Genomic DNA, 121896 nt, shown 5'->3' on the forward strand with positions numbered 1-121896 from the left:
CGCTTTTGGTCTCCTGTTTAAGACATCTTTGCACTCCAGAGTCATCAAGATGTTCCTCTATATTTTCATATAAAAGCAGATCTTCAAGACACATAGAATTGACTTCTGTACATAGTGTGAGGGTGGAGTTGGCCTCGTTTCTTTATGCATATCCAGTTATTGAAAAAGCCATCCTTTCCTGACCCCCAGTTTTCAAGTAATAACAGTGGTTTTTCTTTGACTCACAGGAGCAAGTGGAAGGCATCCTGTTTTCTCCAGGTTTTGGATAAGGGTTGCACTGAGAACTATATCTGTCATAGCCATACGAATGGTAAGTAGTCCCTAGGAGAAAAAAAATTCTCCCCAGGAGGCAGGAGGCAGTAAGGAAATCAAAGACCTAGGGGCCAGAAGAAGTATATAGGTGGGACATTCACAGGGAGTCCAGGGGATGGAGCTTTGGCTTGGTAGGTATGTGACAGAAAATGGGGACAAAGAGTTGACTCTAACTTTGGGTTACAGAGACAGGGCAACCCCCAATTGCCATCCCAGAGATCCCAGAGGGTAGAGGTTGTTGCTCAGGTCCAGGGCTGCAACCACATCTTACATTGAAAATTCATTCTGGGGGCCTGCCATGGCCACCCTTCTCTTACAGTCTAAGGGACCTGCCCCCACCTTAGCCATAATGGGCTCCTCGGCCACCTCATCCACAGAAGCCAAAGGAAGAAGATAGTGCGACACAAAAGATAGAGCCAGATATCCTGGGTTGGCATCCTGGGTCCACTACTTCCTAGCTGTGTGACCTTGGGAAAGTTACTTAACTACTCTGTGCTTTTTCCCCTCTGTAAATGGCAATAATAATAATGCCTAAAAAAAAAATAATGCCTACTTCACAGGGCTGATTTGGAGATAAATGAAATCGTATATGTAAAATTCCTAAAACAGTGACATATGGGAAGTGTTCAGTAAGTGTGAGCCATTGTTATAATTATCCTGGACAACTGAATTTAGGACCCCAAACTCCTGCCAGAGCTATATGCTGAGCACCCATGAGAAGCACCCACTGAGAACAAGCCTCCCATTCCAGCTGACTCAGTCCCTGTCTCCAAGAGCCTAGGAGACCCCTCCAGGCCCCACCCCAGGGAGGCACTGTCCATGTGGCCTTCAGGACACTGACCCCACACCAGAGGAGGAAGGGGAGATGCCCCCCAGACAGCCCTAGGATGCCTTCCTCCCTCTCCCTCCTCCATACAGGTTTTCCCTGTCCTTGCAGGGCCCAGTCAAAGCCCACCTCCCCCTTGGAGCCCAGAGCTTCCTCCTTGCTGACCACCACAGCCCACACCCGCCTCTGCCAGCGCTCTTAGCAAGAGCCTTGTCTCCTTGACTAGGACCAGGGTACAGCCAGCACATGTCAGGGACATGGGCCTTCCTCAAGCTCTGAAGGCTACAGGCAAATCCACTCAGAGGAGATGAAATGAACTCCTGCAGTGCTCAGCTGACCAGCCAGGTCTGCCTCTTTGTGACCCTATGGACTGTAGCCCACCGGGCCCCTCTGTCCCAAGGATTTCCCAAGCAAGAATACTGGAGTGGGTAGCCATTTCCTCCTTTAGGGGATCTTTCTGACCCAGGGATCAAACCCACATTTCCTACGTCTCCTGCATTGCAGGTGAGCCTCTGGGGAAGCCTGAACTCCTATAGAAATCGTCTTAAAACGAAGAGGTGCTCCAGATGAGGAGCCTGGGCAGCCAGGAAAGCCAGTTAGGATCTGCTGACTGTAACAGGACAGGGGCCTGACTACTTGTGGCCCATAGACCTGAAAGAAGAATATGGTGACGAGGGAAGAGGGGTGGAATGGGGTCTGGAGCAGCAGAGCAAAAGGATTCAAATCCTCGTAGGGGAGACACGAGTGTCCACACCAGCTCACCCCAGGCAGCTCTTCTCCTGAGAGAGTCCTGCCTTAGCCTAAGCCACATCTCAGTGGGAGGATTCATATGTGAGCCAGCCTGCCTACTGGGCTAGTGGGGTGGGGCCCCATAGGTGCCAGCTTCATGAGACACTGATATGGGTGCCTGGAGAGGGTGCCCCAGCCCAGCCTCAGAGGCAGAAGCTGAAGCCCTTGTACGTCTCACACAGCTCTCACTAGCGCCACCGTGTGGATCTATTTGAAACCGCATAGGGCTATCAGTGGGGCAAGTGGAAGCTGAAATTCAGTCTACACTCTGCTCACCACGAAACTTGCCCTGGTATGGCTGCCTGGGCTGCCTGGGCCAGCGAGGGGGGCGAGGGGACGCGGTGGGGGGGGAGAGGCAAAAACTCTTCTCTACCCCAAAACGCTATCAGGGCTACACCTCCCCAAAGGGCCCACATTTTCCTATCTCCCACAAAGGTGACACGTGGGTGAACATCAGCCCTGGGTTTGTGCGTGACCCAGTGTTCAAGCAGCCCGGCAAGGCCCCTGCTGCACAGCAATGGTATGTGGCAGAGGGGAAGGAAAAGAGCCACCCAATTCTTCACATCAGGGGCTCCAGCACCCAAGGCAGACTGCCCTGGGGGCACCGTGACATGAGTCTGTGTAACCCCACCGCGGCACTGAGGGCCCCGGGCAGCGCTGGGGGCACTGAGCTTTGTTCAGCTATAAGACAGGGGTGGATCAGAGGCGCCTGAAGCTTCATTTGACTTATAAGCTCAAGTAGGATGCTGCCAGGAACTCCCAGATCTGGCTGGGTGACACCTTCCAAGGGCAGATGCAAGAGCCAGTGGCATCAGTGACAACGTGGCTGTACACACACCCTCAGGTTGCAGGGGCCCAGGCGCCAGTTCAGTCTACCACCTCCATCCAACGGGGTGTCCACTGACAAGAGCTCCTGGGTGATCAGGGACCAAAAGCCAGCCTACTGTCTGCTCACCAAGCTGTGTTCCCCAGCGTGAGTCCTGAATCTTCAAAGAAGAAGCATCTTTTTCTAATTACACAAAGGCACTCTATGAGCTAGCATGGCTCTGCCTGGGGGCATATGGCTGCAGAGAAGGGGGTCCAGGGCCAACAGAGGCTGTTCAAACCCCTGGTTCCATCTCACTACTCACCAAGCCCTTGCAGGTAGACTTCTGAGAAACCCTCTGCTGGTGTTTCGATTCCCTGTTATAAGTTGATGAGCAGTTTGCCTGGTCTGCTGCAGGCCTCCCATGAGCTGGGTCAGAGAGATTCAGGTACTGTGCTGCAGTCATCTCCAGACATTGTGACAGACTGAGGACCTGGCCTGCAGGGTCACTTCCTCCAGCAGCCTTTTGACTACCACACTACCATCTCCATCTTGACCTCTGCCAAGATGTTCACCCACCAAGGCCCTCAGCACATACTCCCTCCCTTCTGCTCCCCTCCCCCACCTCTGCCCCAATACATGCCTTTCACCCAGCAAATAAATGTCTTTGCTGACTCTGGGATGTGAGCAAAAAGCATCGGCAGGAATCGGACTCCATGGTCTGCTGGGGAGAAGGAGGGGTGGATAGAAAGATAGAGACAGGAAGCATTAAGGTTTCATAAATTTCACATGAACACTCTGGCTTTTCAGGTGCTGATCACCCAGCTAAGAGCTTTATTTAATGTCCACGATAACCAGTGCAGGAGACCTTGGTATCCCCATCTTACAGGTAAGAGAACTGAAACTCAGAGTTCATACAATTTGCCTAAGATCACAGGAATAAAGTGAAAGAGCTGTATACCACGAAACAGTAATTTTAACCAGGGGTCACAAAGTTACCTACCTCCCTGACAGTATATAGATTGAGCCAGGTGAAAGGCTCAGGGATGGGTGGGGCGCTTTCAGTCCTTTCCAAATGCTGCATCTGATTCTTAAGAGGCCCCACCGTTATTGAAACAAACATTAAAATTGCACGCACATCCCTCATTAAATAGAACCCTCTTTGCTTGAAATGTGAAAGGATGTTCATGAATTTCCTTTTGAAATGACTTGCCTCTGAGTAACTCATTCAATTTACTATTGGCTATGATTTCTCCTCAATCATCCTGCACAGTCTGGAACTCTTGCCAAAAATCCAACTTACAAATTGTTTTCAAATATAATGACATGTGTATGGATACCAAACTTAAATATTAAAGTTGATGTTACTTTCTGAAGGCACGTTGTTAAACATTCAGCAATTTTGACATTGTCTTTTTCATAGTTTGCAGCCCTCAAAGATTTTCTTTCAAATCTCCAACATTTCCTGGGCCTTTGGAAGTCCACCCTGGCCCCTAAACAGGAGGGTGCATGCTAAGTCGCTTCAGTCGTGTCCGACTCTTTGCGACCCTAAGGACCGTAGCCTGCCAGGCTCCTCTGTCCACAGGATTCTCCAGGCAAGAATACTGGAGTGGAGTGGGTTGCTGTGCCCCTCCTCCAGGGCATCTTCCCGACTCAGGCATGAAGCCCATGTTTTGTCTCCTGCATTGGCAGGCAGGTTCTTTACCTCTAATGCCACCTGGGAAGCCCTAGGGTTGCTCATAAAGCCAGGACACTTGGCTCCTCCCCATCTCCAGACATGCAGGCTGCCCCAGCAGGTCCATCTGCAAGACCACCCACCCAAGATGGTCCAGGGCATCCTAATTTGGGCAACTTGGGCTTCCCTGGTGGCTCAGACAGTAAAGAATCTGCCCACAATGCAGGAGACCTGGGTTAGATCCCTGGGTTGGGAAGATCTTCTGGAGAAGGGAATGACTACCCACTCCAGTATTCCATGGACAGAGGAGCCTGGTGGGCTACAGTCCAAGGGGCTGCAAAGAGTCAGACACAACTGAGTGCCTAACACTTTCTTCATAGATTATTCTCATTTTGAAAGCAGAATGATTTGCCAAATGTTGGGTTAAATGTGATTTAATGCTTAAATCTCTATTGGAATTCCATATAAATACATTTACAAATGAGGCAATGCTTTGATGGAGTGAACATTCTTATAAAAGCTTTGGAAATTAGGATCACTGTCATCCTAACCAAGCCTTACCAGCCCCTCCCATCTAGGGGCACAACCAGTGGCCCCCCTGGTCCCCTCAAGTCCCGCAGGATGGGGCACGGGAAGGTGAAGTAGGGCAGGCCAGAGCGTGATGTGTCCTGGCACAACCCGCCCAACCACAGTGTTTTGTGACTGACAAGGGACAGTCCCCCAGTGCAGACTTTATTCATGGCTGGCCCCATTCAAGGCAGACTGGCCAAGGCAAGCTGACTTGCCTATTTTATTGCATTCTGTTTGGGGCCTTTCGGAGCAGACTAGTTTTTTAAATTCCCTCTGCCATCCACTATCACTCCACTCCCTTCTCCACGCAAGAGGCAGAAGCCCTAAGGAGGGAAGATGCAGCCTCTTCACAAAGCCTTCCATGCATGCCTCCCGAGCCGGTCACGGGGAGGGGCTCAACGTGATCCCATGAAAGGGAAGGAGGCAGGACTGCACAGGAGGCATGGGACAGGTAGAGGGCGGGAAAGAATTTTAACTGCAGTTTACACGCTTTGATTCATTCTATCAAGAAACGGTAAGACAGACAGATGATAGATACCTTGGACCTGGTCATTTTACTCATGGGTATCAAGATTAGGAATATTCTGTAAAACCTTATTTGCATGCTAAGTTGCTTCAGTTGTGTCCAACTCTTTGCGACCCTGTGGGCTGTAGCCCACCAGGCTCCTCTGTCCATAGGACTTTTCAGGCAAGGATACTGAAGTGGGTTGCCATGTCCTTCTCCAGGGGATCTTCTCGACCCAGGGATCAAACCCGGGCCTCCTGCATCTCTGGGATTGGCAGGTAGGTTTTTTACCATGATAGCCACCTGGGAAGCCCAAAGCCTTATATGCAGAGATAATAATATCTAATACTTATTGAGCACTTAGTGCTTTATATCCAGAGATTCAATGAATCCAGAGTCAACCTGTGAGGATTATTATTATTGATTGCTATTATTATTGCTGTTATTATCCCTATGAAAACAGTGAGGACATGGAGGCACAGAGAGGGGAAGTAACTTGTCCAAGGTCACAGAGCCAGTAAGCAGTGAAGCCAAAGTTCAAACCCCTGTGGTCTGGCACCACAGGAGACAGTGGTAGGTAGCCATGACATTAGGCCACAGTTATTCCTAACAAAGAAGAGCCCTGATGGTCAATTATGGTGAGGCTCACCATGGGACAGTGTACAGTAATTAAAATTTATAAAGAATATGAAAATATTAATGAAATGTGGAAAGACATTAAAATATTTTTAAAATACAAAATAATACACGTATGATTTCATGTTGATATAGGGCAGAAGCCAACACAGTATTGTAAAGCAATTATCCTCTAATTTAAAAAAATATTTTTTAATGTCTTTTAAAAAAGAGCTAAAAAATATGTAATATAAAATATATTTTAAACATATAAATGTATCTCAGAAGTTGACCAAATATCTGTTGAAACTGGTGGATTGTGAGTGGACTTTTTTCTTCTTCTTACTTTTCTGTATTTTCCAAATTTCTTTCATGAAAATTATTCTTTTCAGTTACGAAAAAGTATTAAGGGCTGATTTAAAATTATTTGCTCTCAATAAGTGTTTAAAAGAGAAATTTCTGAGAAACAAAAACTCCACAAGTTTTTAAAAAAAAAAATAGTAGGGGGGCGGGAGGAGTTGCTAAGAAACTTTTTAAACTGGTAATATACTTACAGCGAGGCCTCATAACACTGAAAAGAGTGTACAAGAGACGAAAAAACGGAATGAGGATTCTATAATAAAACAAGTTCATTTACTCATTTACAATGAGTAAATAAGGAGTCTTTGCTGTCCTAAGGCAGCTCTTGTCTTTAAGGAACCCTTCTAGAAATCCTTTTTTTAGCTTACAAATGAAGACATAGCATGTTTGTTATTAAATACATTCACTTCCTTGAAAAGTAAGTTCCCATCAGCCTGTTAAAGATCCTCCCGGAAAAAAAAAAAAAAAAAGATCCTCCCGTGGGCAGATTTAGGCCCAGCGTGGGCCCCGAGCTCCCCTGGCTCCAGCCCAGACTCAGCCACTGGCCCATTCCATCCCCTGAGTCCATTCCATCCCCAACAGAAATCAGCCAGACTTGTACAATCTCTTGCTCATCATCCAGCTCTAACACTCTGCTCTCCACTGTATAAATGGCTAGAATGAATTGGCTAGAGATGGCTTCTGAAGACAGAAGGACCCTGGGTCTTGGCCAGGAGCGAGCCCGTAGCTCTCAGGTGGCAGTGGCATCAGGGAGCCTCTGCCCAGAGGTGCAAATGCAGGAAGAGAGATGGGGCTGGAGAGGGGCAGGCTGACAGAGAGTAGGGAAGCCAGCCTCCTGCTCCCTCACCAGGCCCTCAGTCACACAGGCTCATGCTGTTCCAGGGCTAATTGAGTCAGAAGAGAATGAACAACGCGTCTTTCTCCCCACTCAGCAGCAGCAGCAGCAGGAAACAGCTTCTCTATCACCAACCCAAAACCCTACTCTCCTCCTTACATGAACAACAGACTCCAGCAACCTCTGTGCCCAAGGAGGTGGTCCCAAAAACCATGCATTAACCATGGGACTGAAGCCAAGTTGCTTTAAGTCTGCATTCAGAAAGCACAGGCTTGCTCCAACTCTTTGCAAGAGAATCTGCTGGGAACAGGCAGATTTCTGCACTATGCTTCCCACCTACTGACTCAGAGTCTCTGAGGGCAGGACCTGGAAATGGCATTTTAAACAAGCTCCCCAGAAGAACCTGATGCTCCTGGAGTTGCAGAACCACTGGCCTCAGGGTTGCATGTAAGCACATATTCCCACATCTACCAGAGGCTGAGAGGGAGGAGGATGGAGAAAGTGGAAAGGGGATGCTACTCCCCAAAATGATGTGATATGGATGTGCCCCAGACCTGGAGCCAACTGTCCACTTCCGAGGGGGTGGGCCGAGCTGGATGAGGGCCCAGGGGCAGCAGTTGGGTCCCTGGTGGGCCTCTCCTCCCGCCTCGCTTCCTCTGTCAGTTTCCACATGCATAAACAGTCAAGTCCATTCGTTCCCCTCAGAACTTGCTATCCCTCCATCCACAATGCTCCTGGATCTGACCTCAGCCACCGTCCAGCACGGCTCTCCCTCTCCCAACAGAGACTCCACCTGCCTCATTACTTAAATAATCTTTATTTCTCATGCACTAGGAAAGATGGGATTGTATGAAACACTGCATTTCACAGCAAAGACCTCAGTCCAGATCACAACACAGGGGACCAGGGGGGATCCAGGTGAGGTCAAAACTCTGGGGATCACAGTGGGGTTACTACCCTCAGGGCCGGTGGCAGATCCGGGACCCTCCTGCTACAAGGGCCCCGGACACAGCACAGGGCGGCTGCCCCCTCCCACAGAGGCACCAGAAGCTGACACCAGAGGAGCACACAGACCAGAAAAGGACAGAGAAAGCTGCTGGGCAGTGACTTGGCAGAGGCGGTGGTCCAGCACCTCCAGGGCCTGAGTCCAGGAAGCCAAGGCTGGGACTCAGCCAACCCTACCTGCCGAGGAGCTGGGGGAGCTCACAGATCCCAGGCAGCCCATGCCCACAACAACATACGTATACAGGCCACACCTGACTGCCTCTCCGGCCACATAAACAAGACGGGGGCCTAAATTCAAGCTCCAGTCAAAGGCTGAATTTGCCCAAGCAGGACCCCAAGGGTTAGAGGGGCCAGCCCCCCACAACCATCCCGAGCTCTCAGATGCCCAAAGGACCGGTCAGGCTTCAGAGGATCCTGGGACAGAGCTTCCGGTGGGGCAGACCTCAAACCTGGGCCCTCAGGTGCCACATGAGCCAAGACGAGGGCAAAGCGGCTCCACTTGCCCCGGGGCGGCACAGGGACAGACACAGGTAGAAACATGCAGGACAGAACAAGGAAGGACGACACATGCAGAGACCAGAACAGGCTGGGAGGGGTCTGCAGACAGAGTGTGGGCAAGGTGCCGAGATGAAGGGCACTGCAGGGGCCAGGCTCACTGAGGCCCGGGGCTCATGGTGATGCCCCCCTCCTCCGGGATGGTCTCCAGCATCTCGCTCTGCACGGCCTGCGTGATGAGCGCCAGCTCCTGGCACAGGGTCTCGTGGCGGTAGCCCACGCGGATGTCCGGCACGTTGGTGCGGCGGATGTCATTGCCCTCAGGGCCCTCCTTGGTATAGTTGGGTCCCAGCCAGTGGCTCTTCACCTGGAGGGGCAGGGTAAGGGGCAGGGCTGCAGCTCGCTCTGAGAGGCCAGCAGCCCTGCGTGTCTGTGTGTGTTAGTCACTTGGTCATGTCTGACTGTGTGATCCCATGGACTGTAGCCCGCTAGGCTCCTCTGTCCATGGGATTTCCCAAGCAAGAATCCTGGAGTGGGTTGCCATTTGCTCCTCCAGGTAATCTTCCCAACCCAGGGACTGAACTCGAGTCTCCTACATTGCGGGCAGATTCTTCACCTCCGAGCCCAGCACCCCCAGGACCTTCCCAAATGCAGAGCGGGGGAGGAGAGGGATGGCGAGGGGGTGGGTACCTTGTGGGAGAAGCCACTCATGAGCACACTGTTGCGTGCCAGCTCGCACATGTCACAGGAGCTGAGCTTCCACACCTGGGTGGCGATGCTATACTCCTCCATCAGCGGCTCCTGCAGGGGCCAGGTTCCCTCAGGCAGGTACACCGGGGCCTGCTGCCCACCCATCCCGGGGGCTGACCACGAGGCACACTGCGCTCCACCAGCAGAGGGCAGCACCAGCCCCGAGGCCCCTCAGTCCAGGGGGCCTTTGTGCCCCAGGACACCCGCCTGCCTGGCTGCCTACCGGGCGCTGACCTTGGTGAAATGGAACTGCAGGGGATCGTCCGTGGACAGCGAGACCATGAGGCCGCGGGACAGGTACTCGGGGAGCGGGTTCCGGTGGTAGCTGAGGAAGAGGCTGTTGTTGCTGAGCGGGGACATGGCGATGCCAACCTGGGCCAGGTAATACAGGTACTGCAGGACCGGGGCCTGGGTGGGCGACAGGGAGGGTGGGCCTGTCAGGTTGGGGAGGACACCTGGTTCTGGGGGGTACAGGCCACAGTGCAGGTTGGAGGGCAGTCCAGGCTGGGCAGCAGTTGCAGAGGGTCGGTTACAGCCAGGTTCTGAATTGGGGCCTTGGTGTGGAGGCTGGGGTCCCAGCTGGGGGTGGGTGAGGAGAGGATCAGCTGCTGAAGAGGCCTGATAGACAGGGAGGAGGGGAGCCTCTGGGATGGGGGAGGCAGGGGTGCAGAGCCTGACCTTGCGCAGAAGCAGCCCGTGTGAGATGTTCTCAGCCAGCATGAAGGCCGACACCAGGTGGTGGATGGGCCCCGCCTCCCCGCAGTGTGGCCTCAGCACGAACGTATGGAAGCCCCTCTGTCTGGGGGGCCAGAAGACAGCATTGGGTCCCAAGCCTGGTGCGCTCAGGCTCCTAAGCCCCAACCCAGTGACTCTGTGGGCCGAGGACCAGGGGTCAGCGGTAGGTTCTTGGCTGTGAGGGTTGAACTACAGAGCCCCAGGGGCAGAGAAACAACCCATCAGATCCAAGACTGGGGGTAAGAGGTGGGTCAGGTGGCCCCAGCAGGCCCCAGGGCAGGCCCAGAGCAAGGCCTGATGACTGAGAGCTAGCCATGCGGGTAGAGACGCCAGGCGGGTGCACCGGGGCCTGCTGCCCACCCCCTCCCAGGGGCTGGGAGCACCTGCGGAGCCCAGGGCAGGCACCTGCGAAGGTGGTTCAGCATGGCCATGTTGGCGAAGGTGTAGTACAGGTAGTAGGCGTAGGGCGGGTTGTCCTCCTCCACCCAAGCCTCAGGGAGCGGGCTCTCCAGGTTGAAGACATGGTTCTCGGGCTTGGACTCATCATCCACACTGTCAAAGCCGTCCACCTGGCCCAGGACGCTGGGTCAGGCCCAGAGCTACAGCCGGGCCTGAGGCAGTGTCTTCCCCACACCCAGACCCAGGCCACCCCCTCACATGCTCCAGGAAGAGATGCAGCTCCGGGTGGCTGGCAGGGTGGATGGTGGCCTCGAACAATGGCAGGAAGATGTTCTCCAGCATCTCCTGGAAGTTGGCCAGCTGGCCCTTGGTCCGGTACACATCGCTGCGTACAAGATGTAAGTACACGGATGTGCGCAGCTCAGGGCAGAACCACAGAAGCACTTCTGAGCCATACTGAGTGAGAGGAGCTGGAGAGACCGTGAGTGGAGCCAGGGCTCCCTCCTGTTCCAAGGGCTTGGCTGGGATGGGGGAGGCTCAGCCATCCCAGAGGGCAGGGAGGCCAGCCCTGGCCCCATGACCTCTGCCCCCCACGTTCCCTCTCACGCCCAGGGACACTCACAAGAGGCGGGGCACCTGCACGAGCCAGCGCACGTTGGGGGAGTGGACACGGTGCGTGACGGCCCAGCGTGCTAGCTTGTCCCACTCGTCCCTTGAGCGCCCGTAGATGGAGAGCCGCAGCTCCGCGTTCTGGTATTTGCTCTCCTCCAGGTCGGACATCACCTCCTGAGCAGCATGTGTGGGCAACTGTCACCCTCAGGCTTCTCCCTCATCCCTGTCCCTGTGCCCACGAGGCACGCTCCGTCTGACCTCTTCACGCCTCTCACCCACCCCACAAACCCCCATCCACCCAGGCTCTCACTCAGTCAGGGAGGGCTGCCCTCCTCCTCACCTTGATGATGTGAGCAAAGTACTTCCCAGAAACCCTGTTGTCCGTCTTGATGAAGATCTCTCGGAGGACGGACTCCCCAATGGGGTTGTATTTGGCATTGAACTTGTCAAAGCGATGGAAGGTGTTTCTGTCCTGGGGGAGAAAGGCCAGCCCAGGTCACCCCTGAACCCCAGCCTGCACACCAGCCCAGCCTCTCAGCCCCCGTGCCGTGGACAGACCGCATGCACGTCAAGCGTGTCCACACTCAGGTCGTAGGCCGTGAGGTTCATGCTCTCGAAGACTTCCCGTAGCGTCTGCTCACGACCCTGCTCCACGTGCACGATCTCCTCCAGGTGCCGCTTCATCGCCCGTTTGATGAAGCGCAGCAGATGCTTCTGGTTCATGCAGGATGAGGCATGGATGTGTGTGTCCACCTGCGATGGAACGGGGACTGCTGGGGCCTGGGCGGTGGGATGCGGGAGGACTCTCCAAACTGGATGCTGGGGAGGCGGGCAGGCCGTGGAGGGGGAGGCTGGGCAGGGGCACTGGGTCAGTTGGGTGGGGAGGGCCCACCTTGCGGATGTTGTAGAAATCTCGGTGTGGCACCTTCTTCTGCGCGGCCAGCTCCTTCATTTCGTTGAGCAGCACATGCATCTGGAACTTGGAGCTCAGGTACTGGAGCCGGCGGTAACAGAATGACTTTCTGGGCAGGAGAAGAACCAGGCAGGGGCTCAGGCATGCAGGGAGGCACCCGGGAGGGCCTGGGTGGCAGAGACGAGGGCGGGAGCCAGAGGGTCAGGAATGGGGCTGCCAAGGGGACAGCAGCCGAAGATGGAGGACGTCTAGGACTCAGGGACTATGAAAGGGTGAGACTGGGTGACAGGTGTCAGGGGCCAGACTGGAAAAATCTGAGCTGGGAGAGGAGCCGAGTGTCTGGGACAGGGGCGGACTCACATGGGGCCATTGATGATCAGAGCCATCAGCACATTGACATCTGCCACAAATTCCTGCAGGTCGGGATATGGCAGCTCCACCTCTGAGCAGCTGGTGTGTAAGGGGAGCTTCGGTGAGAGCAAGCCAGGAGCCCCTGTGGGCCCTCCTGAGCCAATGCCATCCCCTTAGTCTCTGCCCCTCCACGGCCCCCAAGCACACCCCACACCCCTCTTACTGCTCATCAGGTTCCCTGCGGGTGTACACATGAACCACGCCCCGCACCATGCGCAGGCCCAAGCCCAGGTCCGCGGGCATGGTGCTCGGCTCACAGTGCTCATAGGGGTGCTGCTCCAGCACTGGTGGGTGCACCGGGGCATCTGCAGGGGTGAGGAGGGTGGAGTCAGGGCCAGGGCTCTTCCAGGCCACCTGCTTCCCGGCCCAGAGGCCCCAGCAGGACAGCTCCTGCCCCTGCCTCGCCGCCCTGTGTGCCAAGAGGCTGGGAAGAAGGAGGCAGGCTGAGGTTCCTGGGCACACGGCTCAGGGTGGCTGGGATGCCAGGGCACACGGAGTAGGACAGGGATGGGGGGTCCCACCAGCGGACACGGGGGTGTCGGGGCCCTGCTCGTAGGTGCGTGTCTCCAGGGGCTTCTCAGCCAGCTGCTGCAGGTACCGGCGGGTGGTAGGGCAGAAGCTCTGCAGCGACAGGGCCATGTACTTCTCCCGGATGAACAGCGCCCGCACCACGCTCTTGGCTGCATCCAGCAGGTCTGTGAAGGGCACCTAGAGACAGAGATGTGGACGCGCTCTCCTCGGTCCCAGACCCAGCCTGCTCTCACCTCCTTCCTGAGGCCCGTACCCCAGAAACACTCAGACCATTCTATGCTCAACAGGGTGACTAGCTCCCAACCAGAGCCTCTGCCTCTCCAGCTTTTAGAAAGAGAAACAGCCCCTCTAGCCTCTATCCCCATAGCCCAGACTTGGGGAGCCCAGCAGGATGCAAGGACGGGGACACTCACCCCACACTTCTCCTCCCCAGAGATGGTCACCCGCTGAAACTCCCGCTCCAGCACCGCGTCGCGCTCCCACAGGCCCCGGTCACCCTGCCCCTCACCCTTCTCCTTGTAGAGCCTACAAGTGGGGAGGACAAGAAAGGGGCTGGAAGCAGCAGAGGGACAGGCCCCAGCCCCGCAGCCCCCGTGCCCCTCTGCCCTCCTCACTGGAAGTCTGAGTCACTGTCAGTCTTCAGGAAATCTTGCTTGGCCCGAAGCAGGATGTCCGGCTCCAGCCTGGAGGTGAGAGGAGAGGGCAGGCCCATGATGAGGCCCGTGTTCCTAGCCAGGGCCCTACACCGTCTGAGGTGCCGTGCGCATGTTGTCATGTGTGGCCCTCACAGGGCTGAAGAACCCTGGGCCACGCAGGCTGCTCTCGCCCCACGTCAGAGATGAGAAAACACACCCAGAAGTTAAGCAACATGTTCCCGGACACACTGGTGGGCAGAAGGCTGAACCGGGCAGAGCCCAGCAGCCTGACCCCAAAGCCTATGTCTAAACACCACACTACTCTGTGCCACCTCCCAGGGGTGGCCCAGGGGCAGGACTGGTTGTAAGAGAACAACGACGGGGCTCTGCAAGTGCCCAGGAGCAAACAGCGGGATGCTGGGCAGACTGCCCTGTGCCCCTCCCCACAACCCCATAGCCGCCACCTGGCTGAGACCCCACACCCTGCAGCGGCTTGGCCGAGCCCCCGCCCCGTGGCCGCCTGGCTCTGCAGCTGGGGGCTCACTTGACATCCTGGCTGATCTGCCGCTCCAGGCGCTGCCTCCGCTCCTCCAGCTGCTCGATGGGGCTCTCCTCCGGGAACTCGTAAGGGGCGCTGCGGAGCTCACTTTCAGCCAGGGAGCGGCTGAACAGCTCCTGGTGGGAGGGAAGGCAGGGTCAGTGTGGCCAAGCTGTCAGGGTCCAGGAATGCAGGGAGGGGACAGGGGCTGGGGGTACCTGGGACCACCTAGGGATCAGGGCAGAGCCAAATATAAAGTAAGGGGACAGCTGAGGTGGAGGGGTGCAGGGAGCAGGGACCAGGCGTGGAGGCAGCGACCGGGGTGAGTGGGGGAAACGCAGGGGGTGGTGCCAAGCGATACCTCGGCGATCTCCTTGCATTTGCCATCCATGGACGTGCGCAGGTCGAGCGGGAAGTGCTTGAGGCAGGGGGCAGGGCCTGGCAGGGATCGGGCAGACTGTAGCGGAGGGGCCCCCAGCCCACCCCGAGCCTCTGTGGAGACAGTGATGTGGGGTCAAAGGGTGAGGGCCAGGGCCTGAGTGCACTGGAAGCCCTGGGCCCTGGCATGACCCCAGGGCAGCCCCAGAGAGAGGCCAGCCCCGCTCAGAGGCTGAGGCGTGAGCCTACCCGTGGACCTCACCTGCAGTCTGGCCCGGGGACCCCTCACCCATTCCAGGTTCAAGGGTGGGGCTGAGAGTCTGCCCCTACAACAAACGGACTCATTCACCCCAGGAATAAAACTCTGGATCCTGGACTAGGGGCCACTCCATCGGGCTGTGAGAGAACCTCCAGGTGAGTGCCTGCTACAGGGAGCACCCACGTATCCATGCACACATATGCACACTCTCACTCTCTCTCTCTCTCCAGGCGCTCATCCACACCAGCGAAGCCCGGCGCACAGCTTCCATGGCAGACAGTCCAGGGTCAGACCTGCCTCTGGATGAGCAGATGGCCCCTCGAGGGCAGGCTGACCTAGACCTACAGAGCCTGGGGGAGCACAGCTGCCACTCGGCTCTGGCCTGGGGACCAGCCCCCGAGGGAAGAGGAGGAGAGGAAGTGGAGGACTTGCTTGGGAGCAGGACCCTGACCTCCTCCTGGGAGGCCTGCCCTCTCCCCCAGGACCCCAGGACTGCCAAGATGTGGCCTGGCCTCAGCCTGCCCCTCCCACTGCTGGCTGCCCCTCCAAAGGGAGCTGCCACAAACAGTCTGCGCCACTCAGAGGCCCCGGGATCTGGGCCGGAGGCCCTGGGGAGGGCCTGGGGAAGGGAGGATCGGCAGCCGGAGTCTCTCTCCACAGAGGGAAGGATTCCTCAGCTTCCACAGGAGGCTGGCACTAAAGACCTTGAAGCTGAAGAGTCTAGAGAGGCTGCCTGAGCTCCCAGCCCACTCCCAAGAACCCTCCCTGGGCTCCCCAAGCCACCCTCCCCAGCAGGAAGCTCTCCAGCCAGCTCTGGGGTGCTCCCCTTCAGCACCCTCCTTTCCCCTCCCCACTGTGGCTCAGGGATGGACTGGAAGCTCTACCCAGGTGGCACGCTTTGAAGTCTCCAGGCTGCTTCCCAAAAACCTGAGTCCTGTCCCACAGCTGGACAAAAAGAAGAGGGGGTATCTGTCTCAGATCTAGGATCTAGCCCCCCACACAGAAACCCTGCTGCCTGCCTGGGTCCTACCTGCAGAGTCAGGCAGCGCCGGCCAGCAGCCCTGTGCCCCTCGCCCGCCTGTTTGCTGAGTGGAGCTGCAGCCAGTCCCCCAGGACAGCTCAGGGGCCGGCACGGGCTGTACCAAGTGCAGCTGTGTGCAGGGGAGACCCTGGGATGCTGGCAAGCAGGGGGCTGGGGAAGCTCAGGGGAGCTCAGAAATCAAGGGAAGGAGTAGCACAGCTGGGAGATAAGAGAAACCCCCAAACTGAACAGGGCCTTAACCTCTACAGTGCCAGGGCCCAGCCCAAAGTGGGGCCCCCAAGGGGGAGGAGCAGAGCAGACTGATATGGGCAGGGTGGGCTGGCAGGGAAGGGACAAGCCCCCTTAAAATGCAGTGCCCTAGGGGACAGCATGCAGGGCCTGGCTGACCAAAGGGCAGGATAGGGTAGCAGCCCTCCTGGGCTCCACACCCCAACACCCCTAGGTCAGCTCCCTCTGCCCAGTGGCCTTGTTTTGCTCACCACTGTCCTCTGGGACCCTGACTATAGGGTCCCTTGGGAGAGATGGGGCCTCTGCAGGGGAGATGTGCTGGCTGGCACCAGGGGTAGACACTTAGTCCAGGGAGCAACCAGTTTATGGAGCTTCCCTGCTGCCCCAGAGACCAGTTCACAGCCCCCTAGACCTCCAACTCTTCTCCAAGCCTATTGTCGGGGACAAAATGCCTGGGAAGAGAGGTTCAGACATAGGGCTAGACTTTGGAGGACTTAAGTTTGACTCTGTTCCCAATTACTGGTGAGTCTCTACCATCTGGAGGCTTCAAGTCTGCCTACAATGGGGTGATAAGGGGTCCTGCCCTGCCTAGCCACAGCTACCATAAGGCACACAGAGATACGGCTCTGCAAGCATTCTGGAAAGCCCCATCATCTGTGATTAGGAACTCCTGGGACCCTCCAAACACTTCCCACATGCAGTCCCACCCACTGGGGGTGGGTGGAGCTTCGAGTTCCAGATCAGAGAGGCACACAGGACTGGGCGTGAAGGGAACAGAATGGGTGGGGTGGGGACACTATCTCTGACTTGGAAGAGAGCAGAGCAGGAAAAGGAAGAAAAGATGGGCACTAGCTCGGCCCTCAGAGTTTAAGGCACAGCCTAAGGTTCTTGTATTCCGCCCAAGAACCCTGATCCTACCCAATCCTCCCCTTTTCTAACCCCTCCAGAGAGGCCAGCCACAGACCCCCAGGACTGGTCTGTATCAAGTCAGCAGAACTGACACAGAGGCCCTGATCTCAACCACCTCCCCTAGCAGGGTGACCCAGGGCCTCCTCAGAAACGCTGGTCCGGACAGGTCCTAGCAAGCAGCACCATCCCCTCAGCCTGTTGGGCCACCATAAAGGACTGCCAGGGCTCACTAAAGGTGACACACAGGCAGTAACCACCACTCCCTGAGGACCAGTCACCTACTGGTCACTTTCTCCCAGGGTCTGTGCCACAGCACCACACACACACCACACACACACACACACACACACACACAGCGTGGGAGAGGTGGCCAAAAGTCATAGGGGGCTATACCCTAGCCATTCCCATTAACTCCAAGATTCTTGCCAACCTGTCTACGCACTTGACCAGAGCCCCTCACTCACTACCAAGGCTGCCCCAGTAGGCAGAGACTACTCCAGGCTTTGACCTACAAGTATCAGCTGCTCCCACCATGTGACCACCCGAATGTGGACAAATCTAGCCTCAGGGGACACACGCTGTGGGGGCACAGACCTGGGCACAGAGAACACAGCCCCTCGGGCCAATACAGAACTCAGGCCACCATCTTCAGGAGCATAAGAAAAACAGAAGGTAGTACAGACAGCTGCTGGGGGGATGGGGAACACCGGCTTCACCTGGTCATCAAAGTAGGGGTGGGCTTCCCTTAGCCACAGGCCTGAGACCAGCAGACAGCAGGTAGATTCCCTCAGCAAACACATATCTGGGCAGTGGAGCCCTCAGGAAGATGGGCACAGCTGCACCATGCTGCCAGCTCCAAATGGTGCAGAGATGTCTACTGGAGTGGGAGCCGAACCAAAGGGTGCAGGAGCACATGCAGGCAGGCAGCAGCCCCAGCCTGAGCCCCAACACTGGCTTGGCCCAAGGGCACCCCACACTTCCAAGGAAGCTCGCAAGACAGATCAGAAATGAACAAACTGCAAACAATAGATACAGCTGAGCCCTCAGCTCCTGGATGCCCACAGCAGTAAGTGTGCCCTAATGTCAGACGCCCAATAAGAGGGTTCAAGATCTGGGATCCTGGAAAGAGAAACTAACCTCAGGAGGACAGCCCGAGTCTGCCTGGTAAACACAGAGCCGCCAGCAGTGTGGCCAGTCCGCAAACCAGTCAGTCCCACACATCCCCCACTCCACACACACTCCACATGCAAACAATCTTAGCACAGCCACACACGGACACGTGTGCAAGTACACTCTCGCTGCACCCACACCCACGCCCACTCCTCATTACAGAGGACCGCATCCCTGACACGGAAACCAGTCACCCTGCACCCCACCTCCGTCCCCAAACCGCCTCCCAAGCCAGCTGTCCCTGGGAAGAGGACAAGGGGCATCACTGCCGAGAAGGCGTAAGAGAAGTCCCCCTCGTTAGGGGACCCGTGGCCCCCTAAGAGGTGAGGGTGGGGAGCAGGGCCAGACTGAGGACAGGAGGCATACACTCACCTGGTACTGCAAAGGAAACCTGGAGGCTGGCCCGCTTCTTAAAGGGATATTTGGCCTTGGGATTGCTGGGGCCAGATGAATAAGATGCCATGGCTCAGGCTGCCGCGGAGCCCGCGGGGGTAGTCTGAGCTGCACCAGCTGGGCTTGGCTCTGCCACATCCAACCCCTTCCTCCGCCCCGCCCCCAGCGGGAGTGACTGATGCAGGAAGCAGAGGCCCCGCAGGCGGAAGAGGCCCTGGCCACGATTTCTGATGTTGTCTAGGCAACCTCAGGAAGGGGCGGCCTCCATCCCTGCCCCTTATCCCTCCCTTTCTCAATCCCTGGAGTGACTCGACTGATGGTAACTGGGCCTGAGGGGGTAGAGATGAGGAAACAGAATGGGGATGGGCCAGCCCCAAGCACCCTACTAATCCCGCTATGAGCCAGGGCTCTGGAGCAAGAGAGTCAAAGTTCAAGCTAACTGGTCCAGCCAGCCTGGGAGAAAAAAGATAATAATAGAGAGAGGGATCCAGCGCAGGTACCCCAGGCTCAGAACACATTTCTTTCAGGGTCAGCGGACTCCGTGAAAACACAGCCCCTCTGGGGCAGAATCCCCTTTTTTCCTTATCTGAACCTCCGGCCCAGGTGGTTCAGTTCTGGGAGGATGGGGTAGAACTGAGAATCCCAGTCCAATCCAGGGAGGAGCCTGTCTTGGGAAAATTCCACTGTCCACAGAAGCTGCCCTCTTAGAAGACAGGGAGGCAAGGAGGCAGGGGCTTTCTTTGGGGTCTGGGAAAGCAACCCCAATAGCTTCTGACCGTTCCTTGTCTTTCCACACTCAGGCTCTGCTCTCCTGGCCGCTCCCCAGGAGCCGGCCGCCTTCCCTAGGTCTGAAAGCAGTGCCCACCCTATTGTCACTCTGGCCACTGCACTTCTCTGTCCCAGAGACCCTGCCCCCCTTCACACGCACACACTCACCTGAGGCCATGCTGCCCGAGCCCTGTGGGGAACCAGGGAGTCTGTCCGCCAGGGTCTGCACCGCCTGGAAAGCCGGTCACGAGGGAGGGGAGGAGGGCTAGGGTCCAGACCCTGCCAAGTGGCTCCAAGGGCCCCTGCCCTGGCACTGAGATGGGAGAAGTAAGACAGTCTTTCAAAATTGCTGGCTGGTTGGAGGCGGGCCCCCTGCCGACCTGGGCCGCTGTACTGGCCTTGTAGACCCCGGAGCCCCGACCCCCAAGCCCGGCACTCGGGAGGCGGGCAGGCCACGTGCTCCCCAGAGCGGGACCCGGAACTCGTCTGGACTTCTCTCCACACTTTCACGGTATTCGGGGTCGGATTCCGGTAGCTGGACCGTGAGGAAGTCACGCAACAGGTGCGACCCCACCAAAGCCGCCCCAGCGACGGCGCTCTCCTCCGCAGCCCCAGGCCCCGCCAGGTCCGTGGCCCCGCCCCTGCCCGGGCCCGCCCCCGCTAAGCGGCCCCGCCCTCGCCATTTTCCCTCTCCCGGGCGCCACGTGGGCCGCCGCCACTTCGCATCCGTCCGGCAGCGTCTTGGGTAACTTCTGTGCGTCAGCTTCCTCACCAGTAAAGTGATGGGGTAATCGCAGTACCTCACTCAAAGGGGTTATTGTGAGAATTAAACGTTAAGCACCTTTGCACGATGCTGGGCAAAAAGCCAGTGCCCAATAAAAGACAGATAGCTATTATTATAGTCCCAGGATTCTCCTTTAGCTGAAGCCCTTCCCCGCATTCTTATTCTAGGTCGTCTGTTTTCTTACTCAGGCAGGCGTAGCTGGGCAGGGTGTGCCCTGCAATTCTGGCTCCCATTCCCACATTTATCTGTGTACTTGTTGGTCAAGACCTCAAGCTCTGTAGCCAGAATGCCTAGGTTCAATTCCAGACTCCACCTACTTCCTGACTGCCCTTGAGAATATTGTTAACTTCTCTGTGCTTCTTCTACTTCCTCTATAAAATGAGTGTGAGACCCTACTTTATAAGCTGTTAGGATAAATGAAGTAACAGAAGTGCCTGGCTTTAGTTACACTCAATGTTTCCTATTATTGCTGTGTCCTTGGCCTCGGTCCCCTGTACACACTCAGTTGATTCACCTGTAGCCTATAAAGAAGGTGTGTTGGGCTATTTTGGGGACTGCAGATACCCCACCCAACCAGCACCCCTACTCCCAAGTGGCAGAGAATCCTACCACCAGGGTTAAAGGAAACCTATGAGGGAAAGGACCTAATGTATTAGCAGCTTAGTCTTTTTCCTATTCTCCACCTTGTGGGAGCCCTTTGTCCCCCAAACCCAGTTGTATTAATGCTGTTTGTCCAGCTTCTCCCAGTCCTCACCATCCCTGCAGCCAAATTCCTTCCCAAACTCTGCCTCCTCCTCCATCCGCCCAGACTGGATTGTGGACCCTGAACCCTATTCTCTACCCGAATCTGGTATTGCCTCCATTGATTCCTGCCTAATGCTCTTTACCCTGGACAACTTAAAAAAAAAAAAAAAAAAAAGGCCTCTGTAAACAAGGGGGGAAAAGTTCACCTCACAAAGAATCGATAAAACTAAAAAGAGAACAAGGAGAAACCATGCTAACCCATCAAATAAGCAAAGATTAATGGGAAAAGAGTCCTAAAGCAGGCAAGGGGGTAATAGTGAGATGGGACACACACATGTCCTACTGGTGGTTGTAAACACTGGTAGAATTTTTCTGAAAGCATTTGGCAACCTATAATCAAGAGTCTTAAAAAGGTTCATATTATTTGACACAGTAATTCCACTTCCAGGAATTTGTTCTTTAAAAAAAAGCTGCAAGAAAAATATGCACAGAATTGTTCATAACTGCAATGTTTATCACATAGAAAGGTTGGAAACTTAAAAGCCCAACAACAGGAAAATGTTTAAATTATGTCATATGCACACAATGAAATACAACCATTAAAAATTGTTCTGAAGAATTTCTTAATAAGGTGAAAATGTTTACAATGTAAAATTAGGGTGGAAAAAATGGGTGCAAAAATCTGTACAATACAGTATGGTCCTAATTAAGTGACACATATGCATAGAAAATAACCACATCAACAAATTTAACAAATGATTATCTGTGAGTGGTGGAATTATGGGTTATATTTATTTTCTTCTTTATGTTTACTTGCATTTTAAAAACTGTCTACCATGCATATCCATTATTTTTATAATCAAGGAAATGGAAAGCAACAGAAGTCTATGAAAATCTTTAATAGCCTCTACACCCCACTCACTTAATACTCTTCTGTGTTTTAACCCTAGACTAAATTGGTTTGGGAGCCTTTAAGAATTTTGAGGCTGCTGCACTCTCAACAATGAATAATAAAATAAATCTAAAAAAAAAAAAAATTTAAAAATCAAGGACCAGGTAAACCATGCAGAATGTCATCTATATTGTGCTTGCACTAAATCACTTCTGTTGTGTCTGACTCTTTGTGACCCCATGAACTATAGCCCGCCAGGCTCCTCTGTCCATGGAATTCTCCAGCCAAGAATACTGGAGTGGGTTGCCATACCCTTCCTCAGGGGATCTTCCCAACCCAGGGATCAAACCCATGTCTCTTATATCTCCTGCATTGGTAGGCGGGTTCTTTACCACTAGCGCCACCTGGGAAGTCCCTGGGAAGTCATCTATATTGATATAATGCAAATTTTGACATAGTTTTATGGGGAGGTATCTTGCATTGAACCAGGTCTTTTTAGGACTCCCCCTTAATCCAGACCTACCTACCTAACCAGCCCGTAGGTGGCAAGGCTAACCAGTCCACTAGTCTCTTCCTTTCCCTCCCTAGTCCTATCTACAGCACACCCTTCACCCTGTAATCCTCCCTATTTCTAGGCCTTTTGGTATGCTGTCCCTGCTAGAAGTCTGCACTGATTACAGTTAAGCAGCATTCTCCCCACCTACACATTATCAGCAAGAATCTTGGTGGGACTTCACTGTCTATCTAGAACAGTTCAGGAAATGAAGGAGTGAGTCATTCTCTCCAACCTCTAGCTGTTTTCATGTTAGGGACCGAATGTTGTCTTTGAGCCTCTGAGATCTTCCTTAGCTTGAAACAAGCTTCCTTACCTCCTAGCCTGGAACCAAGATGGTTTCTTGAATGGCTCTCCCTGAGCCCCAGGCCTCACTGACAATGCACTCATCTCTGAAGAACTGCTTATCTTCTTGCCTGATGCTCACTTGTGATGTCAGCCTCCTACAGAGGCCAGACCACTCTCAGCAGATGGTAGGCCTGGGAGAGAACACCGGCAGCCTCAAAGAGATCATTGGCCATGACACTTTGCCAAACCATACCTTATGCCTAGATCCTTCTAGAATCAAGCTGTTCAGCTCTTTTTCTCAGCTTCTATCGGAAGCCAGCCCCCCACCCAGCCACCCAGCATTGTTTATGGCAACATGCAGCAGTATCCAACCATATCTGTTTGTAAGTCTTCAATGAGCTTTAGCCAAACCTTTGTCATTCAAGGCCCTTCACTGGCTAGCCTCACTTTTCCTTGTTTCATCTCCCAGCTCTTCCCTCCATGCACTTTTCACTTTTACTCCAGTCCCATCACATCAAACTTGCCAGTCTTCTCCAAGCACACTTTGTACCTCTTGTCTCCATGCTTTTTCTCATGCTCTTTTTCCCTCCTCCAAGTGCCTATCCTCCATTTCTGTTGTTTTGCTTTTCTGCTGAAAGTCTATTTTATAATTTTCCTCCCTTCTTCTACTATAGAATTTATCCATCTGCCAGTGAGATGTGTGTTTAATTGTCTTTCCTACCAGAAATCGTGGCTAGGTTTTAAACAGCTTTGAATTCTCCAGCATTAGCTGGAGTGTTCCTTTAACTATGTTGTTTCTCTGTGAATTTACACCATCTCTTCCTTTGGACTGTAAGGTCCTGAAGGAAGTTCCTCCTTCTTCATGGCCCTGCCCCCAAACTCCAGCTGGGTGATAAGGCTTTACCCACAATCCCTACCACTGGGTATAAGACAGATATTGAGATTTCCTCTTAACTCAGAAAGCAGGACTTAAGTGGAAAATGATGATTTTTTTTTCTTTCATTCAGAATAATTTGGTTATGCAAATATTCAAACAGTGAAGTTGTTGCTAAAGAAGATAAAAATTTTGTTTCAGTTATAAGGGCTATGAACTAGGACACCTGAGCTCTGGCTGATTCTAACTTGTTTATTAACATGAGGATCACCTTTCCATGCTTCAGTTCACTACCTCTAAAATGGGAATAACACCTACATGCTTTACTGACTCCATCAGGACATTAAACCTAAATGCAATAATAAAGGAGAAGAGCCACAGGAAAGGCACAGGAGCTGAAGACAGGAGACAGGAAGCATCATGGTGGTCCATGTACAGCAGCAGGTCTACACAATTAAGAGGGCAGGCGAGGTACAGGAGTTCCCTTATTCAGGTTAGTAGTGGACATTGAGAGCCCAGCAAGCTAGGAAACAAGCAGAAGCAGCACAGAAGTTTGCAGAGGTGGTAGATGAGAAAGAAAGTGAAAGTGTTAAGTCACCCAGTCATGTCTGACCCTTTGTGACCCATAGACTGTATCCCCCAGGCTCCTCTGTCCATGGGATTTTCCAGGCAAGAATCCTGGAGTGGGTAACCTTTCCCTTCTCCAGGGGATTTTCCCAACCCAAGGACTGAACCCAGGTATCCTGCATTGCAGACAGATTGTTCACCGTCTGAGACACCAGGGAAATCCAGATGAAAAAGGAACAAGCATAAACATTTTTCCCATTTGTGAAACAAATTAGTGGTTCCTTTAACAATACAAGTGCGGCCGTTATTGAGCTCATGCATTTGCCTGTCTTTTTTGCCCAACATTCTTTCAGTGGCTGCTTTTATGGGGCAGTGGAAATAAAGATCCCCTGGTCTGTTTACTAAGCTATATGACCTTGAACAAATTATTGATACTTAACCCTCAAGTCGCAGTTATCTGGTCTGTAATTTGGGGACAAGAGCACTTACCTTGAAGTTAGCATGAGTTAACCAAGATGAACCATGTAAACTGTCTAGCCCAGCTCCCAGCGGTCCCTTGCTCTGAACAGTGCAGGCTGCAGCACAGCTCTGCCCTGGGTATACGCTGTCGATACTGTGGGTAGGTTAGGCAGGGCTGGTGAGGTATAATTACTGAAACTTTATAGCCAAGATTCCAAGCCGGTAACAATTTCAAAGACTCTTCTGTTTTCCCTCAGTAAGCACTTGCCAATTTCTGATTGGGAAAAGATGATCACTGTGGAAGGCACCTTGGCGGCTGCCTTCTTCTTCATCAGCCCCAAGAGTCTGGGCCCAAGGCCCAGGGCTTCTCAGATATGCAGGCAAGAAGCAGTAGAAAGAAAGATGATGATTAAGGATGGCTTAGAGTACCTGGCAGGCAAGGAGACCTAGGTTCTACCTCCCACTTTCTCAGTCTACCTGGCCACTGCTTCACAATTCCACTGTAAGAGGAATAAGCAAGTTAAATCCTTCAAGGTCAGTGGCTCTCCACATTGGCTGTATGTTAGAATCACCTGGGAAATTTTTAAACTCTTCATGCCTGGACTGCACTCTAGACTCATTAAATCAGTATTTTTTAAAAGGCTTTCTGGGTAAATTCCAATCTATACCAAACGCTGAGACCACTGTTCTAGATCAGGATTTTTCAAACTCTGTTAATTTAGAATACGGTTTCTCAGGCTCTGGGGTTGGCATTACTACTGGAACACAGGGCTTCCCTGGTGGTTCAGTGGCAAAGAACCCTCTCCACCAATGCAGGAGATGTGAGTTCAATCCCGAAATCAGGAAGATCTGCTGGAGAAGGAAATGGCAACCCACTCCAGTATTCTTGCCTGGGAAATTCCAAGAAGAGAGGAGCTGGCAGGCTACAGTCCATGGGGATGCAAGAGAGTCAGACACAACTTAGTAACTAAACAATAACAACAACTGGAACTTATTGATTCAAAAACACACTCTTTTAAAAACATGTACGTATTAACATCTTTTAAATCAGAATGATCTTTCAATCAGTGCCATCTAATATTTGATGAAATACAGAAACAAACATCCCAGGTAATACTTATGATTTAGCCAGTCTGAGGGGGAAAAAATGGTTCTCTCGTACTCCCTAGGGCAGAGCTTTCCAATCTTTAGCATCCTTACAGTCTCCTGTGATCCTGTTAAAATTCAAGTTCTGAATCGGAAGGTCTGTGCTAAGCCCTAAGATTCTGCATTTCTAAGAAGCTCCCTGGTGATGTGTGCGGGGCCTTGCACAACACTTTGGGTAGCGATATTCTACAGTATGTCCCTCTAAGGAGCTTCCACAGCAACTCATTTAAGTAAACTTAAATTATTGGCCTAGAGAAAGATGACCAATGGAGAGTCTTCAATATGTCTGGGAGGCAACTTTAGGATGCCACACTCTCATTTCTCCCTAGGAAGGGGCAGCTGGGATGAGAGCCAGAGGAAGGGTTGCTCTGACGTTTGAAGAGCCAGAGGCTAGAAGTCTAGTTTCCAAAGAAGCACTTTGGAACACACTTTGTGTTTCCAACACAAACCCTCCACAATAAATACCAAGTTCACGCACCAAGTGAAGATAGGCCTCAGGTGAGTTTAATGGGTAAGCAGCCCCATTCTTGGGCTTCCCTCATAGCTCAGGTGGTAAAGAATCTGCCTGCAATGCAGGAGACCCTGGTTTGATTCCTGGGTTGGGGAGCCCCTGGAGAAGGAAGTGGCAACCCACTCCAATATTCTTGCCTAGAGAATCCAGTGGACAGAGGACCCTGTCAGGCTACAGTCCATGAGGTCACAAGAGTCAGACACAACTTAGTGAATAAACCACCACCATCCCCATTCTCTCTACCATATACTCATTTTCCTTCCTTTTTTCATCCATCAAACCATCATGGAGGATCCACAAATAAACCACAAGATCTGAAGTATTCAAAGATGAATCAGATTTGGTACCTGACCTCCAAGGGGAGGAATTCGGTCTGGGGAAACCCATTTGTAAAACCGATAATAATGAAGTGATTAACTGGTAATAACAGGAGGATGTAAAAAGAGACACGCCAACATAAAGGAATGCTAATAGCTTCCTAGTGCAGCAGCCACTGGAGGAGCTGGAGGGAACATTTCTAATCTTTCCAAAAAAGGGCAAACCCTTAAACAGATTCCTTGCCAGGAACCGGCCTGCTATGATGGAAGCAGTGCTTTGATGCCTTGAAACCATGAACTCTGGAGTCACAACATGGGGAGAGCTTCCTCTGCACCTCTAATCTCTAGCTCTATGCAAGTGTATCTAGGAAAAGACTTTTAGGAGATCAGCCCTTCCAAAGTATGGAGCCAACCATTATCTTACTCCAGAGAGTTCCAGTATCTGCATCCCAACCTCCTGTGTCAGAATCCAGGACATAATTTCCCTAGTTACGGAAACACTTGAGTCTTTGCCCTTTGTCATACTGAGCTCTTAATTGGTTTAGCCCATCACACCGCTAGATATAAAGGCTACAATCCCTAGACTTAAGTAGGTCTGCGGCTGGGATACGGAGTCTCAGGCAAGGCAGGCAGGGTGCCACACAGCACCTGCTCTTTCACCCAGCTCCCTACAGACTGGCTTTTTAGAAGGACTAAGAAACTGATACTCGATCCCAATTTATTTTTCCTTATCTTCCCATCTCTCAGATAGGAAACCCTGGAGGAGAAGCTTAAGGGCTGGAGAAAGCTGCTGAGGAGGAGACGGATGAAAGATGGGGAGTGGAGCCAGTGCCGAAGACAAAGAACTGGCCAAGAGGTCCAAAGAGCTAGAAAAGAAGCTGCAGGAGGATGCTGACAAGGAAGCCAAGACTGTCAAGCTGCTATTGCTGGGTGAGCGAGATGGGACGATGAGCCAGAGGAGAAGGTACTGCTCCTTCCCGCTTATCCTGGATGGTAGGTGGGCTCTAGCCTGCCACGTGGGGAGGAGGGATGGAAGGTTATTTGTCCTTCCCCCATGCAGTCTCAGGCTAGGGGATCAGGAGCTCTAGGGCTGAGCACAGCCACCCCAAGATGTTCTACCAAAGTTGCTCTGGAATCATTTTGCTCTTCCTTGAACCAGAACAGTGCAAGGGCCAGGGTGGACCCACCCATCTCCAAATCTACCAAACCTAACACCTAACAGCTTAGCAACTACCATGAACTCTGGGCTCGAAGACACTTAACTAAGTCTGCAGTCAGAGAACTCTGAGTCAATGAACTCAAAGGATAGAGAAGTTCTACCATATAGTTAGTGTCATGTAGACTCAGGAATATGATTTTTACTGGTTCCTTCTCCTTGCTTCCAGTAAAAAAAGAAATCTTTAAAAACATTAGAAGTGGGGAGCCCTGAGTGGGAAGGAATGGAGTCTTTACAGAAGTCCTTTCCTGGCTTTCTATTCCGTGATTGCCTCTAAAGCCCCTGCCAGATGGGAGGCTCAGGAGCTTGATGAGCTCCTAAGCAGATCACAGGTTTGTGCTGAAAAAAGAAAAGCACCCCAGTCAGTCACAAACTGATCATGGCTGTAAACAGAACTAAGACAACAGAGTTTGGGAAACCTGGCCTAGAAAAAGCCCCAGTGGTAGTAGATTCTAGGTAGGCAAGCTGGAGCAGCTAAGATCTTTATAGCAGAAGACTGGCTGGCTGGGTGTCCAAGCCCACGAGGTGCCTGGGAACTAGAGCCCCAAGCTAAGGCGCCTCCTTTTCCTCAGCTGATCTGTGGCACAGCACTAAGGACACAGTGAAAAGCACACCTCTCTAAGTAGACTCAAGGAGCCCAGGAGGCTACCAAGGGGAAAGAGACAGCAAGGCCACTGAGTGAGCTTTTAAGCCTAAGCAGCTTTCTTCTACATTCAGGACAAGAAGCTTAGAGGAACCAAGCACAGGATAAGTGGTGGAGTGGGGAAGCGGGGCGGGGGCGGGTATTAAGGCATCAGGGATAGTATAGACTGGGGGAGAGGGTTGAAGGGTATGCAGTTTTTGATGGAGGGAGAGTGAAGTGTGAATGAGGATATAAGAACATTTTAATCAGTAAGGGAAATAGCAAGATAATAAAGTGTTTCAGTGAAGTGATTGAGTTCTCCACAATCCTGCTCCAAGATCACTCCTGAGAAAAAACAGGCAAAGCAAAACTGTGTGGAAGGAACTTGCCTGAATCTATCAGTGGTTCTCAACAAGGTTTTGCACACCCGCACCCCTACCGCAAGATATCTGGAAACGTCGAGAGCATTTCTGGTGGTTACAACTGGAAGAGTGGAATGCTACTGGGCTCTAGTGGGTATTGGCCAGGGGGCACGGGACAGCCCTCCACAGAAAACTCATCCACTCAAAATGTCAACAATGCAGATGCTAAGAAACTCTCCTCCAATCCCAGATCAAATGGCCTGAGCTCAAGGCTGGTACAAACTGAGGTAGTAAGCATCCCTGTATGTTCTCCCCTAAAAAGGCTCCCAAGTGAGCAGTGGCTTAGACTTCTCACAGGCCATCTACTGGAGGGTTGGGGAGAACTGGTGGAAATCTGAAGCATAAGCATTTCTCCCTGCAGGTGCTGGGGAGTCAGGAAAGAGCACTATCGTCAAACAGATGAAGTGAGTAGGAACAAAACCCCACAGGACTGAGGTAGGGTGAAGTCAGTGGAATCAGTAGAGGTCGAGGATAAAGGGCTCTTTAAAGCCTTTAGGAACCCAGATGTAAAGAATATAAAGGACCTTATTCCCAATGTCCCTTATCTTCATGCCCCGTGTCCCTCACTCTCCACTCTGGGACAGCAGTATGAATAGAGAGATTGGGTTCTTATAATCCTTTAAATCCCCCCCAATTCACAATCCCTTAGGTCTGGTTATTTAGGTCCAACTAATGGCTGGGTGTCTTCCCCTTGCAGGATTATTCATCAGGATGGCTATTCGCCAGAAGAATGCCTGGAGTACAAGGCCATCATCTACGGCAATGTGCTGCAATCCATCTTGGCTATCATCCGGGCCATGCCCACACTGGGCATTGACTATGCTGAAGCGAGCTGTGTGGTACGTGGTTAATGGTATATGGTTAAGAGTGGAAATAAAGGCTAATGAGGAGAAGAAGCAGACCAGTGGCCAACAAGCTATGAGAAAACGTGCATCAGAAAAAGGTTTATGTCACAAAAATCCCACTTGAAAAATGTGAAAGTGCTAGTCCCTCAGTCGTGACCAACTCTTTGCAACCCCATGGACTATAGCCCACCAGGCTTCTCTCTCATGGGATTTTCCAGGCAAGAATACTGTAGTGGGCTGCCATTCCCTTCTCCAGATCTTCCCAACCCAGGGATTGAACCTCAGTCTCCTGCATTGGCAAGCAGATTCTTTACCATCTGAGCCACTAGGGAAGCTCATTTGCTGAGCTTCAAATCTTTACTTCAGCCCTAGCAAGGCATGCAGTTCTTACCTTAGTAAGTGTTCATTAAAAAATCTGCTCTCAGCTTCCTCTGCCTTTTTGTCTTATTTTACCATTTAAATTGCTCCCCTCAGGTTCTATGCCTTGAGTGTGGAACTTTCATAAGCTAAATCCCTAGTTCAAGTATTATCGTTTTCCTAGATTTGAATAATTGAAGAAACAAAGAGGTTGAGTTCCTGTCTGCCATCTTGTCCACTTCATGGTCAGTCTGGTCTTTAAACCAATCTCCCTGAGGCAGAGGACCCACATTTCCTGGCAGGACCCCCACATTTGGACTAAGGATGGAAGATGAAAACACCTCAGAGGAAGCCTCTGGGATCTCTGCTATCCACCAGACATCCCAGGGCTGGATGAACTGCCACCCTTCACATCGCAGAAGCACCCTCAGAAACTCATCAGTGTGTTCACTTAGAATCTTTGTCGAAACCGCCTCCACCTGAGGCTTTGACAGAATGCAAAATGCATTCCTTTCAGAATTCCCAAAAGCCTCCTGGAAAGTCATTACTCCCATGTAATTCTGATCCTGGTTTCTGCCTTACAGGATAATGGGCGACAGCTCAACAACCTGGCTGACTCCATTGAAGAGGGCACCATGCCTCCTGAGCTAGTGGAGGTTATCAGGAAGTTGTGGAAGGATGGTGGGGTGCAAGCCTGCTTTGACAGAGCTGCAGAGTACCAGCTCAATGACTCAGCATCTTAGTAAGACTCTGACTGGGGGCAGGGTGGGATGAAGTGTCAGCAACATTCTGGGAGAAATCTCAGCCAGTTGAAATTTTCCGGCCCTGAAAAATGGAGACCCAAGGACTGAATTCAGCCTGTATACCTGTCTTGTTAGGCTTTGAACAGTGTTTTACTATGCTCTGAATTTAATGCCTTTGAGACCTCTGCCCCAGTTCCCTTCACTCTGTATTTATTGCTTTAACACTGGTCCACTGCAGCCTACAAAGCTGAAGACTCAAAATCCAAAACAGAGATGCTCTGTTAACAGCCTCAGTCCCTGTCTTAAGTCAAACACAGAGCCTCTTCTTTCAGAATCATGAATACTAATACAGTCCTACAGTTCTGCCATATACTCCTTTAGGAGACATGATTCATGATGGCCCTTTTAGTGCAACACAGGCTCTACTTAAGTCACTAACCTAAACTCTCCTTCACCCCTAGTATCTTATGTCAAGGTGCCAAAGGACACAAACTGCCACGGCAAAGGTCAGGGGTTAGAGAGCACCAACTTTGCAAAGCTGCTTCCAAAATATAAGGTAGACAGAGTATCAATCCTACACAGACAGCACGGTCTCACAGACGGGCATAAGCTTCAGCATCAAAAAGATCCGGATTTAGCCACTGTTCTATCACCTGGTCTAATAATAAAGTTATCATTTACTGTCCCTCTAGCCCTCACTCAGGCCTAGACACTGCTCAGTGCATTAGGTACATCTTCTCATTTAATCTGCACAATATATCTTCATGGTAGATAGTAGTTTTTATCAGTCCCATTTACAGAGGAAAAAAACTGAGGTTCAGAGAAATAAATTAACTTACCCAAAGCCACACAGATAAATGGCAGAGGCTAGGATTTAAATCTAGGTCTATCTGACCACAGAGTTGAAGGTTTTTTACAATACACCCACAATGCCTCTTGTCCTGGACAAGTTATTTAACTTTTCTGGATCTTTCCTTCATCTGGAAAATGGGATATGAAACCTGAAGGTTTATGAGGTTAAATGAGAACTTAAATGTGAAAAGCCCTGGCATATAAAAAAAAACCTTTACTTTTCTTCTTTCTCTGTCATCGCACTTCATATATGTCTTTTTTTTTTTTAACTTTTAATGGTAACTGTCAAACACAAAAGAATACAATCAATCACTTGGCTTCAGCAGTCACCAACTGATGCCGACTCTTGTTTCATTTTATATTCCCCACTAGATTATTTAGAAGTAAACTCAGATATACCATTTCATCCTAAAAATTTCATTATGTATCTCTAAAAATACATTCCTAAAAAAAAAGTCACATCATTATCACACCTAAATATTCAGTAAGTCCTTAATGTCATCAAATATCCAAGTCAATGTTCATTCAACTTTCTTCAGTTATCTCAAATGTTTTCCCTCCAACTTGATATACAACGTCTATGCATTGCACTGGTTCGTGTCTCATATGTTTCTGAAATCCCTTTTAATCTACTCCTGCTTCCTAATAGAACTTTTGACACCCATTTAAACCAGCAGCTCCCAAGGACCAGTTTCATGGAAGTAATTTTTCCACGGACCCAGGGCACAGGGGGAGATGCTTTCAGGATGATTCAAGTGCATTACATTTATTATGTACTTTATTTCTATAATTATTACACCAGCTCCACCTCAGATCAGGCATTAGATCCCAGAGGTTGGGGACCCTTGATTTAAACCACCAAGTCTCATTCAAAAGTCTAGAAAACTTTGTAGTCAGATGAAACATAAGGAAAAGTTATCTGATGACCTAACTTCCTTTTGTAAGGATACATGAAAAGGGTTTGAAGTAAACACTCCTAGATTTAATAATACAGATTCTCATGCTGGTTCTATCACCATATTACAGTTATATGCCTTTGGGTAACACTCTTCACCCTTCTTGACTTCGGCTGTGGAAAATTTAATATCAATTGACAATCCCTTTTCTCCAGCTACCTGAATCAATTAGACCGAATTACGGCCCCTGACTACCTCCCTAATGAACAAGATGTGCTACGATCCAGAGTCAAAACCACAGGCATCATTGAGACTAAGTTTTCTGTCAAGGACTTAAACTTCAGGTGAGTACATTGTTCCCTCAGAACATGTCAGATACCCCAAAGGGGGAATAGGAATGCTTCTTGGCCTTCACTAAAGCCCAGTCTGAACTACTACTACTTCCCCCGCTTTCCTCTCCACTTCCCATCTTACTGCTAACTGGCCCCAAGATGGCCATCTCTCTGGGGTAAATACCAAGTGCATGTGGGTCATACGTTGGGTATACATTTAAGAACAGGTGTTTTTTCTCTCAGGATGTTTGATGTGGGAGGGCAGAGATCAGAGAGAAAGAAGTGGATCCACTGCTTTGAGGGAGTCACCTGCATCATTTTCTGTGCAGCCCTCAGCGCCTATGATATGGTGCTGGTGGAAGATGACGAAGTGGTGAGTGACTTTTGCACCAAGCAGCTTTGATAGATCGATCCCCCATGACCCTTCCTCTAAGCTTTGTGTCACTCCAATGGCCCAACCTGGGTGATCTCCGCTAACAATAATAGTTGAGCAGTTTTCTAGCAATCGATGTCTTAGGCAAATAATTCTAGAAATACTTCTTCTGCAGGTTCTAGGTTAGCACTTTAGAGGTCCAGATTTACTGAGAGCTTGGTCTCAGATAAGACATCCAAGTACTACTTGGGACATCAAACAGTTCATCAAAGAAACTGAGTACTAGAGAGATAAGTGATCATTAACTTGGCAAAGCAGAAGAGTTACACTTAGTACTCTCGCAGGCTGCCTATGGAAGTGAAGGAGGTGAAAATGACAGAGCAGAACAGTGTATGATGTGCATCTTTATGCAACTTGATAGAAGGGTTGAACTAGTAAACTCACTTGGAAGCCTAAATATATACTCCGTGTCAACAGGACTACAGAGAGACTGGCAAACCAGGTTTCTCACATGCCACTTAAATTGGCAGCTGGAGAGCTACCTGAGGGTGGTTCTCTTGAGCCTACAGAGTTTTACAAGACAGAAGCTCTGTAGAATACTGTCAGCCCATCCAGGTAGCATCCGAGTTTTAGACTGCTGCTGCTGCTAAGTCGCTTCAGTCATGTCCGACTCTGTGCAACCCCACAGACGGCAGCCCACCAGGCTCCCCGTCCTTGGGATTCTCCAGGCAAGACACTGGAGTGGGTTGCCATTTCCTTCTCCAATGCATGAAAGTGAAAAGTGAAAGTGAAGTCGCTCAGTCGTGTCCGACTCTTAGTGATCCCATGGACTGCAGCCCACCAGGCTCCTCGACAGAGATGTCAAAGGCATGGAAAACCCCAAATTCACATAAACATCTGCTCCACAAATGGAGGCCCACAGGGAACTGACAGAAGACAAAGCTTCTACCCTCCGACCCCCTGCTCCAGTTCTTCTGCCTTCTCCTTAGTGCCTCAGGTTCACATTACAGCACTCTGAATATCCTCTAGCCAAAATGTCTTAGAGAGCCATTCATTTTCCAAGAACTCTTCTGTCCTTAACCTTAAAGTTTACAAGGTCTTAAAGGATTTTGTAGGAGTGTTAGCAATGAGCGAAGGTTAGAAATTATATTTATCAGGTGAAAAGATTGAGCCCAAGTCAGCTAAGAGCACATTCCAAGACCCTAAAGTCCTGCTCCCTAAAAAAAAGGCTGCTTTGGGGGCACTGGGTAACCTCTGGACTCCGCAGGTAACAGCACTACTTCTCACTCATTCCAAGTGGCGATCAGAAAAGGAAACAAGGCAGAAGTGCTTGTGGTGTGGCACTGGAAAATTTTTTAGCCCTTACCATTTGGCACTAGGGCCAAATAATCCCTATTATATTCCTACCCAAACTGAGATCTAGGACTGTCTAACAGAAACCTATCAAAATCATCCTGGAGATGGAAGTGGACACATGTTAACTGGCACCCAGTTTCAACCCTGAATCAGCAGCCTTAAGGATATCAAAGTCCTTACCTGTGCCCTGGCTGCCAAAGATTTCCAAAACATTTATTGTACACCGATATGCCAGCTACTATCATGGACACTTGGAGAAAGAAATGGCAACCCACTCCAGTATTCTTACCTGGGAAATCCCATGGACAGAGGAGCCTGGAGGGCTACAGTCAATCGGGTTGCAAAGAGTCAGACATGACTTAGTGACTAAACAACATCATCACCATGGACACTACAAACACACGATCTCATTTAACTTTCATAATAATCCTATGAAATAGGGAAACAGAGACTCAGAAAAGCTCAGTAATTTCCTCCAAATCATACAGCTGATACAAAGATCAGAAGGAAGTCAGATCTCTTTGGATCTACTCTACCACACTAAATGGAGATAAGCTGTTCCCTATCTTTCCTTTTACATTTGGAATGCAGGTCTCTTCAAGGACAGCAACAACAGGAAGCACACAGGTATGCCATTAGCCCAATCTGATATTTCTGATGGTATTTCCTCTCACTAGAATCGTATGCATGAGTCACTGCACCTGTTCAACAGCATATGTAACCACAAGTTCTTTGCGGCCACTTCCATTGTCCTCTTTCTCAACAAGAAGGATCTCTTTGAGGAAAAAATCAAGAAAGTCCATCTCAGCATTTGTTTTCCAGAGTATGATGGTAAGTGCCAAAGGCTAGAGACAATTCTTTCATAGTAATGATAGGCAATTGCCTCACTTCCTATACCAAGAAGTTCCTATATTAAGGAACTTGTCTTTAAGGAGTAGTAACTCCTTTGCTTTGCTGAGTTGATGATCCCTTATCTCTTTAATATTGTCTTATGTGTTTTATGATGTCCAAGAGGTATTTGGATGTCTAACCTGAGAAACTGGAGTATTCAGTTAGAGGTTTAAATTCAGGTATCTCTGGAATACAGCAGACATTAAATGCAGATGAACTGCTGATTATTCAAATGATACCTGCCAGAAATCAAAGGTGTCTAAAGAGACAGAGACACCTCTCTCCTCAATTCCTTTGCTCAAGTGTGAAACACTGGAGTGCAAGAGAGGAGAGGACCCACCCTCCAAAACTAAACCCCCAACCACAACTGTCTAACACATTTTGAGGATCAAATCAGTCACTTAAAAAGTAAGTGAGCAACTAAGAAAGCCTAATTTATCCCACTTCTTCACTATTTTTCTGGAAAACCAGGGAACAACTCTTATGAGGATGCAGGGAATTATATCAAGAGTCAGTTCCTTGACCTCAACATGAGAAAAGATGTCAAAGAAATCTACAGTCACATGACCTGTGCTACAGATACACAGAATGTCAAATTTGTATTTGATGCAGTTACAGATATTATCATCAAAGAAAACCTCAAGGACTGCGGACTCTTCTAGTTCTCACCATTCCTCAAGTATGTTCTATAAACAGGCTCCGAATCTCGTTAATTTTATGCAGAAAATTTAAGGTCAATATATTATTGAATCCATAAGAATGAATCCATCCTCCCTTGGAAATGGAGTATGTATGATTGCAACTGTGTCTCATTTGTTCTTTTAAAAGCGGGATAGTTAGCACAGTTTAAAGAATGCAGGACCAGGAAATCAGAAGACCCAGGATCCATTATTGGCTCTGCAACTTACTATTGATGCAAAAATGTAAATATTTCATTTGTCTGAGCCTTGAGTCCCTTATCTATAAAATGAAGGTAACTTCTCTACTACTTCACAAGGTTACTTTAATGATCACAAACATAACTGAAGGCAGGCACATAAAAACTGTGTGGTGACACAAAGAAATCCTATGTTAAAGCTCCCACTAATGAAATTCAACACCAAAGTTTAGATGAATTATCCCAAACAAAAAAGCAAACCTTCCCTGCAATCTGCAAAAAAACTTAAATTAGTTAAAAACAGAATTTCAATAAACCTACCACCCTTTTTTACTATAAGACCTTTATGTGCCTTAGCTAAGAGATCTGAATCACCAGATGGATGTCAGTTTGTGAGCTCTAAGGCACACATCCAGTTTTTTTTTTTTTTTTCCTGTTTTTTTGGTCACATGGCTTGCCTTGCAGGATCTTAGTTCCCCAACCAGGGATTGAACCCAGGCCCTGGTCAGAGTCCTAACCGCTGGACCGTCAGGGAGTTCCCCAAAATGATTTTCATTAAATCATATTATCCCTCTGCTCCCAAACTGCCAAGCTGTGTTCCTATATCTCTGTAAGTACAGGGATACTTATCTAAGTAACTCTCTCAGCTATATAAGACACTTTCTGAATGAACCTGGAGGACAGAACACACTCCCACTTGGAGTACTAATGGTTGTGTTGCTGCTACTTCTCTGTCACAGAATTTAGAACAAGTGAGCAATCCTAAAATCCTCATTTCAACTGCTACATGTTTCAGAACAAAAAAGGCAGCTGATTTTGCTTTAGGCACTGAAAATTTTTGCAGTTGGATCCATGTGATGCCTGGCTGAAAACAACATCTCCCCAAACAGGCCAACAATTAAATTATCCCTTGAACTCCTTTGAGGGGAAACAAAGCTTGTATTTATCTTGACAGGAGGTGGTGAAGTCAAGTATAGATTTAGCATTTACAACTACTAGTGAGGAAAGCTCTTGGCATCCAAGATTTAGTATATAAGAGAAAGTGTCAATTAAAATGAAAATCTGCTCCTTGCCAGAAAAACACATTCACACTTAGGCTACTACTAGCAATATTGATACTAGAGAGCCATATGAGCTTGAAATACACTGAAGAATAAATTTGCAGGTGTTAAAATTGGATTCATTTAATAGTCTTTCTGATTCTTTGAAAAGAAACCAACTTGGGAAAATTACCAGGGAAATAAGGAAAACTACTGTCTACTGCCGATTAAAAAACTTAAACCAAAGGAAAAAAATCTGGGCAAGATTTCTTGTATCCAAGCACTGTTCAGGGACTATTCTGAAGGGCACGCTCTAATGCTCACTAACCTCTTTGCTTTAACTCAAGTTATAGGGGTTCCAAGGTGTTTTGTTTTTTTTTTTTCCTTTTGGTATCATAAATCCCTCTAGCAGTCTGATGAAGCCTATGGGATCTCTTTCTCAGGGTACTTCAAAATGCATAAAACAAAACTCAGAGAACTACAAAGGAAACCAACATACTGAACCAACAACAGTTGTATCTTTGGAGTTCTGAAGCCCCAGGTTAAAAATTTTGCTACAGCTATGATCTTAGCTATTCAAGGCCCAAATGTAGTTTTCCCATTTATTCCACCTTCAAGTAGGGTAACCCCACCTACCCTCAAATCACAGCAAATTGTTTGCTTTTCTAAATTATCTTTTCCTTGATCTTTGACTCTAGGCAGCAATTGGTTATAGGTCAAACTACAGAAGCCCAACACAGACTCCTTGGTTATTAATGTTCATATAGAACTTGCCCTACAGTACTAGCATGAAAACAGAGTCAGTGGGACAGGTCTTATGGTAGAACAATCTATAGCAGAATAAAACACAGTTATATTTTAGTTTTCTTCTGCTCTGGTAGACGTCTCAACTTTTAACTGGTTTATAAACAAATTCCCACAAGCCAAAAGATGCCCTATTATATTCACTTTGCAGAAAAGTTATCTTGGAGGCTGGATAGGGAAGTAGCAGTACTTAAAAGCAACACTTCTATAGCTGCTTTACTCAGGTTAGAATCTGGTTATTCATCTTATAATGCTTTCAAGCTAAAACTCTTCTGGTGAGTTTACACAGAATAAAAATTGGGGGCCTTGGTCATCCACTCATCTGTTCCTTAGAACAAAGTCAAAATAATTTCCTAAAGCTCTTAGCAAACACCAGGCTCTTCTCTGAATAAAGGTAAGAGGACGTGACTTCAAATGTTCTAGGTAGGCTTCCAAAAAGCCTATTAATCCTTACTGTGGCTTAACTGTTGGTCAGACCCAGAAATGATTCCTAAACCTTACACTATTAGAGACAACTACATTGGTACTTCTATCCAACTGGCTTATTTTTATCTCATGGACATTTTGATTGTGTCCATGAAAAGTTCTCTTTGCATAAAACAGCTGCTAGAAAGCTTAAAACCAAAATTGTGCCATATACTCACTCTGCTGTCTATATGTCTTCTTTTGATCCATTTTAAATTTACATTATACTGTTGAATTTTATGTCATCACAAATTCTTTTCTGTAACAAGATAGGTTAGAAACTAATACTCAACCCTGTTTTCATATACTGCAACCTTAATGCTTAGGATGATAAAGCTAGAAGAAACTCAAAATATTCCAGGTCCATCACTAGCAATTTATAGATAAGAAACTGAGGTCAAGGGAGGTAGAGTGTCTTCAAGATCACACCGCTGGAAAGTAACAGAACTTGAACTCCGAAACAGGCCTTCTGAATCCAAAGCCAGTAGTTTTTCTATCTGCACAATACCAACAGTCCACCAAACACCGTAACATCAAAGTCAATTTTCTCATTCACCTAAGCTCCTTCTAGTCCCAAACAAGTCCTTGGTTATTTTTAAATTATGCCAGCTCTAAATCATAGCTATTTAACAAAACCATCTCCAAACTAAATACAAACTGGCCTCAAAATGGATGTGATATTAGTATAGAATAATAAAAATATAAATAGCTTTGTTTGCTGAAGGTATAATTTCCTGTCCTTATCTTAGAGGGCAGAGACCATGTTTTCCTTGACTTGCATGATTAGACATTGATGAAAGTAAGCCAAATGTAAATTAAGTTCCATTTCATATCAATCTGATGACAGTTGCTTTTTTTCTTACAAAAATATGACACATAAGGACAAACAATATGATTTCACTTATATCAAGAATCTAAAGTAGTCAAATTTATAAAGACAGAAAGTAGAATGGAAGTGAGGAGTTATTATTTAATGAGTACAGTTTCAGTTTGGGAAGATGAAAAAAGTTCTGGAGATGGATGGTGGTGATACTGCTAAAAACATGAATGTACCTAATACTACTGAACTATATACTTAAAAATAGTTAAAATGGCAAATTTTATGTTATGTACATTTTACTACAATAAAAAAATAATAGAAAAAATATAACTGGAAATGTGCTTTTATGTTTCTGTCAATTAAAGGATGGATAAAATGACCACAAAAATTCAGTATAAGAACCATATAAAAGACACATTTACTCAAAATAGTTCCTACTCTGATTAAAAAAAAAAAAAATTAACCTACATGTACCCCAAATAGTCAAAATCTGGGTGGCCCCATCCCCAAGGTGAAAAATAAGAACCTTCAAAAACCATGCTATACTTGGAGATATGCCGTAGACCAAAGTGTGCTGGCCCTGCTGGGTGGAGAAGGTGGTGAAGGGTGAAGAGCTCTTACCTCCCACTGCCCTCTCTACCCGGCACAGCCCCCGGAGCACAGATTCCAGCAGGACTTCAGTGTTGGGCCAGGGACTGCAAGTGTGCCAGAGCCTCTGGTGATCCTGCTAGGCAGAAGTGTGAAGACATCTCTGTGAGGTCAAACAGATAAACTGCAGATTGTAGGAACTTTTCTGCCCTTTGGTCATGGAAAAGCAAACACTGGTTTGAATCAGAAATAAAGAACTGGATTTAAATGCAAAATTTTTACAGACCTTTTCACCCTAGGTTTTTGAAAGGAGTAGGGAAAAGTGATTCTGAGAAAAGACAACCGGCAACAATGAGCATTTGTAGGTATTGTCTCAAGACTTACTTTTTTTTTTTTGGAGTAGAGTACAATTTCGAGTATCATAAAGAATATTTATGAAACATTTCTAATGTTATTTCTATTTGATCAGAACTATAGTATATCAGACCTGGAAGGAGTACTTTAGTCTGTCTTTAGATGAGGGATATAAGACTGAAAGATTTCATAGCTAGCTGGAAGCAGGGAAAAGACCAGAACCCAGCACATCAAGCAACTCTCCAATCTCGTAAGAGAACCCTTCATCCTATGTAAGCAAAGATGAACAGTTAGAAAAAACAGGTAATTTCTTATAATTTGTTATGTCCACTGGGATTCTCTTACAAATAAACAAGCCTCTTGGTAAAAATGTTTGGATAACCCAAAGGAATATGGCCGGGGGTGTGGGGGTAAGATAGGATATCTGTACAACAAGGTTGTACAGAATTTAATATTCCAGCTGTAAATGATCTTACAGCTAATGCTAACACACTGAGACGGTGTACTCTATAAGCATATTTACTAATATTTGATTATTTCTCCTACCATGTTGATTCCCACTAGATTTCAGGAAAGGAAAACATATACCACTGGGCATATGGAGATATATGTTTAACTCCTCAATCATTCATTCCCTTTACCTACCTCATCCTCAAAAGACTTTCATCCTATAGCTAGTTTTGTTCTTTGTCTACCGACTGTAAATGGATATTCATGTTATTATAGTTATCTTTGTTACAGGATTTTATCTTTACTTTTGTGTATCTATTTTCACTGAAAATAAATGGAGTGAAATAAATGAAATAAATGTTTAGAAACCCCAAGTTTCTTGTTTTGTCTAACTTTTGTATAAAAACTAAATACTCTTATCCAAAATGCAGTAATGTTCTTTGGCTAAACAGTCCTCAAACTAACTTTTTGGGTGAAAGGCACTTTAAGTTATGTACAAAAGGTGCTTTGTACTTACTGCAAATAAAAAATAACTCAAGTCTTTCACTAGTGATTTACAGGTTGTTTACTATTCATGTTGATCTTTAATATAAGGTCTATTCAGTTGTCCCCAGGATGTTGGCCCAGGTTAGTCACATCAGAACCACCTGAGGAATTTACTTAAAAAATACATATTCCCAGGACCTGGTTTGGACATTTTAATTCAGTTGAGGTTAGCCAAAGAATCTCTATGTTAATCGTGCACCACAGGTATCTGCTGCTGCATAATATTCCACATTATCTCTTATTCCTGAGAAGCCTTGAATAAAGCCAGGTGCAGGCCTGACAAAGTATCAGAAAATAACTGTCTTGCCCTGATTTGTTCTGAAATATGCTCTCCTCGGGAGAAGTAATTCATAAAAGATTGTGAGAAAACTGGAGGGTGGGTGGTGAGGGGTAATGGGAATTCAAAACCTAGACAAGGGTAAAGGAACAAGGATCCTGACCATCCTGGAAGTCTATTCTTCAGTATGCCTCACTTAAATTAAATCTTTTACTTTCTGATAGTTGATAGCAAGAGGTATCTAAGTTCCAGGTCTCTAAGCAGCTTGGTTTTCTTTTGTGTTTGGACAGTCATAAGTTTACAAGGAGACCTGTGGCTGGTTCAGGTCAGATCTCTGATTTGTACTTTGAAGCCTAAACTGGAAGAAGAAAATTACCTGGTAGTACTGGGAAACTGAGATAATTTTATTCTTAAAGTCAGTATCACATATGAAAGATTTCACAGGGAATCAGTAAAAGGAATTAGTACTATTAATATTTTAGGTTTGTATCAATGAGTAAGGGGCCACTGTTTTTTGAACATCTAAAAGGAAAAATAAAATCATTCAAAGGCAGCTTTTTGATTGACTGAGAGACTAACTTAACTTCCCCTTGTATGTAACTGCCAATGCAGCAAGGAGCTCTGCAACAGGAAATGCCAGAACTATGCTAAGCAAATGGATAAATATAAAAAAGTAACTAGTCAGATCAGGCCATCAAGGTCCAAACAAAGTTATAGCCACAAATCAGAGAGAACGGCCACAAATCAGAGAGAATTTAAGAATATAAGGTGAGCAAATAAATTCGAAGAACCACCAGTTATTTTTAAATACTCCAAAATGTGTATAAATAAAACACAAATAGAATACATAAGAGAATAAAAAATGAACAAGGCAAGGAACAGGTTTTTAAAATGTGGTCCATCTATTCTTAGAAAGCAGCACCTTGTGAAAAGTCACAACCCGTCAGGTACAACGCACTAAACTAGAGGTCTAAAGTCAAACCATCCAAGATGAAAATGGCACTTCAAGATCCACTTACGAATAACTCTAACAGTTCTTAGAATTTTCACGCCAGGAGGTGAAATCTGTTGAAAGGCTGAAATTGTAAGGTTATTTATTCCCTAAGACTGACCATTAAGGAGCAGAATACTTCCTCTTTACATAGGAGCCTAAAGATGGCAATTTTACACCCCAGAGTTTTAATCAAGTGGCTAAGATGTGACTGTCAACAAAATAAAGCTGCTGTTACAGACCTTCCTGCTAATGGCTATTTACTGTTATTTAATTTTTTAACTTTCTTAGATGTGCTGATTTCTTAGATGGTCCAAAGCCTGGCCAACTAAATTCTGAAACATGATCCATCACAAATTTTCAGTATTTTCCACCAAAAAGATACCGGCAACTTTTCATTTCTTTGATTACAAATATCAATCCTTTTTCTCCAGGCTAGTAGATATGATGTGTCATCCCTACATTTTGGTTCTGCTATAAGAAAAGATCTTTTAATTCAAAACACAATAGTGGTTTGTAAGGCAGACCATCAGATTCATCAGATCAAAATCACCTTTTTAAAATTATAGACTGCTAGCCCACCATCCAAGAGTCAGTCTCTGAGATGGATCCAGGTGATTGTGACTGAAGGCATATTTGAAAACCACTGACTGAAACTGTGTCCTCAACGAATGTGCATTTTGATAAATTATTTGGGATGGAGGGGTAAGAAGTGATCCTCACATAAATATAGGACAAATGTAAATGGTGTAAAGTCAAAAAAGTGGAGAATTACTATTTTTCATTAATGAAAAGGCTAAAAAATTAACACATCAGATAGACATATTCAAATGAAAATACAAAATGCATTTCAAGTTAAATTAACTTTTTTGGATTATCTCTTGTTTTGGGTTATCAACAACACGATCCCATTAGCCCAGACTATAGAAAAACTACAGTTAAAGTAACATTCTACCAGTTCTCATTTCCAAATGATTCTACATCACAGAATACAATAAGGAAAAGATATATTCAAAATGAACAAGAACTACCCCTTATTTACACTGTGGGCATAAGTCAATCACCAATTGAAGCTGATAATTTTCTTTCTTTTAGATTCAGTTTTGCCAATCCTAAAAAAAAAGCTGTTAGATAATAAGAGTTATACCACCTGCAGAGTTAAAATTTTCCCAAGAAAGCAAAAAGAAAAAAACCTACCAATAAAGGCACTGAAGTGCTGTGGCTTGCCTTCTGAACCAGCTTTGATGACCACCAACCTTATTTTTTTAAAACTACTGAAAGGTCACATCAAAAGATGAAACAGAATCCAATCCAAAAAGACTGGACCCCAAAAGGCACTGCTCAAATTACTGATTTGGAATGCTCAAACTGCATTCTCTTCCTTTGCCTTCCCCTAATGGACCATTCAATATTTAATGACATTTGCAGTACATTGCACAAAAGGACCTGCAGGCTGAGGTGAAAAGAGCTCTTCACAAAACCAAAATGTAAATCTGGAAAATGGGTTTTGACTGTGCATCACTTATACAGATATGACATAACAACCTCAATCAGGCCAAGACTCAACAATACTATTACATCAAAAGACTTAAGACCTTCAGAGAACCCTTCTACCTAAACCCATTCTCAGACAAAGGCCTAAGCACACTCAGCAGGGGCAAAAAACAGAAGAAAATATTTCCAGAAAGGACTAATTACAAACAGGAACAAACCTGGACTCTTTACTCACCATTTTAATACTGCTGTCAACTGTAACAGATTAAAATCTGTACACACGACAAAGTAGAAAAAAGTCCCAAAATCAATAGTTTCAGCAAAACAAGGTACTAACTAAGGATTACTACAATCAACATTGCTACAGTAAAAACAATGGCAAACAGGGATTTGGCACCACATTTACAAAGTAAAAGCATGCACTTTTAATACACTTCAGATGTTTCTCAACAGAAAAGGCCAATGGAAGATGGAAAACATGGGGCATCTTTTACAGAACTCCCTATGACTAAGACAAACAAGCAGGAATCAAAGTGATCAATTTAGCAGATATGTAGCAGCAAAGTCATTGGTTCTGTTTGGAATTTAGCAATATACTTTTCTAACTGACAGCTGCCCTGGGTGTGTCTGTATCCAAGAAGCTGACTTTATCATACTACATCGGCATTTATTTAGTAATTTGGTGATTAGCATAAACTAGGTTAACCTTCAACCACAAGCTTAAAAAAAAAAAAGAGAATCTTACTATAGACTTCTTCAATGTAATTGCCATTTAGAAACCATAATGGTACTCTGAGCAGGATAGTAACATAAATTTTATCCAAAAAACCTATAATCAGAGCCCAAATAACTGAAAAGAATTAAGTTATTATGGAAATATTATATTCTGACCATACCTAGAGTTATAAACAAAGAATTCCTACTAGGAGGAATATTTTCAAGATGATCTGGTCACATTATGTGCATAGTTAAGATTGTTTGTGTTTTAATAAAGGTTCTTTCACAAAAAAATAAAATTCAGTGAAGTTATTCTTCCCTTGATGAAAAAAAAAAAGAAAACTTGAAAAAAATGAACTACTGGTGGTTTGTCAAGAGGGAAGAAGAAAAACAGTAAGCTACATATTGAAGTTCTGGAATGCAGCACCTCAACTTCACATCTGCCCTAAACGTTTGAGACTATGAAATCCAAGTCATGTCTCGATGATCAAACCATACTTTACAGTTGCTCCAATTCCAATGTCTGACTTTAGCATCTTGTGTCAATTAAGAGTTCCCTAATACAGAGGATTGTGCTAAAAGAGTGCTAGGATTCTGCATGCTGCTGCCATTCCCTGGTCCCGTTCATGCTTGCGCTGCCCAATGAGGCAGCAAAGGAAGTCTGGTCTCAACACTCCACACTGTAATAACTAGAAAAGAAAAACAGCTGTAATTAGAAAAAGTTTACAAAGTCAAGAGACATCACTACAGCACTATAACTAAACTGTTCAAAGTTTTACCTTTTATTAACATCCACACTCTATTCAATAAAGCCCACATTCCTTTAAGTTGTTTTTAATGATGACATCTGTTACAGCATCAAAAACAAACTGCACGTTCTTGGTGTCTGTGGCACAGGTGAAGTGGGTATAGATCTCCTTGGTATCTTTTCTTCTGTTCAGGTCTTCAAACTGGCACTGAATGTACGCAGCTGCTTCTTCATATGTGTTGGAACCTGAAGCAGACACCCAATATTCTCAGTTCAAATTATAACAGCTGCCTGAACTCAATTAAGTCAGGCCATCACCATTTACTTATGGAGAGAGGGACTATAACCCAACTGAAATAAACAGATTTCTATTTTTCTATAATGATTAGGTTTTTCTATAATCACATGTTTCTTGAGTGCACAATCTCATTGTCAATAAACTTATCAGAAAGATCCAGGAAAACAAAACTTTTTTCCTTTTTCCCTTTCATTTGCATTTTTTAGCTAAAAAATTTATAAAGTATAAAAAGAAACTAGGGAAATAGGAGGATGCATTTCTAGAAGAACACAATTGCTTAAAAAGTTAAGAGAACTTGTGTTCCTTGGATCAATGTTGAAATAAACAATTCAAAAGGGTAACTCCTGCTTCTTTTCAAAATCATCCACTTTTAACAGAGCGTAGCCTCAGAGCCTTACAGGAATAGTTTAAATAACCAAAGGTAATACAGTAGATGCAAATGGGAAGGGGTTTGAATTGCACACTTTTAAGTGGTGCATTTTATGGTACGTGAAGATCTCAGTAAATCTGTTATTTCTTCAAAGAGGGGGTTATCCAAAGTAACCCTATTTCAATAACATTTAAAATTAACACTCTTAATCACCTGCTTCAGAAACAATCTTGTCTACTTGTGAGTTTTTAGAATAGCCTTAGAAATTGGCTGCAGAGCCAGGGAAACTCAGCAAAGACAACACACAGTTGCCTGAGAATTAGGGGCTATTTTCAGTGACATGAAGCATGACCAAAAAAATATCAACGACCAAGTATATAAAGAAGACTAAATAACAAAGGAAAGCTTAAGAAAAAAATGACTATTATTTAAATAATATTTTAAAAGAGGAAGGAAGATAGCTTGGTAGGTGCTTGAATAAGATTTACTGAGATGTACAGAACCTCTGTAAATTAAAGCAGCTGCTGTTGTTCAGTCACTAAGTCATGTCTGACTCTTTGCAACCCCATGGACTACAGCATGCCAGGCTCCTCTTTCCTCCACTATCTCCTAGAGTTTGCTCAAATTAATGTCCACTGAGTCACTGATGCCATCCAACCATCTCATCCCTCTGCTGCCCCCTTCTCTGCCCCATGAGGAATATGAAAAGGCAAAAATTTAGACAGATGACCAAAACATGATGTGAAAATTCTTAAGAAGAATGACAGCAATGGAAAACAGGCTTGGAAATTCACCCCACCCCCTACCGAAAAATAGGTAAGATATTGACAACTCTTTGCTATGTGTGAAGATTCCCAGCTGAAACATTAACATCAATCCTTTACTTAAGATTTTTCTCCCATTCTAAAATCTGGCTACCTTCTATGAACTTAACCAACTCTAATCTTCCTCCTCACTCTTAACAGAGGCTGCAGTTCTAAATTCCCTAAGAAAAGAGAGGGCACAGGGCTTTAAAACTGTATCTCAACTTTTTAAGTTGAAATGAAACTCACATAACGCAGTAAGTTTACAATACAGTGGTGTTCAGTGCAGCCACATGTTACACAATCACTACCTCTCTCTAGTTTCAAACTTTCCTACAACCTCAGAAAAATATCCCATTAAGTAACCATTCCTCATTTCCCCATGTCAATTTCCTGCCAACCAACTTGCTTTCTGTCTCTACGGATCTGCCTATTTGGGATATACCATATAGAAGGAGTCATACAAATGTGACCTTTTCTGTTTGGCTTCTTTCATTTAGTATAAAATTTATATTATTCATCAAAATTGTAGCATTATCAATACTTTGTTCCTTTTTATAGCTAAATAGAAGCCTGGCAGGCTGCAGTCCATGGGGTCAAAAAGAGACAGATGCGATTGAGCACACACACACATACCTAAATAATATTCCATAGTACAGATATACTAATTTATTTATCCATTCATCCTATCTAGACTCTCGATTGCTTCTTTTCCCACCTGCTTAAAAATTTTGCTCATTACATCCACTTTTAACAACTTCTCTTTTGCTTTAGGATCTCACCTCTAAGCCTATAAACATTTAAAGATCTCTCCTTCCCCTGTAATCTAAGCTGCTCAAGAGGAAGCTACACTTGTCTTTATTTCTTCACTTCCCACTCAGTAACTCACTGGTCCTGGCTCTGCTCTCATCATTCCACTGATAATGCTCTCCATTAACAGTCAATGATCTTCTAACTGCTAGCTCCATAAGACATTTTTTCAAAATGCATTTACTTATCTGCATATGACATTGTTGACCACTCCGCACTATTTAAACTCTCCTCTTAGTTTATGACACTTTAGCTTTCCAGATTCTTCTCTTTATCCAATATAAACCTTTATTATATTATATTATAAAGGTTTATCCAATATAAACCTTTCTTTCTCTCCTGCCAACAGAGGCTGGTATTTGCTCCCATTCTATTCTTTTCTCTCCTCATTCTATATCATCACCCTAGGTCATCTCATCCATTTTCATGTTGTATTTACACATGATCCCAAATCAGTATCTGTTACTAACCTTTAACCTCTCCCCAAGCTCCAAGGTCATATATATAACTATCTATTAAATATCTCTATTAGGATGTTTCAGAAACTTCAAAATCAACATTCCAAAATATGAACTCATATTTAACGTTCCTAAATGTATTTATATTTAGGAACATACCAAGTACCAATCAAGAGTACCTCTGACTCTTTCCATTGTCTTACCCTAGCTACACCCTTTCACCTTATTATATAAAGCATTTACAGCATCTGCTCAGCTAATAAGAGGTCTCCTTTCCTAGAAATACTTAATTCTGATCTGAAGGTCATAATGGTACAGCCCTAGCATTCACGTTTGTTGACCCTAACCTAAACTGACTGAGCTAAGGGTTTTTGCCTTACTTAACCTTGGCCAGTCAATATGAACCTTGGGCCAACAAATCCCAATCTAGCCTAGTTTTTTAAATGGAGGAGATATAGTAACCATGACAGGGCCAACTTTTATCATATACACTGAACAGGAGAGAGTTGGTAAGGAGAGACAGAAGAATAGAGAAGACACAGGAGAGAAAAAAGATGGGGAAAGAAGGGCTTCCAGGACTTCTGACAATATTTCCTAATTCCAGCTGCATTCTTGAGACCCGTTTGCATTCTTGTCCCTGAATTCTGTATCTCTGAACCTTCACCAAAAGTTCCTATGTGCATACTGGAAGTCCTTACTAATTCAACTCCCCTACTATCTATCTTTATTGGCATCTGTTATGTAATTTTAAAAAATCAGTTTCTACTACATCATGTACCCCAAAGAATATCCTTCAATAGTTCCCCTCTGTCTCAGCATGGCATACAATACCCTCTACGAGCATCCCTGCCCATTTCTCTAACCACTCCTCCCCACAGTCTAAGCTCCAGCAATATCAAATTCCTCCTAGGTTTCAGAACAAATCATGTCTTTTTCTTTTTTTGCACATGAAGTTAGTTTATTAATGACGACATTTTGAAGCCAACCATTTTGATCCAGTATTTAAATAACAAGCTGTTTAATATTAAAGCAGACGGTACTGTCACAATGCTGCAAAAATACAGCTTTACCCATAAACCTTTCACACAATTATACATTAAATGCTATTTTTATTTAAGCAAGGCACCCCTATTTGTTCTAAAATATGAGATGTGTTCTCCACTGAAATAGCAAATGAGGAGACTGAGATTTTTTTCCTATCTAGAGCTGGTTTAATTCAAGTGAAGCCACTGATGTCCTTACTAGTCATGGCAGTTATGACAAATCATGTCAATTTTAACTGCAGATTTTTATATATGCTATTTTCTTTTCCTAAAATGTTTTTCCTCCCCCACCTGCCTGATGATTTCTAGTTCATCCTCCTATTCTCTCACTCCAAGTGTCATTTCCTCTAGAAAAAGACTACACTGATCCCACTGAGGTAACCACTTCTTTGGTTCTTCTATTAACGAACATGTCACACTAAAATGAAACTTTTTACATGCGTCTCTCTCTCTCTTTCTATAACTAATGTCAGTTTCTTGAGTGCAAAACTCCATCTTATACTTGTTTTTTGTGAATATATTTATATCAGATTTTTATCTTTCTTTACCTCAAAAAATGAGGACAGAAATATGAACATCATAAATATGATTATATCTGGAATAGCACTTTAGACTTAAGGGGTCTTAAGCACATGCTTAATGTTGATACCACTACAAATGAGCACTCTCCACAAGGAGATACACACAACATTCAAAACGAATGACAGCTGTAGGAAGGTCATGAAAGTTTTGATTCAAGATGTATACCTCCAACAAAATCTTTCATGACCCTTTACCTGTGTATTCTGGATAACAGATAGTTAATGAACTCCTCTTTATTTTTTCCTCAAAAAGATCTTTCTTGTTGAGAAACAGAATGATCGAAGTGTCTGTAAACCATTTGTTGTTACAAATGCTGTCAAAGAGTTTCATGCTTTCATGCATTCGGTTCTGAGAAAGAAACAAAGGATGATATAGGTCAGTAGCAAAAACTAAAAGTAGATTAACTATTAATGAAAAAGAGACCAAAAAGAGTTTATTTCTTTTCTTTTCTTTGACTATGCCACACAGCATGCAGGATCTTAGTTCCTCGACCAGGGATTGAACCCATGCCTCCTGCGGTGGAAGTGTGGCATCCTAACCACTGGATCACAAAAGAAGTCCCACACCACAAAGTTTTAAAACCACTGATGGGCAATCATGGAAACTAGTCAGATACTGATAATACAAAAGCTGAGTCGGTCCTTATTTTTATAATTCTTGAAGCTTGGGAAGTGGGAATAAGGACTAGCTAATAAGAGACCTAATCCTGTCCTTATTCTCAGTGTGCTGTCTTATCTCCTTACGGTTAATAGGGTATAGATAAATAATTTGAAATTTTAATCTCACTGACAAGGAGAAAAATTAAGACTATTAGGTTCTGGTTCAATGAGTAAATGGATGCCCAAAGTCTTCCTAAGAGTTATTTTCCATTTCCTGCTTGCATTACACAGGTCTTTTATTTACCAGAAGCTCCAACATACCATCTCCTCATCTTCAGCCAGAACGAGGTCATAATCACTGAGGGCCACACAGAAGATAATTGCTGTCACTCCCTCAAAACAGTGAATCCACTTTTTTCGTTCTGATCTTTGGCCACCTACATCAAACATCCTGAACAAGGGGAAAGAATGCACAATTTTAGCAAGGTCACACACACACACACATTTCTAAACTGAAATGGTTAGGGAAGTTCCCACTACTGCATTTTCAAAACCCCATTTATAATAAAAAAAGACAAACAAGAAGCAGATAAAAATTATCTGTAGTTAAATGTAAGAGAACAATATGAGAAAATAAAGTTGAAGAACAATCAAGATTCTCATTTTAGAAAAAACAGTTGAGCCTCCTCTCTATTAAAGCTTGTGCCAGACATGCCGAAAGTCAGCAGAGTGAGCGGTGAAATAGATTAAAGGAAGGAGGGAAAAAAGACAGGAAAAATGAAGAGCTGAACAATACTGAACAATCTGAGATAGTAAAAATAATAACTAACATTTGCCAGACACTACCCTAAACATCTTTAAGTACATTAACTCATTTAACCCTTATAACACTCCTGTTAGTACTACTATTATCCCCGTTTTACAGATGAAGAAACTGAGGTGCAGATATGTTCATTTGCCCAAGGGAACACTACTAATAAATGGTGACTGGAGTTCTAATTCCTATACCCAAGCTGGTACTCACAACACCACTCTACCTCTCAAAACGATTTATCTCTTTAGTTAAAAGAGATAAAAAAGAAAAAGAACAATGAAAAAACATAAATCCCCAACTTGCATCCTGCTTCCGTAACTCTACTGATTCAAAATTTTGTTTTCCTTACTTTTTTCATTCTTTAAACTGAGTTATAACTGAGATGTGTTTTTCTTACTTTAAGGAAAATATTTTTGAGATTAATTGCAGACAAAAGTAAATTATATTTCATGGTAGAACTTTAAGAACCCAGTATCTAAACACAAAACTTAACCAGTATTTTCCAACTTGAAGTCTCATTCAACCTAATTAATAATAACAAAGCCTCAAAACCGTTCACACACCTTATGTTCCACTTCTGATTAGTTTTAGTCCACTAATCCCTTCCGGGAGACTTAACTTGATATTCTGAGTAAACTGTTGAACTTGTGTCAGCAGTGTCCTCCTTTGCCACCTACAGTAAAAGGAGGACCTGCACTGCTTTGTTTTTTAACTGGCACTAGGGTCTGAGGAGGTATGTACACAAATGGTTAGCTACTCTTAAGACGTATGCTTGATGACAACGATAAAATGTTTTAAGGTTAAACTTTGCCAAGCTGGTTCAGTGTGTCAGATCTACAGGGACTAGGTGTCTATTTTAAGAGAATATTTCCTATAGAGATTGAGAGAAATTTAAGACATAGTTGAATAATTTTTCAGTGTATGTTTTAAAAGAACAGTCATCTCATCTCTTCATGACCCACTTTCACTTTTGGCTGATCTTACGCAGTTTTCTGAAACTTTAGTCCTGACCCCTGAAATGAGGCAATCACAAGTTGGTGCTAATACAAGGTCATATTATAAGTTTTAGAAAAGTTAACATCACATATTTCACCATGGACCTTTCAAGGGCAGACATACACTGGTACACCAATAATTTCAGTATGCTCTACCATTTCTTTCTATAAAATCCGTAAAACTGGTAGAACACTGTGAAGTTCCCAAAGTGGGCTTTTCACACATATTAACATTTACAGTATCATTCACTAACATCAACATTTTATAAACATTACCTCATAACAGAGAGGCAAGTAAGCAATTACAGAATGCCTTGCATATACCAGATGCTCAATAAATGTTTGAATAAATGGATAGTGGTTTTTGCCTAGAGAGAAGAGGAAAAGGAAGAAGTGATAGTACTTCATAACAAGGTATCTACATGCCAACAATAGTGTGTGCAGAACCTTAATTAGATCAGGCTATTAATCCTGACATAAAGAGACCAATAGAATTTACCTAACTAAAGATCAACTATGACATCGACAAGTTTCCCACACTAAATAAGTAAAGGTCATGACATATAATTATAAATGGATTACTAATCTTATAACATATAGTCATCTCATTTTTTCGGTTTCATGACTTATAATCCATGGAGACTCTGCTATTCTTGTTAATAAATTCATCAGTACTATGATAAGCAGCTCTTCTACTCTAAAAATATTCAGCTGAACTGCTATTTTCCTCTATCAGGTTTCAAATCCATTTTGGTGTATTAAGACTTCAAGACCTCAACTAGTGTCTAGTAATAGGTAAACTCTATATGGATTTTGCATACTGTTTTGCATACAGAATTCTATGAAGCAATTTTTTTCAGAGAAAAGAAAACTAAGAGAATCTGAGCTAGAAGTTACATTTACATGCAATAATGCTGAATGTCACATTCTACATATAAGCATAACAAAGTAGCTAAAAAGTACATCATATATTCAAGAGGGAAAGTTTACTCCTAAGCTCAAAGGTCACAAAAGCAGAAAACAGGAACCAAAAAGACAGGTCTATTATTAACACAGAGACAAGCTGAAGCCTATTTTAGAATTACTAATAATGATGAGAAAATCCTCTGTATTAGAATACTAGAATTTTCTCTCTCTAAAATAGTAATTGTTTATAAATTATCTTACTTTCTGCAAATTAACTCTACCTCTAGATCAATATTCCACTCTGTACATAGTATTAAGAATTAAGCTGTGCATTATACTGTGCACTAATCAGTCAAAGGCCATGACAATATTAGCTTCATTCCATTAAACTTAAAGAGAAGTGAGATCCAGTAAGAAATGGTTGACACTGGTGAGAAAAGCATTTCTATTTTAATATCAAAATGCCAGAACAAAGCCACATAAACTAAACCAAAACACTACTTTCTATCCTTTTAGTATTGTTGCTACCCTTCTAAACAACAAACATTCAATACCTGTTTTGGTGATTCCAATAAAAAAGCAGCTGAAAAGAATAAAATTAAAGATAAAATAAATTTGTAACCACATGATTACTTTTATTGATACGTAAGTTCTAATTTAATTTTGAATTCAAATTGCTCCAAATAGAAAAAATATTTGACGCTATTTGGAGAAAGAAGAAACACTTGGACCCATTCGCTTAAAACAGCCAAATACTAGCAGATGAATATAATTTATAAATTTCTGAATCAAAGAAAGTTGCCTAGATAAATTATACTCTGATTAACAGATACTAACTAAAGGAAAGATATTTGTGTTTGACATATCTAGAAAAAGGCTAGTGACTTACTTGAAGTATAGGTCTTTGAAAGTGAAATGTGTTTCCACAATGCCTGTGGTCTTCACTCTCGTCCGCAAAACGTCTTGCTGAGTTGGAATGTAGTTGGTTTGGGATATTCTATCCAAATCATTTAGGTAACTAAGTAAGTAAAATACACATTTATTTTTACCTAATGAAGCCAACCATGTGCAGAGCAAGTCAACAGACTAAACTAGTTCCTTGCTGAAAGCAGAATCTGTACCTGTCACTAAAGTGGCAGAATAAATCAGATCTTCAGTATCTTAGAAATGATAATGAGGGGAAAAAAAGGGAATCTAGCACAGGACAATTAAAGTAGACTCTTTACACTCTACACAAAAGTGGTATTAATTCTACCAAAATTTAACTGTGAAAGCCAATTAAAAAACATGAAAACACTATTCTTAATAAAGACTCCTGAAATTTAATACTAAATCAACTGTGCACTGCACAGTACAAAAATCCAACCAAACAAAAGCCCTCAGACATTTAAATTAATGGGTCATTTGTCTGTTTAAACATTTGCCAGGACATTAGAAATACTGTTTGAATTATTAAAATTAAAAAGAACTACTAAGCTCAGTAAGAATGAGTATTTATTTCCTCCTGTTTTCACTCATAAAACAGAAAAGTTAAAGATTTCTTTTTAATCTAAGCCAAAAACAAATAAATACCTCCAAAGAAACTTCACTTGTTCAGTGAAATAATTTAAAAACTGCTTCAAAGCTAAATTAAATTCTTCACAATTTCAGGTACCCCCCCCCCCAATTTTTTTTTAAAGAACAGCTGATACCATAGTAAGTGAATCATTAATGACCCTCTAAAACTTAGTAGGAAATGGCAACCAACTCCAGTATTCTTGCCTGGAAAATTCCAGGGATAGAGGAGCCTAACAGGCTATAGTCCATGGGGCTGCAAAGAGTCGGATACGACTCAGCATGCACACACACACAAAGCTAAGTACCATCATTAATGTTAGGGAATCAGTCAAGCTTAGATCAACGATTATGGAAAAAAAAAAAAACACTCTATAAATCATGTGTCTTCAGGTATAGTTAGAGGATTCAGAGTTTACTGAATGCATGTTTTAAAAATTACAATCTAGCTTTGATGACTACAGAGAAAACTATAGAATCCTGACAGGAGGAGAAGGGGACAACAGAGGATGAGATGGCTGGATGGCATCACCGACTCGATGGACATGAGTTTGGGTTAACTCCGGGAGTTGGTGATGGACAGGCAAGCCTGGCGTGCTGCGATTCATGGGGTCGCAAAGAGTCGGACACGACTGAGAGACTGAACTGAACTGACATGTTTCTAAAGTCAAGTTTTCATTTAAAAAATATGTTTCTCAAATATCATTTAATTTCTTCTTATAACAATTTAAAGCTAGAATGATAGGAAAAGTAGAATATAATATTGGAAAAAATACCTTAATGCTTAGAAATGCCTTCATTTGGTACAGAGATGAATACAGGTAACAACAGCACACCAAGACCCCAAAACAACATTAAGAAAAAACCCACACATTCTGAACATAGGTCTTATAAACACACTGTAAAAGAAGCAATATAGGACAACATGTAATAGCTTAACAGAAGTATTAATTACAAATTTTCTAAAACTATGTAACACTCCAGAGAATTTTCTTAACAAACAGATGCTTCAACTTTGTCCAAAGACTCAACATTCTCCTTCTATACAAAGTCTATTATTGTGATCTAGATAAAAGATTTTTAAGTGGTAACTAGTACCAGAGAAAGCCATAGTGCAGCCCAGCCAGAGTTGTGTGCATAAAAGGGATATCACAATTTTAACTTCTTTTGTTAGCTGGCAATCAATGTAAAGCCCTTATGCAGAGAGAACTTACTGAGTTGAAAGAAATTCAGGACTCAGCTGCAATTGATTTCTCTCCTCTCACTTATTTACTATAAATGACCACTGCTGCCGCTGCTGCTTAGTCACTTCAGTCGTGTCCGACTCTGTGTGACCCCATAGACAGCAGCCCACCAGGCTCCCCCGTCCCTGGGATTCTCCAGGCAAGAACACTGGAGTGGGATGCCATTTCTTTCTCCAATGCAGAAAAGTGAAAAGTGAAAGTGAAGTCGCTCAGTCGTGTCCGACCCTCAGTTTCCCCATGGACTGCAGCCTACCAGGCTCCTCCATCCATGGGATTTTCCAGGCAGGAGTACTGGAGTGGGGTGCCATCGCCTTCTCCAATAAATGACCACAGAGCTACTCTAATGATGCCAAGTCTCCCATTTACATTCCAAGAGGAAATATTTTTCTCCAAGCCACACAAAATGACCAATGGCTCTATAACCCTAAACTGAAACAATTTTTATAAATATATCCTACAGAATTCTAAGGGTGTCTGTTCCTAAAATATTCCCTTAAGAATAGGCACTGAACTTTCGATAGGGTCACCAAGACACTTTCTGTTTTAGTTTCACAAGGAAAAATTACTTACTATGAAGCCGAATCATTGAGCTGATATTCCCTGGATCTGCTGAAGCAAGCTTGCACCCCACCATCTCGCCATAACCGTTTAATCACTCCTGCTAATTCTGGAGTCATGACTCCTTCTTCCGCACTGCCAGCTAAAACAAATAATTGCCGGGCATCGTCCTGAGGAAAGCATTTAAGGGAGAGAGACAGATGATTCTCTATTTCTTGAAGACTTAACAAGTGTCTCGTTAACACACACATGCAAATGGTACCACATACAATACACGGTAACTATTTCTAAAAAGAGACATGAAAGAGACCTTTCTTGGCAGTGTAGTTTGAGAGAATTTACAATGAAGCCTGTCTCCTCCCTTCTCACCGCACTATAGTCAGAAGTGCACTCCCACTCCTCACACCACCATTCCCTGAAATGATCTCTCCTGACTGTCCTACAAATCTCCATGCTGGTCACTCATGATTTCTTTGACAGAAAAAACTTGTCTGTGAGACAGGCACATGGAATACATCCCCATTCTGTTAAAGGAAGCCTACAATAAAAAATAGAAATGAAAAGACTAGCAGATAAGAGGTAAAGTCTAAATACATCAAAGGGAGTAAAACATTAATCAAGTTTAAGGCAACATTGTTCTGTTTCCCACCCCCTAAATCTTAGAAGAACAGGAAGAAGAACAGACTGAAGCATATACAGAGTCTGGATGTCTAGTGGGGGAAAAAAATCCCTAAGGGAAAAATTCAGAGTCTCCAGGTTTCCCTGAAGTATAATAATCTTCTAAATAAGAAAGAGGAAGAAAGGTAGAAGAAGAAAAAGAAAGTACCACAAAGAGATTTGATCAAAACTTCCTGAGTCGCAGGCACAGCTTTCTAAGTGGTTATAGTTTTAAAAACTAAGACATGTGAGAGATAAAGAGGACAGAAAGGGCTGTGAGAATTGTGACTGCTTTGTCCTAACAAGCCCTGCTTGTCAGATACTTTAAAAATAAACACAGATCTCATGGGATGATTTCCCTGCCTTGAATCTAATTATTTATCTGTCTCAGGAGATTTTTAATTAACTGTAAGAATGCAACTGCTAAACAAATTCATAAAGTAGTAGTAAAGGGGGAAGGGGAGCAATCAACTATATTACAAGTAGTCAGGTAATATTCTCCTTTTGCGATTCTTTCCAGTATTTTTCCCAGTAGTATTTGAGGCCCACCCCCCTTTAATAAACTTTATCTAATATCTATATTCCCCTCCTCTATTTTCAGAGATAATAATTTTATAAAAAAGGAACGAATGAGAAAAGCTCAAAAATTACACAAACTGGCAATGTACTCAACAGTGGGCATGTCCTTCTACGTATATGGTATAAACCCATGGACTGCAGCCTACCAGGCTCCTCTGTCCATGGGATTTTCCAGGCAAGAATACTGGAGTGGGTTGCCATTTCCTTCTCCCGGGGATCTTCCTGACCCAAGGATCGAACCTGGGTCTCCCGCACTGCAGGCAGATGTCTGAGCCACCAAGGAAGTTACATATGGTATATTGTCTTATTTAACATTTAAAGATTTTATAGGGACGTCCCTGGTGGCTCAGTGGTAAAGCATCTGCCTGCTAATGCAGGAGACACAGGTTTGATTCCTAATCCAGGAAGCCTTCACATACTGCCAGAGCAACTAAGCCCTTATGCCACAACCATTGAGCCTGTGCTCTAGAGCCTGGGAGCCACAACTACTGAAGCCCACACCCCCTAGAGTCCGTGCGCCCCAACAACAGAACCACAGCAATGAGAAGCCCATGCACCACAACTAGAGACTACCCCTCACTCACAGCAACCAGAGAAATGCCTACGCAGCAACAAAGACCCAGCACAGCCAAAAATAAAACTAAATTTTTTTTTAATTAAAAAAAGTTTAAAAAAATAAAGACTTTATAGTCCCTTGGTTCTGAAATTTGACCTATACTCATGCAAGTATTCAAAAACCTTAATAAGTATTAGTTTTTTTAAATATCATGATTCTAATTTCAGAAACTTTAAAACAGAGATACTGCTACATATTTTTGCTGTCTTGACTTCGTTAAGCTTTAGGAGGAAACATCTTTCCCTTAACCCCTTCTAGAGACCTACTCCTGCTTGTCCACAATAAACCCTCTTTTATAGGTCCATAAAGAGGCTCCTCTTTTCAGTGAACATCATACCTCCACCTATAAAGCAAATATGAAAAAGCAACCTATCCCACACCAGTTCTATGCTTTTCCATTCACTCTCCTACCAACTACAAAAAAACTAGCAAAAGATAAGTGAGGAGCTATAAATATAAATCCTTACATACGAAAGGAAAAAAAAGAAAAACTTCAAAAAATTATATAGGGTTGTAGATTATGATGAGTAGATGCTGGAGAACTAGGTGATTCAGCAGGCATGAGAGGAATTAACAATGTCAACTGCTTCTGGCGACACAGGAGTGTTAGGACCTGGAAATTAATGGTACTGATTTGATCAAAAAAGAAATGAAAGGAAGAGGGATAGTATGGTGTGAATGTTTGTATCCGCCTCAAATTTCTATGTTGAAATCCTAATCTCCAAGTAATAGTTTTAGGAGGTAGGCCCTCTGGGAGATGCTTAGGTCATCAGGGTGGCACCCTCACGAATGGGTGAATGCCCTTATAAAAGAGACTCCAGAGATCCCTTCCCCTCCTGCCTAGTGAGAACGCAGCAAGAAGTCTGCAACCTGGAAGAGAGCTCTAACCAGACCATGCTGGCACCCAGTTCTCAGGCTTCCAGCCTTCAGAAGTATGAGGAACAAATTTCAGTTATTTATAAGCTACTGAATCTGTGGCATTTTATTATAGCAGCCTGAACATTCTAAGACAGAATGTCAACTGCGTCTGGTGACAAAGGAATGATGGGACTCAAAGATTAATAACAACTAATTTGACAGAGGAAAGAAAGGAAGGAAGAAGGAATGGCCAGGATAGAAAGGAGGTCAGATAGAGAGTGAGAAATAAAAAAGGAGGAAACTAAGAAAGTAAGTAAATAACTGAGACGGAGAAAAAGCCAACAAAGAGAGGGAAGAGAGTATTACTAACCAGTTACTGGATACAGCAAATATGACAGATAAACAGAGTTGGGTGACAAGAAGGAAGGAGAAAAGAGGAAGAAAGTAAGAAAACGAGAAAGAACTGGTAGATGGTGTGGGGAAGAAGAAGTCAGGCTGGTGAGAGAAAGGATAGAAAGGAATAAGACAAAAATAAAGACTTCATTTATTCTTGTCTCAGCTACCACATTTTTCCTGCTCAGAGGGTTAGAAAAACAGTCTCTAATTTCTGTGATATGGAATTTCTACAAAAACGTCAAAGTCATGCCCCACACATTCCTCTTCACTTTTTCTTTTGCTCTCTTCTCTCCAATCATTTTACAATCCTTATTACAGCTTCCCTTCCTTCATGGCACCTCTAGACTTCCTAGTCTAACATTATCAATTATAACCATCCTTTTACTATGATTCCCTCCAATACGTTTCCCACTTATTTACTGAATATTAATTTGCATTTGAAAAGTTGACAGTTGCTTAGAAGAGTTCCTAAGCTACTTTACAGACATAGAGGCTTTGCCTTTCCAGGCAGTCTCCCAAAGTCACTTCCTTTTATTGACCATAGCACCTAAGTATGACAATGAACACAGCTGATGACTCCCTTAGTTCTAGGAAAGCATTCTATACATTCCCAGCCTTCTCTTGAAATTTAGCTAATGATGATATAAAAAATCCTGCACCTTCATTTTGGCCCTCTCCCCACTGTATCAAATATCTTAATTTACAAACTACACTTTCAGGGCCCAATAAGTATTATAATCAATCAACACAAATTTTGAATATCTGGCATTTCAAAAATTATACTAGGACATGGTAAAACTCAATTCTATAGCCTATAGTACAGTGTAGTATAAGGATACAGTATTCTTGAATACCAGAAAATCGCCTCTAAAATTGAGACTTAGTGTTCATGTCCTTATCAAGTTTATCCCAGAGACTGATATTTGTTTTTAATCTCTACACCTCAGAAAGCAGAGCTACTTATCATGACAACCTCTTTTAGATCATTTTAATTTATTATCATTTACTACTACAAACGTCAACAGTGCTGTAAAAGCAGCAAGTAAATAAAAGTTACCACAAAAACCTACAGTATATCCACAGAATCCGATTTCCTAGATTTATATTTGTGGCAGTAATCAAATATCTCTTAAAGTAGATAGTTAACACATCTCAAATGAGCATACAGTACTTTGCTATATCTTGTCACTTAAATTTATTTCCCTAAAACATGAAGCAGATTTTGCTTAACTGCATCTACTGAAAAAGGGCAAGTAAAGAGGAAATGAGAAGCACTTACTGCTCTGGCAGCTTCCCCAAAGTCAATCTTTAGCCGTCCCATGGCTCTTATGATTGCAATGATAGACTGTATAGTATTGCTGTAGACAACTACTTTATATTGTTTACATTCTTCCTCTGAATAGCCATCTTCATGAATGATTCTTTAAAAAAAAGAAAACCACAAATCATTACCATGGAACTAAAATGAAAGACACTATGGACTTTTACGCATTTTGAGGAAATGTATCGAACAGTTTTACAAAAGACCATGTTCCAACTTACTTCATCTGTTTCACAATAGTGCTTTTGCCAGATTCTCCAGCACCTGAAAGAAAAGAAAACCAGACTTTGAATTCATCTGTAATCCAGGTCAAAAGTATGAAGTCAACATGAGTGATAATTCTAGATTAACAGAAACCACAGGTCCCAGGGAAAACTTTGATGAGGTTTTTCTATCAGGAAAAACTACAAAGCTTCTCCATTAGAGATTTCACACACACCACACACACACACACACACACACACATATTTTTTTACTTTCTTCAGCAACCAAATATAATTCATTGAAAGTGTCCCAGTGCCATCTTGATATAACTTGTGTAAAGCAGGCACTCTAAAGGAGATATGGCAACATACACACCTCTACAAACTCATCATCTACATGAAACATTGTGCATGAAACAACTGCATGTGCAGTACATTTGCATGTACTGAATACAGGCAAAAAGGAAATGATTATTTTTTGGCTTATTCACTTTCACTAATTCCTGTCTATATCCATGAACCTGAGAAGAAACTTCCATCTTAACAAATCCAATGGTCAATTCTAGGCCATGACTAAAGAGTTCAAAACAGAAGCAGAGGGGGCGTTGTCTCTACCACCTTTCCACCGTATATTCCCTCAAAATCACACTTCCCTCCTCAGCCACGGGGCCCCTGAACGCCCTGACATTGCACCTGCACTTCCCTAGTGAACTCTCTCTTACTTCCCAAGATGCCTATCCGATACCACCTCTTCTCTCTCAAACTTTACAAACCCCTTCCCACTCTGACTCTCAGCTAATGATTCTGCCTCCTTCTTATGGGCAAACGTAAAGCACTCCGAAAAAATTATCTCATTTTCCCATAACCAAACCCTTCAATCTATCTCAGTTCAGTTCAGTCGCTCAGTTATGTCCAACTCTTTACGACACCATGAACTGCAGCACACCAGGCTTCCCTGTCCATCAACTCCCAGAGCTTGCTCGAACTCAAGTCCATTGAGTTGGTGATGCCATCCAACCATTTCATCCTCTGTGGTCCCCTTCTCTTCCTGCCTTCAATCTTTGCCAGCATCAGGGTTTTTTCAAATGAATCAGTTCTTCCCATCAGGTGGCCAAAGTATTGGAGTTTCAGCTTTGGCATCAATCCTTCCAAAGAATATTCAGGACTGATTTCCTTTAGGATGGACTGGTTGGATCTCCTTTCAGTTCAAGGTACTCTCAAGAGTCTTCTTCAACACCACAGTTCAAAAGCACCAATTCTTCAGTGCTCAGCTTTCTTTGTAGTCCAATTCTCACATCCATACATGACTACTGGAAAAACCATAGCTTTGACTAGACAGACCTTTGTTGGCAAAGTAATGTTTCTGCTTTTTAATATGCTATCTATGTTGGTCATAGCTTTCTTCCAAGGAGAAAGTGCCTTTTAATTTCATGGCTGCACTTACCATCTGCACTGATTTTGGAGCCCACCAAAATAAAGTCTGCCACTGTTTCCATTGTTTCCCCATCTATTTGCCATGACGTGATGGGACCAGATGCCATGATCTTAGTTTTCTGAATGTTGAGTTTTAAACCACCTTTTTACTCTCCTCTTTCACTTTCATCGAGAGGCTCTTTAGTTCTTCTTCACTTTCTGCCATAAGGGTGGTGTCATCTGCCTATCTGAGGTTATTGATATTTCTCCTGGCAATCCTGACTCCAACTTGTGCTTCATCCAGCCCAGCATTTCTCACGATGTACTCTGCATGTAAGTTAAATAAGCAGGGTGACAATATACACCCTTGATGTATTACTTTCCCAATGTGGAACCAGGCTGCTGTTCCATGTCCACTTCTAACTGTTGCTTCTTGACCCGCATACAGATTTCTCAGGAGGGAGGTCAGATCGTCTGGTATTCCCATCTCTTGAAGAATTTTCCACAGTTTGTTTTGATCCACACAAAGGCTTTGGCGTAGTCAATAAAGCAAAAGTAGATGTTTTTCTGGAATGCTCTTGCTTTTTCGATGATGCAGTTTGATGTATGGCAATTTGAACTCTGGTTCCTCTGCCTTTTCTAAATCCAGCTTGAACATCAGGAAGTTCACGGTTCACATACTGTTGAAGCCTCCTAGCTTGGAGAATTTTGAGCAGTACTTTGCTAGTGTGTGAGATGAGTAAGGTTGTGCAGTAGTTTGAGCATTCTTTGGCATTGCCTTTCTATGGGATTGGAATGAAAACTGACCTTTTCCAGTCCTGTGGCCACTGCTGAGTTTTCCAAATTTGTTGGCATATTGAGTGCAGCACTTTCACAGCATCATCTTTTAGGATTTGAAATAGCTCAACTGGAATTCCATCACCTCCACTAGCTTTGTTCATAGTGATGCTTCCTAAGGCCCACTTGACTTCACATTTCAGGATGTATGTGAAGGATGTATGGCTCTAGGTGAGTGATCACACCACCGTGGTTATCTGGGTCATGAAGATCTTTTCGTATAGTTCTTCTGGGTTGGGAAGATCCCCTGGAGAAGGCAATGGCACCCCATTCCAGTACTCTTGCCTGGAGAATCCCATGGACAGAGGAGCCTGGTGGGCTACAGTCCACGGGGTCGCAAAGAGTCGGACACGACTGAGCCACTTCACTTTCACTTTTCTGTGTATTCTTGCCACCTCGTCTATCTGCACCTCCATTAATCTTCTCTACCTTCACCAGTGGATGAACTATCTTAAGACTAACCCCTCCAAACTTTGCACTTATCCACCTTATTTTACCCACTCAAGGTCTTGGCTGCTACGATTAGTCCATGTCACTCAAACATCATTGAGTTTTCTCTTCCCACTGGTTTGCTCTCATCAGTATACAAACTTGCTATTTGACCTTCTATCTTATAATCAATACAAACACACCCCATGCATGCATGTGTACTAAGTCACTTCAGCTGCGTCTAACTCTTTGCGATCCCATGGACTATAGTCCACTAGGCTCCTCTGTCCATGGGATTCTCCAGGCAAGAATACTGGAGTGAGTTGCCATGCCCTCTTCCAGGGGATCTTTCTCACCCAGGGATCAAACCCATGTCTTCTGCATTGGCAGGCAGGTTCTTTACCACTAGCGCCACCTGGGAAGTCCCTCAAACACACCCCACTTTCTACCTTTTCTTGACTCCACAAATCTTTCTCTAGCTACCGCTTCATTTTCTCTCTTCCTCTTATACCCAAACCCCTCTATGTTGTATGTGTGTGTGTATATATATATATACACACACGTTGTCCAATTCTGTACCCCCAATTCTCCTTAACCTATTCCAATCAGATGTTTATGCACTTCTCAACTGAAACCACTTCTCAATGTCTTCAGTAACTTCCATCTTAACAAATCCAATGGTCAATTCTCAGTCCTCATCTTACTCAAACCCTCAAAAGCAGAATTTGTCCAAGTTGATGACTCTTCCTGAAATATTTTCTTCACTAGGCAGCTACTAGAACCCACACCCTACTGGTCTGACTCCTACCCCACTCCTTCTCAGTGTCTTCTGTCCCGTGTCTGAATTCTAAAGGTTGTATTGCTTCAGGGCTCCTTCCCTGGATGCTTTCTCTACCTACACTGACTCTCTAGGCCATTGCATCTAACCTCATAGTTTTAAACACCATTCATAAATTGGTAACAGTTAACATCCACTGGGGAGAAGGCAATGGCACCCCACTCCAGTACTCTTGCCTGGAAAATCCCATGGACAGAGGAGCCTGGTAGGCTGCAGTCCATGGGGTCGCTAGGAGTCGGACACAACTGAGCAACTTCACTTTCACTTTTCACTTTCATGGTTGGAGAGGGAAATGGCAACCCACTCCAGTGTTCTTGCCTGGAGAGTCCCAGGGACGGGGGAGCCTGTGGGCTGCCATGGGGTCGCACAGGGTCGGACACGACTGACGTGACTTAGCAGCAGCAGCAACAGCAACATCCACTGAATACATGCTAGACACTGTTCAAACACTCTGCTTGTGTTAACTTGTTTAACCCTCACAATAACCCAGTGACGCACATGTTATTACTATCTCCGTTTTATAGAGATGGTAAATTAACTTGTCCACCATTACACAGTGAATGCCAAAGTTGAAAACTGCATTTACACAGGATGGTTCCAAAGTTCTTGTACACTGCCTCTTTGCTAATGATTCTCAATCTCTAATCTAAATCCTGGCTTCTAACCTGGACTCCAGGGTCATAAATGTAAATCTCTTACCTGATAATCTCATATTTCTAGTAGACATCTCACAATGTCCAAAATGAGTTACTGCTTCCCCACCCTTATCCTCAAACCAACCTTGCTCTACCACGTCTTCTCAGTAAATGACATCAGCATTTACCCACCTGCTCAGGCCAAAACTGGTGACATGCAGCTAATATACAGAGGGACTGTGGGTGCCAGGACAGATATGTGTACTGAATTAGTAGAGCTTAACTTTTAAAAATAAATATAAATATACAGCTCTAACAGTTACTTCTTGCACCACAATGGATGGTCATGAGTATACTGGAAATCACAGACCTAGTCACTGCAAAAGACTCCAAATGGTCGAATGCTTCAGATCTCACCTTTCCTATGGTCACTTTTCCACTCACTAGCTGGAATGAATTTTGTCAAATGTAAATCAGACCTTGTCACAACTCTGTCCCCAAACTCTCCTATATTGTCCAATTACACTCAAAATAAAATTCACAGGCAATAAGGCCCAATATGCTTCAGCCCCTGCCTACTCCCTCACCCTCAATTCCTATTATTCTACACTTTGTTCTCTGCACTTGTCAGACCAGCTTTCTTGCTTTTCCTCCAACATACCAAACTGGTTCTCAATGAGCTAGATCCTGACTCATGATTTTCACATTTACCATTCCTTCTGCCTGGAATAAATTTTTGCAATATCTTCTGCATCCAGGTTTCTGCTTCCCTCAAAACAGCCTTCCCTGACTCATCTATCAAAACAGCCTTCCCTGACTCATCTATAAAAACAGCCCCTACTTGATCACATTCTCTCCCTTTACTCTGTTATATTTTACAAACTACCAATCACTTCTTCACATTATTTATTTGTTCATTTCCTGTCTTCTCCACAAAATATAAGCTCCATGAATGTTTACTCATCCTTGTATTCCGAGGGTCTAGAACTGCGCTTGATATAAATTGGTTACATAGGTAAGCAACATTGAACAGATGAATAACTTTTGTTTTAAAAGCATAATCCTTTATAATCCGTTGTTAATATTTCTCAACTTTATCAACCAAAACTGGTTGAAATAACATTCAAATCATTTTAAAATTCCAGATATCTACATTTTTACAGAATCAAAAAGAACATTTATATATGGTTTTATCTCTGTTCTTACCACTTAATTGACAATCAGGGGTGGTACTAAAATAGTAACAATCAAGTAGCACACAAAGAACTTTCTTACGGTAGTGAAGAAACTCAAGTTGAACGGTTCTATGAAGACCTCACCTACAAGATCTTCTAGAACTATCACCCAAAAAAGATGTCCTTTTCATTATAGGGGGCTGGAACGCAAAAATCGGAAGTCAAGACATACCTGGAGTAACAGGCAAATTTGCCCTTGGATTACAAAATTAAGCAGGGCAAAGGCTAACAGAGTTTTGCCAAGAGAATACACTCATCATAGCAAACACCCTCTTCCAACAACACAAAAGAAGACTCTACACGTGGACATCACCAGATGGCCAATACTGAAATCAAGTTGTTTATATTCTTTGCAGCCAAAAATGGAGAGGCAAAACAAGACTGGGAGCTGACTGTGGCTCAGATCATGGGCTCCTTATTGCAAAATTCAGACATAAATTGAAGAAAGTAGAGAAAACCACTACACCATTCAGGTATGACCTAAATCAAATCCCTTTTGATTATACAGTAGAATTGACAAATAGATTTAAGGGACTAGATCTGATAGAGTGCCTGAAGAACTATGGACAGAGGTTCTGACACTGTGCAGGAGGCAGTAATCAAGACCATCCCCAAGAAAAAGAAATGCAAAACGGCAAAATGGTTGTCTGAGGAGTCCTCACAAGTAGCTGTGAAAAGAGGAGAAGCAAAAGGCGAAGGAGACAAGGAAAGATATACCCATCTAAATGCAGAGTTCCAAAGAACAGCAAGGAGAGATGAGAAAGCCTCCCTCGGTGATCAATGCAAAGAAATAGAGGAAAACAATAGAATGGGAAAGACTAGAGATCTCTTCAAGAAAATCAGAGATACCAAGATAACATTTCATGCAAAGATGGGCACAATAAAGGACAGAAATGGTATGTACCTAACAGAAGCAGAAGATATTAAGAGGAGGTGGCAAGAATACACAGAAGAACTATACAAAAAGATCTTCATGACCCAGATAACCATGGTGGTGTGATCACTCACCTAGAGCCAGACATCCTGGAATGTGAAGTCAAGTGGGCCTTAGGAAGCATCACTATGAACAAAGCTAGTGGAGGTGATGGAATTCCAGTTGAGCTATTTCAAATCCTAAAAGATGATGCTGTGAAAGTGCTGCACTCAATATGCCAACAAATTTGGAAAACTCAGCAGTGGCCACAGGACTGGAAAAGGTCAGTTTTCATTCCAATCCCATAGAAAGGCAATGCCAAAGAATGCTCAAACTACTGCACAACCTTACTCATCTCACACACTAGCAAAGTACTGCTCAAAATTCTCCAAGCCAGGAGGCTTCAACAGTATGTGAACCGTGAACTTCCTGATGTTCAAGCTGGATTTAGAAAAGGCAGAGGAACCAGAGTTCAAATTGCCATACATCAAACTGCATCATCAAAAAAGCAAGAGCATTCCAAAAAAACATCTACTTTTGCTTTACTGACTACGCCAAAGCCTCTGGCTGTTATGGATCAAAACAAACTGTGGAAAATTCTTCAAGAAATGAAGACGACCTGACCTCCCTCCTGAGAAATCTGTATGTGGGACAAGAAGCAATAGTTAGAACTGGACATGGAACAACAGACTGGTTCCAAATTGGGAAAGTAGTACATCAAGGCTATATAATGTCACCCTGCTTATTTAACTTACATGCAGAGTACATCATGAGAAATGCTGGGCTGGGTGAAGCAGAAGTTGAAATCAGGATTACCTGGAGAAATATCAATAACCTCAGATAGGCAGATGACACCACCCTTATGGCAGAAAGTGAAGAAGAACTAAAGAGCCTCTCGATGAAAGTGAAAGAGGAGAGTGAAAAAGTTGGCTTAAAACTCAACATTCAGAAAACTAAGATCATGGCGTCTGGTCCCATCACGTCATGGCAAATAGATGGGGAAACAATGGAAACAGTGGCAGACTTTATTTTGGTGGGCTCCAAAATCAGTGCAGATGGTAAGTGCAGCCACGAAATTAAAAGGCGCTTTTCCCTTGGAAGAAAAGCTATGACCAACATAGATAGCATATTAAAAAGCAGAAACATTACTTTGCCAACAAAGGTCTGTCTAGTCAAAGCTATGGTTTTTCCAGTAGTCATGTATGGATGTGAGAGTTGAACTACAAAGAAAGCTGAGCACTGAAGAATTGGTGCTTTTGAACTGTGGTGTTGAAGAAGACTCTTGAGAGTACCTTGAACTGAAAGGAGATCCAAACAGTCCATCCTAAAGGAGATCAGTCCTGAATATTCATTGGAAGGACTGATGCTGAAGCTGCAACTCCAATACTTTGGCCACCTGATGGGAAGAACTGATTCATTTGAAAAAACCCTGATGCTGGCAAAGATTGAAGGCAGGAAGAGAAGGGGACCACAGAGGATGAAATGGTTGGATATCATCACCAACTCGATGGACATGAGTTTGAGTAAGTTCCAGGAGCTGGTGATGTAAAGGGAAGCCTGGCGTGCTGCACGCAGTCCATGGGATCACGAAGAGTCAGACACGACTGAGCGACTGAACTGAACTGAATAGCAGTGTTGGAAAGAAGTGATTTTGCCCATGCATATCTAAAAAAACCTTAATGATTTCATTCTGAGGAAGAGAATACAAAAGCATACCAGTTACATTTTATACAGTCTCAGACACACAATTCCCAGATTATCCTATGTTAGCAATAACTACAAAATTAACTATGAAAAGCAGCGATTAATGAAGTAATGTGTACCATTCTTTTATATAATGAAAACAGCATTTCAATCACTGATGTTGGATTATTTTGAGTGAAATAAGTTTATTAATCTCAGAATCAATTTCTACTCATCCCACTAAGTTCTACTCTATGAAGGTGCTGATTTTTTTTAAATGTTGCTCTCTCTCATGTTTTTTCAAAGCTACTCATAAAATGTCAGTTTGTCTTCTCTTTATCATACAACATTATCACACAACATACAGGTTTTTACCAGGCATCTAGTTCTATCTCTTAAAAGAAAGCACCTCTTACCACAGAACTAAACACAGGATCTGTTTCAGGGGGCATTCCATGGCACTTCATACAAGAAAAGAAAAGAATCACTTTATACCAAGTCTTTGACCCATTCAGTTTCTAGATCACTATGAAAAGCACCACCATCTTATCTTTCTTCCAACACGAAATCTAAGAGTCATCTGGAAGCCACTCACCCTTCTTTCTTTACATCAGGCTGTAATAAAATCTGATTAATCCTTTCTATTCTTCACATGCCTGAGCCTGACATTACATCTATTGTATGTTACTGCTATAATTTTCTCAAACTTCTAGCTTAAGGCCCCTCTTCCTTCTCGTCATCTCCAAAAGGCTCTATTTAAAAAAAAAAAAAATCAGTTTATCTAATAATTCTCCAAATTCTTACAACGTTTTCTATAAGCCTTTTTCTTATTAGTCTGAACTCTTTACTTTCACCTCAATCCTCTGTGCTCCACTGCTTCAAAAGTAAGTTCTCTAGTAACTTCTCATTCTTAGGTTTTCCCTAAACTGCTTTCCTTGTCTCACCTTCTTCCCCTAATATACATGTGGGGTTTGAAACTTCCTAATTTTATCTACATCTTTTTACATATCTTCCTTCAAAATTCATCAAGTTGAAGGAGAAATTCATTTAACTATGTCCAATCTTCAACAGTAAGGATATAAAGAATGGAGTAGACACAAAGGAATTGCAAAGACCGACTCTGGCTTGGAGCGGAAGGAACTGAAGATGACTTTGTAGGCAGAAGAGGCAGAACTGGGCAGGCGACAGGATATACAGGGGAAAAATCTGAAAGTTTCCAGAGACAGGAAGGAATGGGGTAAGTTTGGCTTAAAAGATTTATCCTTATAACAATATTTATCTAAGGGACATCCTATATAAAAAGGAAAAAAGGAGAAAATGAAGACAAATAACTAAGTTAGATGCTGTTTTCAATAAAAGAAGCAAGGCAGTCTGCAGAGAATAAAGGAATAGAATTATTAATAATTTAAAAATCATGTTATAAACTGTCAAACAGAACAAGAAAGAAACATGTGTACAGCTTGGTGCACACAATCACCAACACTGTAAAACCAAAACCAATTTACCAGTACATAGTCTACTGTAAAATCACTGTAATTACCTAAATATATTCTAAATTTTACTTTTAAGGAGCTCCTTGAGAGCAGGTTTCATCACAGGCCCCCTCTATTTCTTCCCACAACATATACTGTATTATGGGTATGAAAAGAAGAGGTGGTGATGATTTCTTTGCAGGTTTTCTTTTTAAGGTCAGTGAATTGCTAGCATAAATAAATCATTATATATCAGGAAACACATTTAGCTTACATACACACTGATTTTAAAAACCCTGAAAGATGGCTGATGCTCAAAAATACCATGTCACCTGATACCTCCTCTTTTTCTCTTCCACTTTTGACTAAAAGAAAACTTTAAAGTCAACCCAAAGAAGGTACGTGAGTTTATTATGCTTTTTCATATTTATGTGCCATCAGGTATAATAAATTTCTTCATCTATAAAACAGGGGTCCATAGGAGGTTCTTAGAGCAGTGCCCAGTACATAGTAGGTATTCAATAAATTTTAACTAGCCATTATTTGTGAATGCTGTTTTCTCTGTTCTGAGTACCACCAAGTGATGTTAAGGCCCAAAGAGCTTAACTTAATAAAAACTTGTTGGATATTGGATATTGATGTTGGTTCAAAATCGCAGTAGAAATGGTGTAATTACTTAGCTGCTCTCTCACAACAACAATACTATAGATAGAATCTGGATTCACACACTTAACAGCAACTTACAACCTAAAAGCTGCAGCAAATACATCAAAGCATTAGTCATTCTCTCTGCCCAACCCTGAGGAACAAAGACACTTTCTTCCTTAAATCTATTTTCAGTTCTAGATTCTCCTGTCTGCTATCTCTGCTCCCACACTTCTCACCCATCTGCACCTCTGCAGCTGTTTCTTAAGCTCCCCCACAGGTCTCTGCACTACTACCTCCTTCTACCTCATATACTAGTAGTTACTCCAGTGGCACCTGAAAAATCTCTCTTCCTTTCAAATACTTGTTTCTGTGGAAAAATCATGAAACTTCTAAAAGCCCAGGATTATAGCTGCAGCATAACCCCTTTTCTAGAGGTCTGCACAGCCCCCAGCATGTCAGTATTTTTGGATAACCCTCTAGCCAGTGCTAGACCAAGATACAGCTCATGGACTCTCCATAGGCCTCCAAAATCAGACTATGGGAACACATGACTGGAACATATAGGTATAGACAGCATCTCTCCCACAGCAAATTGAAAGCTTGGTCAGTACATTTTATTTTTCTTTCTAAATTATTTTCACCTTTCATTTACAACTCAGGCACTTAAGAAGATTTTTTTAGTCAAATGCCTTTCTCCAGGTGATCTTCCCAACCCAGGGATTGAACCTGGGTCTCCCACACTGCAGGGAGATTCTTTACCGCCTGAGCCACCAGGGCAGCCACGTAGTAACACACTATGCAAGAGGAGACTTTGGTGCTAGCTCTGCCATGACTAGCTTGTGACGGTGGGCAAGTAACCTCATTTAATGCCGAGTTTCCTTATACATAAAAGGTGAAGGATTTTGGCCTCAATGTGCTTTATGGCTGTATGCTAATATTCAATGACTGTATTATAATACTAAAGGCAGACTAACTAATTCTGACACACAGAGGCTTCAAATCAAACCATGGAGCCACATCTTCCTATTAATTCAACAATCCACAGTACTACCATAATACAGTGATCAGCATGTTCTCCAATTATGTACTCTAGTCAAGAAGGCACAAAGAGCAGAAAGAATTAAAGAGCGCAACAACAGTGAGAAGGTAAGAGCTGTTTAGCAGCCAAGCTCCTATAATCATGCTCAAGGATACTCTGTATTTATACAGTCTCAAACTAGAATAACATTCAAGTTGATTACTATTCATTAAAAAAAATGTGAATATCTATAACTAAAGATCACAGATGCACAATTCATGCTATTTACAATAAGATTATCTATTGTGGGAGGGGTCTCATGTTGATGTTTGGCATAAATCAACACAATACTGTAAAGCAATTATCCTTCAATTAAAAATAAATGTTTTAAAAAAGATTATCTATTGTTCATACTGATTCCTTTCTATTAAGGCAAAAGTAGCTAACAGAATAAAAATTCAGATTAAGGTAAAAAACTGACATTTCATCCAACATGCTTTTCAAGGTACAACAGTGATAGTGATAGTGAAGTTGCTCCGTCGTGTCCGACTCTTTGCGACCCCATGGACAGGAGCCAACCAAGCTTCTCCGTCCATGGGATTTTCCAGGCAAGAATACTGGAGTGGGTTGCCATCTCCTTCTCCAGGGGATCTTCCCGACCCAGGGATCGAACCCGGGTCTCCCGCATTGTAGGCAGACGCTTTACCGTCTGAGCCACCAGGGAAGGTCTCAAGGTACGATGCTTAACACAAAGACTAGTTTCCAGCTTTCTAACTCAGTAAAAGAAATGGTTAGCAAAATTACAGATGGGGAAAACATCACAGAACAAACAAAAATTGTTATTCAGCCTTTGAAACAAACAAACAAACAAAACACAAACATATCTTGCATTGCCTGGCACTGCTAGACACTGTGACTTCAAAGACAAATAAGTTTAGGAATTTATGGTCTTAAAGGAGAAGTTAGATCTATTTTTCTTGTGAAATTAACAAGTTTCCTTAACCTAAAATATAATTTTTTCACCTAGCTCACTGTCCCTCTAAGCATGCCAGTCTTCTGCATTTAAACATTCTTGAAAATACTATTCAATTCAATCTCAACTCTTTGCTGAAGCCTCCCCTATTCCCTCTGAACACAGTCAATTAATACTCCCTGCTCTGATGGCTGGCACAGATTATTTCCTTTCAGCATCAGCCCTAGAGGTTAATTTCCAAAATTAAGCCCCAAACTGTCCTTCCCAGTCACATCAACTCATTTTATCTCTAGCCAGCTCTGGATACTCAATAAGAAAAAAATTTTTGACTCTCTTTCCAGCTCCTAATCTCATAAACTGCTAATGGGTTTTTCTTGATTTTGATTAAAATGGTAATGAAACTTTTTGGTACAACCTGAAAATCCTTCCGCATCTATGTAATTCTCCTTCAAAGTGACTCTGACCAGGTTCAATTTGATCCTACATAGGCTAATGTCAAACACCAAAACACTAATACTTGAACAAATTATTTTAAGTATTTGAGTTGGGGTCTGTTTAGTATTCCACTAGCCCTAAACTCAAAAGCTTGCTCCTCGAAAGCACAAAAACACTGCCTTCTTTTTGTGTCCCTATCCCCAATCTAGAGCACATTGTAGGACAGAGTAGACACATAATAACTGTGGGGGAAATGGCTTGAGTTTCTATGAGATTCAGTGGTTGCCTAATCAACATTTTGCGAATGCCAGTTGCGATAGATGGAATTTTCAATGTTGGGCAGTTAACAGAAACAGGACATTTCCACTCCTCTGCTATCTTCAGTCAGCCCACACCCACTCGTGGTTACGTCTTCAACTCTCACCTCACAACTATATTTGACAATAAATCTGGACTCACTCACAAGTCTCCTATTTTCCCTGAGCTGTACTTAGGCCCTCAGTCATGACCGACTCTTTGCGACCCCATGGACTGTAGCCCACCAGGCTCCTCTGTCCATGGGATTCTCCAGGCAAGAATACTGGAGTGGGTTGCCATGCCCTCCTCCAGAGGATCTTCACAATCCACGGATCAAACCCAGGTCTCCTGCATTGCAGGCAGATTCTTTACCATCTGAGCCACCAGGGAAGCCCCCTATTCTCCCTATTCCCCTCTAAATTTTATTCTCAAACCCTGTTCCAGCTCTCTTATACCCATTATCTGCTTCAGTGAAATTAACTGCTATCAATCTGTCCTGTCCACTCTATATCCAATACCTGAAAGAGTGTAAGAAATGTTATGAGTGCTCATTACATATTTGTTCACTGAATGAATGAATGAATGAATGAATATCTTAACAATAAAAGATGGCAGTGAGTTGTGACTAGGACAAAGATAAAGGGTCTCCTCTCTGAGAAAGATTTTTCCAGGAAGTAACTATATACCAATCACCAAAGAGACTAAAAGTGCACTATTTTTATTAAACTTAATTGATACATTAAGAGTACCTGCCTACCCATAACCTCTTCTGGAGACATCCCTATTTCATTTGGGGGTTGGGGACTACAGGATCTGGGCCATGGCCCTCTCTATGACTGGATAATCAGTAAAAACCTCACACAGGACCCACCCAGTCACAGGCTGACAGAAGACCTACACCCTGTGTGACCTAGCTCCAAAAGATGAGTGTGTTAATGTTAGTCGCTCAGTCGTGCCCGACTGTTTACGACCCCATGGACTGCAGCCCACTAGGCTCCTCTGTCCATGAGATTTTCCAGGCAAAGATACTGGAGTGGGTTGCCATTTCCTTCTCCAACTCAGGGATCGAACCCGGGTCTTCTGCACAGCAGGCAGATTCTTTACCGACTGAGCTACAAGGGAAGCCCTCTCTGAACCATAGCCACTCTATTTTGACTTTTTAACTGTAAAATTTTTCTTAATAGCCAAAGCAGATGTCACCATTAATGACGTCAGTGTTTCTCTAGGTATAAGAAGATGCAAGAATTGGAACTCATAAAATCTTTTCCTGAAAGGATCTAACTATCTGAAGGCCTGTTCTGCCAGTTTTTCCCAGAGCACAGAGTGCCTCATTTATGATTTTCACCCTGAACTCCTTTCATGGGCCTTGAAAGTCAGCAGTGGCCATGACTGTATTTCATGACCATTCTATCCCATGGTGCTGAGAATGTCCATTCTCAGGTTTGGCAAAGATTTTGTTGATAGACCACTCAAAGTGCCTTACTGGAGTGAGTGAGTGAAGTCACTCAGTCGTGTCCGACTCTTTGCAATCCCATGAACTGTACAGCCTACCAGGCTCCTCCGTCCATGGGATTTTCCAGCCAAGAATACTGGAGTGGGTTGCCATTTCAACCAATCAATTATTGGAGGACTCTGCACTAGAAGACACAGAAAAAGTCATCCTAAACTACAAGGTCACAATGTGTGAAAACTAAGACTACCATTATAGCACATCAATACCATAAAGATATGTTAGTCGCTCAGTCGTGTCTGACTCTTTGCAACACCATGGACTGTAGCCTGCCAGGCTCCTCTGTCCATGGAATTTTCCAGGCAAGAAGACTGGAGTGCATTGCCATTCCCTTCTCCAGGGGATTGTCCTGACCCAGGGATCAAACCCAGGTCTCCTGCACTGCAGGCAGATTCTTTACCGTCTGAGACATGAGGGAAGTCCCCCCATAAAGGAAAGGATTCAGAAAGCTGGTCTGGAGAGAAAACAGTATAAACAAATGCACACAGAGACTCAGAGATGTCATGTGAGAGAGACTGCACAAAAGAAGACACGAAAAATAACTGAGGGAAGAGAGAATGTATGGGACCAAGGAGACAAAGGAGAGAGGCAGACACAAAGGAGAATCAGTAAGGACAAAGTAAAAAGAGGCAGAAATGGTGAATAATGAAGACAGTGAGAAAGAAACAGAATAAAGGCAGACAACAGGTGGCCAATGCCAATACTGCTTCAGTTTCTGCAGCCTGATTCTTCAGCTCTTCCTGCACTTTCATAAATCTATCTCTAGTTTAACAGTAATTCCCCTCTTCAACTCTAAGCTAGTTTGAGTGAGTTTTCTATCCCTTGTGACCCAACAAAACAAAACCACCATGACCACCACTTTGAATGGAACTGGCTTAAACCCCTTTTCTGGCCTTTAAACCTTTTTAAGTTGCTTCAATTAAATATTGAATGTAAGAAGAGATATTTATGACATGTGCAAGACAAAACAAATATATGTGTACCTATTACTCAATATAAAAAGTTAAACATTACCAGTTATCTGAAGTTACCTATGTGTCTCCTCTCAGTATCAATTACTTTTTCATTAAATATTTCTAGAAGGTAAATACGCAATAAGGGATGGGGAGAATTTTTTTTTAAATCTCTAACAACCAAGATATGTCTGGCTTACACAGTGGTGTAGGGTTTGTTCAGCTTCACATCTTTCATGGACTTGATCCTATCATTTTACAAGCCACATTATAAACCATAAAGTAGAAAGTTAACGTTCATAAACCACCTAAATGGGGACAAAATATTAAAAAAAAAAAAAAAAAAAAGATGCAGCTCACTTAGCCAAGTAGCTCTCCTCAAAATATTTTCACTTGAGAATATGAACAGTGTTACTAAAGATCATGTGTTTTCTTTGGACAACAAGTCAATTAAAAGGGGGAAGCAGGCTCTCTTCTTCACTTTTATGAAATATAACAAGTGTGCTTAAGGGATCAGTCATTTGCGAGCAAGAAGGGGGTTCATTTTCTGACTGCTGCAATGTTCTAATCCTGGCTTCTGGTGAGTAACTTTCCTTTTATTTCTTTGAAAGCAGAGCAACATAAAGTCACTGTAGTGCTAAGGCTAAATTACATGGTATATACATGTGACCTGACTGAAAACTATTTTTAAATAGGCACATTTCTTACCAGCTAGCTCTGCCTCAAAATTTTCTTGTGAAACAGAAATGTGAAATACACATTTAACCCATACAAATAATTCATAGCAGTGATGTCCTACAAAGTTAACTGTAATGTTACATCCATTCATCAAATTTTCACATTTAAAAATATTAGAATCATATTGCTACCTAAGTCTCAAACATTGATGGCAGCATACAGCACTTTTCTAAATGCCTATTTAATTGAATGCAAATGCCAACTTTAAAAATTCACCAGTAACAAAATATAAATTCAGTTGTCTACAATTTCAGTTCAGTTTCAATTCAAATTCAGTTATACATCCCTATGGATGTCTACAATTTCAATTTCCTTTACCATATAAATGCTCACCAAGGCTATAAGTCAAAACCCCAAAAAGTGGGTTCATACATGTATTTCTTTCTACTAACCTTTATTAGAGCATGAATTAGTAGCAGAATGGCAAAAAAGAGAGGTAATAAAAGGAAAGGAGAATGCAAAGTCTCTAGATGATTTCCCCAAAATTCTATCTATATTTACCTTTACCTAGGGGCTTCCTTGGTGGCTCAGTGGTAAAGAATCCACCCATAATGCAGGAGATGCATTTCGATCCCTGGGTCTGGAAGATCCCCTGGAGAAGGAAATGGCAACCCACTCCAGTATTCTTGCCCAGGAAATCCCATGGACAGAAGAGCCTGGCTGGCTACAGTCCACGGGGTCACAAAGTTGAACTAAACAACAACAAATCTTTATCTACTTAGCGACAGTAAAATGTAGCTTTTTAAAATACAGCTAGTAAAAATTCAAATCAATACTCTCCAAATGCCCTGTATACCTTTCCAGCCTTACCTCCTACACTCCTCCCATGCCAACCCTTTACTCCGGGGCAAATCTATTTGCTCATTCATATTTCTGAGTCTTTGTACATACTATTCCCTCTGCCTGGATGTGCTTCTCTCTACTCTCTGCCTTAAGAGTTTCTATTTATCCTTCAAAGTCTATCTCAAATGTCACCTCGGAGAGGACTTCCCTGATATGTCTCTCCCTCCTCCCAAAACTGGCTATTTTTTCTATAACAGCATTCCATTACCACTGTTTACTTGTGTATCTCCACAACTTGAACTGCTTAAGAGTTTTGTCTATTTCTCATTTATATCTCCAGGCTAGCAAAGTACCTGTGTACACATAAGACAATCAGATACCTAATCATAAATAAGTCAATAAACAAGCCTCCTTCTGAACACTGAAAACCAAAAAGCTTAATAAAAAGTAACCTTGACTAAATGCAATGCAGTGTCCTGAACTGGATTGTGCAGCAGAAAAAGAACATTCATGGAAAAACTGCTGAACTTCAAATAAAGTGTGAAATTAACATTAATGCATCAACATTAATCTCTTAGTTCTGACAAATAAACCACAGCTATGTAACACATCAACACTAAAGAAGATCAAGCAAATACTACACAGGAACTCCCTGCATTATTTCTGCAGCTTTCCTACAAACCTAAAATTATTCCCAAACAAAAAGCTTACTAAATAAACTTTTAAGTAGTCTAGAAAAAGTTGAAAACTACAAAATCAATGAGAACATGAACGTGGACTTTAATTACAACTGTAATAAAAATAAAAGAGTAAGAAACACATGTGTCTTCTTAGATATAGACAAAGAAAGGAAATTATTTTCAATAATCTGAAATGAGCCTAAACATGAAGAATTGTTAATGCTGCAAAATGGTAAAAAAAAAAAAAAAAAGGACTTACATCATTAAACTGAAGTAGTTCAATTTTTATTTTCAGAAATACATACATAACTCAATATTAAAATAACTTGCACAGAAAGGTTAAGACTGTGCCATCACGTCACATACATCAGAACTACAATATCTACATAAATCATTGTAGTATTTATATCATTACTTCAAACCAAGTCCTGTTCTGAAGTTAACAATTCCCATGTTCTAACTGCAGTACATAGAGGGGGGAATGTTCTATTAAAGGTATCTCACTCTAAAACAATCCTTCTGTAATTTACAGTAATTTGTAAAACATAACTTCAAGGTATGGGGCAAAATTCATTTCCTCATTAGTTCAAAAGTAGTGACTAAAGAGGAGCTTTGCTGCTCCTCAACTGATTTTAAAATATTTTTAACCTAATGATTCTAAAATTATATTGGTAAGTTCCAAGGTCATATCTAAGTATAAAATACTATCCATTAAATAAAACCTATAAAAACTAGAGATTTCAATACATGACTAAAACAGAAATCCAAATACAATGTTTAAAGATAACATGTTCCTAAGTTCTCAGAATTCAATGGAATACTATTTTACTTTTAAAATCCAACTTGAAAGGATAAAGGAAATTTTGAGTATTTAGCCAAGTGTAGATAGGTTGCACGATCAATCACTACAGGAAGATTAATTACAATATGACAAGAATCAGGTTATACTGCTCATTTTTAAAGAGGTCTGATTTAAATGGCCCCTGTTTTACAAGTGTAATAAGTGTTAACAGCAGGCCACGTGAATAAAAGCAGGAAATACAAGAACAATTTAAATATACCAAATAGTATATGTTTCAATCCTGGTGAGACATGCCTGTCATGCCAGCTATAGATTTATACAAACAGCTAAAAAAATAGGATACCGTCCACTTTTAAGCAATGAAAATTTTTTGAGATGTAAAATACTAACAACACACAAAAAACTTAAGACTTTTATATGATTATTAAAACATTTACCTGAGATACAGACATGTGACTATAGCAAAAAAACAGTAACAGGACAATGTATCTCAGCTAATCCTTAAAAGTCTTAAACTTTAAATATCTTCTAAGTTAAATTCAGAAATCAAAGCAAACTCATGTCTAAAGACTGTATCTGGGAACTCCCTGGCAGTCCAGTGGTTAGGACTCTGCGCTTTCAGTGCCATGGGCCCTGGTTCAATCCCTGGTTGGAAACGAAGATCCCATAAGCTGTGCGGCATATCCAAAAGGAAAACACAAGACTGTATCCTCCTGAAAATTGTTTCAAAGATCACCTAGGCCATTATTCAGGTACAAGTCAAATAAATTTGGTCTTTCTGGTATCCTTTCTTTGCTTGGTTCTTATCAGATATATTCATTTCTGTTAGCACCTAATAGCAAGACATCAAAAATAGTGTATTGCATTTACATACAGTGCTGCATCAAAACTGGAACAATTAAACAGTGATCCTAACACTGTTATTCAGTTCAAGAAGCTTGAATTACAGAAATGACACGGATGATTGCTACGTAGGTAAAACAATAGCCTGGATAGATAAAAGTTTAAAGATAACTCTAACTTGCCCAACACTGATAAAGAATTAGACAAAATGAAGATAATTAAAATAGGTAGGAAAATCAAATACTAGAAGAATTTATTTATATCCTCTTGAATATTTACATACAAGTACTTCGTGAATTTATGTCTTTCAAGTTTTAAACTTGTCTTTAACTATCTTCCTAAACAGCTTTATTATGTTACACTACTTTCAATCAGACTCAAGAAAAAGAGAAATAACACAAATATAGCCTTGTTAATAACTTGCTAAAATATTCCATCTAGTTGACAATATTAATTTCACAGACAAGGGACCCCTGAAGTTGGACCTCACTGTACAGAAAAAGGAAAATGAAGCTCAGAGATGAGGACTGCTCTTCCAGTTTTCAGTCTCTGCCCTACATTACATGCTATCTCCTATTTCTCAATTGAGTTACTAGTCCAAATAGATGGATTTTATTAGTGCTAGTCTACTGTATTCTGTTTACTACAAAACAAATGTTTTTAATTTTTATTGGAGTATAGTTGCTTTACGATGTTGGGTTAGTTTCTCCTGTACAGCAAAGTGAATCAGCGGGACATATACATATCCCTTCTTTTGTGGATTCCTTTCTTTTCATTTAAGTCACCACAGAGCACTGAGTACAGTCCTCTGAGTTACACAGCAGGCTCTCATTAGTTATCTATTTTATACATAATATCAATAGTGTATATATGTCAATCTCAATCTCCCAATTCATCCTACCCTATGGACTTCTCAGGTGGCTCAGTGATAAAGAATCTCCTGCCAAGCAGGAGGTGCCTGCTTCAATCTCTGGGTCAGGAAGATCCCCCAGACAAGGAAATGGCAACCCACTCCAGTATTCTTGCCTGGGAAATCCCACGGACAAAGGAGCCTGGTGGACTACAGTCCACGGGGTTGCAGAGAGTCAGACAGGACTTTCACAAAGAGTCAGACAGGACTTAGCAACTAAACAGCAACAACAACATACCACAAACTGGTAATCTGAACAAATTTAGTGTCCACTGCTCTAGACAATTCTTATAAGACCCACGTTTTAATTTTTTGGTCTTTACTGCTAATATTCTAGCTCGTGAATACTTAAAGCATATCTTCCTTCCCATTTCTCCTAACAAGCCCCACTTCCAAATAAAACCAAACAGAAGAAGACACGGCATGGATAACTAAAATCTAAGAGCAATCTCTTTACCAAATGTTTTTACCTACTCTCTAACAAAAACCTCTAAGCAAGGTTATTAACAAGGAGAAAAATGGTCCATTTTCCCTCTCCCTTAGCTCCGGACAATTTTCTGGTGCTCATAAAAATAATAGAGGGGGAAAAAATTAATAATAATAGAGGGAAAAGTTAGCCAGGAAAAAGTAGGGACAATGATGCATAGATTCTGAACTGATTATATGCATTTAAGAAAATTAATTCCTGAATTAAAAATCAAAGGTAGGACTTCTCTGGTGGTCCAGAGGTTAAGAATCTGCCTGCCAATGCAGGGGACACAGGTTTGATCCCTGGTCCAGGAAGATTGCACATATCATGGGGCAATTAAGCCTGTGTGCCACAGCTATTGAGCCTGCGCTCCACAGTGAGAAGCTTGTGAACTGCAACCAGAGAGTAGTCTCCACTCTCCACAACTAAAGAAAGCCCACGCTCAGCCATGAAAACCCAGCACAGCCAAAAATAAAAATATAAATTAAAAATAAATAAATAAATAAAAATAAAAGGTAATTAAATTCAAGTGATATTAACTACTCTGGTTGGATGTGTTGCTGTTTTGTTTGACCTTGCCATACACCATGTAGGATCTTAGTTCCTCTACCAGGGATTGAACTCAACCCCCTTGCATCTGGAAAGAAAATCTCTGAGTTGGATATGTTGATAATGGGAGCTTAAAATCTTGCATCTACCTGAAGTTGAATTTAATTACATCTCCCAACTACACAAAGTGACAACTTGATGTTGAAAATTAGCAGCCATGCTCTTGTGAATTAAAGAAAAACTAAATAATGATATGTTTAGCTCTTCAATTCATCTCATTCCATTAAGTTCAGCTTACATTTAATGAGTGTCTACTAGCTAGGCATTCAGTTCAGTTCAGTCGCTCAGTCGTGTCCGACTCTTTGCTAGGCATTATCATCTATTAAACATTAACTCTCTAGCCAAGCCTTTTTAATAGAGAACTTGGCCCACCTAGTCCCTGAAAGGGTCAGCCTTATGAAACTCATGATACCCCACAACCCTGCCATATTCCCACCACAGGTAGGCACCTGAAAGGGATGGGCCAATCTGATATTCTTTTCCAGGAACCCAGAATGAGAATCCTGGGAACCTGAGTCAGACGATATGAAGTACCTGAACTACCAGATTAGGCAGTGTGTGAGCCAGAGGTATCACAGTAAGTCAAAATTGAAGACTTAGGGAAGGGAAGTAGGAGCAAAGAGGTCCTGAGTGAGCAGAGAAAGCTGATCTGAAGAGGTGACTTACCAACAAAGCAGAGCAAGTGACCAGTCTCTAGGAGAAATGGGGGTAGGGGACATGTATTACATTCCACATGCATTCAACCTGCTTGTATTTCCTTTCTTATCTATCCTTGGATGTCTGATGCCTATAAAGTTGCCCACTGTGTCTTTTCAACAAAGACCTCCTTGACTGGAACAAGTATGAATGAGTTTCTTACAGGCAAAACACCTTAGCATTATATTAGGTGCTGCAGCAGATATAAAGATATAAAAACACCAAGTTCACTCAGCCCTCAAAGGCCATACATAGTTAGGAGCTGCTAAGTTTACAAATAACCATAATATAAGGTAGATGATAGCATAAAAAGTACTATGAGGTTTCAAAAAGAGGGATACATCATATCCAACTCAGAACATCAAAAAGGTTTCAGGGAGGAAAGGAAACTAAAATAGTAATCATAACAGATGGTGCTTGGAATAGTTAAAAAAATGTGTTTACTAAGAAAAATATAATGTTGGAGACATTAGTCAAGTCAATAACATAAAAAATCATTTTACTGGTTCAGGAAATACAAAAATCTGGTTAACAACTGAGTCACAGAATTTGGCAACTGACTGATTGTATGGATAAGAGCAAGCCAGGAGTTTAAAAAAAAAAAAGTTTAGTTTTCAGGGTAGGTGATTTTGAGAATGATAATCTCAGAACAGAAAGGTTCACAGGAGGTGGATTTGGGGAAGAGAAGTGAAGAGGGGAGGCAAGTTCTGTACTGGATATACTGACTTGAGGCAAGTGGCAGTGAGCAGTTCATTAATCACTGGGGAACTGTAGAAAGAGAAGCCCTCTAAAGCACAGAAAACGGTTTTCTCAAAATTCCAAGTAAAAAACCTTTAGAGAAAAGAGGTAAAAGACTTTTCAGTGTCTAGGTTTTCCCTTTGCATTCTGAATGTCCCATTTTTGCCCAGCTACTGATGTTCCGGTCCAAAGGTGACAGACTTTAAGGAGGTTAGGCAGTATCATAGAAGAACTTGATGAAGATACGGTTCTTCTCTCCAGAAAACCCCATGTAACCACAAATATTGCTAACAATTTTATAAAGTTTATGGATCTTCTGAAGCCCTAAGGAGTACACACACCCCAGGTTTTTTGTTTTTTTAAAAAAGGCATGATGTGAAAGACCCTGTGGAAGGAGAGAGTGGGTTGGAAGAAAAAGAGGAAATATCTGCAGGGACTCATCCACTCCCTTTTCCCTTCCAAGCAACTAGAGCATGAAGCAGCACACCATGGCGGAGAGGCAGAGTGACAAGCACAGAGCTCAAGGTCTGCGGTTTTACCAACCATCTGTAAGAGAATGAACTACTTTTATCAGAGATATCTGCCTCCAAACTAAAAGATTTTTAGTAGTAGTCTAACACTGGGCTGGAGGAAGCACAAGCTGGAATCAAGACTGCTGGGAGAAATATCAATAACCTCAGATATGCAGATGACACCACCCTTATGGCAGAAAGTGAAGAGGAACTAAAGAGCCTCTTGATGAAAGTGAAAGAGGAGAGTGAAAAAGTTGGCTTAAAGCTCAACATTCAGAAAACGAAGATCATGGCATCTGGTCCTATCACTTCATGGCAAATAGATGGGGAAACAGTGGAAACAGTGGCTGACTTTATTTTTCTGGGCTCCAAAATCACTGCGGATGGTGACTTCAGCCATGAAATTAAAAGACACTTACTCCTTGGAAGGAAAGTTATGACCAACCTAGACAGCATATTCAAAAGCAGAGACGTTACTTTGTCAACAAAGGTCCATCTAGTCAAGGCTATGGTTTTTCCAGTGGTCATGTATGGATGTGAGAGTTGGACTGTGAAGAAAGCTGAGTGCCGAAGAATTGATGCTTTTGAACTGTGGTGTTGGAGAAGACTCTTGAGAGTCCCTTGGACTGCAAGGAGATCCAACCAGTCCAACCTAAAGGAGATCAGTCCTGGGTGTTCATTGGAAGGACTGATGTTGAAGCTGAAGCTCCAATACTGGCCACCTGATGTGAAGAGCTGACTCATTTGAAAAGACCCTGATGCTGGGAAAGATTGAGGGCAGGAGGAGAGGGGACGACAGAGGATGAGATGGTTGGACGGCATCACCGACTCAATGGACATGGGTTTGGGTGGACTCCAGGAGTTGATGATGGACAGGGAGGCCTGGCGTGCTGTGGTTCATGGGGTCGCAGAGTCGGACACGACTGAGCGACTTTAACTAACTAACTAATACTCTGCATGCAACTTAATTTTTGCCCTGCCACTACCAGCAAAATCCTAAAGAAGAAAGCATTAACCTCATTTTGTGTAACAATGCTTTCTCAAGGTCTGCTAAGGGGAACTATCAAGAAATGGATCGAGATAGCACAGGAGTAGATCATTTAGTAACCCACAAAACTAAAAGATAATGTTTAATGCCTTCTACCACGAAAGAGTTGTATTAAAATTCTTTGAAGGTCTTTGAAAAGGGTTCATTAATATTTGAAAAAAAAAATTTGAAAAATAATCAAATATCTGTCTGAAACACCCTTGAAAAAAGCAACTAAAATGATGTTTTCCAATCATTGTAATAACAGAAGTCACCATTTAGTTAGTATTTATTTGCTAAACAGTTTACATATATTATCTCATTTGAACTTTAGAAATAAGTATCACATCCCCACTTTATATGTGAAAATAAGACTCCTAGGGCTAAGTTACATGCTTTGGGTCTCACAGCTAGTAAATGGAGGTGGGAATTGAATTCAGTTTTATGTGACTCCAAAAGCACTGCTCATATCCATTATACCAGCGATTCCCAACTTTAGTCACATCATGCTGCATGCTTAAAATTATAATACTTGTATAGATTACCAACGTAAACTGGAGAGACCTGGTGAAAATAACATACGTTTTCTTTATATTATAAAATTATGGCATGAAAAATAAAGTACAAAATGTTACAGATGATATTAAACACTAATTGGTACAAATCTTCCAAATCAAATATTTTCGATTGCCAAACTCAGAAAAGTGTACTGGTGGAATCATACCAAAAATGTTCAAATATCATTCTAACTGCTGTGAAATTTGAAAAGTTAGTTACAAAATGATTTAAAATCATAAAAATGATTTAAAAATTCAAAACCATAAAACATTTGCAAACAGCACACTGCAAGCCTTCCTATGCACTACACTCTGGTTAGGAAGCCCTGTATAACATAATTTTGTTTTTTTACAGAATATTATGATTAGACAGTATATCAAGAGCTTCTCAATAACACATCTAAAAGAAATTTAAACAAAAAGTAACAAAACAGGTACAATACTGCATTCCTCCTGAATTTCTGTAGTAACTTTAATTGGTAACATTCATTTTGTTAAAATAATAACAATGATTGCAACTTAGACCAAATTTGATAGTTTTACACAGAGGAAGTAAAAATGACTTGCATGTATATCAAAGGAGGTATTCAACAGCAAAATTATTTGTATACTGTGATAAGTGCATTTTGTTTATAGAAATAGCAAAGAAGATAATTTTAATTTCATATATGTGTTATGTCGGGAGAAGGCAATGGCAACCCACTCCAGTACTCTTGCCTGGAAAATCCCATGGATGGAGGAGCCTGGTAGGCTGCAGTCCATGGGGTCGCACAGAGTCGGACACGACTGAAGCGACTTGGCAGCATGTGTTATGTCATGACTCAAGCAAATGCATCTCTCTCTGCAACCTGCTTGAATCTGTTCATTTAACTTGCTCAAGAATATTAAAAAAAAAATTACTTAAAACAATGAAATTGATTAAAAAGTAAAATCAAATGTTGTAGTACTTTGATTTTTACCTACTGCTTTTGAAATTTCCTAAGTGATCATATGTTTAATTTTGGTTTTAATTAAATGCACTGTTTATAAAGTCATGTATTACAACAGCCTAATATCCTGAGGGGATCTCTGATTATGAATGTAAACCAAAATAATCATAGAAGATAAAAACACACCTTTACTTTCATAACCAACTGATCAATAGAAACAATGCTAATGCCTTGAGTACTATAGTTTATATCAAACATCTGAAAGATCCCAAGGAGCTATGTCCAACAGTAGCTGGCACATGCTGGTTAACAGTTTATATTTAAGCATCTACTAAATACCAGGGACCATGCTCATTCACAAATGATACCTGTTCTATGGAAGAGTAGCAGTTTGAAACTTCAGTTTTTTTTTTCATACATTCTGTAAGATCAAGTATTCAAACTGAAGGCTTAAACTCCAGTGCATAACTTCCTTTCTTTATTCAAAAAGCTGTTACCAGGCCTCCTGCAACCTACAAACTACCAAATACGTTAACATGAAAAGACTAGCATGGGCACCCTGAACACCCTAGAGTACAAAATAAACCCTGGGTTATGGTGGTACATTCTGTCCTCTGGAGCTTCACACCATAAAAATTTGGCACTTATCCTAAAGCAACTTCTTTTTCCCAAAAATCAATTGTTTTAAAAAGCAAAGTTCTATTGCTTACAGAAACCATTATTTCCATTTACTCTTCCCTAACAGATCCCTAGAAAATACTAACAGTGAAGAAAAAATATGGCCTGATTTATTGGTAAGCTGACATCAGGGTATTTTATATGATTCACTGAGCTTCTAGAAAACAATCTCTCAAAAATTCTAAAACTAACCAGGCTGAGTAAAATGCATCTGACTGTACATAAAAACTACTTAAAACAAATGTCAAGTAAAATAAACAGTAATTCCTGAAGCCAATATTTTTCGTTTGAAGACAAAAAAGCCCAGCTCAAAAGAAGTCTGTCACAGTCATCTTTTACAGTAAGTCCAATTCCATAATTTATCCTAAGATAACTGCATTCCCACTGCACATCATCCCTAGCAAATATTCATCAACTCCCACTGTGTAACCTATTGTCATCATCACATCCTATGCCACAAACCTCAAACAAGCCAGTCCTTAAATATCCTCAGCTCACACCAGCTCCCCCTTTATAAAAACAATGGAAGGAGTTATAAAAAACCTTAAGAAAATAAAAATAATAGGAAATAGTGGATAAGTACACACAGCCTCTACACTCAAACTCTTTACCTTTACACCTGAGAACTTGTCAGTTATTTCAACCATACACTTTTATGTTCCTGGACGACCCAGGGTTCCTCCACCTCAGCGAGAGCTCGAAATGTCCACTCTCTAATAAATGACAGGGTCCTATGTGACCACTCTGTCCAAGACCCCCTCTCTATTTATATTAATTATTCAAACCCCCACCCCAGCTCTAATCTGTCATAAAGTATCACCACGCTCCAAACTCACAGTTCATTATACAAGCCCAACACACTCTCCAGTCCTCAACACCAACTTACTCTAACCCTTCCCTTGAAAAACCTTCTCTAACATCAGCTCTTCCTTTATGAGCTTTTCCCATATTCCCAATACAGTCTCAATGTCCTATTGGACCACATTTCGAAGCTCCTTCGCTAAACACAATCCAGCATGGTGGCACACCCTCTTTCCAGACTAATTCCTACAACCCCAAAACCCCACCCCTTCATCACGCCCTCCGGCATCAGCCACCAACCCCACACCACGCCCCACGTCCGTCACGCCCTCCAGATTCTTCGGGGTCCTCTTCTCCCGCCCGGCCCGACGCCCCATTAGGACTCTCAAGCGCCTGGGCCCTCTAAACCACCCCGCCAGCCCCGCCCCCAGCCCCTCACCGAGTAGCAGCAGCTTCACTTCTTTGGCCGCTTTCTCCCCGTCCTCCCGCAAGTTGCGGTCGATCATCTTGCTTCGCTCCACCGCCGCCTTATCTTCGGCGCTCAACGTGCACCCCATGGCGGCGGCGGAAGAAGGGACCGGGCCGGGGCTCACTCAAAAACCGCGGAGACTGCGGCTTAGCAGGCGGAGAGAAGAATCTACTGCTGGGCGGCGGCCCTCTCCGTCAGCTCCCAGAGCGCCCAGAGGAACCGGATATCCGGCGTTTTACGACACTTCCGGCAACGCCCGCGGCCGTTACTTCTTCGACCTCCCTAGCTGGGGTAAAGGAGGCGTGACCAAAAGCGGAAGTACGGAGAGAGAGAGAGACCAGGACGCCGAGTGTTGGTTCCGAGATGTAGGGCGGCCCTGTCGAGTTTACCGGGCGCCGCTCGACTTTAGTCCCCTTTCACCTTTTTGGCTGTCTTATTTGGATGAATATAGAGATACCAGGGACTGGTTTCTCCGGTTCAAGGCACCCTCCCGAGGTCGCACGGCCGATTGGCGTGGGGAATGGGAATTCCCAAGAAAAGCCCGCAATCCGCACGGGAATTTCTGCTGGGAATTTTTCACTGGCCAGAAAACGCAGTTAAATTCTGGCTGTGGAGATCTGAGACCAAGTGTAGGATAGTTTGTCTGTTGGTGTCGTCCCAGCCAGAGCTATGGGATGAGAATTACAGAGTCTGGGCCTCGCCGCGGTCACGCTCCACATCTGGAAATAGTTAAGACCCACCATGCCTGGGACTTTGCAGTCCCTTTCTGCCCTCTCCTCTGGCTCACCTACTGGTACCCAGTGGGCTTGAGAGTTTCCCCGCTACTGTATTGGTAAAGGATCTCTTGAAATCGGTAACAGATCTTGCATAAGGTAAGAATGTGGTTTTTCCATGAAATTTCCATGCTGCCTTTCCCCCACACAAGCCAGGTTTAGCCCTGACATATTGTCGTGTGTTAAGGGCTTAGGACTTCTACCAAGATTAGTCAACCAAAGTTCCACACCCTAAAACAAACCGGTGCATCCTATTAAAATTTCCTGTTGTGGTAACACACGAAAAGAGAAGTCATAGTAAAATTTGTTTCTCAGCTATAGTATCACCTGGAAGTTGATAAATCCCCTATGAAAGCCCCACACTGATACCCTTTTTACTCATAATCCTGGATTCTATGGTGAAAGTAGCCCTACATTACCGTTACTTCCAAAGAGCCCCACAAAAGCATTCACCGTACATTCTAGGGAGGGGAACTCGTGCAGCCTCCAAGACCTTACCCTATGATTAAATATTATTTCCCCAGTTGAACCTAGACCTTAGAATATAAGATCCCAACAGAAAGATATATACGGTGACTGATGATCATTAGAGGGATTTCTTGAAAACCACATTAAATAGCCTCATGCACCTTAATTTATCAATGCCAGTTCTTCAAAGTTCCAAGTCTCCTACTCTTCCTAGTGACTGTTAGAATATCAATACTTACGGGGAGAAAGGGCAAGAAGAAGGGAAGAAAAAACGATATTTATTGAGTACCTATTTGCCAGGTATGACTAGGTACTTCGATGTATCATCTCGTTTATTCCTCACAACAACCCTGTAATTGTGGGTTGTTATCCACATTTTTACAGGTAAACAAATAGGCTCAGAGAAATTAAGCATCTTTCCACGTTCACACAGTGAATAAGTAGATCTGATTCCAAATTCACTCCTTTTCTACCATGCCATTATAAGATGTTACCTGGGAGTCTTGACAACAGCTTTTCATTTAGGATTGAGAGTTACTCCAACAACACTGGGGTGAGGGAAAAAATAACTTGAGAGCACAATTTTCTCAACCTGTTGATTTCTTCAGTGGATTTATAAGTCAAATTTTGCCTAGGAACTGCTTTCACAAGCTTAAGAATTACATATGGAACTTTACCAAGTGATCCTGGTGATTAGAATACTCCTGGAAAGTGGTCATGAAAGAAATTGTTGGGAAAGTTCTCAGCAGAATAGAAGAGAAAATTTTATTTCCTTCATGATCAACTCAAGGAAAAATAAATGCAAATAAACCAGCATATGTTAAATTCTGTAATAAACGCCAGTGAGGTCACAGTGTCAAGAAATTTCAGCCTAAATTAGCAATATCCTTCCACTCAAGACTTTCCTCCTTTGAAGTATGAAGTAGGGGTTGGAGGGCAAAGTCAAAGGAAAAGGCAAAATAAATTAACAAAATGGCTGCCAGGCAATGTTCCCCCTCCCCACCTACAAGCTTCTTTCCTATTTCCACTAGACTCACACTGCCACCTGCTGGCAACGCTCAGTCTGCTAGTTAATCAGTGATGTTTGGATGTTTTCCCCTATTTCTAAAATGCGATTCCTCATGAATTTATCTTAAAAGGGAGGAGAGGGTGGTGGAGAACATGCCTTCAATCGCAAAAGACTCTCTTCGACGTATAAATTATCTGAGGGAACTCCTCAGTGCAATAGGCCTTGCGCATAAGTCTAGCAGTAGGAAGACAGAAACCTGGAAAATTTCCTAGATCTGGAGAGAAAAAGCTGCCCTATTTCATTTAATAAATCATTTTGTTCAACTAGAGTTTCATCTGCAACCCCCACACTTTCCAGTCTGCAGAAAGCCTCCATGTAGACATCTTGCTGCAATGGGCTGAAGTCTCAAGTTAGAACCATGAACATATTTTTCAATATATTTCTCTAAAATTCTATAATGCTTTACTATATGTGAATGCTCTGTCAAAATATAAAACAAGGTACCTGATTCAAATTAAGACTGTGCACTCCTTGAAGGCAGTGACTATAAATCTGTGTGAGTCCCAGAGAGTGGGGTATTCAGCTATTATGCACTGGGTTGAACTGAAGGAGTCAATGTTGATATCAGCATAACTTTTTTATAATAAAAATTATTTATTAGCTGTTCAAAGGGGAAGCTATCCTACTCCCACCAACCCGACTTCCCCTTGAAGCTCAATAAACCAGGAATTTGTTCAAATACAGATCACATCACCATCTGGTCCTGCCTTGACTCTTTAATGTTACCTGATTGAAATGAGGGAAATGGATGAACAGGTAGTCCCAGATGGGTGTCCTGTCCAGTTTTGCAGTTATTCCCCCTCCTTTGAATATACCGCCATCAGTACCACCTAACAGTTTCTACAGTCTCAATCAGTGAACAGCTGAGCCCAGTTCCTGTGCCCCCTGTCCAACCCAGGGCTGCAGATAGGAGAGAGATTTAAGTCTTTGTCACTGAAGCTAATTTTGAGAGCGATGAATGGGAGTAAGGAAGCATTTAATGAACCATGGAAACCCCACCTTTCCCATTCCCAACCTTAGTCTCTTGTACCCGGTTGTCCAGGGGGCTGGCGATGGGTCACTGCCATGAGGAGAGAGATCAGGGAGGCCAGTTCTGGAAAATAAAGATTTACAGTATTATTGGTCAGGGTTATTGTGAGCCTCTCTGTATCCAACCACCTTAGCAATTCAAATGCTAACCCCCACCTTCAGCAGTCCACCCCCAATCCCTCCACTTCATCCTAAAACACAAAGAGAAAGAGCCATCCTGCTTTAATCTTCCCTCTGCTAAGATCAAGTCCCAAAATCAATCTCTCACGTCTAAGAGACAGACAGAAGAAATACAACAGAACAGCTGTTCCTGGAAGGTGGGAGACAGAGCTGCAGTTATCTTTCCTCTCTTCTACTCTATGGGCCCTGATTACTACTTCCCCTTGCTCTGACCAAACTCAAGAAAGGAATAAAGCTGGTCCTCTCACTTCAAGGAAACCTCAGGTTTAAAACTAGAAAAAAAAAATCTGTTAAATGGAAACACTTGGCTGCGATTTTGCCCTTTTTTTTTTAAGCCTAACAAGGAAATGAGAAGTCAGGGGTCATTTTCTTACCTTGCCTGGGTGCAGTTTCTACCATGGACTGTTACACTGAAAAATGAAAGATCCTAAAGAGTCCTCAGAATAACTCCACGCCTGGCCTGCTGCCCTATATCCTCCAACTCCTGCCCTTAGAATTTCCCTGCTTCCTGAGGCATGGAAATTTCACTGGTTGAAAAGCATCATCATCATCATCATCATCTCACCTTAGTGACCCTTGACTCTCGTCACCATCTCACCAGGTCCCCTCCCCCAGTAGTCAAGGATCATAGCCATGTCCAAGGCTTTTGCCACATATCCATCCAGTTGGCTCTGTTGCTGACCCAGAAAACATTAAGCAAAAGCTGTGTGCAGAGACCCCAGCCCCAGCTAGCCAGGAAAAGGTGATCCCACAAGGAGTTCCTTGCAGTTACAACTGGCCCCCAGCCCCATCACCCTCCAAGCGTCCACCAGCCCATCATGACTCCAGTCGTGGTGAGGGAGCGGGACGGAGGTAGCTGTCTGACATAATGATATCGCTGGTGAGTTGTTGTTCCAAGAACTCAGAGGTCTCCTCAGCTATCTGGCCAGGGATTCGAAAGTCAACTGCAGGTGGCTCCTGCTTGGGGCTGGGTACAGGTCGGGAAGCCCAGGACTCCGTGGGACAGCCAGTGCTCTGAAGAAACTGCAGGAAGTTCTCCTCAATGGAGCCCTCCCGGCTTGGCAGCCTCAGCTCCTCCTCTGGAGCCTGTTTGAAGAAGCAGACAAACTGCTTGCTGAGCTCCCCCCGGATCTGCCGATTAAGACATCCATAGAAGAAAGGGTTGGAAGTGAAGCAGAAGTAGCCAATCCAGGTCACCACATTCTCCACCTGCCCCGTCGAAACAGGCTGAGCACTCAGGGCGACGTAGAGGTGAAAAGAAAAGTAGGGCAACCAACAGAGCAGGAACTGTCCCCCCACAGCCAGGAGGACCACTGCTGCCTTCCCTCCCCCAAACGTCCGGTGTGGCGTGGTCTGGGGGGCCCCTGAGCTGGTGACCATAGTGGAGCGGCTGCTGAGAGACTCAGAGCGTTGCCGGGGGGTCTCCATCCACGTGGGCAGCGGTCCGTGCTGCATGGCAGCCACACGGGCTACTCGGAACATGCTGCAGTAGACCACTAGGATGAGGAGCAAGGGCAACAGGAAGTAAAGGACAGCAAAGACCACCACAAAAAGCTGGCAGTAGGCACTGTGGCTCCATTGGAGTGAGCAGCCTAGGGGGATGCCGGGAGCTCCCTCCTCCCGCGAGACCCTTCCCAACACTGGCACAGAAGCCATGGCCAAGGCCTTCACCCACACACCCACCAGAACAGAGGCCACCAGCCCCAGCGTCATTCGCACCTCATAACGCATGGGGTGGACCACGTAATAGTAGCGCTCCACGTTGATGGCCGACACTGAGAGAATGGCCAGGCTAACGAAGCATATGCTCAGGAACAAGTAGAGGCGGCAGGCGACCTCCCCGAAGAGATCATGGTCAAAGAGGGCGGAGCTGGAGAGCATGGCAAGGGGCATGAGGGTCAAGGCAGCCAGCAGGTCCACCAGGCAGAGGTGGAAGACAAAGACAAATTTTCGAAGGGCAGGTGTCTTGGCAATAACAGCCATCACAGCCGCATTGCCAGCCACAGCAGTCAAGTCCAGCAGAAGCATGAAGAAGAGGGCCACGGATTCTGAAGCCACGTCCCGCAGCCCTGCCTCCGGGACCCCGCTGGCAGTAGAGGGACCTGGGGTTTGAGGGGCCCTCCCCAGAGTGGAAGAGTTCCCTGATGACTGGGGGATGGGTGAGGACTCCATGGGGCCGAAAGAGGACACCCAGGGCACCTCCTGTCACAGGCCCATCCCCCATCCTAGTCCAGTGCCCCTGGGATGGCGAGCCCAGGCCCAGGCTTCCCAATTTTGTGTGTGCAGATCTTGGGGAGAGAGCGCCTCCTGCTGGAGCCTCTCTCACTGTTGCCAGCCTTCAAGGCCAAGGACTGAGGGCTCAGGAGGCAGCTCTGGTCCACCTTGGTGACTGCAAAGAAGCAAGAGAGGGAGCGATGCAGGAGCCTCACCAACTCAACACTCCATCTTCTGAGTGGTCTCCAGCTCCTTTTCCACTTCCTTTTCCTCTCTTTTCCACACCCTTCTCCCCTTTCAAGGACTGTTGTCCAGAGTCTAAATCCTCTGTCTCCCTTTCTCAGGGTCCCGCTGAGCTCTGGGATCGTGCCCCAGTTTTAAGGTTGCTTATGTAAATTTCCTGATTTCTTGTCTCCTCAGAATGGCAGGAGTCATTGTGGAGAATAACCACGAGATCCGGTTTCCAGTCCCAGGTCTGGGAATTACTAACTCTGTGGCTCTTCTCAGCTTCAGTTTCCTCATAAAGCCATCTGTAAAATGAAAGGAATAATACCTACTTCACAACTGTGTTTGGAAGATGATGCAGGATGTATTAATCAGATCCTAATAAGCAGTAATGTAAATATGGTGCTTTCCACGCGCCAGGCCCTGTTCTCAACACTCCATATATATTAACTCATTCTAATCCTTATGCAACCCTATGAGGTAGATATCCTTTCCCTACTTTGCAATTGATAAAACTGGGGCCTACCAGAGATAAAGGAACTTACCGAAGGTCACATAGCTAGTAAGTGGCCAGGTCCAGTTACACGCCCAGGAGGCCTGGCTCCAGGGCTAGTACTCCAGCCCACCGTGCCATGCTTCGCCTGAAGGTGCCCTCCACAGTGGCTGCAACACAACAGACATTCAATAAATAATTGATGAATTTGAAACATCTCTAAAAATGTCTCTCAGGCTTCTCTGGTGGGTCAGTGGTAACGAGTTCCGCCTGCCAATGCAGGAGACATGGGTTCCATCCCTGGACCAGGAAGATCCTATATGCCGCAGAGCAACAACCGCAACTACCGAGGCCTGCAAGCCTTCCAGCCCATGCTCCACGGCGACAGAAACTACCCACGATGAGAAGCCGGGGCACCGCAACGATGAGTAGCCCCTGCTTGCTGCAACTAGAGAAAAACCCACACAGCAATGAAGACCCAATACAGCCAAAAATAAAAATTAATAAATTAATTAAAAACAAAAAAAATGTCTCCCACTGAACCGGGGCTACCACTGGGAAGAGATCACCTGAGAAGGGGAAAGACTGTGCTTGAGTTTGCTCTAACATCACCACCCCTGAGCCAAAGAGCTGCCCCTTTGGGAGTGTTTAGAAGGACCAGTGAAAACAAAACGTCCCACTGGCAGGAAACTGGGAAGTCAATTCATCCAGCCTCCATTGCTCCCAAAGCCAGAAGGGCATAAGTCATATGATAGCTGCCCATCTCTACCCACTCATTAACTTCCCAAGGTCACTGTGCCCCTGGAGGTGGGAGAGGAGCTGCTCCTAAACTCCCACTGTCCAGGGTCCTGGATCCAGGGTCATTGCAGCTGACCATGGAGGGGCCTCTGGCCAAAACCCTCCTGTTCCTGGACTGTTACCATAGACCGAGAGCAAGAAGGGGGTGTAGGCATCTGTATAAAACGTATGGGGAGTGAAGGTGGGTGAGCATAAAGCAGAGAGGTAAACCGGAAGAAACTGGCAAAGGAAGAAGTCTCCGGGTTCAGCGTTTCTCATTTCTCTGATAAAATCTGTTTTATGTGTCTCATTATCCATGCTGAGTTCGCACAGAATTGAACTAAGTTGCCCAATGTACAGCTGACCCTTGAACAACATGAGTTTGAATTGCTGGAGTCTACTTACACGCAGATTTTTTTTTCAATAGTAAACTACAGTACTACAGGATTCCATCAGCAGTAAAGGATGCGGAACTGCGAGACAGAAGACCGACTATACCCGGATTTTTCACTGCTCAAAGGGGCAGCACTGCTAACCCTCACATGTTCAAGAGTCAGCTGTAATTTTAATTTTTTTTATTTCCATATGCCATTCTTTCAGTCCAGAGTCCCTCAGCATAGTGTACTAAGGTATAAAAATTAGAGGCAAACTGTGGCCATGCCAAGTCTGATGGGCTTTTTGCAGACAAGTCAGAAGTTTCCTGGGTCACTCTCCTCATGTGTTAAATGGGAGGATTGGACTAGAAAAACTTCAAGGTTTCCATATGTGATAGCATTGGATTGCTCAGTGAGTTCCTGGGCTATGGAGGGCCTGGTGGCTGCTCAATTAAAAACCCCATGATTTCTCTGACTGAAGTAAAGAGGCCCACATGGGGCAGATAGGTCCCTTGCCCCTCTATAAGCTACAACAGCCTTACAACCCTTGGTTTTTGGCATTACCATAAACTTTGCACTAATTTAACTTCTAGCATGCCATGCATGCAATAGGTGCTCAATACAACTTTGTGACCTGAATCAAACTCAGATTATTCAGTTGGATCCTTTCCTCCAGGATATACTCCAGGAACACTCAGTCCATCAGTTGTGTGCCAGCCAGGAGCCTCTTCTGAAATGAGTAAGTTGGGCTCCTGGACTTGAAGGAGTCCTAACTTTGGACTACCTACCTAGAGATGTGCCTCTCCCAGGGGATAAAAGACAGCTCATATCACATAGACTCAGAGTCTGTGGAGAAGGTGAAAGAGAGGGCTCAAGTAGAGACGCTTATCATAAGACAAGCTTCCAGAAAAAAATGTGGGAAGAAACACCAGGAGAGGCAAACTTGCCCTTTTCTTTCTATGCCATGACTCCCCCATCCCTTCTACCTGGGGTGGGGCCCAGAAGACATGACTCTGGGGCCCTGGAGCTAAAGGAGTCAAGGCCCACCACATCTGCCCAGATATCAAGAGTCTGCCAACAGGGCCTACCCAGGGTCCCCGACCACGGGAAGCAGATGTGTGTTCCACGTGGAGATGGAGAGGTGCTGTGCAGCCGTAATGGAGCCCTAGGCAAGAAGGCATTGAACATTCCTCTTTTTCACAGCCCCTCTGAGCCTTACCAGTATCTCCGCACTGCTCCCTAAATTCCAGCATTCCCATTTACCTTCTAAAGAAAAGCCAGCATACCCACTCCCCAGCACTTCCTCACTGATGGACCAGGGTAAAGGCTGGGAGCGACATGGGGTAACAGTTTCACAGTGGAAGCCCAGGGAGCCTCGCTCCACTCCTCGCTTGGTTATCGTGGCTTCTCGGATGCTCTTATCCTCTCCCTGCTCCCTTATAGCAACCCTTCCCTCACCTCCAGGACATCTCAATACCTGGAAGGCTTTGCCATCCTAGAGGCTGAAGTCTGGGCCTTTAGCAGGGGTACGGTCAAGTTACACATAGCCTTGTCTCAGGAGGCAAGATGTACATAAGTGCCCAGCCCAAGGCCGCAGAGGTGTTGGGATTCACATGCACCTGTTTCTTGGTTACAGAGTTTCCATCCCGAGGACCCGAGCCTGGCCTTCCTTCAGACAGGAGCATGCCCCCCCTAAGCCAGAGGAGATTTTCAGGGGGCTATGTCACCTCCCCCCGGCAGAGTTGCCCATGCCTAGGACACAGAGTTTCCCGTCGGCCTGCATGCCAAAGGACCTATTCCTAGGATGTAGGGGACCCGTTTCTATGACATGGAGCAAGATAGATGGGGAACCCTGTCTGTCTGCAGGATGTGGATACTCCAGCTGTAGATCAACCCCCATCTCTAGACTTCAGAGATGCCCACACCCCAATATTTCCTTCAGGATACCTGGGGGCCCATCCCTGGACAGAACTGCCCACCGTAAGGGAGGGTGGGCTGTACCCTTCTGTGGGGTATCTCAGCACTCATCACCAGGCCTGGGTCTGGCCCCCATTTCTGGCCTAGTCGACAACTCCTACCTTTGCTGAGCAGCTCCCGGTTCCCATGTGATAGCGCCTCTCAGCTGATGCTTCTCCAAGGCTGCTGAAGCCTGAACCACTGCAGTGATCAGTGAGAGGCAGCCGGCAGAGCAGGATGCTCTGAGAGCTTCTGGGTCCTAATGGCCTCCTGCTTCCCACCCAGACCCTTGGAGCCACTTCTGGAGCCAGGAGCCAGGGACCAGTGCCCCCAGGCAAGGTACCCAGGAGTGGGCCCAGCCCCTCCCACTCCTCTCAAGCTGCTAGAGTGGTAGCTCAAAAGCCTGGTGAGGCCAGGTGATGGCAGACTGGAGAGACCCTCCCGGCTAACCTGATGACATAAAAAGAGCACTCAGAGTCAGAAGATCCAGGTTTAAGGCCTGACTCTGGCAGGTCCTAACTGTGTGACCTTAGGCAAGTCACTTGTCATTTCTGGCCTTAGTTTCTTATTTGTCCAAAGGGAATGAAAATGTAAGTGTTTGCTAGTCGTCTCCAACTTTTTGTGACCCCATGGACTGTAGCCAGCCAGGCTCCTCTGTCATGGAATTCTCCAGGCAAGAATACTGGAGGAGGTTTTGCCATTTCCTACTCCAGAGGATCTTCCCCACCCAGGGATTGAACCTGGGTCTCCTGTATTGCGGGGAGGTTCTTTACCATCTGAGCCACCAGGAAGGCCCTCAAAGGGAATAGAAGGCAGATGATCCCTGAGGTTTCTGATAGCTATGCCATTGCTTGGTTCTGAGACATCAGAGCCAAGGCACTCCTGTAGTAGGCCAGCCAGCGCAGACACAGGGCCCGGGTCAGGTCTGACAGGGGCTGCGGCTCAAGAGCATGGCCCAAACTTGGGCTCCTTTGAAAGCTGCTTCCTGTATAGAGAGAACAGGTTTGGAGGAGAGCCAAGGGCCTTGTCCTAATCCTGCACTTGCCCCTCAAAAAGTGCTTTATTATTGTCTTCTTAGATAGTATGTTTTTCTGGTATGGGGCTGCGAGAGCTTGTGGAGACAGGAGAATTGAACACCCTCATAAGCCACCCTGTGGTACCAACACAGCACTGCTCCCTCAAGGCAGGGTGGGAGGCAGGTGCTTGGGGAGGCTCTGATTGTTCCAGATCTGTGGGGCTGAACAGAGCTGAGAAACATCATTGGCAGAAGGGCGAAGAACAGGTGATGAGCCTTTGGAAGTGAGATGAAGGGGCATGACTTCCCACAAACAATGAAGAAAACAGCTCCCTCAGGATTGGGGCTGACACCCAAGGACAGGATCCTAAGACTGTAGAGTTGCAAGACATCCTACAGGCCAAGGCATCTGTGTTTCTGAGGCCCAGAGATTGCCTGGGCCTCAGAGATTGCCCAGAGTCACATATGGCAGAGCCGTGAGCCTAGACAAGGAATTCAGTCATGATATCTGCTCCAGAGCCCTCTTCCCTGAGACTCACCTGTATGGGAACTCCTTCTGTCTCGAAAAAGGAAGAAAGGGAATTCTGGAACTGTTTACCAGACCCCAGTCAAACAGTCATAAGAACAATGAATTTCCCAGGGAACACAAAGAGGGCAAGGTGGCTGTCCCAGGCCTTGGGTCGACAACAAAGAGTCCGGCGACCAGCCCAGACCCACACTGTGGTCTCCACTGTTCCCGTCCACCCTCTCCTGAGCTCTTATGAGTGCCAGCCCCTTTACATACGAGGCCTTCAATCCCCGCACCAGTTCTATGAGGCAGCCATCATACACCTTACGTCACAGATGAGGAAATGGGTACCAGAGGTGAAGTGACTTTGTGCAGATCACATAGCTAGTAAAAACCAGAGCCAGTATTTGAACCCATGTCTGTCTGATGTCAAAGCATTTACTTCTTTCCCCTACCCCCCTGGCTTCTCTAGAGGTCTGACATGAGACTCTGGGGTGAGGCCCTAAAGCCAATTCCATAGAAATGGCTATTACCTTCCAGGAAACAGCCTAAAACAAAATTAGATGAACCTGAGTATAGGGAAATGTAATTAAAGTGTCAAATTAAACCCGAAGACAGCAAAGTGATTTTTATCTAACCTTGTGCTCTCATGTTGGCAGGATCATCCTGGCATCAGTCAGACCCTCTGGGATCAGGTAAAGCCTGTCCCTGATCAGGGCCCACATCATTCCTGCAGGGGCCTAGCTCAGACTGACATGGCCCCCGTCCAAGGATTCACAAAGAACCAGAGACTACACTTAGAATGGGATTATAGGAGGGTCTTCCCTGGAGCGTACATGGCTGGAACCCAGATTCAATCCTTGGTTGGAGAACTCAGATCCCACAGGCCACACAGTGTGATCAGGAAAAAACAAAGAGCGAGCACTGGATTGGTCAGAAGTCCTTGGTTCTAACTGGGCTTTACTCTGTTGGTCAACAGCAGGAACTTAGCCTGAGCCTGAGTATTTCTATCTATAAAATGGATAAAATTCTTCACTTCCTACTTACCCAATAGGGATTTGTTGTTGTTGTTGTTTAGTCACTAAGTCATGTCCAACTCTTTGGGACCCAATGGACTGTACCCACCAGGCTCCTCTGTCCATAGGATTTCCCAGGCAGGAACACTGGAGTGGGTTGCCATTTCCTTCTCCAGGGGATCTTCCCAAGCCAGGGATTGAATCCACGTCTCCTGCTTGACAGGCCGATTCTTCACCACTGCGCCCCTTGGGAAGCCCATCTAATAGGAATAAGAAGCCTACAATACCTAGCCTGCTTCTCAGGCTTGGGGTAGCTAATACAGTTACCCTAGCTGGTCCAACAACTGGGGTGGGGGCCAGCAGGCCAAGTCTCCAGGTCCTGAAGTCCCTCCCAGGATCCTGGCGGGGTCCTTGGTACTGAAGTCTGATTTAGTACTGAGGTCTGATTTCATCCCAGGCTTGCTCCTTGCCCTGCCTGACCCTTGCCCACCATCACCTCTTTTTTATTTTTGGCCATGCCATATGGCTTATGGGATCTCAATTCCCCAACCAGGGATTGAACCCAGACCCCAGCAGTGAAAGTGTTGAGTCCTAACTACTCGATCATGGGACAGTTCCCCACCAGCACCCCTTGATGGGGTTATGTCCACCCCTCCCACTCCTGCCTCCACAAGATGAGGCCTTGAAATGGACCAAGTTTATCTTTCATTCATCCACCCATGTGTTCAGAAGTCTCTCGAATGTTCCGTATGTTCCCACAGCCCCCTTCCCATAGCCCTTCGCCTGCTTAGTGGCACCCACTGCCCTCCTCCTCTCCTCTCTCTGGGTCTGTCAAAACCTGCTCTCGAGAAAGAGGTTGATAAATCCATTCACACTGATAGCAGCTTAATGTGTTCTCTCTCCAAGGAATACTAACAATTTAACAGGGAACAAAGGGAAGAAGCCGAATGTTGGGCTTCCGGCATCGACAAGGGGTGTCCCCGAGATCCCACAGCAAAGACTGGTGTTGCCCCCCAGGATGCCGACATGACGCCCTCCCAGCCCGCACCACACCCGCATGGACATGCAAGCCTCCCCATGTGGAGAGCAGGCTCACAACTGGGACCTCCCCACCGCAGCTCAGCTCCTGGCTGTCCAAAAATGCACCCGCTCCCAGGCAGCCAGCCCCCTGCCCACCATCTGTGGCCAAGCTGAGGGGCTGAAGAGGGAGTCAGAGGAAAGCAGAGGTGAAAGCCTTTCCATTCCCTTTATTACCCCACAGTCTGGCCTACACCCCCTGCCAGGAGCCAAGATCCGACAGTATATTCAGCCTGCAGCTGCCACTGGTCATGTGAGCCCATTGCTAGGTTACAGGGACCCAAAAATAAATCCTTCCCAACCAGATTAGAAACTGAGGGCCTTGGATGAACCAGACTCACAAGAGTGACAGGAACACCCACAGTGCCTGCGCAGGCCAGGCCTGCTATGAGACCGCAGAACCTTTCCCTTGCTGCCTACCCACCCCCAACCCATCAGCTGGGGCTCAATGCTGGACCTCCAAAGAAAAATTCCCAGAGAGCTGCTGGGCCCTTGCTAATTGCACTGTAAATAGGTATCCAGGCAGAGTGGCCCTTCCTCACTAGTATCAGGGGCTGGTTGGGCGATACCTCTCTGCCTCTTCTTCCCATCCAGCCTGCGCCTTCACATGCCCCGCCCCATCCCAGTGTATCTGCAAAGCACCATTAATCATTTGCCCTGTGGCCAGAGGGCCGGTCTGTGCCAGTTGCCTTTTTCCAGACTCCGGGAGGGAGGGAGATCTAGCAGTCACCCCAGAACTAGGCACTTTGACAGGAGAAATGTCACAACAATCTTTTGAGTTAGTTTCAAAAACTCCATTTACACATGTGGAAACTGAGGCTCAGAGAGGTTAAGTGACTTTCTCAGAGCCACACAGCTAAGCAGCTAGAAATCCCAGATCTCTATTTACTGAGTCTGGAGATGGGACAAGGAAAAGGACAGGGAAGCAGAGGGAAGGGAAGTAGGGGTCCCTGAAATCCCTTCCCTGAAGCCTGATAGCTGGACACTTTACTTTGAGTTGGGAGTGCTGTCTCTCTCTGCTCCTCACTTCCACATCCTGAGACCAGCCGCAGCTGACCCAGACCACCTGCCTCCTTCTTTATGGCTTTGGGCTCTGTCACCTTCTCTGGTCCAGGACCTAGATGGGGTCATTCCTGATGCTCAGGCCTGAGAAGAGTCATGTACAAATCCCTAGTAATCTTTACCCTTCTACTTCAGAACCTTGACCTGCAGTCAAAATAGCAGAGCTTTGAGGCTCATCATGGGTTCATGCTCAGTTGTGTCCGACTCTCTGCGACCCCATGAACTACAGCCCACCAGGCTCCTCTGTCCATGGAGTTTTCCAGGCAAGAATACTGGAGTGGGTTGCCATGCCCTTCTCCAGGGGATCTCCCTGACCCAGGGGTCAAATCCACATCTCTTGCATCTCCTTCACTGGCAGGCAGGTTCTTTACCACCAGTGCCACCTGGAAAGCCCCTGGTGGCTCAAACAGTAAAGAATCTGCCTGCAATGCAGGAGACTGGGTTCGATCCCTGGGTCAGGAAGATCCCCTGGAGAAGGGAATGGCTACCTACTCCAGCTTCTTGCCTGGAAAATTCCATGGACAGAGGAGCCTGGCGGACTACAGCCCATGCAGTTACAAAGAGTCAGACATGACTGAGCGACTAACACATACTTGAGGGTCATAGGGGGCTTCCCTGATAGCTCAGTTGGTAAAGACTCCACCTGCAATGCAGGAGACCCCAGTGTGATTCCTGGGCTGGGAAGAGAGCGTCATAGGAGGTCAGATAGCAATTTTACAGATGAATAGGCCCAGAGACAGGAAGTAAATTGCCCAAGGCTACACAGCTAGAGGGCAAAGGAGAAATGACCAGAATCTAAGCCTTTGGATTCCTATCCCCTTTTTTTGTGCCTGTCACTAAGGACAGCTGGGGGTCTGTCATACTTGGCGCTGGGGCAAACCCAAAGTTCCCCCAATACCAGGTTCCCTTCCTCGAACTGCCACATCTCCAAGGCCCTCCCACCTGCCTGTTCTCTTAAGGAAAGTGCTCCTCCCCAAGCAAGGGTCTAAGGAGGCCCAGACTCCCCACTCAGCTCCTTGTACGTATCTTGTCTCCGCATTCTGATGACACTCCTATCATTGCCTAAAGCCTCGGAGCATCCCATTCTCACCTCCTGCAACTCCCAGCAGCCCGAACTACAGGCTTCATGTTACTCAATTCATGAAATATTTCTTGAGCACCTTCTATATGCAAAGCTCTGTTTAGGAGGTAAGAAAGAGGGTACAAAGGTGAAACAAATACAAACATTGCCCTCTTGGTGCTTACAGTCTAGGACGGAGATGAAGCAGGTTATCACCTTCAAAGGAGAATCAAAATGCTGTGGAGGTTCAAAGGAAAAAGTGAACCCACTCGCTCAGGAAATCTGGGAAGGCTTCCTGAAGGAAGTGGCAGGGCTCTTAAAGGAGGAGTAGGATTTAAACTCCAAGTAAATCAAAAAATTGATGCTGTTGAACTGTAGTGCTGAGAGAAGACTCTTGAGAGTCCCTTGGAAAGCAAGGAGATCAAATCAGTCAATCCTAAAGGAAATCAACCCTCAATATTCATTGGGAGGACTGATGCTGAAGCTCCAATACTATAGCCACATGATGTGAAGAGCCAACTCACTGGAGAAGATCCTGATGCTGGGAAAGATTGAGGACAGGAGGAGAAGAAGGTGACAGAGGATGAGATGGTTGGATGGCATCATTGACTCAATGGACATGAGTTTGAGCAAACTCCAAGAGATAGTGAAGGACAGGGAAGCCTGGGATGCTGCAGTCCATGATGTTGCAAAGAGTCAGACATGACTGAGTGACTGAACAACAATAATTGGAAGAGGAGAGTAGTTCAAGTGGAAGCAGCAGGTCTTGGAAAAACATGGAGACAGGCAGGTTTATGGAACATCAAGGCAAGAGAAGTTGTCCAGTTTGACTGAAAATAATACATATGTAGAGAAGAAGTGAGAATAGAGAAGTAGACTGGCTAGACTGAAGGCCTGGTAAGCCAGACTGAAAAGTTAGCACTGAAAAGTGTTTTGAGCAGGGAAGCACAGGGCCACAAATGTACCCCACCTCCAGTCTTTCAGTGAGTCAGTTGATAAGTATTTACTGAACCCACAAGTTCCAGAGTGAGGGGTTGAACTCAAAGCTGGAAATTTTCCTCATCATTCCAGCCTAGAGAGAGGCGCAAAAAAACACATAGATCATCATGGAGACAGTGTCTGTGAACGTACGAGGAAAGGGGTGAACTCAGAGGAAAGGGGCCATCAGCGATGAAGTGATGTAGAGATCAGATGATACCCCTGCGTCCCGGGTGGGGCTCTCACAGGTGACCTGCATATCTATTCTGTGGGGGAGGTGAACAGCGGAGTGGTAATTCAAATGCCTGGAAACTCTCCCTTCTAGATTTACGTGTCATAAGATGCTGCCCAGCCTGATCTTCAGGGACAGGGCATCCTGGACCACCCAGCTGTTCATTCCAGGGCAGGTTGCCCAGCTGCCCACTCACTGCCAGGTCCTGGGCACTGACCTAAGAACAAAGAGCTGAGCTGGGTTTCCCAACTTGGGTTCCACAGAGTACTTTCAGCAGTGCCTGGCCTTGGACTGTAGGGGGCATCCTTGCTCTACATCTTTAGGACAGTGCCCCCTAAGTGACGTGTACTCAGCCCTTGGGGACAAACTGAGAGATAGGGTAACCTGACTCTTCCTTCTCCGGACTGGGCATAGCTGGGCACAAGGATACGAGCCCTAGGCTTCTTTCCCAATTTTCTTTCCTCCAAAGTCCTCTCCCTTCATTTCTGACCCACCTAAAACTAGGATCCCCATCCCCATTCAACTCTCATGCCCTTACGTCCGAGGAAGGGCCAGACTTCTAGAGCCAGAGCTCCTTAGGGATGGAGAGACAGCCTGTGCATAGTCCCTCTGGGCAAGGTGGAGAGGGACGGATTGTCAGCCCTGGCCCACCCACATGAGGACCCTATTGGAGAATTCTGTGTGAAAGCTTGTTCTCTCAGATGGCCTAGCCTGGAAGGGTAGCCCCGGAGGATCTAAATCAGCCCCGGGAACGGGAGGATCGATCCTAGATAGTGAGGACCTGAAGGAGAGAAGACGCCAACTGCTTGCTACATTTCAGGGCCTCTAGGCTGCCCTGACAGTAAGTAGCCACAAGAGGGCAGTGTTGATCACAGAGCTGCAAATAGTCAACTGCTGTTTCCAGGTAGAGGCGCCTCACTTCCAAACCCTCATCAGCTGTGTCCTTCCTGGGGGACTTGCTGTCTTGTGGGCCCCAATTTTCACCTTTTAGACTCCCACAATATATGCATGGAGGGCCAGATAAGCGGGCCAAGGATCCCAGGAGAAAAATCTCTCCTACTCCTAGGAGGTGGGTAGGAAGAAGTAGGCAAGCTAGCATCCTGGAAGGAGCACTGATTTCAGAGTTCAAAGGCTGCACCCGCGTGAGTGAACAGTGCACTTGTGGCTACTCTCCCCACTTCTCTGAGCCCCAGCTCCAAATGAGGGTTGGACTAGACCTGTAGGTGCTCTCTAAGGTCCTTTGCAGCTCTAAATTTTGAGTCTGAGTCTTAGCTGCTGTCGTCAAGTGGCTTCTCTCTCCAGGGCCCTGGCAGCTTGAGAGAATCAGGACCTGGGGGTAAGGGAGTGGATGCAGGAAATAGCAGTGGGCACTTCTACTCTCCACCAACCAGGTCATTCCTCTGGGAATTACAGCTGGAAAGAGATTCAGTCCTAAGACTGAGAAGGGACCCAGGAAGGGGTGAATGGCATCAGCCAGGCCCCAGAAAGACTCCTCTAAAGGGTTCCATTGGATTGGTTTGTGTATGACGGTGTGAATGGTAGGAGGGCTGGAGGATGGCTGAGCAGTGTTCCCTCCCAGGCCCAGGCTACCCAGAAAGCCACAAGGCCAGATTCAACAGACCCAAAATGGAGGCTACAGGAAGTTTAGACCCCTTCCCTTGGCCTTTGCTCTCCAAATCCCCTAACAATCACCTTGTCCCCTTCTCCCCACATTGCTCTGACCCCTGCCCTGCTTCCAGCCCACACCCTCATCCCCAGAAAGCAGAGTTCACAGCCTCGATTCTAGGGGAGGGTCCCTGCCTGACCAACCCATCTCTGTGGGCAGGGACTCCCTGCCCACCTGGCATCCCTCCAGACCAGCTCTGTTCCCTGTGCCTCTTTGTCCCCAAACAGTGTCTCCTGACTCCAGCCATTCCACACCAGGCCCCTGGACACACTCTGCCCAGCACCTCAGCTTCCCTGGTGGCCATCTGATCCGACACCTGGGGCCTGACCTTACCCAGTACAGGGTGTGTTCTGCTTCTTGCATCCTGTCTTCTCTTTCTTCCCTGCTGGCCTCATTTCTCACTGTTTTGTCTCTTATTTGGCTTCCCTCCTTCAATCTCTCTCCTGTGGCCTCCCTAGCCTGTTCTCAGAACTCTCTAAGTCTCAGAGCCTCTTTGCCCTGGGCCTTTGCTCCCCCGTCTCTGTTTCTTTGCCTCAGCGTACACCTTTCCTTTCTATCTCTCTCCTCCCTCACTTCCTCCTCTGCAGTGAATACATTGAGAATCCGATCCATTCCTCCCTGGACTGAAGGTATAAATAGCAGAGGGAGGCTGGGCTAGGAGCCAGACTTGCTACCAGCCTCTTCCTTGCAGCCCCAGGCTTGGGCATTTGGGACCAGTGGTGGGAAGGGTCCAGGGCACAGAGTTAGAGAATTGGGATTGAAAGCCCCTGTACAGGGTGGCAGACCCAGGCAGAGAGAGGATGTGACAGGAATCTGGGGGTGTGGATCTTCCAGTCCTCCCCACCAGCCTATCCACCTGCGCTAACATGGTTACAGAGTTCCTTCTTTGCTGCTGGAGAAGGAGCTCTGGGTCAGAAGACTCCCCAGGGCCACTCAAAGGCCTTGCTACCTCCTGGCCACAGATGCATGGGCCCAGGTGGCAGCCAGCAGACAGCAGCTGGGGACTAGAGTGGAAGTGGTGGCCTCAGGAAACAGGCCACAGTCTCACCCCAGCCAGCTCCCCGGCCTAATTAGAGACCGGAACAGGCATTGATCGTCCCTGAGCTCATTATGTCACAGCTGGGGAACAGCTGGCCAGTTTTTTCCAGGCCATTAGCTGCGCCATGAAGTGGAGAGAGGGAGGGGGCGTGTGAGCAGGATCAATACCCTGTCTGTCTGCGGGGGAAGCGCCTCGTGGCTGCCTCCTTCTGCACTCAGGGCCAGCCTTCTCCTCTCTGGAGCGGCCTGCCTGTGTGCTGAGCTCCTTGGAATTCACACACCAGGCTCAGCTCCTTCCAGTCTAGAGGCAGGAGAGACAGACTCTGACCTGACCCTGATCCACGGGGACCCCCTGAGTATTCTCTCTCTGGGGATGAGAAGGGCAGGAAAGAGTTTCAGGTTACCCACGCTGGGCTCAGAGGAGACCTTTAAAGTCCAGCTTCTCTCCACCCCCTAGGCAAGATGACACCTATGGCAGCTGTTTCTGCTGGCCCAGGGCCCACCTCTCTGTGCCCCCGGGCTGAGCCAGGCTTGGTTTCCAGGGAGCAGGGGCGGGGGGAGATGGGTGGGGACGCTCCAAACTTTGGGGAATGGCAGGTGGTGGAGGAGGGAGGCAAGCAGGTCAGCTGAGCGGGACCCAAGATAGGAGGCAAACTGCCCACATACCCTTACCCCCAGGAGGCCCGCTGTCAGAGGGGAGTTCAGCTTTATTCAATGAACTGGCTTTTTACTTACAGAGTTAGAAGGTGTCAAGACCTCTAAAATCCCCTAAACGATACTTCTCAATTTACAGAGAGAAAAAGCAAACTCTGCTGCTGCTAAGTGGCCTCAGTCATGTCCGACTCTTTGTGACCCTATGGGCGGGAACCCCCCAGGCTCATCTGTCTATGCAATTCTCCCGGCAAGAATACTGGAGTGGGTTGCCATGCCCTCCTTCAGGGGATTGAACCCTCATCTCATGTCTCCTGCATTGGCAGGTAGGTTCTTTACCACTAGCGCCACTCGGGAAGCCCAAGCAACCGCTAACATGTCTTAGGCTCTCTATGCCTGGCCAACTACTCTCAGCATTTTGCTTTAGTTCTCTCTGTCTTTTCCTACTGCTTCTATATGAGTTCTGATGGAGCCCTGGGGACTTTCAGTCACATGTCCTTAGGCTACCAGTAGAGTTGTGGGAACCACTGGGTTCCCCTCCATCCTGCCTCCACCCCACCCCATCCTGAGCACCACCCTGTGTCCAGCTGCTGCTTACTGGGCAGTTCCCCTATCCCATGAACAGAGGCCAGGATGAGCCACGCCCTCTGCTCCCCAGACGTCCCACCCTCGCCTCTGTTTCCAGAATCAGCAATGAATTGAGCCTGGGAGTCAGAAGGCCTGAACTCCAGACTTGAGTTTCCTGCTAGGCTTGGCTCCAGTCATGCAGAGATGGTGGACTGGTTTGACTAGATGAGCACAGAGGACAGAGGACCCTTAGAATGCATTCCTTGTGTTATGGATGAGGAACCTGTGTCCCATTGAGCAGAAGCCGTTTGCCCAGCTGGTTAGAGCAGATCTGAGACTGAGTTTGCCAGCTCCCAGCTGGTCAGCGTTGGTTCTATTCCACCACAAGCGTTGGCTCTAAGTTCCCAAAGCCACAGATCAAAGTCTAGTGGATCTCCCTTGACCCATCCACTGTGCCTGTGTGTTCAGTTGTTAAGTCATGTCCAACTTTTTGTGACCCCATGGCTGTAACTCTATCCATGGGTCCAGGCTCCTCTCTCCATGGAATTCTCCAGGCAAGAATACTGGTGTAGTTGCCATTTCCTCCGCCAAGGGATCTTCCTGACACAGGGATCGAACTCATGTTTCCTACGTCTCTTACATTGCAGGTGGATTCTTTACTGCTTGAGCCATCGGGGAAGCCCCTGACTGATCCAGCACATCCTGACAAATCCAACAAATTGATTCCTAACAAGCCCAGAGTGCACCCTCTTCCTCAGGCCTCTGAGAACCAAGCAGAATGCAGGTTGGTCACCGCTGCTGACAGAAACAGCTTCTTCTCCTGGAGTCTCTATCCAGTCAGGAGCAGCTGCTACCAAGGGAGCTGATGGAGCAGAGGCCAGCTGGGCACTGCGGTGTCTGATGTTCATCCATCTGTCTGTCCGTGTGCAGGAGGTGCCGAGAGCAGAGGGAGTCGGGTGGTAACCTGGCCTTGCTGAACTTCCTCCTGCCTGATTCACAGAGATAGAGCGGATTGGAAGAAATTAAGTATTGCTCCTTCTGCTGGCGTCGTGAGGAAAGAAATGTCTATGTGGACTTGAAGATGACACAGCAACTGGCCTCAGAATCAGGAAGAACACAGGAATGAGCTCCAGAGGCCAGCTTCCCGGGGCCATCAGCAGGATGGCCTCATCCTCGTCGTCTTCTCCTTTGACTCTGAAAGGAAGACTGACAGCCTTAAGCAGCAGGGGCTAGGATGCTGAACCCATGGTTCTAGTCAGAACGTAGCGGGGCAGGGGTGGTCGGACAGCCTAGTGAGGGAACCCTAGCATAGGGTGCCTCAGATGGGGATCTTGTGGCAAAAGAGCTCTGAGAAGCCAGGGGCACAGGAATCAAACCCCCTGAGCCTGGAAAAGGGCAGAAAGGCACCAGCGCTAAACCATCTCCCATCAGAGGGTCCGTCAGAATGTCCATGATGAGGAGAGCCCTTGTCCTGGCTGGGCATCCTGCGGGGGCCATTTATTAGCCCTGTGGGCTGGGGCAAGGCCTGGTCTCTCTGACCGTCAGACTTTCCTGATCTGTGACAAGATGCAGAGAGCAATGTTTGCCTCACAGGTTGCTGCAGCTTTAAGGCTCACGGCGGGAATGTCTGTGAGAGGCTTCAGAAAACAGGAATGATGATTTTCATTACCCTAGCGCCTGTGTGTGGCACTAGGACTCCGATGCCCAAGTTGCCAGCAGTGGTTTGTATCACAACACTGTGTACACAAGGACTTGGTCAGGAGGGACAGAAGCAAAGGGCCTTTCCTCCAGGAAGGGACTACCCGGCCCCACCAGCAGATGTTTATGAATCTATAACAGCATTCATCAGTCCCCCCAGGGTCCATCTGCTCACAGAGAAGAGGCCTAAGATTGAAGCAGTCAGGATGTGAGTGCGTACACACACAGGCACACACAGGGACACAGGCACACGCATCACAGCAATCCATGGCTCTGCCATCAATTGTGCTTCCTCCCTAGGTGCTGGGCCTTCTCAGCTCACAGTCCATTAAAGGATCAGTCTCTTTGGGTATAACATGTTGTGATGGTAACTGGTTCAAGAATTAAGAGAAATGTCAGTACTGAAGGGACAATTTTGCATTTATTAGTTTTAGTTTTCTGGGAAAAAGATACTACTAATGATTTATATTTGGTATCATATTTAATGACTTAAAAAAAAGTGTCACATACATTACTATTTACGCCACATAGCACTCTTAGGAGGTGCAGACTATTATCTGAGGCTCGGAGAGTTGAAGGGCTTTTCCTTGTCTTCATAGTTCATGACCTTGATATTTTCAAACACTACTGTCCAATTATTTTGTAGAGTGTCCCTCAGTTTGGGTTTGGCTGATGTTGCCTAATGAGTGGATTCAGGTTAAGCATTTTTATCAGGAATGCTACAGCAATGATGCCGTATTGTCAATTCATCTCCAAAGAGACACAAATGTTGACTTGTTCTGTTTCCGTCATGCTAACTTTTTTTTATTTTTTATTTTTGGCTGCACACTAGCTTTTCTCTAGTTGAGGCACCTATGGGCTTCTCTTGCTGCGACCCACAGGATGCTCGCTACTATTCGCGCGCTTCTCTAGTTGCAGTGTGCACGGGCTTAGTTGCCCCATGGCATTTGGAGTCTTAGTTCCCCAACCAGGGATCAAACCCATGTCCCCTGCATTGGAAGGCAGATTCCTAACCACTGGACCATGGTTCCCATGGCCAGGGAAGTCCCCAGGCATGCTAACTTTTATCAGTTGGTTAGGATCATGTCAGCCAAATTTCTCTACTGTAAATACAATTATAAGTAATGTGGTTATAGATTAATGAGCATTTGTGGGGAGATATGCTGAAATTGTGTAAATATCAGGTTCCTCATTAAATTTTCACCCACAGGTTTTAGCAGCCATGTTCTTACCTAAGTAAGTCCTTTATTACGATGATGGTGACCAAATGGTGATTTTTCTAATTTCCTCTCTTTTCTGTCTTTATCAGTTGGCATTCCAGTGTAAGTCAGTGCCTTCCCTTCTCACCATGTATTTATTTGTACCTGTATTAACTCATCCATTCCTGTTTTAATCAGTGGGTTACTATACTGCATACTAATACTAACATTAGTTACTTTGATGCCTAAATTGTCCCAAACTTGACCTGCATGTATCCTTTCAATCTGGATTATGTATCCTTTTGTTTCCATCATTCTTTGAGCACTTCCATACTTTCTTAGCACAAGGAGATGCTCTAGATTCAACTATAAATTTTTAGGCTGATCAGTCTTGGTTCTTTTTAGTGGGAAATGGTCTTTGGAAATAAAGACCTGAGTGATTGGTGTGTTCACTGCTATTTGGGTATCATTGCTTATAAGGACCTCTCAGCAGACAGAAACAGAAATATGTATGCACACACACACACACACACACCCCTACATCTATGTATCTATGTTTAAAACATGGGTTCAAACTAATTATGCCCATTCTGATGGCTTATTTCCTTTTTATAAATGTAACTCCTTTCACTAAGAAGCCATGAGAAATATGGCTCCCATTATCCTCAACATATTATTTTCTCAAGTCCTCTACTTGCAATCAATCTCCTAACTATATGGGCCATATTCTCTGCCCCAGCCTCACCAAACATTCTGGTTGCACTGGCCAAATTTTGACCCTAGTGTCACTGACCACATCAGCTGTGCTGGCTGAATCCTCCATCTATATCGAAGGGAAATAGGAGAGGAAGGGCACATTTTGTCATTTTTTTTAAGGATTGGATTTATTGAAGTTTGTCCTCATCACATAGTGAAATCAGTTACAGTCATTCAGACACATCACATAACCTAAAGATATTTGTTCCAGTAACAGAGCACCTTTAATGTTTCTAATAGAGCCAGTATTTATGAAATTATTTCTAGATGAATCTGAAAAACAGACTGTAATATGTATGTATTCTTCATTCTATATTTTTAAAACTCTCATAATCTGTTTTCTTATTTTATATCGATTCTAACTTTGTAAAGATGACAAAGAAGAGAATCTTTGTTCTACTGGTAAGTTCAGGAACAAACTTTTTAAAAAGGTATGTCAGAGACTAGTTGTTTACAAACCATTTCTTTTGCCTCCTGGGTGCAAGCTGGACTACATTTCTCAGTCTCCCTTGCAATCAGGTTTGGTCATATGACTAAGTTCTAGCCAGTGGAATGTGGGCAGAAGTAATGAAAGCCACTTCTAGACCCATAAAACCTTCCACACAGTTCTGCAGGCTCTCAGCCTCTACTCCATCTGCTGACTGAATACAGAGGATTCAGTAGAGGATTCCAAAGCCTAAAACAGTTAGCAGAGCCACAAGATGGATAATTCTAGGTTCTTGAATCACCCTGTGGGAGGCCATCAACTGAACATCTGCATTCAACACTTATGTGAATGTGATGTCCATTTGTATTGTGATAAGCCACTGAGACTTCAGGGTTATTAGTCAGGTCAGTTAGCTCACCCTAAGTAATACAGAAAGTAAACGAATTGCCCATGTTTACCCTTTAGAAGTGGTAAAGTATCATGTGGAACGTGACCTTCTGATCCCTACTTGAGGTTTCTTTCTATCAGATTGTGCATGTGTGTGTGTATGTGTGTGTGGGTGTGTGTGCTCACATGCTCTTTGCGACCCCATGGACTGTAGCCCACCAGGCTTCTCTGGAGTTTTCCAGGCAAGAATACTGGAGTGGGTTGCCATTTCTTCCTCCAGGGGCTCCTCCTGACCTAGGGATCAGACACAAGTTTCCTGCATCTCCTGCATTGGCAGGTGGATTCTTTACCACTGAGCCACCTGGGAAGCCCCTTCCTATCAATCAGACCAAGTCAAAAGTAACATTTTCCTTTTGGCCCATGACACTAGCCCTCCTTTTAGCCCTTCCCCTTTCCCAAGGGAACCATGGCCCACATTTGCTGTTTCATGGATTCATCTTCACCAACTGAAAGCACCTCACTTGCCTAACACCTGACCTCTGACAGGAGACTTACTCACCCTGTAGAGGTCTCTGATGAAAGGGGACCGCCCTTTCCTGCAAGCAGACTCTGTGGTTGGTGTGGCAGTGGTAACACAGCCCAAAGTTGGGATGGTCCAAAGGGCTTGGGGGACAAGTTGATTTCCTCCTCTGACACAGGAGGTCAGCAGGGGTTCCTGGTCACTCCTACATCCTGGCTTATTCATAGGCTGATAGCTACTGGTTCAGTGTGTCAGCACAGTCCAGGCTGCTAAAACATATATCTTCTTGAACAGGATGTTCCTCACCTTCCTCTCTCCAGACAAGACAAGTTTTAGAGACTAAGAGAGCTGGAGAGATCAGGTCAAGTGGGTGGGGAGGGTGGGACACAATGCAATAATACAGGGGAAAGGAAACCTCTGACTGGAGATGTGGCCATGAAAGGCCTTGGGAGTTTTCTCAGTATCACAGTCTAAATTTTATAGTAATTCACAAACTCATATTTCCAGAGTTGGACAAAACTCCAAGGTTTGCCTAGCCTTCATTTCATAGAGAAAAGCCTAACTGTCACTTCATAGAGAGGGAATTGATGACCTGAGTGATTAAGGAGCATGTTTAACATCACAGAGATAGTCAACGCTAGGACTAGACCCCAGAACAGTGCTCTTAGCGCTTTTCTGCTTTGCTTGCAGGTCTGATGGGAGCCACTCAGTTCAAGCAGTTGTAGCAGCAGATGTAATTAGGATACCAAGTGCTGGAGAGTGTGGTCCCTGAGGACACATCTGTCCATGACCTTGGCCAACCCCCAAGCCTCCCTGAAAGCCTTTCCTTTCTTATATGAGAAGCCAGCACCCATCACCCACCAGGGTCTGACACAAACATGTCTGGGGTGAGTCGCTCAATTCCAAGGTGAAGCAAGAGTGGGAACATCTCCAAGTTAAAACTCCAGAGCATCTGGGAGGGGAAAGAGTCTCCAGACTGGAAAGGCATGGAAATTTCCCTGAACCCAGAAGCATGTTTGGAATAGTACCACTGCATCACCACCCCAGCCCGGCCTTGTTAGTGAGGCAAGCCGCAATCAGGAGATAATTAGCTTGCTGTTATTTATTCCCTGCTCTAATCAGCAGCCCACTGCTTGCACAGTAGAGAGGGCTCCCACCCCCAGAGCAGTGGGGGTTCTCAGGGACCTTTAGTTACCAGCCAGGAAACAAGTGGCAAAAGACAAAAGGCTGGGGAGACGAAAAGAGGGAGGGAGAGCCTTGACCACAGGACCCAGGCGCTGCTGGGCTCTGCACAGCAAACAAATCCCTGGGGAGAGGCAGCTGGGAATCACCAGGAGCCCCGGGCAGCGTTACACTCTGCTTCATTTTGTTCCTGGAGTTGGGCTTTGGTCGATAAAGGGCGGCTGGCGTTCAGATCCCTGTTCTGCCTCACTGCAGTCAAATTGCCTTTTTCCAAGGCGACTTTCAGAAAAAAAAGATGACATTTATCAAAGCCTGCTGAGTGGTGACCTTGGTGGGAGGGAGAGAGGGCGGGTGTACTGTCTGTGGAAGCAGGCAAAGAAAATGAGGAAAACCTAGAGGGAAGGAAATGCTTTCAAGCCTCAAAGTTGTTGGAACAAACACAGAGAGATGACTCAGGGTTGGAGGATGTGCTCAACCACACTCCCTCCTGGCCCCTTCTTCATCCTCAGTAGCTCATTCTCACGGGCAATACCTGCCTTTCCAGCCCAATAATAGACTGAGGATGCTCCATCAAACAACAACCTCTGGAAAGGGGTCAGGCTTATGACTTGATAACTGCAAGATACACAACCTTAGAATCAGTAGCAGTTCCAGAATTTCTGCATAGGGCAGGCTATGAGGCTGCTTTTTGATTGGAGCGGCAGGAAGTGAGGGAACCAGAAAACTTGTACTTTGCGTAGCAAAGACATTAGTGGGGTTTTTTTTTCCCTACATATGTCATACATCTGTAGGGCATGGAGGGCATGCATAAAGCAATCCCAACCCACTTATTGGCCCCACTGCTACATTTGTTGTTGTTGTTTGTCAGTCGCTCAGTCATGTCGGACTCTTTGTGACCCCATGGACTGCAGCATGCCAGGCTTCCCTGTCCTTCAACCAACTCCTGGAGCTTGCTCAATCTCATGTCCTTTGAACTGGTGATGCCATCCAACCATCTCATCCTCTGTCATCCCCTTCTCCTCCTGCCTTCAATCTTTCCTAGCATCAGGATCTTTTCCAATAAGTCAGTTCTTCACATCAGGTGGCCAAAGTATTGGAGCTTCAGCTTCAGCATCGGTCCTTCCAATGAATATTCAGGACTGATTTCCTTTAGGATTGACTGGTTTGATCTCCTTGCAGTCCAAGGAACTCTCTAGTCCCAAATACTACTTAGGATCCCAGAACTGGAAGAGAACTTAGGAGTCATCTGTAGGAGCTTGGGTCCTACACAGGATTCCGCTGTAAGTCTTCTCCCTTCTCTTCTCTGGCCTCATAAGCCCTTTACACATAGGCTTTTATAGCACCTGTCACCATGCATTGTGAACATCGATGTCTCAGTTTCCTTAACCAAACAGTGATACTTGAGAACAGACAAGGCTTCTTGTGCCTTCACCTTTGTATTTCACTTTTCCATTCCTGAACACTCACAGGAGTTCTTGCTATATGTGAATCGGGGTATGTGTGATAGAATGAATGAACAAACAAACGAAGGGACATCTGAGCAAAACAGTCATCCAGCCCCTGCTTTAACACTTCCTGTGAGGAGGAGTTCATTACCTCAAGACGGGAAAGATCCGTTACGGGACAGGTGAAATGTCAGAAGATGTTTCTGGATGTGGAATGTAAATCTGCTCTTATGACACTTCTATAGAACAGTTCTTCCCTTTAGAGGCTCAGAAGCACAGAGGTCCTCAATCTAGGATTCCACATATAAATCTTATGAGATCACTCCCCCCAAGAAATATGTGTAAAATTCTGTGTGTGTCTGCCCGTGTACTTAGGGGTAGGGGATCCATGGCTCCACAAAGGAGTCCTATTGCCACATTTTATTTATTTAAGTATTTATTTATTTGGCTGCACCTGATCTTTGTTGCAGCATGCAGGAATCTTTAGTTGTGACATGTGGGATCTAGTTCCCTGACCAGGGATCCAACCCGGGCCCCCTGCATTGGGAACACGAAGTCTTAAGCCACTGGATCACCAGGGAAATCCCTGTATTTCCAAATTTTAGAGCCACACTTCATTTGTTTACTCCCCCATGAAATGTATACTAGACAAATCAAGAGTCCTCAAAAATGCTTACTTTTTTATATTTTTTCCCTCCTACTTTTCCAAAGAAAGCAGCCTCCCAGGTTGCTATGTATCTTGAGCAAAACTAGCTCTGCTACTCTAACCACGGATGATTAGACAGGGATTAATTCACATACTGAAGTTAACCATGAGTGGGTGGGGCACACAGGAAGCTGAAGGAAAGAGTTTGATAGGAATTGTGATCAAAAGGGCGCACCATGTTGGATGGCAGCAATTTGACTCATTCAGAGGCTCTTCATGGGGAAATAAATATCTTTGGTGATATTCACAGAAAGTGGGTGACTTTGGAGTTGCAAGCCTCTTTTTGCCAATTCAAATCACTTTTTCAATTCTCCAAATCTTGGAAGCACTGGGCTCATAGTGACTACAGCTAATAAGGCAACTCCCCAGTTACAATAAACCTCTGTTGGGTCCTGCAATAAACCTGTCTTCCTGAAACCTATTAGGTGTGACTCTTCTTTGCAGTTTCAAAGATTCTGACTAATACACAACCCTCCAATTTTCACAAGTGGTTATTATGACTTCCTTCTAAAGTATAAGATCCTCATTGCTAAGCTATCCTTCATATATGAGCTACCAAAATAAGTATTCACACACATTCTCATTAAATCCTTATAAAATCCTACAGTAGTCATTCTCAACTTGGGTAGGGTACAAAGAACCACCTGACTCCACCTTAAATATAGATTCCCAAGCCCACAACTTCTAAGCAAGTCTGGGGTGGGCCTTGATATTCATTTTTTAAACAAGTTACTTGGAGATTCTGATGTTGGTAGTCTAAATCCCTCACAAGAAGAACACTGCCCTGGGAGTTTTTCCCAACTGCCTTGATGATCAAAATGCCTCTCAGACTCTGCCCATAGAAGTTCTGATTTAGTGGATAAGAGGCTCTGGAATTTTAATAGGGTAGGCATCTTGATGTTCAAGACTTCCTAGGTGGCACAGTGGTAAAGAATCCGCCTGCCAATGCAGGAGACCCAAGAGGCACGGGTTTGATCCCTGGGTCAGGAGGATCCCCTAGAGGAGGAAATGACAACCCACTCCAGTATCCTTGCCTGGAAAATTCCATGGACAGAGGACTCTGGTGGGCCACAGTCCATGGGATTGCAGAGAATTGGACACAACTGAGCATGCACCAAGCATAATGTCCATTTTATCTGTGAGAAAACTGAGCCCCAGAGTAACTTATCCACAGTCATGTAGATAGTTGACAACAGGGGTGAGATCAGAATCCAGCTCTCTTGACACTCAGTCCCACGCTCTTTCTGCTGGTCACAAAGGCCACACTACCTGTACAGAGGCCTGGACATAATAGGCAATGGATAGAGGTTTGTTAAATAGAATCCACGCAGGTTCTAGAGGGAAGAAACGATTTCTATAAAGCATATTTGCATCTTGTTCCACCCAGCCTCACCCCAAGGCACATAATACAGTGGTCTGCCCTAGGGGCTCAACAGATGTTTGTGAGAGAATGCATTATTGTATGATTACTGGACTCTGTGCTGCTCTATCTCCTTCCTCTGGCTGTGCTCCAGATTGTAAATGAGCTGCCCAGAACTGAGCTTGATACACGAGTGGTGGTCTGACCCAAACTGAGGATGGCAGGGTCTCCTTTGCCCATGTTTTTATAGGAACTCCTGTCTGTTCTGGGGAACAGGACCTTGCCCTTCCTGCCAGTCTGGGGTGTGCCCTCATGAAACCAAGAGGAGCTGACAGCTCTATTACTGGTCCTGGGCCTCCTCCCTCCTTCAGCCTCCACTGTGGCTTCCTAATTCTAGCTTCCCATTCATCAACACTTAGAACTCTGCTATACCCATAACCTTGACAGCTTTCCCCCAGTAGTTCTTTGCACTACTCCTAGAAAAGAACCCTAAACAAGGATGATGGGCACCAGACCATTCTTACCTCCCCACATTTACAGAATGCATATCACACATTACATACTCCATAGGAGCATGCATACTAAGTTACTTTAGTTGTGTCTGACTCTGTGTGACCCCTATGGACTGTAGCCTGCCAGGCTCCTCTGTTCATGGGATTCTCCAGGCAAGAATCCTGGAGTGGGTTGCCAGGCCCTTCACCAGGGAATCTTCCCAACCCAGGGATCAAACCCCCGTCTCTTACATCTCCTGCATTGGCAGGCGTGTTCTTTACCACTAGCGCCACCTAGGAAGACCACTATTAGGCACATGAGCCTATTAAATACACAACACCATTAGGTAGATACTTTATGCCCTTTTTACAGGTTAAGTAATTGGTTCAGGTCATCCAGTGAGTGGCAGAGCCAAGATTTGATCCTGAGGAGCCTCGCTCCAAACACTGTGGTCTTAACCACAAAGTTATACTCTCTTTCAAGGTCAACTCAGTTCTGCCTTGACCCAGCTTGTGAACTTGACTGCTAAGGCATCTTCCAGCATTGGTAGTCTAAACTTCTTTCATCTCATAAATTAGTACCAGCCCAGGTGCAGTGTGATTAGCTTGAGAACAGGCTAAGAACAGTAGAATGTAAGTGGTCAAAGAGTAGAAAATTCAGGCACAAATGAATAGGTAAAGACTCAAGAAGTATGATTACAGGGAAACACTTTATTAATTCAAAGAGTTAGCCCAATGGCCTCAGATAAGAGAAAAAAAAAATCCTTAACTGCAAGTTTATCATTTAGTTTAACTATAATCCTTTACAAAATCATAAAAATACAAGCTTCCTACACTGGAATACTAACTCCACATATAATAAAAACGAATCAAAGATTCATACAATGTGAACTAGCTTAGAAGTCTCGTGTTAGTTAAATTTTAATTTTAAATGTAAAGCCTTTCAAAATCAAAAGACAGTGTTGCATGTGCAGGAAGAGAAAATATTTTCAGACTGACAAAACTTCTTTTAACTTCTTAAAACGTGTTAAAAAAAAACACCCCAAATTTCTTTTGGAGGACTTCCTGGTTATCCAGACTTCCAGGGAGGAGCTCCAGAGTAGTCTTATTTGTCACAATGCCTTGGAACAAAAGTCTTTCATTTCTGAGATATATGGTCAGCTGCAGGCTGACTGAGGTAGGCGAACCCCACTGCTAAAGGCTAAAATATTATTCTGAACCATGAATTTATTTGTCAGCAATATTTCAAAGACACATCTATCTGATGACCTGTTGCAGAACTACTTTGAGAGGTCCATACGTGGATGTCAAAAGTCAAGAAAGGGTGTATGATTTAGCCATCAGGAATGATCACCTCTGTGGAAGCAGAACAACCCTGACCAAGAGCAATCACTACAGACTGAACAAGATGACTTTAGAATTATTAGACAATATATTTGTGCAATGGAATATTACTCAGTCATCATAAAGAATGGAATAATGCCATTTGCAGCAACATGGATGGACGTGCTGCGGCTGCTAAGTCGCTCCAGTCGTGTCCGACTCTGTGCGACCCCATGGACGGCAGCCCACCAGGCCTAGAGATTATCATACTGAGTGAAGTAAGCCAGACAGAGATGCTGAAACATCATATGACATCCCTTATATACGGAATCTAAAAAGACATGATACAAATGAACTTATTTACATAACAGAAACAGACTCACAGACTTAAAGAATGAACTTATGGTTGCAGGGAATTGGTGGGAGAATGCAGGGGAAGGGATAGTTAGGGAGTTTGGGACGGACATGTACCCACTGCTGTATTTAAAATGGATAACCAACAAGGTCCTACTGTATAGCACAGGGAACTCTGTTCAATGTTATGTGGCAGCCAGGATGGGAGGGGAGTTTGGGGGAGAATAGATACATGTATATGGATGGCTGAGTCCCTTTGTCTCCACCTGAAACTATCACAACATTACTAACCGGCTACAGATCAGATCAGTCGCTCAGTTGTGTCCGACTCTTTGCAACCCCATGAATCGCAGCATGCCAGGCCTCCCTGTCCATCACCAACTCCCAGAGTTCACCCAGACTCACGTCCATCGAGTCAGTGATGCCATCCAGCCATCTCATCCTCTGTCATCCCCTTCTCCTCCTGCCCCCAATCCCTCCCAGCATCAGAGTCTTTTCCAATGAGTCAACTCTTCGCATGAGGTGGCCAAAGTACTGGAGTTTCAGCTTTAGCATCATTCCTTCCAAAGAACACCCAGGACTGATCTCCTTTAGAATGGACTGGTTGGATCTCCTTGCAGTCCAAGGGACTCTCAAGAGTCTTCTCCAACACCACAGTTCAAAAGCATCAATTCTTCAGCGCTCAGCCTTCTTCACAGTCCAACTCTCACATCCATACATGACCACTGGAAAAACCATAGCCTTGACTAACG

The 121896-nt window shown here is 44.8% G+C and overlaps 4 protein-coding genes across 11 annotated transcripts; 1 reads left to right on the plus strand and 3 right to left on the minus strand.

The window, feature by feature from the left end:
- Nucleotides 1-8093: 8093 nt before the first annotated feature.
- Nucleotides 8094-40389, minus strand: AMPD2 (adenosine monophosphate deaminase 2). 7 transcript variants are annotated; one of them, XM_061410914.1, is made up of 19 exons: nucleotides 40131-40389; nucleotides 19632-19776; nucleotides 14678-14808; nucleotides 14323-14453; nucleotides 13758-13826; nucleotides 13557-13668; nucleotides 13134-13320; nucleotides 12776-12917; nucleotides 12562-12651; nucleotides 12181-12310; nucleotides 11847-12041; nucleotides 11629-11760; nucleotides 11299-11462; nucleotides 10935-11061; nucleotides 10683-10846; nucleotides 10221-10341; nucleotides 9777-9950; nucleotides 9483-9593; nucleotides 8094-9159 (listed from the first exon to the last, which is right to left on the minus strand). In XM_061410914.1, the coding sequence occupies exons 2-19, from the start codon at nucleotides 19639-19641 to the stop codon at nucleotides 8950-8952; spliced, it is 2400 nt and encodes a 799-aa protein (XP_061266898.1). In that variant the 5' UTR covers nucleotides 19642-19776; nucleotides 40131-40389; the 3' UTR covers nucleotides 8094-8949. The 7 variants fall into 7 exon arrangements, with proteins under 7 accessions (XP_061266898.1, XP_061266897.1, XP_061266896.1 ...); XM_061410913.1 differs by lacking the exon at nucleotides 40131-40389 and adding an exon at nucleotides 34902-35292; XM_061410912.1 differs by lacking the exon at nucleotides 40131-40389 and having other exon boundaries at nucleotides 19632-20100.
- On the plus strand, nucleotides 27347-36184 carry GNAT2 (G protein subunit alpha transducin 2). The gene is made up of 8 exons (XM_061410920.1): nucleotides 27347-27528; nucleotides 29220-29262; nucleotides 29556-29697; nucleotides 30645-30802; nucleotides 32767-32895; nucleotides 33127-33256; nucleotides 35290-35443; nucleotides 35975-36184. The coding sequence occupies exons 1-8, from the start codon at nucleotides 27411-27413 to the stop codon at nucleotides 36163-36165; spliced, it is 1065 nt and encodes a 354-aa protein (XP_061266904.1). The 5' UTR covers nucleotides 27347-27410; the 3' UTR covers nucleotides 36166-36184.
- A 4041-nt stretch (nucleotides 40390-44430) lies between the features above and the next one.
- Nucleotides 44431-89137, minus strand: GNAI3 (G protein subunit alpha i3). Its single transcript, XM_061410919.1, has 9 exons — nucleotides 88839-89137; nucleotides 61357-61399; nucleotides 61094-61235; nucleotides 56721-56878; nucleotides 54242-54370; nucleotides 50959-51088; nucleotides 50233-50386; nucleotides 45706-45920; nucleotides 44431-45615 (listed from the first exon to the last, which is right to left on the minus strand). The coding sequence occupies exons 1-8, from the start codon at nucleotides 88954-88956 to the stop codon at nucleotides 45730-45732; spliced, it is 1065 nt and encodes a 354-aa protein (XP_061266903.1). The 5' UTR covers nucleotides 88957-89137; the 3' UTR covers nucleotides 44431-45615; nucleotides 45706-45729.
- A 1234-nt stretch (nucleotides 89138-90371) lies between these two features.
- On the minus strand, nucleotides 90372-98765 carry GPR61 (G protein-coupled receptor 61). 2 transcript variants are annotated; one of them, XR_009735314.1, is made up of 4 exons: nucleotides 98549-98765; nucleotides 95372-95489; nucleotides 92953-95131; nucleotides 90372-92271 (listed from the first exon to the last, which is right to left on the minus strand). XR_009735314.1 is itself a non-coding variant. In XM_061410918.1 (3 exons), the coding sequence occupies exon 3, from the start codon at nucleotides 94557-94559 to the stop codon at nucleotides 93204-93206; it is 1356 nt and encodes a 451-aa protein (XP_061266902.1). In that variant the 5' UTR covers nucleotides 94560-95131; nucleotides 95372-95489; nucleotides 98549-98765; the 3' UTR covers nucleotides 90372-93203. The 2 variants fall into 2 exon arrangements, 1 of the variants encoding a protein (XP_061266902.1); XM_061410918.1 differs by having other exon boundaries at nucleotides 90372-95131.
- Between the last annotated feature and the right edge of the window lie 23131 nt (nucleotides 98766-121896).

Source organism: Bos javanicus, chromosome 3 (genome assembly GCF_032452875.1).
Source record: "Bos javanicus breed banteng chromosome 3, ARS-OSU_banteng_1.0, whole genome shotgun sequence".
Lineage (NCBI taxonomy): Eukaryota > Metazoa > Chordata > Mammalia > Artiodactyla > Bovidae > Bos > Bos javanicus.

Coding starts and splice junctions, on each gene's coding strand:
- AMPD2 (XM_061410911.1), bottom strand. CDS start 18,765: ATGGCATCTTATTCATCTGGCCCCAGCAATCCCAAGGCCAAATATCCC. Junction 13,321..13,556: donor CTGGGGAGGAGAAGTGTGGG/GTGAGTGTCCCC, acceptor CTCTGTCTCTAG/GTGCCCTTCACAGACCTGCT. Junction 12,918..13,133: donor CGACACCCCCGTGTCCGCTG/GTGGGACCCCCC, acceptor TCACCCCTGCAG/ATGCCCCGGTGCACCCACCA.
- GNAT2 (XM_061410920.1), top strand. CDS start 27,411: ATGGGGAGTGGAGCCAGTGCCGAAGACAAAGAACTGGCCAAGAGGTCC. Junction 30,803..32,766: donor CTCAATGACTCAGCATCTTA/GTAAGACTCTGA, acceptor CCTTTTCTCCAG/CTACCTGAATCAATTAGACC. Junction 33,257..35,289: donor TGGTGGAAGATGACGAAGTG/GTGAGTGACTTT, acceptor TCCTCTCACTAG/AATCGTATGCATGAGTCACT.
- GNAI3 (XM_061410919.1), bottom strand. CDS start 88,956: ATGGGGTGCACGTTGAGCGCCGAAGATAAGGCGGCGGTGGAGCGAAGC. Junction 61,400..88,838: donor AGTGAAGCTGCTGCTACTCG/GTGAGGGGCTGG, acceptor CTTTTCTTTCAG/GTGCTGGAGAATCTGGCAAA. Junction 50,387..50,958: donor TGGCTGAAGATGAGGAGATG/GTATGTTGGAGC, acceptor TTTCTTTCTCAG/AACCGAATGCATGAAAGCAT.
- GPR61 (XM_061410918.1), bottom strand. CDS start 94,559: ATGGAGTCCTCACCCATCCCCCAGTCATCAGGGAACTCTTCCACTCTG.